Genomic DNA, 121,896 nt, shown 5'->3' with positions numbered 1-121,896 from the left:
TACAGCTGTTTTGAAGTTGCTGAAATTTGTCTTCAGGGCCCTTAAATTTACTTTCTCCTTCCATACCTCCCTCTGCCTTTCCCTAATCCCTCAATGCTCCCACAGCTCCTGATAGAAAATGACAAACATTTATTAAGTTTCTCCTATTACGGTGCCAGGGTCTGGGGCTGGTAGAATGATTAGAGAAGACTCAGTCCTTTCCCTCATGAAGCTTATGGTTTAGTATGGCAAAGACCCTTTTGTACTAACTTGAACTCTTTATCCAAAACTGCCTTCAGGAAAGGAGCTGACAAATCCATCTACTCTAAGGTATATGGGACTGACAACAATTCAGCATGTGGACCCTTCTCAGGTGGATATTTTTATTATAACAGGTTTCAAAGGAATGAAAATCTTTTTTTTCTTTTGGTGAGGCAAGTGGGGTTAAGTGACTTGCCAAGGGTCACACAGCTAGTAAGTATTGAGTGTCTGAGGTCGGATTTGAACTCAGGTCCTCCTGAATCCAGGGCCAGTGCTCTATCCACTGTGCCACCTAGCTGCCCCCTAGGAATGAAAATCTTAATGGTGGCCCAATGATAGGCTGAGTAGTAGGTAGCCTTATATTGCCAATGAAATTCTCTTGTTTCGGTGGATCCCTGCTCTGTTTATGAGTAATGCCAGTGTTGGTGAGGCGGAGTAGAAGGAGAATAGCTATTTCTAAGGTGGAGGGCATATTAGGGACACAAGTTTATCCATGGGTGGTTGTAGTTCAGTCATTTCACTTGTGTCCGACTCTTAGCGACCCCAATTTGGGGTTTTCTTGGCAAAGATACTGGAGTGCTTTGCCATTTCTTTCTCTAGTTCATTTTACACATGAGGAAGCTGAAGCAAACAGGGTTAAATGACTTGCCCAGGGTCACACAGCTGGTAAGCATCTGAGGCTGGATTTGAACTTAGGAAGATGAGTCTTCCTGACCCAAGCCCAGAACTTTATCCACCAAACTACTTAGCTGCTTGCTGGGAGCTGGTCATTATTGCTCACCCCTTCGCTTTGTTATTGCAGGATCTTTCTGCAGGCCAAGTTTGTGGTTTCTGGATGCAAATTGCTGATTTATCTTTCTCTGGAAAGGTACTGTGTATTGGGGCTGGGATGTACTCATGGGGGACAATGGTAACTAGAATCTGACCCTATTGATTGAGGGAGGAAAGGGTTTTATTGACATTCTAGAGTGGTATTTCTATCCCAGGTTAATCTGAGTCCAAACTGAAGACGGAAGGAATAAATCTGCCATCCATTCTACTCTATCCTTCTTCTTTCTCTCTTGCCTCGATGGTAATTAATAACAACTCCCATTTTTATGTCACTTTAAGGTTTATAAAAAACACTTTATTCATAACCACACTATGAGGAAGGTAGACCAGGGATTATTATCCCTATTCTACACTGGGGGAAATATCACAGAGAGGGTCTGACTAGTCAACCAGCTAGAAAGGGTCAAACCCACATAGCATTTGCTAGCTTCAGCTCTTCCCTGGGTCTATCTCTGTTGTTTCCTGAGAGAAGCCTCCTCCTTTCTACCTCCTGACTCCAAGTCCACCTCAGACATGAAGGTACTCTTCCCAGAAGCCCTGCAATAGGTGAAGCCAAGATAGTAGGGGTGGGAATGGTTATGGGATTTTGGGGTTTGAACTGAAAGGAGATGATTGGTTCCCAGATGGCAAGGTTTGACAAAGGGGTCTATCAGACCTAGGACAGCAGTAAGTCAATCAATAGACAAGGATTTATTAAGTCCTGCAATGTGCCAAATGCTGTACTAAGTGCAGGGAATACAAAGAAAGGCAAAACCACTGTCCCTGCTATCAAATGGTGAGACAACATGGAACAAATCATGTATAAACAAGATGTGCATATCTAATGAAAATGAGAAGTAATCTCAGAGGGAAGGCTGGGGATTGTGGGGGTGAGGAAGGACCAGGAAAGGCCTTCAGCAGAACATGTGATTTGAGGTGAAACTTGAAGGGAACCCCAGAAGTCAGGTCCTGGAGGTGGAGAGCATTCCAGGCACGGGGAACAGTCAGTGGAAAAACATAGCATTTGGAGGTGGAGTGTTGTGTATCAGGAACGGCAAAAAGGCTGGTGTCATTGGATTGGAATGGAGTGTCTAAAGAAGGGTAGAGTAAGAAGGAAAGACCAGGGAGGCAGCTAGGTGGCACAGTGGATAGAGCACTGGCCCTGGAGTCAGGAGTACCTGAGTTCAAATCTGGCCTCAGATACTTAACACTTACTAGCTGTGTGACCCTGGGCAAGTCACTTAACCCCAATCGCCTCACTTAAAAAAAATAAAAGAAAAGAAAAAGAAAAAAGAAAAAAAGAAGGAAAGATCAGGGTGTGAACAGCTTTCAGTGACAAAGAGGATTCCACATTTATCCCGGAGGTCACAGGGAGCCATTAGAGTTTACTAAGGAGCAGCAGGACCTAATCAGACTTGGGCTTTAGGAAGGTCACTTTGGCAGCTGGCCAGGAGTGGGGAGAGACTTGAGGCAGATAGACCCAGCAGCAGCTATTTCAGTTGTCCAGGCATGAGATGATGAGGGCCTGCATCAGGATGGCAGCTGTGTGAGAAGAGAGAAGGGGACCCATAGAAGGGATGTTGTGAGGGTAGAAATGACAGGACTTGGCAATGGATTGGGTATGTGGAGAGAGGAGTTGGGTAGGACACCAAGGTTGCAAGTCTGGGTGCCTAGAAGGATGGTGGCACCATTGACAGTAATAGGGAAGTTTAGAAGAGAAGAGGATTTTAAAGAAAAGATAATGAATTCAGTATTGGACATGTTGAGTTTGAGATGTCTATGGGATGTGCAGTTGGAGATATCGAGCTGTTCCAGTTGGGCAGTTGGTGGTTAGAGATTAGAGCTCAGTAGAGAAGTTAGGGCTAGATAAATATATCTGAGGAATCACGAGCCCATGGTTACTGAAGAGATCACCAAGCAAGATAGTATGGTGGGAGAAGAGAAGAGGGCCTTCCCTCCCTTTGGGGGACTCTTTTTTTTTGTTCTGAATAGAATTTTATTTTCCAAAATATATGTAAAACAAAATTTTAACATCAATTTAAAAAAACTTTGTGTTCCAACTTCTCTTCCCCCCTCCATTTCCACCCCCCACCCACAAGAACTCAATCAATTCAAAATAAGTTATACATGAATAGTCACAGAAAAATTCCCATATTAGCTAGTTGTGAGAGAAAACAGTCAAAAAACCCAAAACTTCAGATTAAGGAATTGTCAAAGAGGAAATGAAAAAAATTTTTTTTTTAAATGTGTTTCCATCTGTTTTCAGATACTATCAGTTCTTTCTCTGCAGATGGGCTGCAATCTTCATAAGTCCTTCAGGGTTACATTGGATCATTGTCTTGCTGAAAACAACCACATGCTTCCCAGCAGATTATCCCCGACTATTGCTGTTATTTTGTATACAGTACATTTCACTCTGCTTCAGCTCATGTAGGTCTCTCCAGGTTTTCCCGATAGCATCCTGTTCATCACAACTTCTATATCAACCTTAAGCTTGACAGAGAATCTTCTTCACAAAAGCCCAGCAAAGTAGGTACTATACATTTTGCCATTATAAATCAACCATCATAAGTATTTCCCTCCATCCCACTCCCTTCCCATGACATTTACTCTATCTTCTTTTTACCTATTCCTCCTCAGAGGTGCCTTACTTCTGATTATCCTCTCCCTCGCTCTGCACTCCCTTTTTTTCACCCTTCCTTCCTTGTCCTCTTCCCCTCCTATTTTCCTGCAGGGTTAAATAGATTGCTCCTCCCAACTGGGTATGAAAGCTATTCCCTCCATGAGCCCACTCCAATGAGATCAGGGTCCCTGAGCTAATTCTGTGTTCTAAGTTTTTCTTCCTCCCTCCCTCCTCAACCCTCCCTATGAGATCAAGCAATTCAATATGTCATACTGGTGCAGTCATACAGAACACCTTCATCTTCCTTGAAAGAGTTTTGCTTTTTACTGCTCTCTCCCCCAATCTGCCCTTTCCTCCTTCCCTTCCCCCCCTCCCTTTTCTCCCTCCCTCCCCCCAGGGCAAAAGTATATTACTATACCTACTTGAGTATGTATGTTAGTCCTTCTTTGAGCCAATTCTGATGATATTAAGGTTCACTCACTCCCCAACTCCTTCCCCCTCTTCTACTCTCCTCCATGAGCTTTCTTCTTGTTTCCTTCATGTGAAATACCTCTCCCCAGACCATCTCTCCCCTTCTCCCTCCCCCAGTTTATTTCTCCTATACCTCAACCCTATTTTAATGATGCCATCATGGATTAGCTAGGTGGCACAGTGGACAAAGCACCAGCCCTGGACCCAGATAAGACACCCCTCTCCATCTGCCCTACAAAGAACAAAACATAAATGCTTTACAGATATCATCCCTTCATATTCAGTTCAGCCATATCTTCTGTGAATTTCTTGTGAAGAATTTTTGTTTTGGTTTGTTTTGTTTTTTGGTGAGGCAACCGGGGCCAAAAGATTTGCCCAGGGCCTTTGGGGGACTCTTACCATTAGTGGGTATGACATGGAGGAAGATCCAACAAAAGAAACTGAAAGTGGTCAGACAGGAGAACCAGGAGAGAGTGGTGTCACAAAAACCCAGAGAGGAGAGGGTAACCAGGAGAGGACCATGATCAACAGTGTCAGAAATTGCAGAGAAACCCAGAAGGATGAGGATTGAGAAAAGGCTATTATATATGGCAATTAAAAGATCATTCACAAGTTTGGTGAAAGAAGTTTTAGATGACTGATGTGGTTGGAAGCCAGACTTCAGAAAGTTTAAAAGAGAGGAAGCTGAGACACTGAGTGTAGATGACTTTCTCAAAGAATTTAGCCACAAAAGGAAGGAGACTCTATATAGGGCTATGGAGGAAACTTATAAAACCATAGGTTGGAACAAGTGAGGGCTTTTTAAGGATGGGGAGATGGGTGTGGGTGTTTGTAGGCATCAGGGAAGGAGCCAGTAGAGAGGGAGAGATTGAAGTGAAAGTAGAAATGATAGAGGGACAGTCTGCTGGAGAAGATAGTATGGAATGGGATTGCATGTGTAGATAGAGGGGTTTTCCCTGGCAAGGAGAAGGGCCACTTCTTTGATATGGGATTGAAGATATGGTGCTTGTTCCCCACCCTCCATCCTTCGAAAAGGTCATGAGATACCAGGAAATTTGCCTCCCTCATATTTCCTGGCCTCAGCCTCCTAGGCTAAATGACCTTTCTGAGAAGTTGAGAGCCAGGGACTACTTGGGGGTAGGGAATGGGGATCCAAGTCAGACAGAAGTTTATCTATCTATTATTTTAATGTTCTCCTTGTCATCTTCATTAGTGGGAATCATTCAAGTGAGTATTTAATTTGTGTGTGTGTGTGTGTGTGTGTGTGTGTGTGTGTGTGTGTGTGTGTGTAAGAGGAGCCAGAGCTTGGATGAGCCCCTGACTTTGTTATCTCTCCTCACCATATCCTCATGCCTTTGGAACAGAGTTCAGGTTTCACGTGGTAGCCAGACCTTTTCTTTATGTGGAAGAACATAGGGTAGTCCTATCCTAGCTGTCCAGGTCATCTGCAGTAATGAATCTATGACCTGGACTATTGGGGCCTCATTCTCAGTCCCTGGAGAAGGTCTTCTGGCAAAGTCTCTGTTTCAGGTTACTCTGGGTCATCCTCCTTCCCTTGGGCCTGAGATGTGAGGATAACTAAGGCAGTGGTTCTCAGAATGTGGTCTAGGGATCCTTGGGGGTCCTTGAGACTCTTTCACAGGAGTCTATGAGATCAAAACTAGTTTTATAAAAATATATAGTGACCATCAGAAGTGGTATTTGAACACAGATCCTCTGTCTCCAGAATCAGTGCTGTTTCTATTAGAGTGGGACCAAAGTGTGGTGTGTGTGTGTGTGTGTGTGTGTGTGTACATAGGGTAAGAATTCAAGGGTGTGTTGGAGCCAGCCTTAACCAGCTCCCCAAAAAACAGATTGTTAAATTTTTAGTGTGAACATTTACATGCACCTTAGGAATTAGCAAACACTAGAAATCAGGTTTTATTTACTTATTTTTGCTTGTCTAGACTTAAAGTGATGGAGAAAATGTTAATAATAATGTAGATTAAGCTTAAAATTGTGTCCAGCAGGGGCAGCTAGGTGGCGCAGTGGATAGAGCACTGGCCCTGGAGTCAGGAGTACTTGAGTTCAAATCTGGCCTCAGACACTTAACACTTACTAGCTGTGTGACCCTGGACAAGTCACTTAACCCCAATTGCCTCACCAAAAAAAAAATTGTGTCCACCAGCCCCCTGGTAGGATCATGAGGTGATGGGAGGGATAAGAGTAAGGTCATTGATGGGATAGGAAGTGGGGGCCACATAAAGGGTTTAGAATAGAGGGGGTAAGACTGTGGGAACCAGGAGTCAGGGTCTAGTTTTAGACAAGTTTAAAAGTATTGGGGGGGGGGACCACAAGTAGAGGATGTATAAGGGAACTGGGGATGGGAGAAGGTGCAAGGTGGGAGTTGGAATGGTAGAGGGAGTCTGGGAAAGAAATAACAGTGAGGTAGGAGCATAGAATATGGATACGGTGCTAGGCAAGGGTAAGAATATGGGGGAAGCTAGTGGAATAGGAAGGGGATTCAGAGGGGTTGGGGTTAACAGTAAGGAGGGCTGAGGGAGGTAAGAGCAAGGCTGAGGCACTTTATCCAAGACAACTCACTCCATTTTCCCTCCCTAGGTATCATGTCTCAATCTCCTGATCAGCAAACTCCTGGCAGATCTTTTTGTCCCCAGCATCAATGGTGAGGAACTTGTTGGCCTTGGTGTCAGTAGCAAAGGAATAGGCACACGCTGACCTCCTCCCTCCCTGACCTTTTACACTAGGAGCACCATGGCCCAGTGAGCTCCTGCTTCAACTACTTGGTTTGCTCTGTGGGCCCCATTGTCCTGTTTATCTCTGTGATCTAGAGTTCCTATCCTCTCAGTACTACCTCCCTCCTGCCTCCTCCTTCCCCCCCTCCTCCATTGCCCCTGCCATGACTTCACTGACCTAGAAATAAGGAGCTGGTTGGGAATGGAACACTTTCAACCCAAAGGGTTCCCTTGATAACTCCTTGAGATGGTGTCCCCCAAATCTCCCCTGCCATAGGAGGATAGATATTGTGACAAGTCTTAAAGTGATTGCCATAGAACATCAGAGCTGGGAGAGATCTTAGAACATGAAATTTAGAATGTCAGCACTGGGAAGTCTACAGTAGGCCATCTGGTCTAATCCTCTAATTTTAAAGATGGGGAAACTGAGATCGAGATAGAGGTGATTGTTTACCTAAGGTAGCCAAAGGAGTCAGGATTAGAACTCAGGTCTCTTAATTGTCAGCCCAGGGTGCTTTCCACTGTACTGTATTTTTCTGGTGTTCTCAGTGAAGGTTTTATGACAAAAAGAAAATCACTGAATTATCCCATCCTCTATGTAGACTCAACCTCAGCAGGACTTGGGTTCCAGGCTGTTTTTCAGGGAAGCATATGTCAAAGTCTTCATATTCTCTTGTTCCCTCACCCTTGGGACTGATTATGAAGTGGTTCTGCCAGCTTGATGGAGTCAGCTGGACTGGGTGGAGTGAGGGGGTGCTGAAGGTCGTCAGCATCAAACTTGAGTTTTGAGGTTAACTGCTGCAGATACAACTGCTGTTTGGAAGCTGCATGACCATTCTAGGCACTATGGGCTCAGTAACAGAATTCCTGAATTTGACATTTCAAATTTAGAAACATAGAAAGAATATAGAGATAATGCTAATGACGAGGTTTGCAGCGAACCTTTGCATATGTTACATCATATCTCGTATGATCCTCATAAAAACCCTGGGAAGTAAGTACTGTTATTATCCCCATTTTGCAGATGAAGAAGCAGAGGCATAAAAAAATCAGGTGACCTGCTCAGGGTCACACAGCTAGTAAGTGTCTGAGGCAGCATTCAAACTTAGTTCTTTCAGGCTCTAAGCTCAGTGCTCTATCCATTTGTACCACCACGCTGCCTCCAGATAATGGACTGAACATTCAATGAGAAGCATCAGTCAGTAAACATTTTCAGTGCCCCAGTGGGCTTAGCCCTAGTTAGCGCTAGAAGCTGGGTCTCCCGACTCCCACTCCATCCTGCCACCTCCAGTAATTCTCATTAACAAGAGGATGCTTGGCGTATATATAGCTGAGAAAATGACTTTGGCCATTTCTATAGGGCCTGCTGGTGGTGTGTATATGATCTTGAGTCCTGGGTGGTGAGAGATCTTGACCACCTACCTCCCTGTCTTCCCTGGGGCAAGAGGAGACTGAAGATGCAGAAGCAAAGATCACACTGGAAGTGACACTGAAGATAGAGACTGTGCGAAACATTAGCAATGAAGGCACTGCCCTCGTGCTGAGCTGGCCCAAGGGAACCTAGCCTGGGATCCCCTTCCAGCCAGCTTCTCTTCCCAGGTGCTAAATTGAGGCAGGAATGACAGCAGCCACTGAGGTTCCAGGCAATGGAACATTTACCAGGGTGAGGCTTCTTTTCTCCTCCAAGAAACAGTTGTAGTCTCCTTAGTCCTCAGGGTAACTCTCTTGTCTCCTTTTCAAACTCACTCTTATAATTCCTATTCTGGACCTCTCTGGGAACCTATTGGGGGGGGTGAGTAAGGGGGCAGCCTGGGATGTTTTTATTGGGTTCCTGGAATGATTTGATTTTTACTCCTTTATAATGGGGACTGCCAGTCCCCAATATACTTCAGTCAACAAATGATTCTTGCTGTCTATATCGTGTACCTAGCTAGATAGGTTCCTGAGAAAGGTAAGAACCAGAGAATGTTGGCACTTAGAATGCAGAATATCATAAGGTAGGAAGACCCTTAGAGATCATTTATTTCAATTTCCTCATCTTACAGAAGAGGAACATGGGGCCTCAGAAGGGAGAGGGTTTGTCTAAAGTCACTCAAGTAGGTCAGTAGCTGATTTGGGACCAGACTCCAAGTCTCCTGATTTCTAGCCCACGACTATTTCCTATCCCCTACACCATTATGTTAGTCTGAGTTTGTGGTAAACTTGCCCATCGGGAGACAATGAGACATTGTCCCATTGTGGCTTTGGGTCCCAGGTACTGGTTTAATCCCTGTATTTGTATGTATGGTAGGTGTAATAATAATTTGTCTTGTCCCTGGTGGTTTCCGTTCCTACCACCAGGGGTCACTCAGACTCCAGAAAAGAAGACACAAGTCCCCTCTTCTACTTTGTAGTACCTAGACTTAAACATCAGGGTACAGATTTAGGCTTAGAACATCAGAGTTGGAAGAGCCTTAGTGATCATCTTGCTGTGAGACCATCGTTTTTTTAAAAATTAAATTAAATTAAATTAAATTAAAATTTTTTATTTTTTGTGAGGCAATGACGGTTAAGTGACTTGCCCAGGGTCACACAGCTAGTAAGTGTCAAGTGTCTGAGGCTGGATTTGAACTCAGGTCCTCCTGAATCCAAGGCCAATGCTCTATCCAATGCGCCACCTAGCTGCCCCGAGACCATCATTTTTAGAGAAGCCAACTGTAGTCCAGAGAAGTGAAGGAATTCACTCAGGGCCACACAGCTGATTAGTGATGGACTAGAAAATAGATCTCCTGACTTCTAGCCTTGGATTGTTTTACATTTATAGTTTGATGATGTACTAATTGATAAGATTTATTATTTGTTAGATGAGAGCAGAATTATGTGGGTGTCCAGGACTTAGGAAGTTGGGGTGAGGATGCACTGTTGTTGTTTTTTCCCAAAAAGTTTAAAGCATCCTAAGGTCTTAGCTGGTTGTCTTGTGTACCAAATTCCAGGATCAGATTTCTTGTCACATAATATCAAGTATTAGCTGAATTTTGGAGGTTTGCATTTCAATAAGGTCCTAATGAATGAATTTGATGCAGAATGTATTCCAGGGAAGAAAAATTGTTCTCATGACATATTTTAGAGTTTAACATGCATTACTCACATTTTCTCCATCCCTTTCTTTAGTGTAGACAAAGGAAAAGGATGAGAAGGAAAATAATAAGCATTTTTATATTTTTACTGTGTGCCAAGAGCTTTTGACAAATATTATCTAATTTGATCTTTGTAACAACCCTGAGAGGTAGATGAAATCATTATCTCCATTTTACAGTTTAGGAAACTGAGGCAAACAGAAATTTAAGTGACTTGCCCAGGGTCATACAGCTAGTAAGTATCTGAGGCTGGATTTGAATTCAGGCCTTCCTGATTCCTCTTCTAGAGCTATTTGTAGATAATCAACATAACAATGAATCAAGTCCTAATTTGTAGGTTTTCTTTTTTTTCTTTTTGAGGTTTAAATGTTCACACCAAAAATTTAACAATTGGCTTTCTATGAAGCCAGTTAAGGCTGTCTTCAGCACACCACTGGTTTTAAGGAACCCAAGGAAATAAAGCCCTCCTTGAACTGCTCCTGACTCTCCTTGATTCCTTTCTTCTCAGTATCTTTGGGGACTCTGTGGTATATTGTCCTAGGGTTTCACCTTTTTCATATGGCTTTGCTGCTGGTTTTCAGAGCTTTTTACTAACCCATATCTGCTTCCTAGAAAATAAGCCAATTGATGGAACCAGAAGTCTGTATCCAATTCAGTGAACATTTATTAATTGCCTACTATGCTTAGGCACCTGTTCCCAGTACTAGGAATGTAAGATGGAAAAAGAAAAAAGCTACAGTCCCTGCTTTCAAGTTTCTAGTCTATTAATGAGGATATGACATGTATACAGATAAGTAATACCCATGGTATGATATAATGTGGGCAATAGATAGATCTAGACAAAAGGCTCTAAGAAAATTTGATGGTCTCCACTAGGTTGAGAAATCAGGGAAGGATTCTGGAGGTGGTGGCATCTGAACTGGACTTTGAAGGAAGAGAAGGATGTGTTCTGGCAGAAATGAGGAAAAAGTGGGGTTAGGTCAGGGACCAGGGAAGGCTTTATGAAAACAGTAGCATCTGAGTTGGGCTTTGAGAGGAAGAGAAATATGTTCCGGAAGAAATGAGGAAAGAGTATGTTCCAGGCATGGGGGAAGATGAGAAGGCATGGAGACAGGAGAGGTCAGGATGAGAATAGATGAATAAGCAGTGTCCATCCTGGCTGAAATGCAGAATAAGGTGCAGGAGAATAGGATAAAAAAGGTTAGAAACATGGGATGGACCCCAATTGTGGAGGACCTTGAATGATAGGTTAAAACATCTGGATTTTATCCTACAGTGAGTCAATAAACACTTATTAAGTAACTATTCTGTACCAGGCACTGTACTAAGCCCTGGGGATACAAAAAGAAGCAAACTATAGTTCCTGCCCTCAGGGAGCTTAGAATCTAATGGGGGAGACAACCTGTAAAGAAATACATACAAAGCAAGCTTTGTACAGGATAAACAGGAGATAATGAACAGAGGAAAAGCACTGGAATTAGAGGGGTTAGAGAAAAGGCTTCCAGTAAAAGACAGGATTATAGTTGTGACTTAAAGGGAGCCAGGGAGGTCAGTAGTCAGATTGGCTGAGGGGTAATGCTCCAGGCATGGGAGAAAGCCAGAGAAAATGCCTGAAGCCAAGAGATGGAGAGTCTTGCTTGTGGAACAGCATGGAGGCCAGTGTCACTGGATCAAAGAATACACATCAGGGAGTAAGGTTTAAGAAGGGAGAAAGCAGATAGGTTTTGAAGGGCTTTGAATGCCAAACAGAGCATTTTATATCTTATTCTGGAGGTGATAAGGAATCACAGGAGTTTACTGATTGGGGGGGGTGATGTAGTCAGACCTGCAAATTAAGGGGATCACTTTGGTGGTTGATTGAAGGATGGATTGGAGTAGGGAAAGACCTGAGGGAAAGACCACCAGCAGGCTACTGCAATAATCTAGGTGCGAGGGTGATGAGGGCCTAAACTAGGGTAGTACCAGTGTTAGAGGAGAGGAGAAGTATTTGAGAGTTGTCATGAAGGTGGAATCGGCAACAGATTGGATAGGAAAGGGTGAGAGATAGTGAGGAACCAGAAAGCAAATCTAGGTTTCAAGCCTGGGAGACTAGTAAGAGGAAAATTTGGAAAGATTGAAGGTTTTGAGGAAAAGAGAATGAGTTCTATTTTAGACATGTTGAGTTAAGCTGTCTACAGGACATCTAATTCTAGATATCTGAAATGGATTTGGAAATGTGAGTCTGGAGGTCAGCAGAGAGGTTAGGGCTGGATAAGTAGATCTGAGAATCAACATTTAATTCACCCAGTGAAGTAGTATAGAGGAAGAAGGGAAGGGGGACCAGGCCAGAACCTTGAAGGACACTTCCAGATAAAGGGAATGATATGGATGAGAATTCAGCAAAGGAGAGAGAGAAGGAGTGATTAGATAGGTAGCAGAAGAACCAGGAGAGAGTGGTGTCCCAAAAACTTAGAGAGAAGAGAGTATCAAGGAGAGAGTGATCAAGGAGAATGAGGGCTGAGAAAAGACCATTGGATTTGGGAACCAAGAGTAACTTTGGAGAGAGCAGTTTTAGTGGAATGGTAAGGTCAGAAGCTGAATAAGAAGAGAGTGAGGAGAGAGAAAGTAGCAGCAACTATCGTATACTGCCTTTTCAAGAATTTAGCTGCAAAGGGCAGAAGAAATAGTAGTTAGCAGGGATAGGAAGGTCAAGTGAGGTTTTTTTTTTTCCAGCATGGGGGAGGCATGTTTGTAGCCAGTAATGGAGGAGCCAGTAGATGAGAGAAATTGAAAATAAATGAAAGAATGGGAATGACAGGGAGGGGGTGATCTGTCAGATGAAAAGGGATGGAATAAGAACACTTGAACATGTAGAGTTGTTAGCCTTTGTATGGAGTAAGGCCATTTTGTCATCTGAAATAGGAGTTGAGATAATGGCAAAAGGCATTTGAGGATAGGAGATAAGGAAGAGGGAGCTCACAGTGAATAGACTTAATTTTGGGGGAGTAAAATATGAAGCAAGGTTTTCTACTGAGAGAGTGGGAGGGAGAGCAATGAGAGGTTTGAAGAAGGGTGAAAAGGCTTGGAAGAGTCATTGTGGGGAGTGGGATAATGAATTGATAAGGGTCGTATAATAGGATTGCCCAGTAGCAGTGAGGGCCCAATTGAGGTCATGTAACAAATCTGTAGTGGACTCAATCAGAGTGGTTGCATGGTTTTCTCGATCTTCATTTAGCAGCATATGTGGAAGAGTGAAGGCAGTGAAGGGTGGGTGTGATCTGGCCTGACATAATCAGTGAAAGGGTAAGGGGGATAGGTATTCAGGCATGGAGGGATTCAGCATAGAGTTGAATTGGTTCACCAAGGGGTCAAGATAGGAAGAAGAGGAGAGAGGGACTAGTCAGGGGAGATTACCTGGGAAAGAATTGAAAGTCCACAAGATTGGAGATCATGGTGAGGAAAGAGTAGAATTTTGTAAGGGAAGACAGAGAGAAGTGAAAAAAAAAACCAAAAGATTATGGTCAGATAAGGGGATTTAGCAATTTTTTCTTTGTGGGGCAATGAGGGTTAAGTGACTTGCCCAGGCTCACACAGCTAGTGTCAAGTGTCTGAGGCTGGATTTGAACTCAGGTCCTCCTGAATCCAGGGCTGGTGCTTTATCCACTGTGCCACCTAGCTGCCCCCTGGGTATTCAGTATTCTTGAAGAAGGCGGTTGTACATTTGTGGGTGATGGCAAGATCAAGGGTATGACTGTCTTTGTGCCTGAGGTAGGGTAGAGGAATAGCTCATGGGAAGTGAGTAGGTTGAGGAAATGAGTGTTTGGGTTTTTGGAGGGAGAGTCAATATGTAGATTGAAGTCCTCTAGTGTGAGAGCATGAGTTGGGAAGGAGAGAAAAATTGTTTTTTGAGGAGAGAAAAATTGTAAGCCAGGAGAAAGGGGAGTGTCCTAGGGGTTCTTTGGACAATAGCGACCAGGGTTTTTATTGGCTGTTATGTATGAATAGTAAGAAACTCAAAGGAAGGGAAATTATTAAGTGATGGAGGTAGGGAGAGAGCCTGGAAGCGGCAATGAGGAGCAAGGAGTATTCCAACTCCCCAACCACGACCAGTGAGCTGAGGGTAATGAGTGAAGGTGCAGCCAGTGCTGGGAAGAGTTATTAGGAAGATTATGTTCTATCAAGTATCTCCCAGGTGCATAGCCCTGTGCTGGTTGCTTTGAGGGAATATGGGAGAAGACATGTTCTCTCCTGTTGGGGAGTTTTGGCTTTAGTGGGGAGATCAGACACATATGTGCACCCGAAAAAATAAGGCAACGTAAGACACCATCCATCATTAAGTCATATGGTACTGTAATGATTGGAATGATGCCACCTACTGGAGACTTGCTGTGGGAAAACTCCGCCATGAGGAAAATGCCTCAGAGGGCAAGGCCATGTGGCTTTTCCTTGGCGTCAGGAAATGACGTTTTGCTCATGGGTGCTGTCTATCAAGGCTACCAGCCAATCAACTTGAGGAGCCTCCTATTTTCTGGGAGGAGACAGGAAGGAGGAAAGAGAGCCTGCGGAGAGCTCTTGCTCTTTTGGGTTCCTGACTTGATGGTGGCGGCGGCGGTAGAGGACTTCACAGGAAATTTGAGGAAAGATAGGAATCCCAGGCTGTTGGAATTCTGTTCTCAATCTTTTTCTTTCTATTTTTCAATAAACCCTTAAAAACCTAAACTCCTTTTATCAGTGATTTTAGTCAGTTTCCCCCAAAACTGGGGGAACAGATTAGAATCCACATTTAGAATCTTAAATTACACAGTACATACAGAGAGTAGGGGCTAAAGGAGTCCAAAGATGGTCATGAACCCTGTGTGCTGGGTTAGTTAGAAGGGTGTTTCATTTAGGCAGTGTTTGATCTGGGTCTTGAGTGATAGAAAGGAGTGAGATACTGGATTGGGAGCTAGGGCACTTAGCTTCTGAAAGTCCTGGCTCTGACTCTATTCACTCACTGTGTGACTGGGGGTGAGTCATCCCTATTCTCTGGATTCCAGTTTCACTGTTTTTAAAATGGGTGAGTTGAACTGGATGATCTTTGAGATCCCTTCAAGTTCTAGTGTCTGATGGCCCTAAAATTTGACTGGATGATCTCTGAGATCCCTTCAAGTTCTAGTGTCTGATGGCCCTAAAATTTGGACAGGAAGGAGAATGGGGTTCAAGTAAAACTGCAGAGGCTAACAGTGGACTTCCCAGCTCATGTTTGGACATCAGGTGGTATTCCTTGAGGAAAAGGAAGCAGTCATGTATTTCCCAGAGAGAGATTAGCCCCACATGTTTAGACTGCTCTCTGGAGCTACACAGAGCCTCAGTTCCCTCCTCTTTAAAATGGGGATAACTGCAAGGACTGTTGTGAGGAAAGCACAACCTTAGTGACCTGCTACTAACCCAGCTAGTGCCTTCTTCACATTTTCCCCATCCTTGCCCTGGGGATAATGCCTGACTGGCTGCCTAGAAGGGATTTGACCAGATTAGGCCTGTGGTTTAACTAGGAGATCTTTCTCAGCAGTGCTTTCTCTCTCTCTAGTTCTTTTCACACTCTTTTCCCTCCTCTCCACCCACCGGCTATCTGAGGCGCCTATCTGAGTGTCTTTTCACAAAGGGCAGTGATTTTCTGGCTCTGGTTACTCCTTAAGAGCTAGGGAGAGGTCCCTGAGGTCCTGGCGCCACACCTCATGCGCCAGGTTGAATGGCTGACAGGATGCCAGCTTTGTGCATTGTGACTCAGGAGGTGATCAGAGGAGCCTTCCCGGGTTCTTTCTCCCTTTGTACCAAGGACCTCATTTGAGGAGAATCATGCTGGTGGAATCCAGCAGGAAAGGACATGGGGGTAGGGGCAACTGCTGTTAAATCACTTCTGAGTGGAGGTACCTTCAAGCTTACCAAAGGAGGGGGCATAGGGTTTCTGGTAGGGGCTTTTCTAGATGGGGCAGCTTGGGCAATGCAGGGAGTTAACTGTCAAAAATCCCCAGGGTCATTATCAAATCACAGAATGGTCAGAAGGGACTAGCTGTCACAAAGATCCAGAGAGGGGCTTGTGACTTGTCCAAAGTGATACTTTGCCCAAAGCTGACCGTGGACAGTGACATAGATGAGTCACTGATAGCACCTACTACTGTGCCCTGCACATAGTAGACACTTTAAGAGGTTTGTTGAAGATGAGACTAGGACCTATGTTTCTTGACTCCCAATTTAATACTCTTTACACTATGTTAAGGTATCTCTTATAAATAAAAAATTATTTTTATTCTGAACTTAATGAGCACCAAAAAAGATAATTTCCAATACAAAGGACAGAAAAAGAGGATTACATGTGAAACCACAAATCTTTATTATGTATAGTTTGCTTTTCTAAAAAGTACATAATAAATTCAATAGGTTACTTTGTTTCCTTCTGAACCTTCCTGTTTTCTTCAGTGCATTTAAAAAATGCTTCAATGTTCTTTCCTTCCTTCCTTCCTTCCTTCCTTCCTTCCTTCCTTCCTTCCTTCCTTCCTTCCTTCCTTCCTTCCTTCCTTCCTTCCTTCCTTCCTTCCTTCCTTCCCTCCCTCCCTCCCTCCCTCCCTCCTTCCTCCCTTCCTCCCTCCCTTTTTTCTCTTTTTCCAACACTAGTGCTGGCTCCGTTCTTTCTCCTCCCATCTCCACCCCTAGCAAGTGAAAAAAAAAAGAAAAAAACACAATCCTTGTAACAAATAAACACACACACATTTGTAAAAGTAAAGCCAAAAGTAAAAATAGATTTGCCACGTCCAGAAATGTGTATCTCATTCTGTGCCTTGAGTCCATCACCCCTCTATTCACGAGATGAGCAGCATGCTTCATCACCCACCCTTTGCAGTCAGAGTATCTCTTAATTGCCATTTTCCCTTCTTAACTGTGGTACTGAGATCCCCGGGACATAAGCTGGAGCCTAGAATTCCTTCCCCTTTGGTCTAAGATCACAGAGCACTCCCCACAAGTGCCATTCATTGGGTCCTAGGGATTGTTCTTGATTTTTCATTGCAAGAGGCTTGTCAGTCAGTCAACAGGCATTTATTAAACTCTTACTCTGTGCCAGGCATCTTGCTAAGTGCGGTGAATACAAAGAAAGGGGGAAAATCCCCATCCTCCCTGCTCTCAAGGAGCTTATAGTCCAATGTAGTAGTCAAGAAAGATTTCTTGGAGGAGGTAGCAGGGACTAGGGCTTTGAAGGATGGGCAAAGTTTTGACACTGGGAAAGGAGGGTGATATTGATACTGAGAGGAAGGAAGAGAAAGTGTAAGAGATGTAAGTCTGTAGATCAGTGGTTCTCAGATACATGATGCCAGCTGGATTGTCGTGACTCTGAGGGCAAGGATCAGGTTTCCTTCTTCTACCTCTTTCACAGGCTGGGCACATCCAGGCTGACTGAAGGAAGAGAATAAGTTGGAGCAGCCCTCTGGCATTAGACTTGTATTAGAGAGGTTAAGAAATGAACAGTTATGAAGTTCCTGCTGTGCACAAAGTACTACTCAGCCCTTCTGGGGAGATATGAAGTTTAGAAAAAATCCCTACCTTCATAGATCTTATAGGCTCATGAAGGGATATAAAACCCAAACAATAAAACTATCATGCACAATGATACACAAATATGCAAGATAAGAGAAGCAGAAAAAATGTGAAATGAGGTTTGAGAGAGAAAGTTGTTCCAAGGCTTCCTGGAAGTGGTGACTTTTGCATTGGCCTTTAAAGGACAGGTAGGGCAAGAAATGGAAGAGAGGATATTCTGGACAGAAGATATATTCAGGGGACAGACTAATTTCAGGGAGTGGTCTGGTTTCTTTGGAGTCTAGAGTGTAGATAAAGCTGGAAAGGTTGTTTTTGTTTTTTTGTTTTTTTTTGCGGGGCAATGGGGGTTAAGTGACTTGCCCAGGGTCACAGAGCTAGTAAGTGTCAAGTGTCTGAGGCTGGATTTGAACTCAGGTACTCCTGGATCTGGGGCTGGTGCTTTATCCACTGTGCCACCTGGCTTCCCCCTAAAGCTGGAAAGGTTGTTGAAGACCTTGAATGCCTGGCTCAGTGGGCCACAGAGAATCATTGAGGGCTTTTGAGTAGAGGAGCAAAAACAGCAGATCTATACATAAGGAAGCACCACACATGAGATGGATTGGAGCATTGGAAGATTGGAAGAAGGATGAGAGTGGAGGTGGGAAGACCTTTCAGAACCTCAGTCTCCCTTCTCTCCTGTCCATCCTATCCATAGCTGCCAAATTGATATTCCTTTAGGAATATCCAGGCCACTCTTCTGCTCAAGAAGCCCGCCCCCCTTGTCTCTAGAATAAAATACAAAATTGTTTGTTACAAAGCCCTTCACAATTTGCCATCAGCCTGTTTTTCCAGGTTTATTGCTCATTGCTCTCCCTCTTATATTTTACATTCTAGTCCAAATGGCCTGGTTGCTGTCTCAACTCTATGCCTTTTGCACAGGCTAGAATGGCCCCCCTCCACCCCTTGCCTTTGCAGAACCTCTAGCTGTCTTTGAAGCTTAGCTCATGCTTCTACAGGAAGCCTGTTCTGATCATCTTCTCCCAAGAAATATTTGTTCTTGATATTTGATGTACACATTGTCATTCCCCTATCCCTGCTCCCCTGCCAAGAGAATGCAGGTTCATTGTGGGCAGGAACTTTTCATTTTTGCCTTTGTATGCCTAGTGCCTAGAACAGGGCTTGGCACATAGTAGGCACTTATAAATACTTGTTGAATAAATGAATGGGAGGCTATTTATTGTAATAATATGAACTCTTTCTGACTTAGACAGGGGTAACTTGAGGAATCCTTTCCATCAATGTTAGGAGAGTGGTAGAGAGTGAGGAAGAGGGAGAAGTTAAAGGGTATAAACACAAGATAGGAAGGCATTTGCCATCCTGGGTTTAGACCAGGGAGTCCCAGATGCTGTTGCTTGGAACAGTTCCAGAAAACTTGCCACCTCTCTGTCTCAGTCTCAAAAACTAAGTTCATGCCTATTTCACTTGGCAGTTTCTCATGGCTCCCTACCACTGCAAATCAAGTATGAATTAATTTGTCTTTCCAAGAAGTGCCACCCCTGGGGCAAAGAGTTCCAGAACCTTCCTCCCTAACAGATGAAGGAGAATGTCAATTTCTTGGCCCAGTGACTTGAAGTTTCCAGTCCATATGGATCACGATGGTAGACCAGCTGTTTAGCTTTGATCTTGGTAATCCCACTGATTTAATAGATACAGTGCCTAGAGGCCATTTAGCATTTTCTTTTGTAGTTATAACCCAGTGCTCCTGAAGCCAAGGTCAGATTTCTATGTTGGCCAGTTCGCTCCATAGCTAGAAAAATTCTAGCCTTAATTAGAAACTGAGTTCTGATCCCAAGCATTTACTGAACTCTGACCCTGGATTAAGTTTTGATCCCTATCATGGACCTGAACTCCAGACTCTAGCCCTAACCCCTGGTGGTTAGTCATGCCCTAAATCTCAAGGGAAAGTTAGGTGAGAGAATGGGGATAATTCAGTGCAATCCATCTCCACTACTAAAAAGAAACAAAAACAAAACCCCTCAAAACTCATCAATAGATGGTGACTCCGGAACATTCTCTTAGTAGAGAAAGAGAATGCATTTAGCCATTTGGATGAATGACATTCCAGAATCTGTGGATGCTTATGTCCCACAGGGAGGTTGTTTTTGTTCTGAGAACACTGAGATGGATTTGGGGGCTGGAGCCAGCAAGGGGATTATCTTCTATAGTTGAGTGTCTACAGGTGAGATTGGTGCATTCATTTAGCTGGTACATTAACACCCTTAATACTCTGGCTGGCAGCACTTGCTCTGAGAAGCTGAATGGAGGCCAAAGTCAACATTCTCTTAGCCCCCTACCTCAGAAAGGTGAACCTCTGGCCCTGGAACTGAGGGGCCTTTACCCCAAACCTCCTGCCAAGGCCCTTGTAAGCTGCTGAGAGGAACTGGGTTATGGTTAGTTTGTGAGCTAGGGAGCCTGAGTTAGTCTTTAATGTCTCTCTGGAAAGGGTAGCCCGGGGCCCTACAAATTACTATTGAGCATTCCAAACTCTGGTTCATTGTAAATCATTGGCTAACATTGTGCTTTTGTGTCTATATATAATGTTGACCATCTGAGATTATGTTCCTCTCTGGTTGTTGGTCTTGTTCCTGTACTTATTCTTTCCTCTTTGGGAATCCTTGGGAACTTTCACATCCATAAAAATAATAGCTTACATTTCTATAGCTCTTTCATGTTCATAAAACCCTTTCCTTATAATAACTCTGTGAGGCAAGTGGTACAAGTACTCTTTTTTTTTGTGAGGCAATTGGGATTAAGTGACTTGCCCAGGGTCACACAGCTAGTAAGTGTTAAGTGTCTGAGGCTGGATTTAAACTTAGGTACTCCTGACTCTAGAGCTGCTACTCTATCCACTGTGCCATCTAGCTGCCCTGGTACAAGTACTCTTATCCCCATATTTTGGGGGCGGAGCAATGAGGGGTAAGTGACTTGCCCAAGGTCCTCCTGAATTTAGGGCCAGTGCTTTATCCATTGCACCAGCTAGCTGCAATATCTTCTTATCCCTCTTATCCCCATTTTTTAAAATCCCTGTTTTAAAGGGGAGGAAACTGTGGGCCAGTGATTTTAAGTACTTTATCGCACAACTAGAAAATGGTCCTTCTCATAGAGCCTTCCACACTTTGAGGGGGAGGGGAATCAGGCCTGTGATTTCACTGGTATAGGGAGCTTCTGATAAGGAAACTTCATTTAATAATGAATATTGGGCAGCTAGGTGGCACAGTGGATAGAGCACCGGCCCTGGAGTCAGACACTTAACACTTACTAGCTGTGTGACCCTGGGCAAGTCACTTAAGCCCAATTGCCTCACTTAAAAAAATGAATATTAATGAGAACCTAACTTTCTAGTCTTAGGCAGTTTCCTGAAGGATTGAGAGTTTAAGAGACTTACCCAAAGTCACTCACTCATCTAGTAGGTGTTAGAGATAGGTCTTCCTTCCTGGAGCTCTGTTTTTCACCTTATGATGATATGAGTCTATTGTGGTGATATGATTCGGAAGGTTGATCAGGAGTCCCTACTACTGACTGGGCCATAGGGCAAGAAGATCTAGGGACTCAAAATCTGCTCCTCTTTTTCCATTGGGATGGGACCCATGGAGCAGGTTCCTCTCTTTTCCTCCCCCTTCGACACAGGAAGAAAATGAGAGATGGATACAGTGGGGAAAGAAACTTTAATTTATCTGTGTAGGTAGGGACCAGTCTCGTGGCTAGTACGCAGTCACTGGCTGATTCATTGTGCCATGAGCTCGAACTCGGTAGATGCAGGTGAAGTGGGGGTTTCCCCAATTGGTCAATATCTTCAGTTTCATGCAGTTGAAGGGTTTGGAGAGCGTGTTCTGGAAGCAGACACACATGGATGGTGAATAAGGCCTGGTCTTGTCCTACTCTTGGGGGCCCACTCAGTGACCACTTTTTTTTTTTTTGGCAGGGAAATAGGGGTTAAGTGACTTGCCCAGGGTCACACAGCTAGTAAGTGTCAAGTGTCAGAGGTCGGATTTGAACTCAGGTTCTCCTGAATCCAGGGCTGTTGCTTTATCCACTGTGCCACCTAGCTGCCCCCTGCAGCGATCACTTTCTATCTGCCCCTTCCTTGCTTTCTCTGTGTTCACCCGTGCTCAGTGAAATCCAGAGTTAGAAGGGATTCAGGCTCAGAGTGTTAGAGCTAGAAGGACTCTTTTTAAAAATTTAATTTAATTTAATTTTTTTTTAGAAGGACTCTTGATGATCACTTAGTTGTAGCATCCTGGGACTCAGAATCAGAAGGAGGCAGGACAGATCATCTAATGCAGCCCCTTCATTTAAAAAAAATGAGGAGGAGCGGCTAGGTGGATAAAGCACCAGCCCTGGATTCAGGAGTTCCAGAGTTCAAATCCGGCCTCAGACACTTGACACTTAGTAGCTGTGTGACCATGGGCAAGTCACTTAAGCCCCATTGCCCCACAAAAAAAAAAATGAGGAAACTGAGACCCAGAGAAATTAAGGAAGTTGCCTAAGGTCACACAGCTAGGATGTGGCTGAAATGGTATTCAAATCTAGATCTCCTAATGACTCTGTCTAACATTCTTTCCAATACCTCCCTTCATTTTATGGTTGAGGAAACTGAGACCCAGAAATGAGAGAGGAACTTTCTCAAGGTTATTCTGCTAATAAATGGATAGGACCCCAAGTCAGGTCTTCCTGAGTTGGAAGGCAGGACCCAGGCCTTCTGAATGGCAGGGTTTTCATGAAAATACTGACTGCTCTCACTCCCAGCTGTCTGTGGGCCTGTGGGTAAGGTAAGGAGGGTGTAGGTAATTATAATCTACTGATAATCCTCAAACCTCATCTCAAAGATAATGACTGTTTCTGTCCCCCAGATGGTTTAACAGAAGGACTGATGAAGAGGCCAAGAAGCAGGTTAAGCTTCGGCCGTATGGCTGCACATTCTGGCCCTGTATTTGCTGCTATCCCTGGAGTGCTCAAGGATCTCTGTGGTGGCTCAGAGATATATAAGCAGTTATGGAATTATAGATCTAGAGCTGGAAAGGATCTTATCAGCCTTCTGGTCCAACCGACTCATTTTATTGATGAGAAAACTGAAGCTTGCAGAAGTAAATGACTTGTCCAGGGTCACACAGATAGCAAGTCACAAAGCTGTAGGACAGATTCTGTTGACTCTGTTATTCACTTGCTCTACGTTTATGTAACTAGTTTCATAAGTGACCAGCATTTATGTAGTCCTTTAAGGATTGCAAAGTGCTTTATATAATCTCATTTGATCCTTAGAACAAACCTGTGAAAGTAAGTGTTCTTATTGTCCTATTTTATGGGTGAAGAAACTGGCACTGAGGTAAAGTAATGCGCCTGGGTAAGAAATATCTGAAGTAGGATTCAAACTTCCTCACTCCAAATCCCATGCTCTATCCATTGCACTTTCCAGCTGCCCCATTAAAAAAAAGTCAGTGGGGCAGCTAGGTGGTGGAGTGGATAAAGCACTGGCCCTGGATTCAGGAGGACCTGAGTTCAAATCCGGCCCCAGACACTTAACACTTACTAGCTGTATGACCCTGGGCAAGTCACTTAACCCCCACTGCCTCACCAAAAGAAAAAAAAAGTCAGCACTTTTCCTTTTGTACCATCTGACCTCCAGGTCTCTCCCCCTACCCCCATTCCTTTCTATCTTTTTTTGTAGACACTGGGGATTCCTTGAACCCAAGCCACCTATGAGTCAGAGAAGCCCAGGGTGCAGAATAGTTACAAAGCTAGCCCCTGACTCATTTCCTTACTGTCCCTATTCTTCTATCTAGTTCTCCTGAGTCTGATATATTCTTATTTTTCTATGCCATACACAGGCCCAAGGGGGCAGATACCTGGGTTCCCAGTGTGGGTCTAAGATCCTGTGATTCTCTTTCTCTGCTTCCTACTAAGTCTGTTACAAGGCTGGTACTCGCTGTACAGTGTAGTGGAAATCCTTGGATCGATTGGACTGGATTAATTTTTTTCTTTTTGCAGGGCAATGAGGGTTAAGTGACTTGCCCAGGGTCACACAGCTAGTAAGTGTCAAGTGTCTGAGGTCGGATTTGAACTCAGGTCCTCCTGAATCCAGGGCCAGTGCTTTATCCATTGCTCAACCTAGCTGCCCCCCAAGTGGATTGGATTCTAATCCCACTAGGACACTTGTTCCCAAGTTACTTGGTGCTTTGAGCTTCAGTTTCCTTGTTGTAACATAGAGAAAGTGATGTTTGCTTCCCTTTGCCATGCTTACAGACCCCTAGACATGTGTGGTGTTCTTCATGCACAGTCTTTCCCTTCCTGAATCCTCCCCCTTGGTTATTGCTCCAGCTCTGGAAGCATTTGGTCCTCTCTGTGCTAGGCGGCATGCCTGCTGTCATCTGGGCAGAGGGGGTAAAGGGCATGGCTGCTCTCAATTTTTTTGGAAATTGAAGAGACACTTCTATTTATATCTGGCACCTACAAGTTAACATTGAGACACAGGACCTTCTATATGCATTAATATACCTAAGTATGAGCATATGATTTCCTAGTATGTACCACACAGACTAGTGGTTAGGGTTATTCTGGGCCCCGAGCCAGGGGCCCGATAGGAATTTCTGTTCTGTCTTGCTCATCTTGGCAGAAGAAATTGAAACGTGTGCTGTCACTTACTATTTGTGTGACTCTGGGCAAGTTTGATTTGCTTTTCTGAGCCTGTTTCCTGAGCTGTAAAATCTGAGGTTAGATTTGATGACTACACCATCTTCTGGCTCAGCTGTGTACAGTGGCTTAAGCCCTTGGGCCCTGGGAATGGCTAAGGAGCGTCTGAGAGGGAGATGGAGTTCTGAGAGGGGACTGACCCAACCTGTCTAGCTCTGTCTTCCCTTGGCCCCATCCTTCCTCCTCAATCCCATCCCATGATTGGAGGCTTGTGACAGCCGTGATTCTCAGTGTTTTATCTCTGCCTGGGTTGGGAACAGGAGGAAAAGAGTCTTGAGATAAGAAATCAGGAGACCTGGACCAAAGTCCTAGCTCTGTCACTTATGCTATGTGGCCTTGGACAAATGGCTTTCCTTCTCTGAGACTCAGTTTCTGATTTCCTCTATAGATGACTTGTATGTTTTTAAATTTGATGAATCTAAGATCTTATTGGACCAGATTGTTAGGGCAGACAGCTGGTACTCTGGGACCAGGTTGGGAAGCAGGTTGCTGTGGGCCTTTAGGTATTGCTTCTGCTCCCTGGGATAACAGTTAGCTGAACCAATAGTAGGTAGAAAAAGGCAAGAGAATGTAAGGGTAAGAGCATAGGCTGGAGCCCCAGGCCTTTTGTGGCTGCATCTCTGGGGCTGGAGGGTAGGAGGGGTCTTTGAGAAGCTTGTGCTTGGGGTGGGCTTCCTGGGTAATACAAGACCTGGTGAACTTAGCCTTTCTCCCAGATGATGGGGAGTAGACTCTGTGTGTGTATATGTATATATGAATGTTTATGTACACACACACACATATACAGTCAAAGTCCCCAAGGATTAGTCTCCTTGGCTTCTAGTTAATTTCTTCTTTCAAGAAATTCTCGTGATTTGCAATCTAAATGAACTGTCTAAATTTTGCACTTGAGTCCCACCCCCTCCACTCAACACCCTCAAGCCCTCCCCACCCGACAACCCTCCTTGTACCTTGAGCGGAAACATCTGAATGGAGTTTTCAGGCTGAAACAAAAAAGCCCCCAGGAATGTCTCTTCTCTGCTTTTATCGTTGATGCCCTTTGGAGGAGGCAAGGAGGACAGGGTGAGGCACCAGGGAGTAGAGAGATGGGGATATGGGCTTGGGTGTTCTCGATCTTAGGGGAGATGGGGAGAACCAGCTCCTCTGGGCTGGGGCTGCCAGGAACTGATACCTGGGACGTGCTCAGATGGTGCTGGTATACTACACATTGAATCCTGCTCTGTTTCATCTCAGAACTGGAAAGCACCTCAGAAACCAACTATTCCAACTCCCTTAATGATGGGGGCACACTTTCTGTGGTCTTCCCAGACAAGTGGTAACCTAGCCTCCATTCAAAGAGCTCTTGTGATGGAGAACTCACCACCTCATAATCCAACACATTCTACTTTTAGATAATACAAGTTGTTAGGAAGTTTTTACTCAGCTTGAACCCAAATGGGCCTCTCTGTAACTTCTACCCAAAGTCACGCAGCTAGGAGTTGTCAGGTCCTGAGGTTCAGCTCTGTGGCTCACAGCCTGCTGTGCTTAATACCATGGGCCTTTGCCTGTTCTACTGAGAGATGCATTGCCATGGGCATGGAAGGAATGAGATTGTTAAGTCAGGAGAAGAAGCCAAGCTCATGACTGTCTTCAAGTGCACAAAGATCTTTCGTAAAAAAGGGCTAGGAAAGAGGACTTGGCTGGAGTTGTCACTAGCCCCAGCCCTGCCACGGGCTTGTATCATCTCGGAATAATCACTTCATCTCTCCAGGGCTTGTTTCCCCTTCTTGGGTCAGACTCTGAGAACTCTGACTCTGATGTTCTGTGTTCCAAATGGTTAATGGGTATTGTTTTTACACACGAGAATCAGCATCATTTGCAAAAACCCCGGGAAATAGAAATGGAACTTTTTTTCTCTTAGAGAGTGAATCAGTTGATAACCCTTATCAGCATCACAGGTGAGGAGTAGCCTGCCAGGAAGAGAGGTTATCAAAAATGCTAATTTCGGAGCTAGGCGAAACAGTATCAGATCCGTCAGCTTTCACTGTGTGTTTCTGGCTGTTCCATCCCTCGGGCTTATGACTTCCCACTTATATGAGTGGGAAGGGGAGCAACAGTGTCCTGAGCCCCTGGCCACACTGCCCAGTGGTTGGGCCTCCTAGAGGTGGGTCAGCATAGAATAAATAGGCAGCTGTCTAGGTGGCATGATTTGAAAGCCTCCAGGAAGGTCTCCCACCTAAAAAAAAAATCTCATTCACTTTTTGTCCCAATGACAGAAATTTCATTCCTTTGGGTCAAATATTGCACACTTCCTAAAGTCTCTTTAAAATTTAAATATTCCTGGAAGTCACACATCAAATACCTGATCCCTTAGTGTGAACAATTGATCAGACACTTCCTTCTGTGATGAGAAAGACTGAGTAACCCAAGAACAATGGGGGAAGTAGGTACTTGAAAAAGGGAAAAGGGCCCAGAAATAGGAGGTAAGGAATGCCAAAGACAAATAACTTTCTTCATTATTCTTCCAAGGATCAGTCTACTCTATCTGAGGTGTCCCATCCTACCAACCTCTCATGGACATTTGCTTTAGCGTAGCAAAGAGCTTCTGGGCACCAGGAAGGCACAAAAGCCAACAGGACATCCAGAGTTGGGACTCTTCTTGCCTTTTTCTCAGGTACATCCCTCCCTTCCCCTTGTCTGGCTGCAAACCGGTCACTCACGTATACGACAAAGTCCTTGGGGGCTGTATCCAAGTTGCCCGACAGGGAAATCGTTTTGGGGATGTGCTGGATTGTAATATTGGTGAGGAAGATCTTCCTGGCCAGGCGGATGACGACTTGCCCGCTGTCTCCGCTAAATGCCCAGCAGTTGCCAGGTGTCATGTTGGGCTGGAGGGAAAAGAGGTGCATGAACACTTGGTCAGATTCTCTCATCTTGGCTTAGCCTGCCTGATGAACCCCCATTCTGGGGTTCTGGCTGCCCTTGCCCATGTTTGAAAGGAGAGGAACATGAAGCAGAAGCTGGGAATGGCTGTTTGTCTATCCCCGTATTGTCACCAACATAGAACCTAGTAGAGTTTCAGACCTGAGAAGCAGAACAAGGTGGGATCAGAGTATACTCAGTGCTATGTGAAGAGGGGATTGTTTTAGACAGACCATTCCTCAAGAGAAATCTGGAAGTGGCTTTTGATCTGGGCTGGGCTCCGCCAGCTTGAAACCTCCACTGCATGTACTTTGTACAGTTTTTGAGCTTGAAAGGGCTTTAAAGGCCCTCTAGGGGTAGGCCATGGGTTCTTAATCTTTTTGTGTGTGTCATTGACTGCTTTGGCAGTCTGGCTAAGCCTCAAGTCTCAGTGAATTCCCTTATCATCAGCATGTGATGGAACCCCTAAAAGGGGACTGGTCAGGCATGCTGGGAGGCAAGGTGTAGTGGACAGAGAGCTGGGCTTGATGTTAGGAAGACCTGTGTTCAAATCCAGCCTCGGACACTCACTAGCTGTGTGACCCTGGGCAAATCATTTAACTGTTATTTGCCTGTTTCCTCAAATATGAAATCAGGATAATAATACTCTTTTCTGGGGGGTGGGGCAATGAGGGTTAAGTGACTTGCTGGTAAGTGTCAAGTGTTTGAGGTAGGATTTTAACAATTAACAAGATTAAATGATTTGTTCATGGTCATGCAGGTATTAAGTGTCATTTATGGGATTAAAACCCAACTCCCCAGACTCCAGAATTAGTGCTCTTTCCACTGTATCATGTACTCCACCTCACTTCTCCCAAATCACAGGGTTTGAGAGTAAACTCCCACCAGGGCAAAGAGGGAAAAGATCCCAATTGATCCTAAGCAGAGTCAGGAAGCAGAGATGCTCAGAGATGCCAATTTTTCTTTTAAAAAAAGTTTTACTATTACTATTTTTTATATTGCCCTTACTTCCAATTATTCTTCTCCCCCATCCTCTACACAAGAGAATCCCCTTTGGAACAAAGCAATACAGTTTAGTGAAACAAATCAGCTTAGCTAAGCCTGAAAGAGTATGCCTCACTCCATACCTGTTGTCCAACTCTTCTCTGCTGAGAGGGAGAAGGCAGGTTTTATGATCAATTACTGGAAGTCAAAATTGGTGACTGAGTCACTAATTGTGTGTGTTGGCTAAAGGCTGGTTTTTCTTTGAAAATTAAAATAATTTAATTTTAAAAAGTTTTATTGATTTCATTTTTTTCTACCATTGCCTCATTCCCTTCCCACAAATATCTGTCTTTTAACAAAAAAAAGTTTCAGCAAAATTATCTCTTTCTGTACCTACATCTGCCAGCTCATAAAAATTTCTACACTCATGGTCCTCTAAAATAAGAGGAAAGTGTGTTTCATCCTTGGTCCTCTGGGACCAGGATAAAAGATTATTTTTTTCCTGTTGAAATCTTTCTCGCTTTTATGTTGCTGTCTTTACCACCTAAGCCAAGAAGCAGGGCTGAGGCTGCAGAGAAAGGAAGAGGGACCAGTACTAGAGAGACTCAATATGTTGGGGGACTCCAGCAGGGTTGAGGCACTGTAATAACCACAGCAATGCCAACTCCCATCCTCATAGTGCTTTATAATGAATCAAACATTTTTCTCATGACAATTCTGTGAGGAAGGTAATAATTATGATAAATAACAATGAATAATAATAAATAATAACATTAGATCTTAAAATAGGGCTTTTCCATTTGTAAAGTGCTTTAAATATGTTATCATTTGGACCTCAGAACAACCCTTTGAGGTGGCCATCTGTATTATTACACCCATTTTACAGATGAAACTTAGTGATGTTGAGTCAGAATCAGGATCTGAACCTCAATCTAACTCCAACTGTAGCATTCTATCTACCATGCCATCCTCTTTTGTGAAGGAGTAAAGCTTAGGACCAGAGAATGGAAGTGAATTGCCCAAGGCTACATAATAGTGCATAGGGAAGCTAGGTGATACAGTGGATAGCATATTACCCAAAACATTCCAGACATTCTGATGAGTACCCATGGACCCTTGTTCTGCCACATTCAAACAAGAACCCGACAAGACCACAAATGACAATAGGAAGTAAATAATGAATGATTACTTTTTTTTTTTTAGTGAGGCAATTGGGGTTAAGTGACTTGCCCAGGGTCACACAGCTAGTAAGTGTTAAGTGTCTGAGGCTGGATTTGAACTCAGGTACTCCTGACTCCAGGGCTGGTGCTTTATCCACTGTGCCACCTAGCTGCCCCTGAATGATTACTCTTAAAAAAAGGTTGTGGGTGTTATTTTTTGAAGAGCCTTGCACTGAATTGTCAGTTTAAATTTTAAATTGCCTTGCAGCATTTCAAGAAGCAAGAGCAGCTATTGCTCAGGAGAACCCTTCTGGATGTTGGTAGCTCAAAGCCTATAACCAAGAGTGATGTGATGTGTCCATGCACTCATGCTGAAGGCTACAAACAGAAATGAGATTCTAGGGTGTCTACATTTTCATCTAATGCACTGACTGGCTGGATGTGCTGCAGAGGAATACAGCTGAGGTTCAAGTACACTCACATTCACAGTTATCACCCAGAAAGGATGCTCCACACATTCACAGGCAATCCCATGGAACTCTGGACGGAATGGCCAAAAAAGTATTCAAATGTAAAAGTAGACAACTACAAGATTGTCAGCAAGCAGTGCTCCAAGGAATTGCTTCTACCTTGTGTTAAGTTTAATATCTTTGGGATAAAAGTTTTTTCTTAAAAAATACCCTGGCGGGGTACAGCTAGGTGGTGCAGTGGATAAAGCACTGGCCTTGAATTCGGGAGGACCTGAGTTCAAGTCTGACCTCAGACACTTGATACTTAGTAGTTGTGTGACCCTGGGCAAGTCACTTAACCACCGTTGCCCCACAAATAATATACCCTCTGGCTAATTTTTATATCACTGCCTCCAGCAAAGGGGTAGAATTTCTGAGTGTGTGTGTGTTGATTTTTTTTTTCTGTTGTAGAGTTTTTGTTTGTTTCGGTCCACATCTCAAAAAAAAAAAAAAATCCTGGAGTCAGGAAGACTCCATTTTCCTGAGTGCAAATCTGGCCTCAGACACTTATTAGCTGTATAACCCCGGGCAAGTCACTTAACCCTGTTTGCCTCAGTTTCCTCATCTGCAAAATGAGCTGGAGAAGGAAATGGCAAACCATTTCAGTGTCTTTGCCAAGAAAACCCCAAATGGGGTCACGGAGAGTCAGACAGGACTGAAACGACTCAACAACAATGAATGACAACAATGACAACAATACAATGAATCTGTAGAAGTCCTGAGCATAGGTCTCTTTTTTATATCTACCACTCTTTTCATGAGGCTAACTTCTCTCTACATTGAGCCAGCATTTCTGACCATCTACCCTTTTATGATCTCCAATTACTTCATGTCCATTTGGCTTCTTTCCCCAGGTAAAATGCAGTCCAGTGAAAGAGAGGTGGGATATTAGACTTTTCTATCTCTCTCACAGTGGCTAGCGCAGGGCACATAGTAGGTTTATAATTCATAACTCAGACAAGAAAGTTTCACTGAGCTGAATGAACTCAAGGTGTCCTCAGTACCTATATCCTCTTGCCGCGGCCTAAGCAAATAATTTTTTTGTTAAATGAAAAAAAATATACACCATATGTATTAGTCAATTAGTATCAGACATAGAGAGACCACTCTGCTGAACTTGGTACTCAGCACTTACTGAAGGCATATAGCTGAATACAGTGGAATACAGAGGAAACCAGAGATAGCCATGCTGTAGTAGAAAGGATGTGGAGGAGATCTGGATTTTAATCCTGTCTTTGTCAATGCCTCTCATTGTGACCTTGTGCAACTCACTTCTCTCTGGACCTCAGTTTTCCCCTCTATCAAATGAAAGGGTTGTAACTGACGATTTCTAATGGCCTCTGCAATTCTAGAATTTTTTGTTTTTTGAGGGAACACAGGTATTGCCAATGGTGATGCAAGAGGAACACATGTGAGAATGATATTTAGATAGAGTTAATGAAAGCAAGAAGTACAAATTAATAGAGTTCAAGATATACCCTGAAGACCAGGATAATTAATATATTAATGCTAAAAAATTAAAATTAAACATTAATTATTAAAATTAAAATATTAAATATTAAAATAGAAAAATATTAAAGTGGGTGGTTGGGGCTGGGTAGAGGTTTAATAAGAGGTGTCTTCCTGGAGGTGACTTTTGAACTCTCTCTTATCCCTAGGAAATTGGAGGGAGTATTTGGGATACTCCTCTGGTGGGGGAAGTAAAAAACCTAGCTTCTGTCTATTTTCCCTCTTTTTTTTTGCTGGGCAATGAGTGACTTGCCCAGGGTCATACAGCTAGTAAGTGTCAAGTGTCTGAGGCTGGATTTGAACTTAGGTACTCCTGAATCCAGGGCCGGTGCTTTATCCACTGCGCCACCTAGCTGCCCCCTTCCCTCCCCCCTTTTTTTTTAATTTAATTTTTTGCTTTGGTGGGGCAATGGGGGTTAAGTGACTTGCCTAGGGTCACACAGCTAGTAAGTGTCAAGTGTCTGAGGCTAGATTTGTATTTTCCCCCTTTTAATAGAAAGCCATGTACCAGTTGTTGGGGAGAACTAGGAGTACTTCATTAACTCTGATGTAACTAACTTCTGGTTTTAGAATAACAGATAAAGGAACGAATGCATGGGACCCATTGAGCAGGAAGGGAACTGGGGCCACTTTATTTCTGGAGTACCACTATGTTTCTGGCACTGATAACCTAGGTGCACAGCTAGCACACTTAAGCAGAGAGACCCAATGCAACCGTTGCTCGTGTATTGAGACAGGCCCCTGGACAATTCTACAGATACAGGCATTCAGGTGAAAGGAGAGAGGGAAGGAAGCAGGTAAAACTCAGATTGCAGCAAAGTGGCATGGTTTGGAGTTCCCTGATATTCCCCCCCTTGCTTGTGTTAGTATGTTCTGCTGGGGAGACCAGGAAGGTGGATTTTTCTCTGAGTTTCTTGTATGTTCGTAGCTGTATTGCTAGACTGTCCTAAGGTCTGGGTATAGTTAGCATCATTAAGGAGTTGATCTAAAACAGCAGTACTTAACTCTCTTTCTCTCTCTGTCTCTGTCGTCTCTGTGTCTCTGTGTCTATCTAGCTCACTGTTTCTCTCTCTGTCTCTGTCTCTCTCCCTCTCTCTGTATGTGATAGACTCCTTTGGCAGTCTGCTCAAATCTATGGACCCTCTCTCAAAATGTTTTTTAAATGCATGGAACAAAACATATATGGTTACAAAGGAAACCAATTATATTGAAATACAATTATGAAGACATTTTTAAAAAGCCCAGTTCAAAGGACCCCAGATTACGAACCCCTGATGTATGTTGTTTCAGTGGAGGCTGGATATCTTATAAGCACCATCTGAGGCTACTCCCTTTCTTCAAGTTGGGCTCAGTAGGGCCTAGGAATAGGACACTAGGACCAAAGAGTCCATACCATCACCTATTGGACAAAGTCACAGTGGAAATCCAGAGTTCTAGCCCTACCTCCAGGATGACATCGGGTGGATGTGCATAGTTCCACAGTCGGAACCAGCTCCAGTAAGATCTGGCTTTGTCACAACTGTAGGTGGCAGATGTGTGTTCAAAATCAATGGTCCCTCCTAAAAACCAAATACAAATAATAATATCATTTATATAAAGCTTTTTACTTTGCAAAACATTTTTTTTTTTTGGGTAAGGCAATTGGGGTTAAGTGACTTGCCCAGGGTCACACAGCTAGTAAGTGTTAAGTGTCTGAGGTCGGATTTGAACTCAGGTCCTCCTGAATCCAGGGCCAGTGATCTATTCACTGTGCCACCTAGCTGCCCCCACTTTTTTTCTAATAGCTGTGTGAAGTAGGTAGTGTGAATTAGTCAAGAAGGCATTAATTAAGCACCTACTATGTGCCAGGCACTGGGTTAATGACTGTGGATACAAAGAAAGGCAAAAGACAGTCCCTGCCCTTGAGAAGCTAAGGGTCATATTTTATAGTTGAGGAAACAGGTAAGATTAGTTGTCAGTAAGTGTAAAAGCTGGGACCTGAACTCAGATCTTCTGACTCTGGGACCACTAAATCTCAATTGCTTCTCAAGAGTTAAGTAGCACCTTCAGCTAGGATGCCAAGGGCTGAACCACTTTCTGCTCTTGGTTCCTCATTTCAGACAGGAGATCTCTTTAGCTCCACTTGCAGGCCTAAGGCCGCCAGAACTATTAATTAATAAATTAATTATTAATCATATTAATTGGTTAATATGATTAATTCATGTCAAGGAAATAAGAAAAATCAGGCTCTGGGTGAGATGGAAAAAGACCATAACTTTTGTCTCACTGGATGTTTTCCATTTCTCATTCACTTGATTAATCTTCCTCTGTCACTGTGTGATCTTGGTTCAGTTTCCTTTCCCTTACAGTCTAAAGTTTCTACCATTATAAAATAAGTACAGGGCTAGATGGTCTACAAAGTTTCTTCCAGCATGAACATTTACTGTTTTACATATGTGGGAGGGGGGTGCTTCTGCCTTGTCATTTCTTTTTTTGTGGGGGCTTAAAAGATCCGAGAAATTTCCACAAAGGGAAACAGAACTTCCAAGACCCCAGGAAGGGAGACTCCCACAATTCTTTCCAGGGCAGAGAAACTGCACTGTCCTAATCAGGCTCAGGGCAGGAGGTTGCTGAGAGATTAATGGGAAATTTGATATCTTAGGATCTGCTTCTTCTCATCCTTCTGCTGTCATTAAGATTTGGACCTGATCATCATGTGGGGGATTGGGTTCCCCATTTGGTACCAGTGGGTACTACCATTGCCCATTGCCATGGGGGCAGTGAGCACTGCTATTGGATTGGGACTGAGGAGATATCATGAGGTAGATTGGAGTGGCCTACTTTTGTTATTTGTCCTTTATTCTTTTTTTTACACAAACAATCCCATTTTATTAGCAGTTAGTTCAAGATTGTACATTAGTGATGAAGTTTTTCTTTTCCAATGAAACCAAGAGGCTGGTATAAGAGCACCAGGAAACAGGAGAGATGGGTTGAGCTTTATCTTGCTGCCCCCCAACCCCATCCCTCTTAACATGGGAAGAGATCCCTCTTTCTCTTTCTGCTAACACTGCTTTTCCCATCTCCTGACATCCCAGCTATGGGCTTCCTCTTCCTAGGAAGAGACGTGGATTCTTGAAAAAAAAATTGGCAAAAGGTATTTGTCCTTTATTCTTGAAGAGGACAATGACATCAGCAGGGTGATGTCTTGCCTTGCAAATGAATTGAATTTAAATGAGGCAGGGCTGTGCAAAATCATTAGCCCCACTCAGTCCTCCAGAGTCATTGGGGTCCAGTGGCAAGATATAAGTCAGGATGACTAGCAATGACCCCAGATGCAGTGGGAGACTTTGGCCTTTTTAAGCTAAGGTCTTTCCAAGGTCTCAGTTTGTCTGAGACAATACCCATTCAGGGATTAAAGGCTAGGTAAGAATTGAGGTAAAAGACAGCCTAGTTTGCCTTCATGTAAGAATCAGCCTGGGAGGGGAAGACCCTCAGAGTAACTGGCCAGAACAGAAACAATCGTTATTTACACTCACACTGAGCCATCAAAACCCAAACAATGAGCAAATAAGGTTTGGACTGAGATCTATTATTGTCCAATCAGTGAGTGCCAGAGTGATTTGGATTTATAGGCATAGTCAAGTAACTCCATTTGAATCCCAATGGGCTTTATCACAACCTGATTTTCTAGAGCCATATTTCAAGAAATCACAAAATAAAAAATACATGAGACAAAAGAGTTAATTATCCCAGTTTTCAAAAAACAAAAGAAAATAAAAACAATGATAGAATAAATAAGTAGGGAAGAAAAAAAAACCTAGCCCCCCCCAAGCCCCAAGTAATCAACATTTATACTCCTTTGGACAGAGCACCCATATGTGAGGGCATGACTTCCCATGTAGGCAGATTTGGGGGGAGGAAGAAGGAGGAGGAAGAGGGAGAAGAGGAGGAGGAGATAGCAGAATTGTACAACTGGAACTGGCCATTTGGGTCCCCAGGAGGGTCAGCTATTCCTATTCACAGATTGTTGTTCATCCCTTGTGGTTTTTTTTTTTGTGAGGCAATTGGGGTTAAGTGACTTGCCCAGGGTCACACAGCTAGTAAGTGTTAAGTGTCTGAGCCTGGATTTGAACTCAGGTCCTCCTGACTCCAGGGCCACTGCTCTATCCACTGCATCACCTAGCTGCCCCTCATCCCTTGTTTTTGAAGAGGACCAATGACATCAGAAGGGTGATATCTTGACTTGCAAATGAATTGGATTTAAGTGAGGCAGAGATGTGTAAAATTATTTGTCTCACTTTCTGCTCCAGAGTCATCAGGGTTCAGTGGCAAGACATAGGTCAGGACAGCTGGTGATGGCTCTGGATGCAGAGAGAGACCTTGGCCTTTTTAAGCTAAGGTCTTTTCTATGTCTCAGTTTATATGAGATAACACTCATTCAATAGTTAAAATGCTAGTAAGAATTGAGGCAAAGGAGGCCTAGTTTGCCTTCACATAAGAATCAATTAGGGAGGGGAAGACCCTGAGGATTTCTGCTCAGAAGAGAAATGTTATTTACCAGTGGCCTACTACAGAAGTTAATAGAAAGAAGAGTGATGTAACTTAAGGAAGTAGACAGGGTCAAACCTGGTACACGTGGGCAAAGCTCTGTGAAAATGCAAGGCTCTGTCAGCACAGCTAATGGTTATTGTGGGCAATTGCTAAAAAGAGTAAAATGTGTAAGGAATGACCAGGTGTGTGGTCAAACTCAAGAAAATCCAACGAAAACTAACTTCAGAACATCTCCTTTATGGGTCATAGAGGCAAAGCAAAAGGCCTTCACTGGTTTCATAGACAATGAAGCAAGTGCCTACAAAAAACCTGCTGAGAAATGAACCCGAAGACAACAATTTCCTGGAGCAAAGACAAAAGATTAGAAAAACAGAGATTATGGATGCAAGAACATTTGCTGCAGAGTAGAGTTTAAGAGGCAGAACTATTTCCTGTTACAGCTCCAGTCTGGAAGGCCACATGAGTGATAGATGCATTGAAAGGAGGATTGCAGAGTGGCTGGGCCAGAGGCCTGGGTCTCACATTTTTGGGGGTCCACCCCATTTGAACTCATGGAACTTTATTTTATTTATTTATTTTTGTCAGGGCAATGAGGGCTAAGTGACTTGCCCAGGGTCACACAGCTAGTAAGTGTCAAGTGTCTGAGGCCAGATTTGAACTTAGGTCCTCCTTAATCCAGGGCCAAAGCTTTATCCACTGCACCACCTAGCTGCCCCTGAACTCATGGAACTTTAAGTAGAAGGGATGATTGAAAATGTGTAGTGAGGATGCTATGCTGGACAGTGGTTGCCATATGATCATTGTATTCTAGTGATTCTAGATGCTGCTGAGGAAAACACAGCCTACAAAAAGGGTGGATGAATAACAAAAACCATCCATATTTGACATACATTGGAGGAAGTCTCATGTTTCTAAGGAAGTTGTTGGTGTTAGTAGGAAGGTGGGCATCTGGGCATCATGGCTTTGGTGGGTCCAGATCCAGAAAACATTTGGAACATCAGCATTGATCATAGTCAACTCCAGACTATTTAAGGTATTAGAAAATAGTTATTCAGGGAAATATTGACTCTGGCAGGAATCAAAAAGTATAAAAGCATAATATCTTACACAGGAGACTTGCAGCTTTTTTCTTAATCAAAGATTAATGAACATTCTAGAAGCACTGAGGCATGAGTGGAAATCTCAGTATAATCAACATATGTCCTTTATAACACATAAGAACAAGTCTATCAGGAATGATACCACAGGTTTTATGCTATTCTTGGTGGTATTTGAGCAAGAGCAACAACTGCCTATTAACTTGTGTTTTTGAATCTCAGAAGATGGAGAGGCTGTAAGGACTTGTGACCAGTACATTTGTCAGCTGAAAGAAGAGTTGAAAGAAGCCTAACAACTAGCCATGACTTTGACTTGGAAGAATGCTGGCAGAAACAAATAATGGTATGATTCTTGAGTTCATTGTTCTGACCTTTAGCAAGGTAACAGAATCTTATTGAAAAACTGCTGTTCTATCAGAGCGGCAAATATAACAAAAAAAGGAAAATATTGGATGTTGGAGATGTGGGAAAACTGGGATGCTAATCCACTTTTGGTGGAGTTGTGAAAAAATCCAACCATTCCAGAGAGCAATTTGGAACTATGTCCAAAGAGCTATAGAACTGTACATGCCTTTTGATCCAGTAATAGGTTTATATCCCAAAGATATCCCCCAAAAGAGAAAAAGACCTATTTGTACACAAATATTTATAGCAGCTCTTTCTGTGGTGGCTAAGACTCAGAAATCAAAGGAATGCCCATCAATTGGGAAATGGCTAAACAAGCTGTGGTATATGATGGTGATAGAATATTATTGTTCTATAAGAAATGACAAGGAGGATGATTTCAGAAAGGCCTGGAAAGACCTGTATGAACTTATATACAGTGAAGTGAGCAGAATCAAGAGAACATTGTACACGGAGACAGCAATATTGTTTGATAAAGAACTGTGAATGACTTAACTATTCTCAGCAATACAATGATCCAAGACAATCCCAAAGGACTAATGATGATGCATACTATCCACCTCCAAAGAAACTGATATCGATGGAACACAGATTGAAGTATGCTATTTTTCAATTTCTTTCATTTTAAAATTTTATTCAAGTTTTCTTTTACAAAATGACTAATATGGTAATGTGTTTTTTTTTTTTTTTGCACATGTAAAACCCACATCTGATTGCTTACCACCTCAGGAAGGGGAACGGGGAGGGAAGGAAGGAGGGATAAAATTTGGAACTTAAGACTATAAATGAAAATGTTTATTATAATTAAAAAAATTAAAAAGAAAAATTGGTTTTCAGGGAACACACAAGATAGTTGAACTAGAGAAAGCTCCTCTATACCAAGTAATTGAGAGATTGAGCAACTTGCTCATGTACAAAATAGTTCCAGAGAATGGTAGCAGATACTTTGTCACAACCACCTATGGACCATAGGGAAACTAATGGAACTTTCTGGTAAGTAAGAAAAAAATATTATGAATAGTCAACTAAGTGGACTCTGAGAATGAAAAGGTACAGAAGCCCATAAGTTGTGAACAGATTACCTGAGGCCCATGAGGTCTCCTTGGAAAAAAATACATTGTGTACTAAAACCCTTAACTTTGCTTAGATCTGAAGGAAAATTTGGTCCATAATGTTGGAGGTTGAACCTCTGGACAATTTATTTCCTACTTAGTGCTTTACACATAGAGATGCCTGGGGTACAGAGATAATACATAATAATAGTAATAATGATAACTAACATTTATATGGGGAGAGACATTTATATGTGGCAGGCACTGTGTTAAGTACTTTACAAATATTATCTTATTTGATTCTTACAACAACTCTGGGGGGTAGGTGTTGTTAGTATCCATAATGTTTAAGAATGATAACCAGTCTGAGCCATTTATAAGTTCAGTTTTGGAAATACGGGCTAGTAGTTATGGAGAGATTGAAGATAAGGGAGAGAGAAGGGGGATGATGGTAGGGGGACAATTTGCTGAAGAAAAAGGGAGTGGATGGTTTCAAAGGTGCATCTAGAGGGGTGAGAAAAAGCCTTCTCTTGATCAGAGACTAGAGTAAAAGAAGAGAGAATGGGGAATGATCTCAAGTGGCCGTGACATATAGAAAAGGGAAGAAGAGGGAACATTGCACATAGACTCCATTTTCTCAATAGAGGTTGAGCTCAGGGCAGCTAGGTGGAGCAGTGGATAAAGTGCCAGCCCTGGATTCAGGAGGACCTGAGTTCAAATCCAGCCTCAGACACTTGACACTTAACTAGCTGTATGACCCTGGGCAAGTCACTTAACCCTCATTGCCCCGCAAAAAAAAATAGAGGTTGAGCTCCTCAGCAATGAGGTTTGGGGGATTACATGGAGTATCAGGCTTGAGGAGAGAAGAAGTTTGGAACAACTGCTGTAAGGAGTAGGATAGAGAATCTGTTGGGGGGCGGGGAAAGGGGAAAGTACTGCATTGAGGGCCAATTTGAAGTGAGATAATGTAAATTTGTAGTGGAGCCAGAGCTTAGTCATCATGTTTGCTTAACTTCTCCCAGTTCTGGTCAGCAGCCTATGAATGGGACTATCCAGTCTTATTATGTATTACCCTCTGACATCTACTCTTCAGTCTAGCCAAACCAGACTTCTTGCTTCATTTTCCACATGATGTATGATTTCCTGTGTCAGTGTCTTTATACAGGTTGTCCTCTGTGCCTGGATGTGATCTTCACCTCTTCTTCACCATCTTCACCTCTTAGAATCCCAAGTTTCCTTCAAAGCTCAGCTCCTATGCTATCTCCTATATATAACCTTACTGATCCCCCCCATCTGCTAGTTCCTCCCCCAAATTACCTTTTATTCATTTTGTACAGATTTTTTTTGTGGGTATGTGTGCATGCATTGCATATGTACTGTCTTCCCTTTTAGAATATAAGCCTTTTGAAGTCAGAAACTGTTTTATTTATGCTTTTGATTTGCAACAACTAGCATAGTGTCTTGCACATAGTAGGCACTTAATACATGCTTGTTGATTAATTGATCAATCATTGATTTTTGTTCCTCTCCTACCATATTAAAACAATTGTCACATATTCTGCCTTCACAACTCTCACATCTGTCTCATTTTCTCTACTCTAACCACCATTTAGGCTGTCGTTGCCTCTTGCCCAGACTATTGTAATAACCTCCTAATTGGTCATCCTGCCACCAGTCTCTCCACTTTCCAAGTCATCCTTCATATAGCTGCCAAATTGACATTCCCAAAGCACAGAACTGGTCATACCATTCCCCTGTTCAAAAACTTTCACAGGATCCCTATTGCTTTGACCATAGGCTAAAATACAAACTCCTGTTTGGCATTTAAAGCTCCTCACAATGTGATTCCAACCCAGAATTATTGGAGAATAGTGGGAGAAGGACTAGATTTAGAATGAGAGGATGTAGATTTAAATCCAATTTCTGTCATTTCCTTTCTTTCTTTCTTTCTTTCTTTCTTTCTTTCTTTCTTTCTTTCTTTCTTTCTTTCTTTCTTTCTTTCTTTCTTTCTTTCTTTCTTTCTTTCTTTCTTTCTTTCTTTCTTTCTTTCTTTCCTTCTTTCTTTCTTTCTTTCTTTCTTTCTTTCTTTCTTTCTTTCTTTCTTTCTTTCCTTCTTTCTTTCTTTCTTTCTTTCTTTCTTTCTTTCTTTCTTTCTTTCTTTCTTTCTTTCTTTCTTTCTTTCTTTCTTTCTTTCTTTCTTTCTTTCTTTCTTTCTTTCTTTCTTTCTTTCTTTCTTTCTTTCTTTCTTTCTTTCTTTCTTTCTTTTTTGCGGGGCAATGGGGGTTAAGTACTTGCCCAGGGTCACACAGCTAGTAAGTGTCAAGTGTCTGAGGCCAGGTACTCCTGAATCCAGGGCCGGTGCTTTATCCACTGTGCCACCTAGCTGCCCCCCTCTGTCATTTTCTACCTATGTGACAGTGGGTATGTCACTTAACCTTCTAAGCAGCAGTTTTCTCATCAGTAAAATGAAAGAAGAATGGATTAGCTGACCTTCCAAGCTCTAAATCTATGATTATACGATCCTACCTTTCCAGGCTTTTTATATATTGCTCCTCTTCACATATTCTATGTTCCCAATATACTGACCTATTTTCTGTTCTTCATACATGATATACCATCATTCTATCTTCTATCTTTATGCCTTTGCATATGTTTTTCTCCCTTAGTTAGAATGTTCTCTCTCCTCACCTCTGCTTCAGAGAAATCTTAGCTTCCTTCAAAACTTATCTCCTATAGGAAGTTTTTACTGATCTCTGTAGATGCTATTAGACCCTTTCTCCCAAATTTTGTATTTATATATGTGCATATATACACACATACACAAATATGTAAAATATGTATGTACATATGTACTCTGTTCATCTACGTGTCTATTTATCTATCCATCCATCCATCCATCCATCTACCTACTTATCTATCTATCTACAAATTGTATGTGTGCAGTGGTTTTCCCCAACAGCATGTAATGAGGACAAGAACTTAAACATTTTTTTGTCTTTATATCACTGACACCCAGTACAGTACTTGACATGTAGTAAGCATTTAATAAATGCTTGTTGAATGAATAAACCAGCATGTTGACATTGTGGAAAATGTGGCATAAGGAATAGTATAAGGAACTGGATAGATACATTTATCTCAGAGAAGAGAAGGGAGGACATATTTTCAAATATGTGAAGGGATGTCACATGGAAAAGGGATTCACATAGAACCAAAGAATTTAGTAGAGTTAGAAGGAATTTGAGGGACCAAGTGGTTCAACACATGCCAGAGAAAGAATCCTCTAACATACATAACAAGTCATTATCTGTCTTCTGTCTGCCCATCCATCCATCCATCCATCCATCCATCCATCCATCCATCCATCCATCCATCCATCCATCCATCCATCTTCTCCCTTCAATGAAGGGAATCCACTATTTTCTAAGGCAGCTGACTCTCTTTATGGATAGCTTTCATAGGAAGGGGGGAGGATTTCCTGACATTAAGCCCAGCCTTGCTTCTCTGCAACTTCTAACCATTTTCCCTAGATTTGTGCTGCTTGGCTAATTAATTGACTGGACTAGGATCAACAGGTGGAAATTAGGGAGAGAATTTAATAGGTTTTGACTCAATATCTATTTATCTGATAAAGGCAGTACCTTTATTTGAGAAAACATCCTTATAATTGGAGCTGTCCAAAAGTAGAATATGCTATATTTGGAGGAAGAGAGGTCTAGGGGAGAGTTTCTGATTTTCTATTGCTTTTATTTTCTTTTCTATTTTTTGGTGAGGCAATTGGGGTTAAGTGACTTGCCCAGGGTCACACAGCTAGTAAGTGTTAAGTGTCTGAGGCTGGATTTGAACTTAGGTCCTCCTGACTCCAGGGCTGGTGCTCTATCCACTGCACCACCTAGCTGCCCCTATTGCTTTTCAAGAAGAGGTTAGATGATGACTTGTCAAGGATGCTATGGACTGATTCATGAGTACAGAAGGGAAGTGGTCTATATTATCTTGGAGGTCCCTTCCATATTTTTGACTATAATTTGTAAATGATTAAATGCACAGGGAATGTCAATTAGCATGAGAGATTCCAGAAGGGAGCAATCACCTTTAGCTAGGAGGATCAGGGGAAGCATCGATGAGGAGGTAACATACAAGCTGGGCTTAGAGGAGGGGATGGATGATCTTTGGGAGCCCTTGCTGGCTCTAAGAGGCTTTGATTACATACCAATGGATTTCAAGGCAAAATCAGGCTTTTCAATATAGTCTCCTTGTATCTTCTTCATTATGTTCTGTGCCACTAGGTCCTAAAGGCAAAATAAACTCAAGGTGTTTATTTGGACAACTTGATATGTTTATATCTTTTTACTTATTCCCATGGGATAATGTTGATGTGTCTATATATTCAAAACTTTGTCACACACTGTCCATCTGGAAAAGTGATGGCACTGAGGCATCATTAGCAGGGCATGTTTTTCCAGCAGAGGAGTGGGGAAAAGCTATGATGAGGATCTAAATTCTCTTGCCTGGTCTCTCCTTTGTGACCCAGGAGAGTGGGAATGGCACTCAAGAAAAGACTAGTGTTTGCAGCTGCATGGTTTGGTAGAAAGACTTTTGGATTGGGAATCATAAGACTTGGAGTCAAGGATGGGTTCTGCCACTAGTGAGATGTTTAACCTGGACTAATTCATTACCTCTCTCTGGGACCTAATTTCCTCTTCTGAAAAATGAGGGTTTGGGTTAGGTTACCTCTAAGGTCACTCATTTGATATTTTATGTCCTAAAGTCCCTTGAGTAGCAGTCTTGAATATTGGAAGGAAACTGGATTGGAAGCCAAATTTTATTATTTACTAATTATAAATGTAAGAAAGGCAGAGCCAAGACAGTAGAGTAGTAGGAAGAAGTACAACAAGCTTTCCCTAAAAATTCCTCCAAACTGATATAAAAATTCACTAGACCCAACTTTGGGAAATCCAAGAAAAAATCACATTGAATATTGTTTTCTAGCACAGGGATATAGTCAGAGAGGTCTGTAAACACTGGGGATGTGGGCAGGAGTGTTAGCCCTATGAAGCATTCCTGTACCCAGGAAATAAAAGAGGATTGAGATTGAGCATCAGGCAAAATGAGGTATCAAATCTATATTGGGGCAGCAAAACTCCTGCAGAATGTGGGAACGGGGGCCAACTGGTCGCTTTGTTGCTTACTACTCAGTTTCAAGATCCAGGGTGGACTGAGAAGGGGACCTTCATACAGGGGTGGTGTTGCAGAGTAGGGAGGAGTTGTGGGCCCTGGACTATGTATCGAGCAAGGAACTTTCTCCAAGCAACAAACTCCCTAAAACTTAGAACGGACAAAAATGACTTCATGAGACAATAACAAATATAGCAAGAGAGTCAAAAGACTAAAAAAATAGAATAAAATGAAAGGTATCTCATAGCAAAAATAACTGACTTGAAAAACAGATCAAGGAGAAAAAATATGGATCATTAGATTATTTGAAATTATAGTTCAAGAAATCAAAAGGGAAATTGCACAGATCTCTTAAAACCAAGGGCAAAGTAGAACTAGAATTCACCAGTCACCTTCTGAAAGAATCCCCCAAATCAAAACTCCCAGGAACATCGAAGTGAAAATCTACACTTTGCAGGTCCAAACAAACAGAAGGAAAGAATTCAAGTACCTAGTGGCCACAGTCAGGATCACACATGATTTAGCAGCTTTAATGGGTAGCTTGGAATACTATGTTCCAGAAAGTAAAGGATAAAGACTGACAGCCAAGAACAACTTACCCGGCAAAAATGAGTATAATGCTGAAGGGGAAATATGAAGTTTTAGAAAAATTGAAGACTTCCAAGCATTCCTGATAAAAACACCTAAATTGCATAAAAACTTTGAGATGCAAACACAGGAATCAAGAGTAACAGTTAAAGGTAAACAAGCTGCTTAAACTCTAATATGAGATGATACACATGTCTCCTTTGAACACAATTATCATTAGAATCATAGAGGGAATCTAATTAAAGAAAAAGTCTGAGAGTGTTATGTCTTGATGATTTTAAAAGAAAAATGGAAAGGTTGGGAAGAGGAGTAAGTACACTGGGCGGGGGTGGTGGTAAGAGAGAAAAGTTAGGGGAAATTATGTTATGTGATCAGCATGTGAAAGTAGAAGTGTATACAAAGAAAGAGGAGTAGGTGAGGGGAGCAGTTGACACCTGAACCTCACTCTCATCAGAACTGGTCAAAGGAGGGAAGTATATGTATGTGTATATGTATATATGTATATACACACATATAAGTGTATGTGTAGATATATATAATAGGAAACAAATACTCAGCAGAGAAAAAGGGGTGGGGGAAAGAGAAGGGAGAATTAGGGAAGCTGTAGATTAAGGCTGGGGTTAGTCTTAAGCAAAACAAACTTTAAGAATGTATAAAAGTATTTATAGCTCTTTTTGACATGGCAAAGAAATGGAAAGTGAGAGAGTCCCCATAAATTGAGAAATAACTGAACAAGTCATGGTATATGAATGTGATGGAAAACTATTGTGCCATGAGCAGTGATGAGGGGATGGTTTCAGACAAACCTGGGAAGACCTGTATAAACTGATGCAGAGTGAAGTGAGCAGAACCAGAACAATTTATTCAAAGACAATAATATTGTAAAGTCAAACAACTTTGAAAGACTTAGGACCTTTAATCAGGTAACCACCAACCATGATTCCAGAGGACTAATGAGGAAACATGCTACCCCACCTCCTAATAAAGAGGTGAACAACTCAGAGTGCAAAATTATGTGTACATGTGTGTATATGTATATATGTGCATATATGTGTATTTATATGTATATAAAAGAGAGAGGCTCACATGCACTTGATAAATTCTGTATACTTGTCACCTTTCTTTAATAAAGAGATAATGACACACACACAATATATATATACATATATATACATATATACACACACACACACACATATATATACGTGTATATACACACACTCACATATACAAACATATGTGGACATGGCCAATGTGGGAATTTGTTTTGCCTGATTATATATGTTTGTAAGAGGAGTTTATTTTTCTTTCCTTGTCAGTTGGGGATAGGGTAGGAGGGCATGGGAGGGAGAAAAGGTGTATTTTTGTTGATTGAAAGATAGAATTTAATTAAAAAAACTGTAGGCGTAGGCAAAGGTAATTTCGAACCACATGGCCTTCCCAGGGCTCCCAATCCAACTATGTTTGATAGGGGTCATGGTAGGGGGCAAGGCAATAAGTGGCAATTTGATCATGCCATGACTTTATTGACTCACCTCATTAGACATGATTTTCATTTCTTGGACTTTGGCTGAAAGTTGTTTCATGAGACTATACAGGGCTTGGATTTCTTCTGCATGTTTTCTCACTTTCTCCTGGTAAAACCTTTTTGAGGAATGAATGCAAGGGCTAAGAGGTGAATTGAAACCTGACCAGACAATAATTTATATGCAAAAGATCTAGAGCTCTCAGTAGGCCATAAGTTCCCCATAAGTCAACAAGATGAAGCAGCAGTCAAAAAAGCCAGAGCAATCTTAGACTGCATACTTATGTCTAGAATGGAGTGATTGTTATATCTGGTCAGAACAAATCTAGCAAAGTGAGTCCTGTTCTAAGAAACCATACTTTTAGGAGGTATATTAACAAGCTGGAACATTTCCTGATAGAAACAGAAATTCTGGTGCCAGGACGGAGAGAGAAGACAGCATTGGGATAATAATAGTAGTACTACTTATTTTGCAGGGTTACCATATACATTGAATGAGATAATGTATGTGAGGCATCTTATAAACCTTAAATACAAATATTATTTAAATGAAACCTGAGCATTCTTTTTTAATTTTTAATTTTTGTTTTTTGTTTTTGGTGAGATAATTGGGGTTATAACTTGCCCAAGGTCACACAGCTAGTAAGTGTCAAATGTCTGAGGCCGGATTTGAACTCAGGTCCTCCTGAATCCAGGGCCGGTGCACTGTACCACCTAGCTGCCCCAATTTTTAATTAAAAAAAATTTGGTGGTAGAAAGAATGACTGCCTAGGGATGGGTTGGAGTTGTTGTTGAGTCTTCAGTTGTGTCCAACTTTCTGTGACCTCATTTGGGGGGTTTCTTGGCAAAGATACTGGAGTAGTTTGCCAGCTCATTTTACAGGTGAGGAAACTGAGGCAAACAGGGTTAAGTGACTTTCCACGGTCACACAGGTACTAAGTGTCTGAGGCTGGATTTGAACTCAGGTCCTCCTGCTTGTAGGTGCAGCACTCTATCCACTGCACCATCTAACTGCCCATAGGTTGGATTTGGTGACAGAAATAATGTAGGGAAAAGGGTCCTGAAATAAGAGTCAGAGTACCTGGACTTCAGTGCCAGCTTTGTTCCTTTTTATACCTATGACCCTGGGCAAATTACTTCTTCCTGCATCTCCATTTTCTAAAATGAGCAATATCACTTAAATGAGCTTTGAGCTCCTGTCCAGCTCTCGGTGCTATGTTCTTAAAACCTTTGAGATCTCTTAAGCTCTAGGTTTCTGTGATGCTCCTGCAGGATGTTGAACATTGGCATTTAAGTGACCTTTGCCGGGACAGTAACTGAAGGCCTGCTTCCTGTTGAATTTTAAGATTACTGATCTAAAGCTTGAAGGGACATCAAAGGCCATCTAGTCCAACCCTCTTATTTTACTTATGAGGAAACTGAGGCCCAGAGATATTAAGTGACTTGCCCAGGATCGCATAGTTTATAAATATTTGAGATAGGGGGCATCTAGGTGGCACAGTGGGTAGAGCACCGGCCCTGGAGTCAGGAGTACCTGAGTTCAAATCTGTCCTCAGACACTTAACACTTACTAGCTGTGTGACCCTGGGCAAGTCACTTAACCCCAATTGCTCCACAAAAAAGAGAGATATAAATATTTCAGATGGATTTGAACCCAGGAATTTTTGGCTCAATAATCTCTAAGGTCCCTTTCAATTTGAAATCTATGATCCACTAACTCATTCTTCCACAGGGCAGCAATAAGAATTTGGAAATATGTCATGAACAATAATTGTCCATCATGCAGCCTCTCAATAATAATTGACTTGTGATGAGTACTCATTGCTCTCAAATGCTGGGTGGTGACTTAGTTATGATTTCATCACTTGAATACCTAGAGAGGCCACTGAGAAGAAGATTAGCAGGTTCAATTACAGGACTTGAGTTCAACTCCAGTCTCTGACTCGTACTATCCATGTAACCATGGGCAAATCACTTAACTGAGGTTGCCTCAAAACCCCATGAAACTCAATTATTCTTTTTGTAAAACATCAGTATTTCAAAGGTTCCATAATTTCTTTCATGTAAATCCTACCTTCACTGAGGTTGTAGATTATGATCTCATTTACAATATTCTTTAATATCAGAGCTAACTGGCCAGCAGCCCTGTCTGTGTTTATGTCCTGAGTGACACTAACTTGGATTAAGCAGGAGATTGTGTTTTCCTTAAGAAATCCCTCTTACCTTAGTTCCTTGAGTGAAGAAATGGAGCTTTTGACCTAGGAAGGCAATGGAAACACAGTTGGCTATTTTGTTCCCTAGCTTTCAATCTTCTTTTTTAATGGATACAGCAGGGTGGGCAGTCAGTCTCCAGAAAACTGTGAGTACTTTAGGGTTCTATTATTCCTTCTCCCAATTTCCTTCCTGGAAAAGGGCCCATTGGAAATCCCTTTTTCTCCCAGCCCATAAAGCCAAAAGGATGTGGAGAGATGACTATCTCTCCCCTTACCCAGGGATTTAATCATCAACAACCTTAGATCCCACCTCAAGACCAAAAAAATATAGTATTTAGAGCTCAAAGAGACCTGAGAGATCATCTACCCCAACACTTTTATTTTTCAGATCAGGAAACTGAGGCCCATGGAGGAGGAAGGGATTTCCTGTAAGCCTTGGGTAACCCTGGGCAAGTCATTTAACTTCTGTTTGCCTCAGTTCCCTCAACTGTAAAATGGGGATAATAATAGCACCTAGCCCAAGGTCAAACAGCTGGCCAGCAGCAGACTTGGGATTCAATGCCAGTACTATAGAATCCAAATCCAACATTCTTGTCATTCTTGTTCTTTGTGGTTGTTTGATCTTGATTCTAGAAGAGGATCAATGACACCAGGAAGGTGATGCCTTGACTTGCAAGGGCCTACTGTAGTGTTTTAGACTGTAGGATTCCTATTATCTTTTTTTCTGAACTCTTATGAAATTTATTCTTCCTGAAATTGTGGGGGTTGGGGTGTCAGCTTTATTCTCCTTATATCTTACAGACTCTAAGATTGATAATCACTTCCTCTCAAGACTCCCATCAGAAATTTAGGATGAGAAGTCATTTTTGTTGTTCAGTCATTTCAATTGTGTCCGACTCTTTGTAACCCCATAAAGATACTGGAGTGGTTTGCCATTTCCTTTTTCCAGCTCATTTTACACATGAGGAAACAGAGGCGACCTTCAGCAAATACTTCAGGAAATATTTCAGCTACCAGTTAGATGGCACAGTAGATAAAACACTGGGCCTAGAATCAGGAAGATTTGAGTTCAAATCCAGTCTCAGATACTTCCTTAGCTGTGTGTCCCTCAGTAAATCACTTAAGTTCTGCCTGCCTCAGTTACCTCAGCAATAAAATGGGGACAATAAGAGCACCTACCTCCCAGGAGTTTTTGGGAAGATCAAATGAGATATTTGTAAAGTGCTTAGCACAGTCCCTGGAATATAATGGGAACTTAATAAATGCTTGTCTTCCCTTGTGATGACTGGGGCCAGAATCACAGTTCCCTTCATAGATTCCTTTTCTTTTTAATCTGGCTACTTCCAGCTCTGAGATTTGGTGGTTCTGTGACCTGGGCCAGAGTTTAGGGTCAGGATGCTATTCTCAGGTTCTGAGCAGCTCTGACATTCCCTTTTCATCATGAAAGAGGACCAAGGAGCTCACAGACTTGTGGGGATTGGAAAGGCACAGTCAGAACTACGGGTTATGCAAAATAGAATGTGTTTAGTGTCCAGGAGACAAAGTACAGCCACATTTTTCTGAATGTCTACTATGTCTACAATCTGGTGTTGTTTGAGTTTGGAAGAGGAGAGATCACTGCACATTAGTCAGGAAAGCTTCCTGGAAGAGGTGGGACTAGGTTGAGATGGACCCTGCATTTGGGGGTTTGGAAGCTATTGGGTTATACAGAGGGGAGCTGTGGGAAAGAAGACTTGGCAAACAATCTGAGGCTGGGGATGACTTCTGGAGGAGCCTTGAATGCCACCCACCTCACCTGGAGTCCTCATGCTCATTCGCCCTGTATCCAGCTTGGTTGGCAAGAAGATAATGATGAACCAGAAGGCTGTGGAGGGAACAAGAGGGAGAATGAGACCCATCCCACCCTCCTCGCTCCTGAGGAGCCTCGAGACTCGGAGGACTAGGCAGGGGGATTGTGCTTAATCTGTGGTGCCCTTCAGGAGATCCCAAAGGCACCACCCACCTGTAAGCTCCTCCCTTTTTTTCTTCTTGTGGGTACTGGGATTCTGACCACAGCCATGCAAGCTGTGAGCTGCCATTCTGTAGACAAGTGTATTTTAGGATGGTAGGACTTAGAACTGCAAAGACTCTGCAACGGGGTGTTGTCAAGGGAGTGTGAGGGCTTCAGTAAAAGGGAAGCGAGGCAGGTGCAGTGGTGGGAGGGGCCACCCCCAAACCAGCCCAGGGTCTTTCACAGTCTTGTGGATGGCTGGTGCTGCAGCCAGAGATGATCAGCCCCAGATTTAAGTGATCTTCTAGTACATACCAAACACACAGAAGAGCAGAATGGTCAGCTTTTCCACCAGTTTATGGAGCAAATTCTTGCTGTTAAAAGGGACAGAGCAGTATGTCAAGCTCCTTTGTTCAGTCATGGGATAATCTTAGAATTTTTAGGGACCTCAGAGGTCAGCTAGTCCAATCCCTTACTTGATCCTCGAATTGTCTATGTAGCATCTCCCAGCAGGGGGGTTAGCCAACTTTGGCTTGCCCACCTCCTGTGACATACTACCTCCCAAGACAGTCCATTTTTAAAAGACAGTCCATTTCTTTGCTAGATAGCTTTAAGTTTCAGGAAGTTTTCCCTAAAATTGGGCTGGAACATGCATCCAATTCTGCCCTTTGGGGCCAAGCAGAATGCGTCCATATATTTCTCCCCCTAACAACCCTTCAGGTATTGAAAGAGAGCAATCTTTGGATCATAGGATTTAGAGCTGACAGGGACCTTAGAGATCATCTAGCCCAACATTTTCTTTCTCCTTTTTTTTTTTTTTTGCGGGGCCATGGGGCTTAAGTGACTTGCCCAGGGTCACACAGCTAGTAAGTGTTTGAGGCCAGATTTGAACTCAGGTTCTCCTGAATCCAGGGCCAGTGCTTTATCCACTGCACCACCTAGCTGCCCCTAGCCCAACATTTTCATCTTACAATTAAGTAGAATGAGGCCCAGAGAGGTTGAGAAGTTACACGGTACAGTGGATAGAGCACTAGGCCGGGAGTTGGGAAGACCTGAGTTCAAATCCAGCCTCAAACACTGACTGGCTAAGTTATTTAAACTCAGTCTGCCTCCTTTTCCTCAACTGTAAAGTGGGGATAATGACAACATCTGATTGTTGTGAAGATCAACTGAGATAATATTTGTGAAGTGTTTATTTATCACGGTACCTGGTGTATAATAGGTGCTTGCTTCCAAAGTCACACTGTTAGCAAGTGGGAGGGAGGAGGAGGAGGAGGAGGAGGAGGAGGAGGAGGAGGAGGAGGAGGAGGAGGAGGAGGAGGAGGAGGAGGAGGAGGAGAAGAAGGAGGAGGAGAAGGAGACGGAGAAGAAGAAGAAGAAGAAGAAGAAGAAGAAGAAGAAGAAGAAGAAGAAGAAGAAGAAGAAATATGGTATGGGCTGCAATTAGAGCTGGGGCAAGAAGAAGAATGGTGGAAGGGAAGACATATCCTGAATATTGTGGTATGTTTCTTGACAGCTGTCACCCCATAGCCCAAACCCTAATTAATTCTTGACCTGGTCTTGTGGATTACCTAGAGCTCAGACTTACTCCTTTGGCCTTATGCCCATGCTGGCTCAAGTAAAGACCTAGAAGGGTCATATCTTTGCTTGGTTCAGGGTTAGCTGCAGGGCTGATTTTCCAAGTATGTGATGTGAGAACCTGGAGGATGTGATTTCAGGGGTTATGAATGGATGTTTTGCCTCCAAGTCTTCCCCTTGGCCATGATGCTCATGCCTGACCATTAGAACCATTAGAACTTATTGCTTTAAAACACAGGAAACTAAGGGGGTGCTCACCAACTGGGGAACAGGTAGACAAATTATGGTCTGTGAATACAATGAATTTTATTGTGCCATAAGAAAAGAGGAAGTGGAAAGTTTCAGAGGAAACTGTTAAGAACTCTCTGAACTGATGCAAAGTAAAGCAAACAGAACCAAGAGACCAATTTAAACAATGACAACAACAATCACCTCACAATCCTGAGATGTTTTGGTCTGCTTCCTGGGCCATTTCTTGGAGGATAAATATTCAGTGTAACATTTATTTAAGCAAAGCACAGTTAGGAAGATACATCTCTTTTTTTTCTCAAGCTGAGCTATGAGTACATTTGAAAAATTAAACAGAATAATCTTTGGTTTATCCATGGTTTTGGACAATCTATGGTTTGGGCTTCTTTTTTCAGAATATATAACTAACTGGGAATCATTTCTGTACTGGGTGCTGGCATAGAGGATTGCTGTGGCTATTTGAGTGTGTCAAGTCTACAGGTATATATAGAATCGACTTGCTTTTGGGACTTTGTTTGGTGCTATGGGAGACCACGGGGAGGGGGTAACCTTCTCTATCGGAGTGAAGACTAATGCATATGTGGAAATTAGAGAATACTATAGAAAAGTCTGTGACCAAGGAAAAATGCTGACTGCAGGGTCTCAGAGGGAGAGTTCCCTGTGGGCTAGAATGTCCTGGGAAGGCTTTGCTAGGCTTTGAAGGAAAGGTAGGATTTGGAGAAGAAAAGGAAGGGCACGACTGGTAGGGAGGACAGTGGGAACATCTGGAAATAGTAATGTTTATGGTACACTTGGTGCCTGTGAGGTGACTGGCTTACCGGATTTGAGGAGTGATGGAGGCGGGGGTTGGGGGCAACTAGATTTAATAATGTCTTATTAAAATTCATTTTAAAAGAGAGAAGCAGCAGACAGATGAGCATGAAGACAGGCCACTAGAGTGGTGCCTGGGGACCTGGGATAGTTCTGGTACATCCTACTCCAGAAGGTAGAATGAAGGCAATCAGCCTGGGCAGTGAGCACCATCCTCAGTGGCCTGGGACAAAGGCTCATTTGCCCCATGCCAGTTATAGTTCCATAGAGAAGGGGGAGACAAAGTGTGGGGAGATAGGTAGATTATGAAGTACCTTCAATGACAAACTGAAAATTAAACTCTAGTAGAAATGAAATCTCTGCAGGCCACATCTTGACTTAGAAAACCACAAAACCAACATTACCTACATTGAAGTTTGATTTTTTGTTAAATAATTCCCACTTCTATGCTAATCTTGTTCTCTAAGCACTGGTGAGTTGGGCAGGCCTCAGGCAGCCACAAGCCACTTTTAGACCTCTACTATAGATGATAGGTAGCCATTGAAAGTTACTGAGCAGAGGAGTGTAATAATTAGATTCACAGAATCTCAGATTTAGAAAGGACCTCAAGACAACATCTAGGCCAACCCTTGCCTCAAGAAGATGCCTCTCTACGACATACCCAGCAAATCTGTGTTTGAATACCCCTGGCAAGGAGAACCAACTACCTCCCCATGGGAGGCCATGCCATTCTTGGATGCTTTAATTGTTCAGAAGTTTTCCCTCACACCAAGTTTTAGTTTGCCTCTTTGCATTTTATACTTATTGATGTTAGCTTTAACTTGAAGACAGCTCTCACATTTTTATTAAGTCTTCTTTTTAGGCTAAATGTCTCTAGTTCATTCAGTTGATCCTTACAGGGCATGATCTCAAGATCCATCACCATCATTTTGAGCTAGGTGATGCAGTGGATAGAATGCTGGGCCTGGAGTTAGGAAGACTTCTTTTCCTGAGTTAAAATCTGGCCTTAGGGGCAGCTAGGTGGCGCAGTGGATAGAGCACCGGCCCTGGAGTCAGGAGTACCTGAGTTCAAATCCAGCCTCAGACACTTAACACTTACTAGCTGTGTGACCCTGGGCAAGTCACTTAACCCCAATTGCCTCACTAAAAATAAAAAAAAAATCTGGCCTTAGGTCCTTACTAGCTGTATGATCCTGGGCCCTCTTTGCCTCAGTTTGTTCATCTGTAAAATGAGCTGGAGAAAGAAATGACAAACCACCAAAGTATCTTTTCCAAGAAAACCCCAAATGGGATCATGGAGAGTAGGACAGGACTGAAAGGTGACTGAATAACAACACCAACAACATGCTATTCCCAATGGGGTTGTTCTGAACAGGGTAGAGCAGAGTGGACAATCACCTCCCTAGCTCTGGACACTATGCCTCCCTTCTAATACAGAATAAGAGCTAGTTTTTTGGGGGGTGGCTAGGTGGCACAGTGAATAGAGCACCAGCCCTGGATTCAGAAGGACCTGAGTTCAAATCCGGCCTCAGCGCTTAACACTTTTTTTTTTGTGAGGCAATTGGGGTTAAGTGACTTGCCCAGAGTCACACAGCTAGTAAGTGTCAAGTGTCTGAGGCTGGATTTGGACTCAGATCCTCCTGACTCCAGGGCCAGTGCTCTATTCACTGCGTCACCTAGGTGCCCCAGACACTTAACACTTACTAGCTGTGTGACCCTGGGCAAGTCACTTAACCCCAATTGCCTCACAAAAAAAGAGCTAGTTTGGTAATACATCTAGGAGGCTGTTACGATACCAGGGTGGTATAATGGAAAAAAGAACTGGATTTGAAGTAACCTGGATTTGAAGGTACCTGGGTTCAAATCCCAGATCTCTTGCTTACTACCTATGTGACTGTGGGCAAGTCACTTTAACGTCTGTGGGCATCAGTTTCCTTCTCTGTAAAATGATCTCTAATATTCTTTCTTTTAGCTATAAAACTATGACTCCAAAACCTAGTTTAAGTGAGAAGTGATTAGGTCTGAAATTGGGTGGTTTTGGAGGTGGAGACATTTTGAAGACAGATTTGAGAAAGCTAAAATTCTGATTTGATATATAGAGAGAGCCTGGATTCCTCTGTCCCTGTCCTGATTTGGCCCAAATGATCTCCCTTGCTTATGATTCTATCCCTATCGCCTCCCCTTAACATTTCTCCTTTCTCTTACTCCCTCCTTGTCTCTCTCTCTCCTAAACCCTATCTGATCTTTGGAACTCAGCTCAAAGCTTGCCTCTCTGCTAAGAAGCTTTTCTTTACTATTCCAGGCCACACTGAAGTCTCTGTCTGTCTTTCTGCCCATATGTTAGCCAGTCCCACCTCGTGCCTGGGAGATCCAGGCTAAGACCACATCCCTATTTTCTGTGCCCTCTCCAGGGGTCATTATTTAGCCTATCCAGCTGATTTTATCACTGTTCCTAGGCAGGGGCCCTGGATTGGGCTTGGGTTCTCAGGGGCCTGGTTTTCACTCTGGTCTATTGCTTCCCTCTCTCTCACTTCCCTGGGACTGGGTTTTGTACTCACAGTATTGTTGCCCCTGTCTGGGTCCACCCAATGTAGTTGGGGCAGAGCTGAGCTTTACAAACAGTGTTTTTCAGGATGGAGGTAAAGCAGATGAAGTTAACTGTGGAGACAAGAAGGTTGTGAGGCATACCATCCTGGAGGTGGTGAGGAACAGAGGCTTTTGGGGGAAGAAAAGGCCCCTGGGAAGACTGGAGGGGGAGAAAGGGGAAATGGCATCCCTGGTTCCGAGGAAATTTCTGGGGTCAAGAAAATAGGGGAGATGTATTCTGGACATTAAGCAAATGCTAGACAACGAAATCTTGAGGATTTAGAATCAAATCATGGAGGATAGAATGACATAGTTAGATGGGCTCTTAGGATATAAAAAACTTAGAATGTTAGAGTTCAGAGGTCCTTAAAACAGTTCAGTCAGAACTGAGAGGGAGATTAGAATATAGAAAAAAGAACATTAGAATGGGAAGGGACCACAGTCACCATCTTATCCAACCCCGTAATTTTACAGCGAGGGGAACTAAAGACCCAAGGGAAGTGACTTGCCTATTCACATGGTTTCTCGGTGATGGAGACTTGGATAGAAGAGAACTGAACAAGAGTCTTCTGATTTTAAGCCTTTGGTTCTTTCTACTATATCAGTCATTTATTAGAAAGTGCATTTTTATGGAGTTAGGAGACAGGGGTTAAAATTATGGCTCTGCCACTCACTAGCCTATGTAACCCTGGGGAAGTTAATTTCATTCTTCATTTGTTAAGGGGCTTAATAATCACCGCCATTCCTTCCTCATTGAAGTGTTGTGAGGATCAAAGAAGATGCTACATATGAAAACTCTTTGGGACCAGGAAATGTTATAGAAATAATAGCAATGGCTTACGATTGTAAAGTATTTTAATATCTATAAAGAACTTTCCTAACAAGAAGCTTTTGAGACAGATAGTGCAAGTTTGTTTATCCCCACTTCAAAAGTGAGGAAACTAAGAAGCAGTTGTTAATAGGTATCATATACTTACAATGTGTCAGGAACTGTGCTAAGCATCGAAGATACAACCAGAGGCAAAAGACAGTCCCTTCTTTGAAGGAGTTCACAGTGAAATGGGGGAGAAAGCATGAAAATGATATACAAACAAGCTACATACAGGATAAATAGAGAGAAGGCACTAGATTTAAGAGAGCTTGGGAAAGGATTCCTGCAGAAGGTGGAATTTTAGCTGGGACTTAAAGGAAACCAGGAGGTAGGGATGAGGAGAGAGAGAATTCCAGGCATGGGAGAAAGCCAGAGAAAATACCCAGAATTGAGATATTTGAGGGTCTTGTTTAAGGAACTGCAGAGAGGCCAGTGTCACTGGATCAGAGAGTATGTTGAGGGCTGTAAGGTGTAAGAGGATAAGAAAGGTGGGGTGGGGGCTAGATTATGAAAGGCCAAATAGAAGACTTTTTATGTTTGATTCTAGAGGTGATAGGGAGCCATTAGAGTTTATTGAGTATGGGGGTGACATAGTCAGACCTTCAATTAGGAAAATCACTTTCGTAGTTTAGGGAAGGATGGACTGGATTAGGGAGAGACTTGTGGCAGACAGATCAACCAGCAGGCAATTAAAATAGTGCAGGCATGAAGAGTTAAGGACATGCACCAGGGTTGAGGCAGAGAGAAGGGTAGTGTGTATTCGAGGGAATATTGCAAAGGTGAAATCATAAGGCCTTGGCATAAGCTTGTATATGGGAGGCTAGTGAGCAACTGAAGATGATGCCTAGGTTTTAAGTCTATGCTATTGGGAGAATGGTGGTACCCTCAACAGTAAAAGAGAAATTTGGAAGGGGAAAGGGTTTGGGGAAAAGATAATGAATTCAGTTTTGGACATATTGAGTTAAGATATCTACTGGACATCTAGATATAGATTTCTGAAAGGTAGTTGGAGATGAGAGTCCGGAGGTCATCCAAGAAGTTAGGGCTGGAAAAACAGATTTGAGAATCATCATCATCATAGTTGAGAAAATTGGAAAATAGTATGACAGAAACTAAGTATAGACCAACATCTTTTACTGCATAGCAAGATAAAGTCAAAATGGGTACATGATTAACACATAAAGGGTGATATATAAGCAAATTAGAAGCATGGGATAGTTTATTTGTCAGCTCTATGGATAAGGGAAGAATTTAAGACCAAAGAAAACATGGAGAGCATTAGAAAATGTGAAATAGATAATTTTGATTATATAAAATTAAAAAAAATTGCAAAAACAAAACCAATGCAACCAAAATTAAAAGGAAAGCAGAAAATTGAGAAACAATTTTTGCAACCAGTATCTTTGGTAAAGGCTTCATTTCTCAAATATATAGAGAACCAAGTCAAATTTCTAAAAATAGAAGCCATTTTCCAATTGATAAATGGACAAAGGATATGAACAGGCAGTTTTCAGACAAAGAAATCAGAGCTATCTATAGTCACATGAAAACATTCTCCAAATCACTATTGATTAGAGAAATGAAAATTGAAACAACTCTGAGGTACCACCTCACACTTATCAGATTGGCTAATATGACAAAAAAAGGAAAATGTTGGATATTGAATATTGGAGGGGATGTGGGAAAACTGGAACACTAATACACTGTTGGTGGAGTTGTGAACTGGTCTAACCATTCTGGAGAACAATTTGGAAATATGCCAAAAGGGTTATAAAACCACATACCCTTTGGTCTAGCAATACTTACTGTTAGGTCTATATACCAAAGACACATAAAAGGGAAAAGGACCTATTTATATAAAAATATCTATGGCTCTTTTTTTGTGGTGGCTAAGAATTAGAAATTGAGAATCAATTGGGAAATGGCTAAACAAGCTGTGGTATATGGTTGTGATGGAATATGATTATGCTATAAGAAATTACAAGCAGGATGATTTCAGAAAAACCTGGAAAAACTTACATGAACCAATTCAAAGTGAAGTGACCAGAACCAGGAGAACATTGTACACACTAACAGCAATATTATTCAAAGAAGAACTGTGAGTGGCTTAGCTATTCTCAGATCCAAGACAATCACAAAAGACTAATGATGAAGCTTGTTAACTACCTCCAGAGAAAGAACTTATTATCTCATAATACATACTGAAGCATGCTATTTTTCACTTTATTTCTTTCATTCTTTTTTTATTCAAGTTTTCTTGTACAAAATGACTAATATGGGGGCAGCTGGGTGGCATAGTGGATAGAGCACTGGCCCTGGAGTCAGGAATACCTGAGTTCAAATCCGGCCTCAGACACTTAACACTTACTAGCTGTGTGACCCTGGCTGGGCAAGTCACTTAACCCTCATTGCCTCACTAAAAAAATGACTAATATGGAAATGCTTTACATGATTGTAGATATATAAATTATATTGGATTGCTTGCTATATCAGAGAGAGAGAAAGTGAGGGAAGGAGGGATAGAATTTGGAACTCAAAATTATAAAAAAGTTTAAAAATTGTTTTAACATGTAATTGAGGGAAAATAAAAAAATATGTAATAAAAAAGAATCAACATCATAGAGATGATAATTGATCTATGGGAGCTGATGAGATCATAAGTAAGGAAGTATGGAGGGAAAAAGGAAGAGTACCCAGGACAGAACCCTGTGGGACAAGATAAAATCATGACCTGAATGAATCTGCAGCAAGGGACACTGAGGGGGAAAATCAGAAGAGATTAGTGTCTTGAAAACCACAGAGGAGAAAATACCAAGGAGAAGAGGGTGATCACTAGTGTCAAAGACTGCAGAGAGATCAAGAAGGATGAGGACTGGGAAAAGGCCATTCATTGGTTTTGTCAACTAAGAAATCATTGGTAACTTTGGAGAAAACAGTTTCAGTTGATTGATGAGGTCAGAAGCCAGATTATAGAGAGTTAAGAAGAGAATAAGAGGAGACAGAGTGGAGGCCCCTATTAGAGACAGCTTTCTCAAGGAGTTTAGCCACAAAAGGCAGGAGAGACATCAGATTTGTCATGGGTCACATAATTCAAAAAAGCATCAAAAGCAGAATTCAAATTAAAATCTTTCCTGATTCCAAGTTCGGAGTTCTTTTTACAGCATCATCTTGTTCATATTCATAATTTTCTATCCTTTTGTCAGAAAGTGTGCTGGACTTGGAGTTCATGTATGAGCATTTGTTATTGTTAAGAGTTACTAGTTAACAACATTAAAATAATGATTACTGGACAATTATTTGTCATTAATCATAAACAATCACTAGTGATGGCTCACCATTAGTGATAATTTCTCTTAATAACTATGATAGAGTGCCACCCTATATATGGAGATGATCTTCAAGTCCACTTAAATCAAATGCTATGAGGTGTGTTTCTAGTGGGGGTAGGATGGGGAGTGGGCTGCATTGTGCGTTCTCCTTTTTGGGGAAGGAAATTGGCTAAGATCAGGGCAGAGTTATGGGCACTCTCAGAGCAGAGATAGCCTCATTAGTGCCCTTGAGTTTCCTGGGGGGATGACAAGAGTACTAACAAAGTCCTTCCAAGGGACCTTACCATGGGGACAGGTTGATAGTGGGTATGTCAAGTTCCCATGATGCTTTGGGCCCTTAGCATCAGGTCATACCAAGCAGATGGCAAAGATTTCAGCTTTCATACATACGTACGTACTCAGCCATCTTAGGAAGTTTCTGTAAGAGAAAGGGATGCCACTGGTGACCATTTGGGGTATATCTTCTTCGCCTGTTTGAGGACAAAAATAATGACCTTAATTAAGTCACAGAAACACTCAAAGATCAAACACTTATCCCAATTCTATGACTAAACTGATGGAGATTTGTGAGGTACTTTAGAGATCATTCATTTAGTAAAATCTTCCCCTCTCTCTCTCTCTCTTTTTTTTTTTTTTTTTTTGCAGGGCAATGGGGGTTAAGTGACTTGCCCAGGGTCACACAGCTAGTAAGTGTCAAGTGTCTGAGGCCGGATTTGAACTCACGTACTCCTGAATCCAGGGCCGGTGCTTTATCCACTGCGCCGCCTAGCTGCCCCTCCCCATTACATTTTTTTTTTTTTTTAGTGAGGCAATTGGGGTTAAGTGACTTGCCCAGGGTCACACAGCTAGTTAAGTGTTAAGTGTCTGAGGCCGGATTTGAACTCAGGTACTCCTGATTCCAGGGCCGGTGCTCTATCCACTGTGCCATCTAGCTGCCCCTCCCCATTACATTTTAACCTGATTTGTGCCCTCTCTCTTTTTTAAAAAAATTTTTGCAGGGCAATGAGGGTCGTGACTTGCCTAGGGTCACACAGCTAGTGTCAAGTGTCTGAGGCTGGATTTGAACTCAGGTCCTTCTGAATCCAGGGCCAGTGCTTTATCCATTGTGCCACCTAGCTGCCCCTTTCCCCTCTCTTTTAATAAAGGAAGAAACTGAAGGACCAAGAGATGAGATATAGCCCATCTTGCCCCAGAGTGGCAAGTGGCTACATTATTATTCACCAAGTTGGAACCATGTCACTTCCACTTCTGCCATCCTTCCCACCTCTTTCCCACTGGAACCTTGGACTCTACTCCTGGATCCATCTGGGTTCTGCTAGCTGAGCTTTTGTCTAGTATTGCCCAGAGCCAAGCCTCTACCTTGCTTCCTGGCTAACCTTGCTGCTGTGTAGCTCTCTTCAACTTCCAATTCCATTTTGTGTGTTATAAGAAAGTCAGTCAACCATTTATTGCTTACTAAGGCACTATAGAAAGGCTTCAGGAAAGACATGAGCTTCCTGAGGGCAGAGATTATCTTGCTTGCTTGTATTTGTCTCTTCAAGGCTAAGCACAGTCCCTCAACAAATTGAATGTTTAATGAATTTATCTACCTATCTGTCTGTTTATCATATATCTATCTTTCTCTCTATCATCTATCTATCCATCTGTCTTTCTCTATCATCTGTTTCTTTGCATCTATCATCTCTGTCTGTCTCTATCATATCTGTTTCTTTGTCTATTTATCATTTATCTGTCTCTGTCACTCTATCATCTATCTATCTTCCTTGTCAATCTATCTGGCTATCATCTATCTCTCCATTATCTCTCTCTGTCTTTTATCTATCTGTCTATCTTTGATCTAATTCTCTATCATCTTTGTCTCTGTCACTGTCTCTGTGTTTATCAGTCTATCTCTGTCTATCAAATCAAAACACACATAGATCCTGTCCCCTTCCCCTAAAGCCATTGTTCTTCCTCCTGCATCACCCATTTGATCAAATATCCTTGTCTTTTGTCTTTGATCAACTTAAAGTTTGACACCTAAAGTTTTGTCTATCTGATGTCAGGGATGGGGCTGGGAAGAGAGTCATGGGAGTTGTATATGTATACAAGTTTCAATGTGGTCAACCCTGAGAGCAAGGGTTGGATGAGGATGATTTGGAGACAGCTAAGGAAAGTCTGCCTCCACTGGAGTCACAAAGAGAAGCTGCAACTATCCCTATGATTCCTTGAACAGTCAGAAGGCTGGATGGTTCTGGAAGGGAGAACCCTTCAAGAGGCTGCTAGATTCTGACTCTTTTTGCTGGAGGCATGGGGTTTCCCAAATTACTCCACACCTTCCTGGAACTCCAGGCTGCCCTGGCTGAGTTTGTCCTATAGGGAGAAGGTTAAGATAGACACTGGAGATTCATAGATACATAGATTCACACAGACACACCCAACCACAGAATTCAGAAGACATACATAGAGACAGAGAGATACATAACTATACACATATTTCCACATACATGCATGTTCACAGATTCACAGGTCAACATAGAAAGACATGTGCATGTTCCTGATATAGATAATAGCAATAGCTGATATTTACATAGCACTTTAAGATTTGAGAAACCCTTTGCATGTTATCTCATTGTTACCGAATGAGATAACATGAAGTAGGTGCTATTATTTGTTTGTTTGTTTGGTTTTTTTGGTGAGGCAATTGGGGTTAAGTGACTTGCCCAGGGTCACACAACTAGTTAAGTGTCAAGTGTCTGAGGCCAGATTTGAACTCAGGTACTACTGAATCCAGGGCCGGTGCTTTATCCACTACACCACCTAGCTGCCCCAGTAGGTGCTATTATTAAACTCATTTTATAGATGAAGAAACTAAGGCTGAGAGGGACTAAATGAGTGTCCCAGAGTGACACAACTATAAAGCATCTGAGGTAGTCTTAGAGCTTAGGTCTTTCTGACCTGACCCCAAATTCAGCACTCTATCCTTGATGGTACCCAGCTGCCTCTGAGAGTCAGTGAACTGGTGTTATGAGGAGCTAGTTACCTATTCATTCAGTTTCCCTGGGTGATAAGAAAGTCTTTTGCCCAAAAACTCACCTCCCATTCACTGACCCATTCACACCTGAAATTCCATCTAGAACTCCTTTATTCCTGTACTTTTTAAAATGCAAATATGCCACCTTGTCCCTCCCCACCCCCCCCTTCAGATCTGAAAGGCAGAGCGGAATAAAGAGTCCTGGAGTCACAATCATAAGATCTGGATTCCAATCCTGGCTTTACCACTTACTAGCCCATTACCCCAGCAACTCATCCTCTCTCAGCCTCAGTTTCCTCTTCTATGAAACGGGAAAAATAATATCTGCCATGCCTCCATTGTAATTATTGTGAGGATTAAAGAAAAAAGCCCCGGGTGATTACAAAACATATGTAAACGTGACTTATTATCAGTCATTGATCACTGAATATTAGGCAGTTTCTCAGTTTCCTTACTTGGGGAGGAAGAGAGAGAATGGTAACTAGTGCTTTAGTGTGTTCATCAGAATACTGGGAAGAAGGAATAGGGCACAGAAAGGGAGGCTGAATGCACCAAAGACAGCCTTAGCTAGTGGTCCTCTTTGAGAATGTAGGACCACCACCACCACCCATTTTACAACACTGTCCTACAGAATCCAATTCCTCCTCTCCATCTCCCTCCTCCCTCCCTCAAGTCTTCCCCACTCCTTCACCCCTGCTCACTCACAGATGCTCTGCTCACTGGTTCTGGTGACCAAGTAAGAGTCTTCAGGACTCTCATTCAAGCTTCCTTCATCGGATAATGTGGGAGTTCGGTGTCGGGATAGCCTAGGGAGGGAGAATCACATATTAAGTCAGGCAGTTAATACGTATTTATTAAGTGCCTACTAAGTATCAGATACTATGCTATGTGTTGGGCTACAAAAAAAAAAAGGCAAAAGATAGTCCCTGCCCTCAAGGAGCTCACAATCGAATGGGGAAGACAATAAGCAAACACATATGTACAAACAAGCTACCTACAGGATAAATAGGAATAATTAAGGGGGTGAAGGTACTAGAATGGAGAAGGACAGGGAAAGGCTTCCCGTAAATAGTGAGATTTTGACTGAGGCTTGGAGGAAGCCAGAGATGCCAGGAGGTGGGGGTGAAGGAGGAGAGCATTCCAGGTATGGAGGACAGCCAGGGACATTGCCTAGAGGCAGAAGATTGTGTCATTTGTGGTACAGCAAAGAAGACAGTTGCATTGGCCCCATTTGTACCTGGAGGGAGTTGTAGAGTGTAAGAAGACCAGAAAGGTAGGAGCGGGGCTGCTTTATGATGGGCTTTGAACACCAAACAGAATTTTATATTTGATCCTAGAGGTAATAGGGAGCTACTAGAATTTATTGAGGAGTGGAGTGACCTGGTGGGACCTGCAGTTTGGAAAAATCATTCTCCCTCAAATACCCTGATTATTCAGTTCCTCAGCCTACTCACTTTGCATGAGCTACTACTCCATCCCATCCCAGTCTTTGTACAAACTGTCCCCCATACAAGAATAATTCAATAAACACCTATTAAGCCCCTACAAAAAGAGGCAAAAGATAGTCCCTGCCCACAAAGAGCTTACAATCTAATGGGGGAGACAACATGCAAACAAATATTTACAAAGCAAGCTATATACAGGATAAATAGGAAATTATTAAAAGATAGAAAGCATTGGAATTTGGAGTGGTTGGGGAAGGCTTTCTGTAGGAGGTGGGGTTTTAGTTGGTCCTTAAAGGCAGCCAGGGACGTCAGTAATTGGAGCAGAGGAAGGAGAGCATTGGTGGTATGGGGGGCAGTCAGAGAGAATGCGGGAGCCAAGAGATGGAAAATATATATACATTCCCCCCCCCAATAGTAATAAGCTAGGGAAATATGGTAGCCACACAGGAAATCATACATATACACACATGTGCATGCACACATACATACTCACATGTATCATTTCTTGCGTGTCTTTTTTTAATTTTAAAAAGTTTTAAAATAGTATTTTATTTTTCCCAATTACTTGTAAAGATAATTTTAAGAATTCATTTAAAAACATTTTTGAGTTTCAAATTTTCTCCCTCCTTCCTTCACATCTCCCCTCCCTAAGAGGGTAAACAATTGGATATAGGTTATATATGTGCAATTGTGTACATATATTTTCATAGTAATGTTTCTTGCTTTAATTCATTCAATGACTCTTTGCTGAAATATTGAATTTATGAGGACAGATTATTTAAAACTGGTACTGTTAGAAATTTTGGGACATATAATTACTAAAAGCTTAGATCAGCCTTTAAATTTTTTCTCCTAAACACTTCCCTCTTCCTAATTTCCCATTTCTTTCGAAGGTACCACTATTCTTCCAGTCACCCATGTTCAATCATACTTGACTCTACTTTCAATACACTCTCCATCACCACCCATGCTTGGCCATTCAAGGCCTGTCAATTCTATCTCCACATCATCTCTCCTATCCTGCTCTCTTCCCTGCACTCACACATCCCCCTAGCCCCAGTTCAGGTCCTTTTTGCTATAGTAATCACCTCCTAATTGGGCTCTAAGATTCAAATATTCCACTTTAGACTTGCCCCCACACAGCTGCCAAAGTGATTTCCTGAAGTACAGGTATGACCAGATCTCTCTTTTGCTCAAGAAGCATCAGTTGCTCCCTGTTGCCTGCAGGATAAAATGAAAACTTTTGTGTTTGTCATTTAAAGCCCTTCAAAGTCTGGCTCTGTTGTACCTTTGCAGAGTTATTTCAGATTATTCCCTTTTACAATTTCTATGTTCAAACAAGCTATCCTAGTTGATATTTCCCACACATTTGATTCTACATTCCATCTTCTTCCCTTTGCACAGACTGTTTCCCATATGCAGGGGAACATTGAGGCCCAGAGAACAGAACTGATTTGCCCAAGGACACACAATGAGTTGATCTTCCTTTTCCACCCCGTGGATTCCCTACCTTTCTTCAAGGCTTAGCTAAAATGCTACCTCCTCCTCAAGGCCTTATCCTGATGTCCTTAGTTGCTGGCATCCTTCCCACTTTCATGAAATTACTTAGTAGGTATTTTCTTTTTAAAATTTTTTATTCATTTTGAACTTAAATACATAAAGACAAAAACATAACATTTCCATGTACATGGCACAACATAAAAAGGGATTCAATATAAAACCATGGATTTACATTTCATACCATTTACTTTTTTTGAAAAACTGTGTAATAAATACTATACATCATTTTAAAAGCTACCCTGCTTTTTTGTGCTTCCTTCTAAGTTTTCTTTTGTTTCCTTCTGTGTACTTGAGTTTTTTTCTCTCTCCCTCCCTATCCTACCCTAGAGAAGGCTACCATTAGACAAATATGTGTATGTGTATATCTATCTATCTCTATCTATCCATCCATCCATCCATCCATTCATCCATCCATCCATCTATCTGTATATCTATCACATCATACTATACACACATTTATCATCAGTTCTTTCTCTGGATGTGGATAGCATCTGCATATATTTTCTATACTTGTCTACGCTCATAATATTTGTCCCCAGTAGAATAAAAGACCTTCAAGGGCATATTTTTTCTTTGACCTTATACCCCCAACACCTACTATGACTCATGGAACTTCACCAATGGTTGTTGTATTCATGCATGCATGTGTGCAAGAATGAATGAATAAATGAATGTAGTTACTACAAAACTTTGAAAGGGCCTTCTTCTAAAAGCAGTGTCTGAGCAGGACACCTTCCTTGGAACCAACAAGCCCCTCCTCAGGAGGTCATACCAGGGACAGAGTGTGGGGATTAGAGCCTTCCCAGTGGTCTGGGCCAGAGGTAGAGTTTGAGGGACAGAGGCCTTTACTTCTTACCTCTCAAAAAGGGCACATGGGATTGGGTCCCTCCCAATCAGTCCCAGAACCAGGACCCAATGTTAACCTGGGATATTCCTCCTCCCCTTACCCCAGGTACCTTGCTATAACCCCAAGATTTTCTCTACCTTCTGGATCTGGTCAATGAAATTGGGGTTTGCTCTCTGTCACTCTCATTCTCTGGACTGTTGGAACAGTCGATTGAATGTCCCCTTTGACTCCGACGCATATTTCCCCCCTCAGACTCGACAGGAAGGCTTTGTTCAGGGAATGGGCTATCGCTACACTAGATTGGGAAGAAATGAATTAGGTATCGGGCAAACTCGTGCTTTGGGACACCATAAAGATGTCCTATCAAGGGTAGGCAGGGAGGTTCATGGAAGCTTCCTTCACTCAGTGTGACCTCACATATGGGTGAGTGACTTCATAGATAGAGGCAGGCTCAGAATACAGAACAGACACGCTGCAGTTCCATTTACAGCACTAGACTCCGAGACCCGACAGCCACTTAGTTTCCCTCTGCTGGAGTGTACATTATAGCCACTCAATATAGGATTATAGAATGTCATATGGTCACTTTAGACCCCATCTGGCCCACCTTCCTCTTTTTTTTTTTACAGGGGGGAGCACTAAAACCCAGAGAGAACTGATTTGTGCAAGGACACACGGTGTGTTAGAGAGAGAACAGAAGAGGTTTAGGGCATTTCTGTGCATGAAGCCCAATGGCTTTAACTGGCACAGATCAGCAGGACCCTTCAGTGGGAAACATCAGAAGACCTGAGTACAAGTCCTCAATCTTCCACTTAATAGTTTCATGACCTTGGACTAATTACTTCTCTTTCTGGGTCTCATTTTTCTCTACGTGAAAATGAATCTTCAGGCAACACTTGGGGTCACAGGCTGCCGGGAGGACAAGGCTTACAAACCTTTTTGAGTTTGATATTTCTGGTAGGGTCTCCAATCACCCCATCTATTCATCTGGATTCCTGGTGACCCTGACTGACTTAGAGCACCTGACCTTCAGATTTCTTGGGGCTGATTTTGGGGGGCATCTGATTTTAGGAAGAGTCTTTGGGAAGCATTCAAAGGAAGTCTATTAGGATGATGAAACGCACTGAGATCATGTCGTGTGAGGACAGGTTAAAGGAACTGCTGGTGTGTATCCAGGAGAAGAGAAGACTTGGGAGAGGATGTGGTAGCTGTTGTCAAGTATTTGGAAGGTGATTTGTGTGAGATCAGGCTGGTTCTTCTTGACTCCAGTGAGTAGAGCTAAGAGAAATGGATAGAAGTGGAAGAAAGGCAGATTTTGACTTTGTGTATGAAAAAAAACCCCTTAAGTATGAGTGTTCACATTTGGAATGGACTGCTTTGCTTCAGGAGAGATCTTCAATCAAAGCTTGGATGACCATTTGTAGGGGAGTTTAGGGGGAATTCTTATGTATTATATGACCTACAGTTCCTCCCAGCTGAGATGGATTCATTCCATGAGATCTGTTGATCCTTAAGCAGATAGAGCAAAACCCAATTTTAACAACTTTGCACCTGCCACCTTGTTTCTCTTCTGACCCTGGACCACTGGCTTATCTCACTGAGATTTTGGTTTCCTGTTCATCCTTTGTTGGTCCCATGGGATCCAGGATGTATATTGGACAGTCCCTCTTGATGGTGACCAGGATGATAATAGCATACAGAGTTGGTTAAAAAAAAAATCAGACCAATGATTTCATTGATGCAGGGAACTCTCCATGAAGGAACCTCCCTCTATCAATGTGGGTCTATAAATGCTATTCAACTTACAGCCTTAGAAAGTTGCTCAGGGCTACCGTGAGGTCAAACAGCTTGCTTAGGGTCACACAGCTGGTATGTGTGAGAGGCAGATGTCAGTGGATGTCCTCTTGGCTCAGGAGCTTTCTACCCACTAAACCACCCCAGCTCTCACTAGTCTAGTCACAAAATACTTGCAAATCAATTGTCTTCTGATCTTCACAAAAGCCCCCTGAAGTAGGCTTGGGAAACTACTATTATTCCAGTTTTATGGATGAAGAAGCTGAGGAACAGAGAAGCATCCAAAGTGGGATTAATAGTATATTTGTAATTGAAACTGACCACTAGTCTAGTACTCTTTATTGACCCAGATAACACCCTACATTACAGGTTGGTAGTTTAAGGAAGAGCTATGGGCTCCACTTGACTTTAACTTGGGAGAATGTTAACATCACTGGGCTTCATTGGTGTAACATACCCCCTGAAAGTGTGGAGTTGGGCTTTTCTCAAGGTTCATTCTAGTTCGATGAACTTTGTCTTAAAGAATTCACAATACACACAGACAATTGTCCAATTCTATCATCTACAGAGGACGGAAAGTGCTTTTCTGGGTGACTACATCAAAATGCCCAAAGGTTCCACTCTCCCCTGAACTCATCCACACTCTACCACTGGTCTCACAGGTAGTGAACCCTGTTTGATCATCACTGAAAATAAAGACCCACTGCTCATAGTGAAGAGCCCTTTGCCCATTTCTAAACCTCTATCCACCACTACTTATTAAAATCTCGACTATCTCTCAAACTCCAGCTTGGGTGCCACTCCCTTTGGACAATGGGAAGAGCCCTGGATTGGAAGCTCAAGGATTTGGTTTTGAATCTCAGCTATGACATTTCCTACCTGTCTTTTTTCTTTTACTTTCTTTTTTTGGAATCTATTTAGTTTTTATTTCCCCCAATTACCTGTAAAAACAATTTTTAACATTTATTTTTAAAACTTTTGAATTCCAAATTATCTCTCCTCCCCCAAATTGAGAAGGCAAGCAATTTGATAGATTATACATGTTTCCTACCTGTTTTGACTTGGGAAATTTTTACCACTGCTACTGGAAGACACCTGATGACACAGTAGATAGAGTGTTGGACCTGGAGTTAGGAAGACCTGAGATAAGATCCAGCTTCAGACATTTACCATCTGTGTGACCCTGGGCAAGTCACTTAACCTCTCTCTGTCTCAGTCTCTACTGTAAAATGGGGTTAATAACAGCACTTACCTTCCAGGGCTGTAGTGAGGGTTAAATGAGATAATATTTATAAAGGTCTTATCAGTGCTTGCCACATAGTAAGTGCTATGTTTAGTACCTTCCCCCTTCTCTGCTGCTACTATTAGTGTTGCTACTACTACTAGTACATCACGTTTATTTAACCATTTGAAATCACTTGACTATTCTGGGCTTAAGTTCCTCCATCTGTAAAATGAAGGGGTGGGATTACATAACCTATAAAATAGTCTGTAGTATTAAACCTTTTGATCCTTTGATTCTCTAAGCCTTTACTGGTTCTCCCTGGATTAATTTCATTCTTTCTCTTTGAATTTCTTGTGTTTTTTTTTTTTTGTGGGGCAATGAGGGTTAAGTGACTTGCCCAAGATCACACAGCTAGTAATTGTCAAGTGTCTGAGGCTAGATTTGAACTCAGGTCCTCCTGAATCAAGGGTCAGTGCTTTATCCACTGCACCATCTAGCTGCCTCCTCTCCTAGAATTTCTTGTGTATAGTAGCAGATGCTTTGTAAATGTTTGTTGATTGACTAAATAAATGGAAAGGTGTTGGCTCTTGTTGGTCTGGGATTGTAGTGACATCTGAGTGTTTGAGCAGGAGAGTTAGAGTGCTGCCCCATATAGAGCTGGGAGGGACCTCAGAGGCCATCAAGTCCAATCCCCTCATTTTATAGATGAACCAATGGAGATCCAAGGAGTTGGTGACTTACCCAAGGTCATATAAGGAGCAAGCTTCAGAAGAGGAATTTGAATACAGGTCCTCTGACTGCAGAGGCAATGCCCTTTCCATTGTACCACACTGCTTCTGATGTCATACAGATGCCCAAATTGCAGAGTTGCTATCACAGTTACAAAGGATTTCCAGAAAGCCATGAGATATTTTCTGTGGTGAAAATACTATGAAAGAGAAAAGCTTCCTATCCCAGAGGCAAAAGTGAATATGGCCTCATTTCAGTAAATATTTGCATCTCCTTCCAATGAGCTTGATTTGTATTTCAGTGATGAGAAAGTAACCTTCCTGTTACACATCACACCCATTTCATGTACTGGTAAACTGAGACAAAGAGTGTTAAAGTGATGTGATGGCATGTTGGAGAATGGAAATCCTCCATGTCTTTGCTCTGAAGGAGAATTTATCTGTACAAAGGGACTATTCCCAGACTCTGAAGAGCTCCCTCTCACCAGTTTCTTACATGTTTTTAGGCTCTTTGCTCATACTTATCATTCCCTTCTTTGACTATATGATCTGCTGAAAAGAGACAGGGATGAATGTCATAGAATCATTGATTTAAGCAGTAAGGGACATTCTCTTCATTTTAAGAATGATGTAATTGAGGGTGGTACACCTAGTAAGTTGCAGAGATGGGGATGAGCCCACATCTTCTAACTCCCAAGTCCAGTGCTCTTGCCATTACATCACTCTGGATTCTAGTCTTGGTGAAACTCATAGAACTTTGGATCCAGAAGCCAACTCAGAAGCCATTTTACAGAGGAGGAAACTGAGGCACAGTGAAAGGAAATGATTTGGGCAAAGTCATACAATGAGTTGGCTGAAGCCCAGATGAACAGACTTCTAGTCTATTGTGTTGTTTTTTTTTTTTTCTATTTCATCGTTCTGCATCACAACCTTGGATGTATTCCAACTAATCTACCGTGCAATCTTGCATCAGTCACTTGACCTCTATTGCTTTCCTCATCTTTAAGAGGGGGTTAAATATTGCTGTGATGCTTCTTCCCTATGCCTTCTCTGAAGTAATGGGTGTGAGAGAATTTGCTCACCAAGGTATTGTTTTCTTCAGAGATCATACTGTTCCCTTCATCCATCATTCTATTATAGACTTTCTTGTATTGTTTCTAATTGTGTGTGTGTGTGTGTGTGTGTGTGTGTGTGTAAGTCTTGTCTTTCCAACCATGCCTGATAGTTCCTGATGGGCAGGAGGCATAATGAGGTTAGGTGACTTGCACAGAGCCTCCACGTCAGCAAGTACTTCCTGTCCCCCTTTTCTGTGTTACCACTGTACCCAGAATGTGGCTGGGCAGAAAAGAGGTACTCAGCAGCCATTTACATCTCATTGGATCTTCCTCTCATTTTCACACACTCATGGGACACTAGAGCTAGAAGGGACCTTTGGGACTAGCAGGCCTAACTCCCAATTTTCTAGAAGAGGGAACTGAGACCAGAGATGGGAATATTTTGGGTTTTTTCTTTTTTAAAAAATTTAATATTCTTTTTTGCCAATTGCATGCAAAACACTTTTAAACATTTGTTTATTTTTGTTAAAATATTTATTAAAATACAATTGTTTTGCATGTCTGGTTGCACATATAACTATTAACATATATGTATGATTTTTGACTTGAATAAATTTGCTACAATGCTTTTCAAAGCCAGCTTGCATTATACAAAGCAAATCCCTCTGTCAGTTCTTACACAAAATAATTTTCTAAAACCTATTTAATTTTTTAAAAAAAGATACACATTGCCATTATAGCATGTGTGTGCACGCACACACACACACACAAAGAACTTAATTTTAAAAAATCACCTGATTATTCAGGGCAGCCCCTCACAAGAATTGGAAATGCACTGGTTATCAATGATACTTTTTTCTTTTAAAAGTTACATGCTTTAAATCCCTCAAAGTACAAACACAAACCCTGTCCTCATCGATCTAATCCTTGTGATGAGGTTTCTTTGCTATGTTTAAACATAAAAATTCTGAATTCTAGCTGTCCAATAGTCCTGATCAACCTTGAAGATCATCCCTTTATTATTTCCCCACAGTCCATCAGTATTGCTCAACCAGAAGATATGGAATTAACATTTGTTTAAAAAACTTTTGAGTTCCAAATTCTCTCCCTTCTGCCCTCACTTCTCTCCTCATTGAGAAGGCAAGCAATTTGGACTTTTAGCACTGAGCTCTTTCCACCACCACCACTGCCCCCAAGGGGATTATTTTCTGAAGTTAAAGAGAAAACATCCCAACAAAGATGTCATATGAAACTCTGAAACAGTTTGAAACTTCTAAAAGCCCATGAAAGCATTGGCAGGAGTGAGATGGTATCCCAGTTGTCCTTGGGCTAAGAATATTACCACTTTAGCTTGCAGGCTGTGCAAAAAAAAGCAGGCAGTGGGCTGGATTTGGCCCTCAGGCTATAATTTGCCAACCCTTGGACTAGATGTTGCCAAGATCCATTCCAGCTCTGAATTAAGATCACACACACGCATACACACACACATATATTCTTCCCAGTTACTTTTGATTGACTCTGTATCCAGTTTTACTATGGGGAAGACAAGAGGAAGAGATGATGTCCCTGCCCTAAGAAGTTTGTCATCTAGATGGAGTGATAAGCAATATGGCATTGTGGACAGACCCCTGGCTTTGGAGTCTGGGGATCTGGGTTTGGATGCTAGCTTTGCCACTTGTGACCTTGGGTAAGTCCTGTCCCTTCTCTGTGCCTTAGTTTACTCTTTTGCAAAAAGAAGGATTGGAATAGAGGAATCATAAGTTGCTTTCTAGTCTCACTTTTATGATCCTATGTACATAAAGAATCAATAATGTTATTAGCAACTACCCCTCATATATATGGGCAACTAGGTGGCATAGTGGATAGAATGTCCAGCCTGAAGTCAAGAAGACCAATCTTCATGAGTTCAAATATGGCCTCAAACACACTAGCTCTGTGACCCTGGACAAGTCACTTAAAACTAATTTGCCTCAGTTTCCTCATCTTTAAAATGATGTAGCAAACCATTTCAGTACCTTTGTCAAGAGAACCCCAAATGTGGTCATGGAGAGTTGGACACAACTGAAATGACTGAATAACAATAACTCTTATGCATGTGTTGTGTTACAAATGGACTTGCTAGGGGGCAGCTAGGTGGCGCAGTGGATAAAGCACTGGCCTTGGATTTAGGAGGACCTGAGTTCAAATCCAGCCGCAGACACTTGACACTTAACTAGCTGTGTGACCCTGGGCAAGTCACTTAACCCTCAGTGCCCTGCCAAAAAAAAAGAAAAAAGGACTTGCTTTCTCATTCATTCTGTCCTTGGATTCTTACACCAACCCTTAAAGTCAGGTAGAGAAAGAGTTATCATCTCTATTTTACAGAGGAGGAAACAGAGGAAAGAAGTAACTTGGCCTCAGTTAGTGACTGAGTGCTGAATATTTGAGCTCATATTGTCTCACTCCTATTCCAGGTTTCTTTCCACCAAGTCAGGCTGTAGAAAGGCTTCTGTGGTGGTGACATCTGGGTCCAGGGGCAGTTAATAGACTATTTATACAGGAAGATGGAGCTTTCAATCCTTTATTATGATGACTTGCATTTTGTGTAGTCCTGTCTCCCCTCCTCCTCCTCTCCCCAGCAGTGGGGATATTTTTTCCTTTTAAAAATTTAACATTTAATTTTTTGCCAATTACATGTAAAACAATCTTTAACATTTGTTTAAAATTTTTTTTGAGTTCCAAATTCTCTCCCTTCCTCTCTCCCTTGCTCCCTTCATTGAGAAGGCAAGCAATTTGATATAGGTATTATGTGTGCAGTCATGCAAAACATATTTCCATGTTAGTCATGTTGTTAAAGAAAACATACACAACCCATGTCCCCAAGAAAAATAAAGTACAGAAAAAGTGTGCTTCAGTCTGCATTCAGATGCCATCAATTCTTTCTCTGGAGATGGATGGCATTTTTCATCATAAGTCCTTTAGAATTGTCTTGGATCATTGTATTGCTGAGAATAGCTAAGTTATTCACCGTTGATCATCATACTATATTGCTGTTACTGTGTACGATGTTCTCCTGGTTCTTCTCATTTCACTTTGCATCAGTTCATGCAAGTCTTTCCAGGTTTTCCAGCTTGTTTAGCCATTCCTCAGTTGACGGGCAGTCCCTCAATTTCTGATTGTTTGCCACTACTAAAAGAGCTGCTATAAACATTTTTGTTCCTATAGGTCCTTTTCCTTTTTTTTTTTTTAATCTCCTTACGATACAGACCTAGTAGTGGTATTGCTTGGTCAAAGGGTATGTATGGTTTTATAGCCCTTTAGGCATAGTTCCAAATTTCTTTGCAGAGTGATTGAATCAGTCTACTACTTCACCAATAGTGCATTAGTGTCTTTTTTTTTTTTTTTTAGTGAGGCAATTGGGGTTAAGTGACTTGCCCAAGGTACTCCTGACTCCAGGGTCAGTGCTCTATCCACTGCACCACCTAGCTGCTCCCATGCATTAGTGTCTTAATTTTCATTGGGGCTATTTTGTATTGAGCTAACCCTACTCTGTTCTTTGTCCCCTTGGTAGCTATAGTGTATGTGTCAGCCATCTGGAGTTGTATCTTCATCTTCTGCCAGTGGTAACCAGAGAATGCCCAGAAAGAGAGCCAGCCCATTAGAGTTAGGGCTTAGTGTGAGTCTGAGGTTAGAGCTCTGCCTGGGGCCAGGGAGCAGTTCAGTCTTGACCCAGCATTAGGGCTCAACCTAGGCCTGATGTCAGGTGTGAGGGTGGAGCTAGAGCAAGGGCTCAGTCTGTTGCTGTGGAACCAAACATTTTTAGCATGGCATCAACCAGTCTCGAAACTGCTATTGTGTCTTGCTGAAAGTTGATCATGGCATTTCAAACTAGAAGGGCCTTTCAAGAAAAATCTAGTCTGATCTATATATTTTATACCAAGCAAAGCTGAAGACTAGAAAGGGGGAGTCACCCAAGATCACTTAGATAATTAGTAGCAGAGCCAGAATTTGAACTGACTCCAAGCCCAATTCTCTTTCCCTGCTATACAGTAAGTGTTTAATAAATGCTTGTTGATTCTAGACTAGATTTCAACAGTTGGTGCCTTTCTGAATGCTGCTAAGTAGCCTTGAGGGTCATATTAATTACAAATCTAGCTTAAAACTCTTCAAGGCTTACAAATTTCTTTCTTTACAACAGCCCTGGGATGAAGATCATCTTGCTTCTGCACATTTTCTTCATCCTAGATGGCTGTGATTTCGAGGAGTCCTCTCTTTCTGGGAATCCTCTGGTGACTATTGACAGAAGATGAAGGTGTCAACCCATTGATGAGCCCTTTGGCAGCTAAGCCCAGCAACGTGGCATATTCCTATCACCTCATCAAGGTCGAGTCCAATTGGCAATGGTCCTTATTTGCAGAGAAAACAGTGACTATCGAAAGCAAACGGGCCCCTCCCTGGGCACAAGGTGCTCATGGCTGCTGTTCCCTTTTCCCAAAGTGTCATCCTCTTTTGGAGGCTTATAAGGCAGTCACTGACCCAGAGAGAGGGAGCACTCAAGGCCTAACCACCCACGGTCCATCTTCTGCAGGGAACAGATTGAGGTATGAATGGGAAAGTTGGGTTTTTCTTGGTTGGGAGGAAGGGATCACAAGGAGGTGATGGCTTTCAAAGCTAAGATCTCAGCAGGAGACCTGGGTTCTTGTGCCAACACTGCCATTTACTAGCTGTGTGACATTGGACAAATAACTTCCCATATTTGGACCTGTTCTCCTCATCTACAAAATAAAGGTGTTAGATTAGATAAGGGATTCTTAACTTGGAATCTGGGAGGTGATTTAAAAAATTGGAAGAGGGACAACCATATTTCCTTTGTTTTCTTATGTATTTTATTTTTTAAAAAGGTCAGGAGAGAGAGTTGACTCAGGAGTGAAGTATCACTCTGGCCTGTCAAGAAGTGGTGGTCAGCATTAGGGAGTCACCAAATCAGGAAACCGGACCACAATGGGAGGTTTCACCCATTGCTCCTCCAAGGAAGGTTCTAAGGAAAACTGAGTTTTAACCATTTGTCTACACAACAGCTCTTCATGGAATTCTTCTTTACCCCAGTTCTTTCTTCTTCTTCTTATTTTTTTTTTTGGTGAGGCAATTGGAGTTAAGTGACTTGCCCAGGGTCACACAGCTAGCAAGTGTTAAATGTCTGAGGCCGGATTTGAACTCAGGTCCTCCTGAATCCAGGGTGCTCTATCCACTGCGCCACCTAGCTGCCCCTACCCCAGTTCTTTCACCCAATCCTTGTATGCAAAGGGTTAACTAGACCTTCAGCAGATTCTTTGTTGGATTCAAGTCCTGACATAGGAAGTCTAGAGTCACAGAGAGTCTGGGAAACAAAGCCATCTGTTGAGACTAGTCCTTGGTTACACACTGATTTTATAAGGTCCATGAGAAAAGGTCTTTGCATGTTCCTTGAGCACCAGTAAGTCTAAGGCAGCTAGGTGCACAGGATTAGGCCTCCCAGCCTCCAAGCTTATCTACTGGAATAAATGACTGGGTCCAGGGTGGGAACCCCCTGGGCTGGTTAGTGTGTGTTTCTCTGGAAATGTTGCCAAAGCATTTCTTCTCTTTCCTTCTGTAGCTCTCTTAAATCTGAAAATGGAGGTAAAGTCTTCCCCCAAAATGGCCTGGCTCTAGCAAGGATTTGAATGATAAGCACTTTCCCCACTTTTTCATCCAAGGGCTTCTTGTAACCATGCTGTGAGGTGGGTGAGGCAGGAGTCATCACATCCATTTAATAGAGGATGAAATGGAGGCACAGAAAGGGAAATAAACGTCCAAGGTCACACATCCCATCAATGGTAGATGTGGGATTAGAACCCAGGTCCCCAACTCTCAGTCTGATTATATTTCCCCTTTTACCTTATTTCCTAAAAGGAGAAGAGGGAGCTGATTAAGTGAAGAGATTTGTGTAACTTGTTTTGTGGATACGTTTTGACAGAACCAGCTCCATTTTAATCCCCCAACCCTTTTGATGAGGTACCAGCTAATCTGTTCTCACCAGGCTCCAGGATCAACAATGTTTCTCATCTGTACTTTGGGATTTCTCCTTGGGATGTTGGTCCCATTCTGTGAAGCCTTCGAACCAAGTACTGTGGTCAGAATTAACCAGCCAGCCCTCGACTATGGTAAGTGAAAGCCTGCTCAATCTTGTCAATAAGAATAGCAGTTAGCCATTTCGGTGATGGAACAAGCACCAAACCCAGGTCAAGCACTTCAAGAGGTGCCCTTAAATTAACTTTGTAATTTATGATGTGGAAAGAATACACACATCTAAGTTAAGGGAGAGGGGAGTTGGTTACTATAGTGGCTTATAAAAAATGTTATTAACAGCATCATCTGGTACTTTTTTTTTTTTTTTTGGTGAGGCAATTGGGGTTAAGTGACTTGTCCAGGGTCATACAGCTAGTAAGTGTGTAAAGTGTCTGAGGCCGGATTTGAACTCAGATACTCCTGAATCCAGGGCCGGTGCTCTATCCACTGCACCATCTAGCTGCCCCTATCTGGTAGCATCTTAAAACTAATTAGTCATGTTAATGATTAGCTAATAAATCCATTGTTTCTGTGGCTGTGCTAGTACATGCACTACATTTTTATATCCTCTAAACTTTGCCCCAATAGCTTTTCCCTAGTTATATCTCTGTATTCAGTTGTGGGTGCCACTTGTCACATGAATAGACCATAACAAAAATAATGGCATTTATGTGGAATTTTAAGAGTTGCAAAGCACTTTATACATTATCTCATTCGATTTTCCACCCTGTGAAGTAGGTGATATCCCCATTTTGCAGATGAGGAAGTTGAGCCTGAGAAGTTAAGTAAGAGCCTTGCTTAGAGTTACACAGCTAGCTAGTAAGTGTCTGAGGCAGGATTCAAACTTAGTGGCTTTGGGATGAATGTTGGTGGTAGAATTCATGGTGCATTAAATGAATCTTTGTGTTTTGCTCCCTTTAATCAGAGCAGAGCGATTGTATAGCAGGAGCCAGGAGCCCCGAGGGAGGGGCCAGTGAGGAGTCAGGGTTTTTGGGTTGGATGCAGGTGGGAGGCACTGATGATGATGATGAAGATGATGGTGAATCTTCAGAGCTGGAGGTGTGCTAGCTTAGATTTGGGAAGTTTCATGTTGGCTGGGCATTCAGCGCTGGCAGGTCTTACACAGTAGTTTTGCATGTGTTCTGAGACTGTACCTTATAGTGAAGGGAGCTTTAGCTTTGGGGTCATAAGGCCTGTCTTCTAGTCTAACCAATGGTGCCACTAATTCACCACATTATCTTGGGCTACATGCTTCTCTTTCCTGCAATGCCATTCACATTAAACTTTCTGGTGTACAAAATATTTGAAATAATAACAATGGGGCAGCTAGGTGGCGCAGTGGATAGAGCACCGCCCCTGGATTCAGGAGGACCTGAGTTCAAATCCAGCCTCAGACACTTGACACTTACTAGCTGTGTGACCCTGGGCAAGTCATTTATCCTCATTTGCTTCACCAAAACAAAAAAAAACCCTCCTTGAAATAATAATATTAATAATAGCTAGCATATAACCCTTACTATACTCCAGGCATTGTGCTAAGCACTTTACAACCATTATCTCATTTGATCTTCCAAAACCCCTTATAAAACAAGGGAATTGTACTAGATGATCTCTAAGGCGCCTTTTGGCCCTAACATTTTCTGTCCTCTCCCAGACCTGAAATTCTGTGTTCTAAGGTTCCTTCTATCTCTGACATTCTACACCCCCCACCTCCTACCCCTGCCCCCTTTCCCAGCTCTGGTGTCTTCTGTTCTAAGGGCCTCTCCTAACTCTAAAGTCCTGTGTACTGAGGTTCCGTCTGTCCTAGCATTCATAAAAAAGTTTTATTAGTGAGTCATTGGAGTGACATGAGCTGTAGGAACGTGCCTCTTGGGTCAGACAAAAGTATTGTATTGGTTCTGACTGAAGTTTGGTCCCAGGCATGGGGTTCCCTATCATGGGTCTGGTCTTCTTGGCTCCTCAGAGAGAGCTCCTCTGTCTTTTCACAGCCTGTCAGTCAAGAAACACTAATTATACATTTGCCATGTGCTGGGCACTGTGCTAAATGCTGGGGATAAAACCAAAACCAAAAACACACAGTCCTTGTCCTCAAAGGGGATCATATAATACTCTGAAGTGTTTATTTTTAACATTCATTAAAATGTTAATATTTTAAAATGTTTATTTATTTTTTAACATTCATTTAAAAATGGTAACATTTTATTTTATTTTTTTTGTGGGGCAATGAGGGTTCAGTGACTTGCCCAGGGTCACACAGTTAGTGTCAAGTGTCTGAGGCTGGATTTGAACTCAGGTCCTCCTGAATCCAGGGCTGGTGCTTTATCCACTACACCACCTGGCTGCCCCCAAATGGTAACATTTAAAAATGTTTATTTTCAGCATTCATTTTAAAAAATGTTGATTTCCAAATTTTTTCCCTCCCTCTTACCAACCCCCACCCATTAAGAAAGAAAGCAGTATGAGACAATTATACATGCAAAGTCACACAAAACATATTTCCATGTTAGCCATTTTGCAAAAATAAAAAAGGAAAAATCAATAAAAAGCAAGCAACATCAAGGAAGTGAAAAAGTATCCTTCAACCTACACTTAGAGTCCATCGGATCTCTTTCTGGAGGTGGATGGCATTTTTCATCATATGTCCTTTGGTATTGAACAGAGTAGCCAAGTCTTTCACATTTGATCATTATTACAATATTGCTGTTACTGTGTAGAGTGTTCTCTTGGTTCTTACTCCCTTCTTTTTGCATCAATTCATATGTCTTCCCAGGTTTTTCTGAAACCATCCTGCTTGTCATTTCTTATAGCACAATAGTTTTCCATCACAATCATACATCACAATTTGTTCAGCCATTCCCCAATTGATGGACATCCCCTCAATTTCCAGTTCTTTGCCACCACAAAAGGAGCTACCATAGATATTTTTATACAAATAGGTCTTTTTTTGCAGGGTAATTGGGGTTAAGTGACTTGCCTGGGGTCACACAGCTAGTAAGTGTCAAGTGTCTGAGGCCAGATTCAAACTCAGATCCTCCTGAATCCAGGGCCAGCACTCTATCCACTGCGCCACCCAGCTGCCTCTACATATAGGTCTTTTTCAAGGGGGCTCACAATCTAATGGGGTAGACAAAATGCCGACAACCACGTACATAAAAGATGTATGCAGTGTAAATGGAAGGTAATCCCCAGGGGAAGGGACTGGTAGCTGGACCCCTCCCACAGGCACCTCCCCTCCAAAGGCCTCAGTGGAGGGTGGGTGTGTAAGCAGAGGTTTTTGTGATTCTCCATTTGAAGATGTCCTTAGGGGGACACTCTCCTCTTCCTGAGGCACCCACTCCACTCTTTTCAAGTCTAAATGTTCACTTCTACCCCCTGTTCTGGTTCTGCCCTTTGAGATTAATCCTTTTCCTGTATAACAACCTTTCCAGTAATCGATGAGTTATCAGAGTCTCTAGGTTAAACACTGCCAGTTCCTTCAACCAATCCTGGTTTAGTCCTTAGTCCCCTCACCCTCCTAAGTCAGCCTCTTCTGGATATATCCTTTGGTTTGCCAATATCCTTCCTCAAATGTGCCCAGCAGAGTCACCTAGAAATTTGCAGTAGTCTTTGCTGGAACCTTCCGGTCCTGAGGTCACGTCTAGGCTAGGAGGGCCCTTGGATTCCTCCAGCTGGCAGAGGATAAAGGATGTCAGTGATCCATGGTGGGTTGATGTGATGAATACACAAGTGAAATGGCTGATTGCCTTTGAATAACCAGGTCTGAGAGGCCCTGCTCTTTTCCCGGTTCTGTCACCAGACTCTATTTGACTTTCTTTTGTCCTCCAAGGGCTGCATCTGCCTTTGTTGATTTCAAGAGGAAATCATGCCTCTGGCCCAGGAATTCAGAGGGCACACCTTCCTTCAGGGTTGGTCATGTCTCCAGGATGCTGGGCCCTGAGGCCTAGAATCCTGCTACTCTCTCAGTCCTCCCAATAAAGAGCTAAAAGATGAAATCACCTTTAAGTTGCACCCCTCTTCCTTTTCTCTAGTACGGTACAGTGGAAAGAGTTCAGGAGGTAGGGAACTCCCAGTCATTAGAAGTGGACAAAGATTGCATGACTACTTTTGGGCATGTTATAGAGTGCCTTGCTGCTCTTCAATGAGTTGGATGGACTAGGTACCTTTTGTAGTTTACTTAGGCTTTGGTGTGCTTTGATTCTAATATTTCTGAACTTTGAATCTTAAAGCGTGGGTTTCCTGTCTTGGCTTGACCACTTATTAATTGTAGGACTTTGAGTAATTTACTTTCTTTCCATGAAGGCATTTATTCCCTCGTCAAATAGTCTGTCAGTCAGTTAATAAGCATTTATTAAGTGTCAACTGTGTGCCAAATGATGCATGATAATATTTTCTCTACCTACTTCATGAGGCAGTTATGAGGGTCAGCTGAGATAATGGATATAAAGGGCTTTGAAACTATGAAATGCTTATAAATGTAAGCAATCATTTCCTCCTCCTCCCCCAAAGTCTGGCATGAAACTTCCTCTCTGGCCCCAAGTCTGGGGAAATCTGGACTATGGTGTCCTATAGGGGAAAGATTGAATACCAGGCTATGTGGATTCTGATTCTACTTTTCTGTTTCACCTTGGACAAGTCACTTTCCCTCTTATACAATGAGGGGGATGGATTAGATGGTCCATCATGGCTTTGATATTCTTTGACACCTTGAAATTCTACCTCTTTTATTCAGTGGCACAGATGGGACACAGCTATTTCAAGACTGCCCTGAAGATCCGACTCCCTGATATCCTTGACCCCAAAGAAGGTTACTTCCAACAAATCCCGTAAGTTCACCGGTGGGCCAGTGCCCACAACTATTGCTGTTCCTTTCCAGACAAATCTTACTCTATCTAAGTCAGACTACTGTAAATTGTTGTGCCTCTCATATTCTCCTATCCTCTACATCTGAGCACAAGGATTTATTCACTCAGTTCTTCCCAGGGGAGGTAGTGTGGTATTATATAACAACTCTGAAGTGTTGCTAGCTCTGTGATCTTGGTCAAACCAAAGGATGGAGTCCTCTTCAAATTGCATCCCTATTCCTTTTCTCTAGTATAGCACAGTGGAAAGAGCTCATGAGGTAGTGAGCTCCCTGTCATTAGAGGTGTACCAAGATTGTATATGTACATGTTATAAAGGGTATTCCTTCTCTGCTAAGGGTTGGATAGACTAGGTGCCCTTTGTAGTTCATTTAAGCTCTGGGGTGCCTAGATTCTAAGATTCTAAGGCAAGGCCTCCCTACACTTCTCTTTGCTCCTCTGTAAAAAGTGGGGTTGGAATTGATTACTTCTGTAATAATGATAGTTAGCATTTATATGTGCCAGGCACTATGCTAATTGTTTTATAAATATTATCTCATTTGATCCTTATAATAACCCAGATGGGTAATGTTATTGGCCCCATTTTACAGTTGAGGAGACTGAGGCAAAAAGAGGATAAGTAACTTGCTCAAGCCATATTGCTAGTAAGTGTCTGAGGCTAGATTTGAACTTAGGTCTTCCTGACTCCAGGTCCAGAGCTCTATCCACTACCCCACCTAGCTACTTTTCAGTTTTAGATCTATGATGTCTTCTTTCATTTCCTGAATTAGGGGCTCCCTCCTTTGTAAGGGGCCTCTCTGTAGGACTCCACATTCCCACAGAGTTTGTGTGCTGAGAGATCAGTGTTCATGGGGAAGGCCTCTGGGCCACCTCCCCCAACAGGCTGTGCAGATGGACTTCACTGCCAGACACCTTCCAAGGCACGTGGGGCCATGAGTGCTAGGCTAGTGTGGCGTGGGCATGGAGACAAAAGAGACAGAAAAGAAATGGCTGAGCCCTCCCTCAGCCATTCACTTAGAGGGAAACCTTCCATGTGTGTCGTGTCTCCCATTAGACTGTGAGCATCTTGAGAAGAGGGGCTGTCTTTGCTTTTCTACTTGTACCCTCCAGAGTTTCACATAGGTCTTGGCAGATGGTCAATGATTAATAAGTTCTTTTTCATCCATAATCCATTCAGTCAGTAAGCCAGTCATTTGTGGAAAACTCTCTGGAAGGGAAAATGGGAACTTGTGTCATGTGGCATATGCCGGCTAGACTCATGTCTACATAATAGGCCCAGATGGCTGTCTTTCCTACACTGGATGGTACCAATGAGGAATTGAACTTTCATTTTTGGTGCAATTGAGCCCAAGTCTCTCTGGCATGCCCTTGACATTTTGAAACTTTAAAAGAGAAGGGAAGGACCTTAAGGTCGCATAATTTTAAGTCAGAAAGTTAAACCTACTCATTTTCAAAAAATTCCCAGAGAAGGGAATGACTTATCTATAGCCACACACCTTCTCAATTTGCCCCTTCCTGCTGGCTGCCAATCAACCAATCAGCAAGAATTTATTAAGCACCTACTATGTGCCTGGCCCTCTGCTAAGCGTTAGGGTTGCAAAGGAAAAAAATGAAACAGTGCTGGCTCTCAGGGTCCTTATATTTAATTGGTCAAGACACAATGAACATAGATAAATATATGCTGAAATATATACACACACGTACATATATCTATATATGCTAAGTAGTATATCAGGTCACTTTGGCAGAGAGGGTGCTAGGAGCTATGGTGGGGATGAGAAAAAGCTTCAAGTAGGTGGGGCTTCAGCTGAGTTTTAAAGGATTCTAAAAGGTGGTGGTGGTGTAGGGAGGGCGGCATGGGGGCCAGCCAGTGCAAAGACATCTTTGAAAAAGTCATCCCAGAGATGGGAGATGGTGTGCTGCATAAGTTTGGCTGGTTCATAGAGTGCAAGAATAATGTGTAATAAGACTGGAAAACTAGGAAGGGGACAGATTGTGGAGACCTTTGAATGCCAAACAGTAGAATGGAAGTTATTAAGTGAGGGTGAGTGAGGGGGGAGAGTAGGGACATTGTTTACTTCTGTACTTAAGGAACATTACTTGGTTTGTTGTGTGAAGGTTGAGTTAGAGTGGGGAGAGACTTAAGGCAAGAAGACTATTGCAATGGTTCAGGTCAAAGGTGATGAGGACCTAGACCAGGGCAGTGACTGTGTGAATGGAGGACAAGGGTTGGATTTGAGAGATGCTGTGGAGGTGGAGATAAAATTTGGCAATTGATTGGATATGTGAGACAAGGGAGTTAGGGGTCATGGATAACCCTGAGGTTGAGTACCTGGGAGACATAGATGATGGTGGTGCCTTTGACAGAATAGGGAAGTTTGGAAGAGAGATAGGTTTGGGTGGAAAGATCATAAGTTCTATTTTAGAAATGTTGGATTTGGTTTGGCTAGAAGGCCCCCAGTCACCCATGTTTTGACTCCTGCTCTGGGTCACATCTCTATTTGCTTCCTTGCTGCCTCTGACGCCAGGGTCCAAGATGGAACACAGAATCTCATCCTGGAAACCATCCACTAATGCTCACTTCCCCTTCCACAGGGTTTTTATAGTTGACAACGATATTTCCAACTTTAATTTGACATTTATCCCTAATTATGGGATTCGCCTCTCTGGTGCTGGCCATATCAATATGACAGTTTTTTTGTGAGTATGCACCCTTGGACTGGGGAAGGGGGGGATGGAATGGGTGTAGGGGATTCCTGTGGGAAAGGTTGAGCTGGGAATTGGAGGAATGTGTTTAAATTCTGGACCCTACTAACCCCCAAGTGGCAAAAATGACTCAATAAGGATTTCAAACAGCTCCTCTTCTTTTGGACTCCACTTTGGTCAGGGACTGCTGCCCAGGAATCCTTTCTATACCTCCCATCCCAATGCTTTCTCCTACTTAAAGTACTACTCCCAAACGTTATCTCATTTGGATCAATAGTCAGGGATGGGGTTGTTATCCCTGTTCAATTGGAAGAAACTGAGACTTAGTAGAGGATGACACCTGGGTTGTGAGGCTGGATGAGGGGGAGCATAATAATTCCCTTAATAACAATATGGAAATTAGGAAGAGAGGAATCTTTGAAGAGGGAAAATGAGTTAAATAATAGACACGAGTTAAAGGTATTTATGGAACATCCAGTTCTAGATGTCCAACTGGCAGTTGGAGATAAAAGATTGGAGGTTAGGATAGAAGTTAAGGCTAGATTAGTAGATCTAGGAATCCTCAATCTAGAGGGGATTATTGAATACATAGGAACCAATGAGATCACCAAGCAAGATAGTTTAAATGGAGAAGAGGGCCCAGAAGAGAACTCTGGTGGGGAGGGGAACACCTGCTTTTAGTGGGCATGAATGATCTAATAAAAGAGACTGAGAAGAAATGGACAGGTAGGGGGGAGAACCAGGAGAGAGCAGTGTCAAAGAAGCCTAGAGAGAAGAGAGAGTGGAGAGGTAGAAGAGAGATCAAGGGTGAGGACTAAGGCTAGTCTAGAGGAAAGGATAGTCAGGATGGAGGAAGAGCAAGAAGCATTACAGTGACCGTTGCTCCCTTCACCCTGAAACTCCTCCAGACAGATCTGGAAAATGTACTAGACCAAATTCTGTTGGGGAAACCCAAGAAAAATGTCATAGTATCATTTTCCCCCAATCCATATCAGGATAAGGGGACAGACAGAAAGGTCTGCAGGCAGTGAGAATGGTACCTGACCAGGAGTGTGGAGCACTCCAGCACAGGAAGAGGCTATGCATGTGGGCAAGTAATAATCCCAAATTCATGCTGGGGCACTCCCAGACCAAGACTGGGGCACTGTGATGGTGACATGTGCCAATTTGGCAGTTTTGCCACCAACTACCCAGTTCCTGGTCACACATCAGGGGTGGATTGAGGAAAGCACCTGCACCATGCCTCCACCCTCATCATCACCCCTGCACCTCCAGCACCCCTAAGAGAATCAAGAGAGGAGCAGGTTCAGAAGCAAGCAGCAGTGTTGTGACCGAACCCAGGAACAGAGCAGGGCCACAGTTATAGCTCTAGTCCAATCTGAAGCTTGCAGAAGCATAACCAGGGCAGGAATTCCAGACCAAAGGGGAACCTGCATTTCTGTCACTCTGAACCAACAGAGCTTTCCACCTGGCTGAGAGGGGCTGAATTCAGCAGCATTCTGCTGTTGCCCAGATCCAAATCTAGAACAGGAACTTGCAGACCAGGGAGATAGAAATTAGGATTTAACCTGGATCAGACCACTTTGGAAGCTCTGAAAGCTGGCAAATCCCCCAGCCTGAGCTATTCTTGGGACTTGGAACAATACAATATTCAAAACCCCAAGAAAGCATCAACACGACTATCCCAGACTTTCTCTTCAGAAATGCACAAAGCCCAGCCCTAACATCCGAGTCCAAAGTCAGGAAGTAGGCTGGAAAAATGAGTAAACAAGCAAAAAAAAATCTCACCAAGAAAACCTATTATGGTAACAGAGATGACAAAGACACAAACCCAGAAAAAGAGAATGACTCCAAAATATCTACAGGCAAAATTTCAAAGAACAACACAGTATAGGCATGAATTCAACTAGAATTTTTGGGTAAGATGAAGCAAAAGTTTAAAAAAAGAGTTAATTTTTTTTTGTTAAAAAAATGAAAATGTTAGAGAAAAAACCAGAACAGAAATGGGAACTGTGGAAGAAAGAATTGGGAAGGAAATTAATGGCTTGGTACAAGAGTTACAAAACCTTGCCCAAACAACAAACTCCCTGACAATTAGATTGGATCACATAGAAGACAGTAACTCAATGAGATGACAAGATATTAAAAGTCAATTCTGGGTTCTCTTTGTACAGAAAGACTAATCTCCAGAAACTAAGAGTGGGTATTGATATTGGGGCTGATATAGTCATTACTCAATCCACCATCGGATCGCCATTTGTGGGAGTTTCTTTCTGCAAGTCCAAAATTAAGGAAATCAGTGTTACGTACAGAGAAGATGGGTATGTGTTCTGAATATCTCTTTATTTCATGTGTGTGTCACATCAGCCAGGGCATGCATGTGAGACTTTGTATGATTCAAGTGATGGGAGATGGTTAAGTGATAGAGTTCCTGGGAGTCTTCAGTTATACCAGGGATTCTAGACTTTCAGTCATTAATTCCTTCATTAATTTAATAAACACATTTGTCTATGTGAAAAATTAAAAATATGCAGAGCCTCTGGAATTTAGGAAATTCAAATTTATTTGTCAGGGTTCCTGACTGCATTGAGCTTATATAGTAAAGGAATAGGACAATACATAACTATAATACTCAATATTATATTAGAGAAGTTCAAAGTGCTATTTGAAGTCTGAAGGGGATTTTTTTTATCAGTCTGGGGGATATCAAAGAAACCTTTCTGAATGAGTTGCCATTTGAGAATGGGTAGGAATTCCATGGGTAAACAGGAGAGGAGAGGAATTCTAGGTATAGAGAAAAGCATAAGCAAAGACAACAGAGTAGGAGATGACTTAGTTTTGGTGACACTTGAGGTCTCAGACATCTCAAATACTTCAGTTTTGTCCCAGAAAAAAATATGTAGGGTATTCCTGAGCCAATGATTCAATGAGCCAAAGCATTAACTCCCTATTTCCTGTTTATTAACCGATGAGCAAATGGAGACTTCCCTCCGCATGGCATATTAAAAAAGGCTCTGGACAAAGGAGTCAGTCAGGGTCTTAGGTGTTTAGTGCTGATTCTCATTTGCCATCTGACTTTGGGCAAATCATTTTCCCTAATCTGAGCCTTAAATTTCTCCTCTGGGAAAAAAAGGGTTTTGGATTAGATGGTCTCTAAGATTTCTTTCTGCTATGATAATCTATGGTCTATGATACTGATGACCTGCCAAAGGTCATATAGGCATCAGATCACTGGTGGACTGGGACTAGAATGCAGATCTCCTGACTCCTAGTGCCAGGGTCATGTGAAATTGTGGCATTTAAAGCTGGAAGGGCACTTAGAGATCGAATTGACTCCCCTCCTTTTTACAGATAGTGAGAAAATAGATTCTCAGGAAGCTTCAATGATTTGTTCTCCATCGCAAGTAGTAGAGCTGGGATTCAGATCCTCTGACTTTAAATGCAGTGATCTTTCCCCTGTATTGCAGCCATCTTTCCTTCTACCACGATTGTTTGGACAGAACCTTTAATTGCCCAGTGGCTGAGAATACCCAGTGCAGCTGGTGTAGTCACATGCAAATAGTATTCCAAAGGTAGAAGAGAGTTTAGACTTTTTTTGCTTGGCCCCAGAGTGCTGAACTTGGAGCAGTCAGAAGAAGGGAAGGGAGGCAGATTCTGCCTCCATGTAGAGAAACATGTCCTAAAAAGTACAGCTGCTCAAGAATGGAATGGCTCACTTGGGAGTGACTGGGCAGAGACTGGGTGACCCCATGAGGTGAATTTCACAGAAGGGATTAGGATCCAGGTATTTTATTGTCGTTCAGTTGTTTCAATTGTGCCTGACTCTCCATGACCCCATTTGGGGGTCTTGGAGTGATTTGCCATTTCCTTTTCCAACTCATTTTAGAAATGAGGAAACTGAGGCAAACAGGGGTAAGTGACTTGCTCAGGGTCACACTTCTAAGGCTGGATTTGAACTAAGATCTTCCTGACTCCAGGCCTGGTGTTCTATCCACTGTGTCGTCTAGCTGCCTCCAGGATCTAGGTATAGGTCAGACCAGATGGTCCCATCTTTCCTGGAAAGACTGTGAGCTTCATACAAACCTTCCTTAGTGTTTCACCATAGGGGATGGCCCTTAGGTATATCCTGATGGGGAATGCTGGAAGAAGCTGCAGGTGAGGCAGCCCAGGTGAAGGCAGGGAGTGTCTTACACCCTGGACACTTGGGCTGTGAGTTCCTTGTGGAGCTGAAGGGATGTGCATTTGCTCCATCTAATAGGCATGTTTTAATTGACCTCTCTAGGTTAAAAGAATTATGGAAGCCTATGGCGGGATATATTAGGATTATCTTACCTGATAAGGTAAAGAACCTTTTGACTTCAACTTTTTGGAATGTTTAAGACAAAAGCTAAGGAAAGGAACAACTCTGATCATAAGAGAATGTCAAGCATCAGTGGGAGGAGATTTTGGAGCAAGGCCTTTTCTCTTCTCTGGGAAACACACCATGTTGTCTATTTTGCCAAATGAATTGAAGGGCCAGGCCGGCATCCAGCTGGAGGGGTCCTGTTCTAGGCTTGGGGCTTGTTTCAGCTGGTGGGGATGGAGGAACAGTAGCCCTTGGCAGCCTGGAAGAGTGGTGGTGGACACAAACAATCTGACTGCTGCTTATGCCCCCCCCCCCCCCCCGGCCGGGACTTATGGAGGTGGCTGGAGAGGTCTAGGACTCTGTAGGAGTCTCCTCCTGCATCCTCCCACCATCAGCCATTCAAATCCTACCCAACTTCTCCTTACATCCTTCTTAGGACTTCCTTGCACAGTTTTGCCATCTGTAAATGAGGAAAGTCTGATCCCTGTCGAGTTGGGAAACCCCAAGTTTCAAAGGGGATGGTGGATGTAGACACAGTTTGAAAAATCCCAAAGTTCTGTGTGTACATTGTGAAGGGTTCTTGTTGCTGCTTTAAGAGGTGTTGATCATCCCTCCTCTGCCTACTTTAGAATAGATTGAAACAGAAGACATGCCTTTCCAGGAGTATTGGGCACGGGAGCTTTCTAGGAATCTGGATGAGTTGCTTAAAACTCTGGGCCAGGAAATGTGGCTCTGAATGTCCTGGGCCCTACAGCAAAAAGGGAAATGTTTCAGCTTACATAGCGTACATTTTCCTGAGGACAGAAAAAGAGGTATTTGTCAGCAGATAAACATTATTTCCTGAAATGAAAGTCAAGTAGGAATCCATCATGGGTTCCTGTGGAAAGGATATGACTTGATAGCAACTCTTTAGCATTAATTAATGTTTCTGTATCCCTTCTAATCACTTTTGTACCAATAGAAAAGTCCTGAAGGGAGGGAAACACTGTCCCCAGGACTGAGCTAGAGGGACCAAGACTTTGAAGTGGGTCAGGTTTGTCTTTGGTGTCCCCCACCCCTTTGGTGGTTCTGTACCCTGTTTCTATTCTCCTTAATTCCCCTACCCCCTTTTCCAAGGTCTCTGCTCTTTCCTCCACTTTCCTATTAACTCCAAGAGAGACTCTAAGACCTGCTGCATGTTACCCTTTCCACCTCCTTCCCCATGAATATCTATTTGGTCCTGGGTTAACTCTCTCAGCCTAATTGACCTTTTCAGTCTTGTCTTCCATTTGAGGATGAAAGTCTTTATCCCCACTGAAGCCATTTCAGGCTCATTGGGAAGGGAGGGACTTTGGAGGGTGGACCTTGCAGGATATCTAGCTCAATCCCCCAGTTGCTAATGTCTTTCTCTCTAAGGTTATATTCCATTTACTCTTTTGTATTTATCTATTTATGTATGTGTTGTCTCCTACATTAGAATGTGACCTCCTTGTGGACAAGTACTTCATTTCCTTTTTGGTTGTGTGTCCAGTGCTTAGCATGGGCTGCCACATGATAAGCACTTAATAAATGCTGCTTGATTGATTGATTGGTGTAGATGGCCACCAGCTCTGCCTTCTTTAGCCTTGACCATATGATTAATTAACAAGATGTTTGTCCTCCTTCTGGTTGGTACAGCTATGTTCGAGGCTCCAATTCCTGATTGAAGGACTGAATGTTTATATGGGTACACTGCTGGGTAAGTGTTATAGGCTGACTTGATTTGACTGCTCACCCTCTGGCTTGGCCCAGATTCATGGGGTATCACAGAGGCCCCTCAGATTAAAGGATCATCAATTATCAGTCAGGAGAGCAGTGAGTACTTAGCCAGTATCTGGGAGTGTAGATCTCTGGAAGCTATCAGCCATCAGCCATCAATGCATCTCCAACATGGACACCTGCTCTGTGTGCAGGCTTGTGTCTTGGGCAATGTGAGGAAGCCATCTTATGTAATCTTCCAGCTTAGGAAGCAACCCTGTAATCTAGATAATTCAAAAATTTGGTTCATAGAATCATGGGATATGGAACTTTTGAATGACTTTTGAGATCTCTGCTTCAACTCTCTTCATTTTATGCATAAGAAAGCTGAAGCCTCAAAGCATTAAGTTGCCTAAAGTCTCAAGTCAGGTGAGTAGTAAGTAGGTCTAGAATCTGAAGTTTGGTTCTTCCATTACAAATTGAGTGTTCTTTCTAAGATACCATGTTACCACTCTTATCATTCCCATCTTATGTAAGGAAACTGAGGCTCAGAGTGGTAAAATGATTCATCCACCTCATCAGTATCGAAGATGGTCAAACCCTTGTTGTTTGACTCCAAGTCCAGTGATCTTTCTATGTGATGCCTATGCCAAGACCCATAGAACAATAGAACTAGAAAGACTGTTGAACTATCGGATACAGAATGGTGGTTTTGGAAGTGTCCTTAGAACCATAAACAGACTAGTTCTACTGCTAACTCTTTTCATGACTTCAGGCAGGCAACATTTCCTCTTATTTGGCTTCATTTTCTTCCTTTATTTAATGAGAGTATTGGAAGGAAGAAAATGAGATTTTTTTAGAGCTCCTACTATGTGCCAAGTACTTTGCAAATATCTCATTTTATGCTCACAACAACCTTGGGAGGTAGGTGCTATTATTATTCCCATTTACAGATGGGGAAACACAGGCAGACAGGGCTTAGGTAATTTGCCCAGGTAATTTTCACAGCTAGAAAGTCTCTGAGGCTAGAACTGAACTCAGGTCTTCCTGAGTCTGGTCCAGTGCTCCATCCACTGCACCTAGTGATCTTTATTGCACTAGATAATGTCTAATGGTGGTTCTAACCTGGAGATTCTGTTCTTTTATAATTCCAGGTCTTCACCCTCTTGGTCCTGAATCCCAGATCAGCTACTCTTTGACCCAACTACCTACCATCACCAAAGAACATATGTCGCTGAATATCAGTGTAAGTGCTGAGCTTATCTATTACTCACTAGTCTTCAATCACATGCTATATCTTCTATCTTTTAGTCTTGGAATCTTCAGGTTACAACAAAGGATTTGCTTTCCTAATAGCCCAAACAGCCTAGGATTCCCTGAGTAGCTGGCTGGGCTATGTTGTGATGCAGATTGGAGAAAGAGGTTCAGTCTCTGCCCTTTGGGGGCTCAAAGCCTATTTGAGGAAGATAAAACCTGTCACAGTGAACAAAGAAAGAATGCATCATGGGATTTGATCAAGGGACAAATTCAATTCAGAATCTAGATACTGCAGAAACCTGGAGAAAGTGGGACTACCATAGGTGAGGGTAGTAAGGACAGGCTTCCTGGAGGAAGTGGGACTTGAGTAAAAAAGATGCCAGAACAAGATGAGCTCAAAGGACGGCAGTATTTCGAGAAGAGAGGAAGCCGTGCTCTTCAGATGAGGGGAGGGAAGTTGAAAAAAAGGCACAGAGCCTGGGGTGTGAACATTACGTACTGCAAAACCAGAAGGAAACTGACTTTGTAGGAGCAGAGGTAATGTGTTGGGAAGAGGGAGAGACAAGAATAAAGGAATATTATAGTAACTGTGTATATTTTATATTCCTCCAGAGGGCCATGTGGTCAGTGATCTTGCCTTATCTAAACTTTATATTTTCCCTAGCACCTAATACTAGCTTCTGCATATGGTAAGCACTTAATAAATACTTGTTGAATTCATAACACTAGAAGGGAGGGACCTTAGAGATTATATATTCCCATCATTTTATAGACATAGAAATCAAGTTAATGGAAATAAATTAACTTGATAGGTCTAGAGTGCAGAGGTGCTTTTAAAAAAACTCCAAAACAACATGAAATAATTAGTAATTGGATCACTTATTTGGTCTTTGGCCCCAGACCCATGCTGAAGGCCAACAGAGATGTCTGCTTCTGTGGTTTATATGAAAGACCATGAAAGATATGGACATCCACCATGGAAGGCTCTATCAAGTATGAAGGAAACTTCCTCTTTACATATAGTGAAAGCCATGTGAATTATGAGGGGGAAAATAGATGACAAGAATGATTAGATAGGGAGTTAGACAGTAATAGTAATGAGAATGCTGGCATTGGGTGAGGTTAGAAGTAGCTCCAAGATGGCAGTTGCCCAAGGCTTTGGGACCAGTGAGCTCAGATTCAAAGGGCTCAATATAAGAAGGTTCAGTGTTACAAACGTGCACCTGGGGCAGGTCTTCATGAGCTTGTGCCCCTCTCCATGAAAAGAATCAGTTTTGCTGACCAAATTCAACTGTAGCAATGCCCCAATGCTGGTAGTCTAAGCTTGCTCTGATACCTTGCCATACTCGGGACAGTCTCCTGGACTTTAAGAATAATACTGATGTCATAGAGATCTCTATTAAGACCCTGTTTTTCTTCCTCAAACTCTCTGACTAGGTCACGTTCTACTTGCTGGGTAAACCGATTGTTCTCCCTCCACGAGTGTCCTCCTTCTCCCTGCCTCAACAAGTGGGTGCTAAGAATGCCATGGTTAACTTTGCACTCCCAAAGGAGCTGTTTGACTCAATCTACTTCCTCATGCAGAAGTCTGGGTCCATTAATCTAGACATCACGGGACAGTTGGTAAGTGGTGGAAGGCTTCCTGTGGGTAACTGTGATGACCAATAGAAAGAGGACTGTTCCATTTCCTTCCTTAGTATTGTTTCTTTATAAGTTTCTTTTCACATTTTTCTTAGCATTCCTCTTTGGTATTCTTTATGGGGTTACCTATCTGCAAAATAAAGACAATAACTAATACTTGATCCTGCATATGAGATGAGGGCTATAGAAACACTTTGAACAAGTATTAAGTGCTATACGCATGTGTGGGATCATTATTATGCCAAAATTCATTTAACATTTTTGCTCTACCTAACTCTTTTTTTTTTCTTTGGGTGAGGCAACTGGGGTTAAGTGACTTGCCCAGGGTCACATAGCTAGTAAGTGTTAAGTGTCTGAGGTCGAATTTGAACTCAGGTCCTCCTGACTCCAGGGCCAGTGCTTTATCCACTGTACCACCTAGCTGCCCCATCTACCTAACTCTTAAGAGACTTAAGAAAACTCATGAAATGAGAAATTTAAGGGTGAAATAGAACATATTCCTTTGGAAGGAAGTCGAGGGAGTGGATGCTTTTTGGAGCCAATTATAGCATTAAGGAAGGTAATCTGACTGTGTTTCCAGGAAAATGGTTTTACCATTGCAGACACATTTTTCCCTCCCTGGAAATAAGCCTACAGAAAAATTTATTGTGTAGGTCTTTGATTTCATCCATATGGATACTTTCACTTTTCACTCAAATAATCCCCTCTCCATGCCTTTAGTAAGTAGTTTTGTGAATTGCTTTGATTAGAAAATTCATTCCTTTATGGTTAATTCTTTTTTTTTTTTTTTTAGTGAGGCACTTGGGGTTAAGTGACTTGCCCAGGGTCACACAGCTAGTAAGTGTTAAGTGTCTGAGGCCAGATTTGAACTCAGGTACTCCTGACTCCAGGGCCGGTGCTCTATCCACTGCGCCACCTAGCTGCCCCTATGGTTAATTCTTGATGAAGAGACTCTACATTTAGGAAGGTTGGTTTTTGGATGGTGGGCTAGCAAAGAAGGGCTAGAGATGTAAAGCCATTTCAATTTACTAAGACCTTCCTGAGTTTGTGTTCCTTCCCTTCTTCCTCTGGTGTGGCCTTCAAGAACCCAAGGCCACCTCCACATCATGCCTTGACTAGTTATAGGATGCAGGCTTTGTGGATAATAAAAAAGATATTTTTAACAAGAGCAACAACAATATGAAAATATTAACTGACATTTCTAAATTACCAGATAATTTTCCCTCTTTTTAAATGTTTTTGAAGTTTTTTATATTATTACTACTTCTTGAGTACCTCCCCCAACCCCACCATAAACAAGAACAACATTGCCAAGATTACCAGCTCTCTCTTGTAACAAACAGATATAGTCAAGCTAAACAAATCAATGCATTGTCCATTTCTGAAAATGTGTGCCTCATTCCTTATTTCCTGAGAGGAGGAAGGCAGATTTCAAGGTCGGTCACCCGAAGCGAAAATATCATTGCCTTAATGAGAGTTTCCAAGTCTTTCAGTGCCATTTTCTTTCATAGGCCTGTGGTTACTGTGTACATTTTTCTCCTGGTTTTGCCTATCTTGTTTTGTACAAATTCATTTACGTCTTGCCAAGTTTATCTGAATTTTTTATATTTGTTATTCCCTGTGTTGCAGTGATATCCCCTTACAGTGTGTCCCAATTTGTTCAGACCTTCTCCACCTCATAGGCACTCACTTTCCTTCTGTTTTTTTGCTACTACAAAAATGCCAATAACATGGCTATGTGGCCAGACTTCAGGCTTGCTTAATTTGTATTAATTGTGTTGTTAGTGATTTGTATCATTCTTCACATGACTACTGACAGCTTGCTTTGGAAAAATTGTTTCCTTTGAAAACTGTCTCTTTATAGCCTTTTACAAGGTCATCTTTACTTCTATTCTCCCATTTGGTTCTCATATTATGCCTGTAAGGAGGACAATGCAAAGATTATTGACTTGGAAATATTCTGCTAATTAAATGCTTGTTTCCCTGAATTGGCATATTTATAAAGAATAAACTGAGACTGGCAGAGTGGGAGTGACTTTGTCCAAGGCTACCCACTGAGTCAGTGGCAAAACTGGGACTAAAACCTAGGTTTCCTGATTCCTTATTCAGTGCTCTTTCCAGTATGCTATGTGGCTTTTCACTAATGAATTTATTATCATTATCATCTTCATCATCATCATCATTATTACTTTCAGAACTCTAAAAACAATCAGCTGACCACATCAGTGCTGGGAAACCTGATTCCTGAGGTAGGTTTCTGGAATGTCTGTCTCTGTATCTGGTTGGTGGTGACAAAGGGCTAGGGATGGTATGATCCTTATTTGCTGGGCAAGAGTGTGTGTGTGGCCCTGGACTGATGGGCCACATCTTTGTTGTTGTTGAGTTGTGTCAGATGTTTCCTTGGCAAAGATACTGGAGTGATTTGTGATTTCCTTCTCTAGCTCATTTTATAGATGAGGAAACTGAGGCAAATGGGGTTAAGTGGAATTGCTTAGTGTCACACAGCTAGTAAGTGAGCCAGATTCAAACTAATGAGAATGAATCTTTCTGATTTTAAGTCCAGTGCTCTAACCATTGCACCACACTGGGCAGTCCCAGACTTGTTGCTTGTTCCTAGTGGGATAGGGCTAACCCCAAGCTTAGTAATTAAAGTTCATGACTGGGGGCTATAGATGAACATCTTGTGGCCCCCCTTTTTTCTTTCTATTCTGCAACAAACATAGGAAGATTATGGTTCATGGGGCATCCTGCACCATAGGAGATGTGACTCCACTCCTAGGATCCAGCAGGGATCCTGAAGGGTCCTTTTTCTCTTTGCTCTCCACAGGTCCGCCGCCAATTCTCTAAGTCCATGCCTATAACATTGAAGGCCCGGATCAATGCTACACCTGTCCCTACGATCCAGAGGAACAAAACATCACTATTGCTCAATTACCATTTGGAGGTGTTGGCTGTCTCTTCTAACTCAGCCTTCAACTCTCTCTTCTCTATGGATATGGTAAGGATGAGGATGGAATAGCTGACTTTAAGTTCTGCCTACTCCCTCTCCAACCTGACCAGTACCCTAAAGCACACTACACAGGCTGAGTACTGAGCTTGGGAATTCACTGCACTTTGCCAGGGGCATGTGAGGTTAGAGACAGATGCCATCATCATTTCCATTCTACAGATAAGGGTCCTGAGGTTCACAGATGAATTGGTTAAGTGCACATAGAATGCATGGAAGAACACACTGGATTTTAACAGTCGAGGCTGAGGGAAGAGGCTGAAGTTGAGGACTTTGGGACAGGAGGGAATTCTAGCTGTAAGAAATAGAATGTCCCAAGAATGTGTTGGAGCAAGCTTGAATGAGTTCAAGAGAGCCAATTGCTAAAATTTCAGTGTGAGAGTTCACACCTCAGAAATTGGCAAATACTCAAAACCAGGACATAATTTATTGTTTTGTTGATTGTCTAGATTTAATAAAGAGATGAGGAAGTATTAATGATGCATATTAAACTCAAAAGTTTGTTGTATGCCTCCCCCCATCCTGGAGAACTGGTTGTTTAAATATTTACCAGCACTCTCCTTGATATACCCACTAGAAGAAAAAGAAATGTAGGAAAATATAGAAAAAGAAATAAAAGAAAAGAAAAAATAAAATTACCAATGGTAGTATTTCTGGATCAAAGAGTATGAACAGTTGAATGACTTCTCACATTTTTCTAAATTGTTTTCCAGAATAGTGAGGCCAATTCCATAATGGTTATGATGTTTTGAAAAAAAAAAGTTCTATTGTTATCGTTTGTTCTTATATCACAGTCATTTCTGGTAATAGTTCCCCTTTCTCACCCCACTTCAAAATTAAACTTTCCCTCTTTCTGGAGAAGAGTAGTTAAGCAAAAATCACTGGATACAGTGACTGCATCTTACAGTGCATCCAACATTCTGCCCTAGTAGTCTCTTTCTTCTATCAAAAGAAAGGTGTTTTGCTTCATTATCATTTTTCTGGGTTGTTGTTGATCTTTCATTTACTCCAAAGTCATTTCCCTTTAGTCATTTTCTTTTACTTACATTGTAATCACTGTATATATTTTCCTTTTGGTTCTACTTACTTCACTCTCTTACCAATTCAGACAGTGAATGATTTACTCTTCCTGAAACATTGCTGGCTCTTCTCTTTTCTATCATTTCATCATTCTTATCTCAAATCATCCCCTTAATAATCTGTTCTAGAATTCTACCAAGAATTTATGTTAAACTCATTAGTTTCTAGTTTACAGACTCTACTCACTTCCAGATTTTGGTGCAACCTCAGGATTCCAGAATTGGAAGGGAACTCAGAGGCTTTCCTGTGTAATCTAATCCATGTGTAGCAAAGAATTCCCTCTGTAACATCCAGCAAGTAGTTATCTAGCCTTTGTTTAAAGATCACCAGTGAGGAGAAAACTGTTGCTTTCCAAGGCAAGTCATTCCATTTGAAGATGATTCTAATTGTTAGGAAGTTTTCCTCTTATATCAAACCCAAATTTGTCCCCTTGCAACTTTTATTCCTATTTCTTTTCTGAGCGTAATCATACCCCTTAGTTGTCTCAGTATATAGAGATTTTCTACACATAGTGACTCAAACTCATTGAGAGCAGTTAGTATTTATACATTTCAATTTCCTTCTTTTTTTGGGTGAGGCAATGAGAGTTAAGTGACTTGCCCAGGGTCAGACAGCTAGTAAGTGTCAAGTGTCTGAGGCCAGATTTGAACTCAGGTCCTCCTGAATCTAGGGCTGGTGCTTTATCCACTGCGCCACCTAGCTGCCCCCTCAATTTCCTTTTAAGCCTTTTTCTTCTGTAAGAAACTTCTCAATGCCTTGGTTGCCATTATCTTGGCCAGTTGTTGTTCCTTGTGCTTGAAGAGGACCAAAATGACATCACTATGTTAGGGTCAAGGTATAGTTGGAGACCTCAGTTTCCTCTTTGATAAAGTATGATGATCCCTCACATATAGAGCTAGATGATATCTAAGCTGAAGGTGCTCTTCAGCTCTGATAATTTATCATTTTTTGAATAATTATAGGATCATAGACATAAGCTGGGAAAGGACTTTGGAGGATATCTAGTCCACTCTCACTAAATAGGTGAGGAAACTGAGGCACAGGAAGATAAAATGACCTGCTCAGGTAGTAAGTGGTAGAGGCAGGGTTGAATCCCAAATCAATTATTTCCACTGTACCATGCTGCCTCCCCAAAGTACCATTTAGAAACCACTGAGTACAACTCACTCCTTTTAAAAATGAGGAAACTATACTTAATAGTTAATGTTCTGTGATCCTTCTTTTCTTCCTTTTTATATCACATTCTTCTACCCTCCAACTTTCTGACAATGATTAGGATTTCCTTCTACATTATCATATCCTTTATCATCTCTGTTTTCTCCTTAAAATTCTTAACACCCTCTCCCCCCCCCCCCCAGTGCACTATTTTGTGATCCTTCAAACTTATTGCTTTCATCTAGTGGCTTATGTCAAAGAAAGGACAAGTGCTTTGAATATACTTTTTAAAAAAATAAAAAATTTTTTTTTGGGGGGGCAGGGCTATGACTTGTCCAGGGTCACACAGATAGTAACTGTCAAATGTCTGAGGCTGGATTTAAACTCAGGTCCTCCTGAATCTAGGACCGGTGCTTTATCCACTGTACCACCTAGCTGCCCTGTATATATTTATATGTATATATGTTTCACGCCTGATAGAATGCAAGCTTCTTGAGAACATAAACTTTCCTTTTTTTCCTTTGTGTTCCCAATGTCTAGCAGAGATCCTAGCACATAGTAACCAATTAATAAATATTTGTTGATTGTTGAAGGAGGGTACAAAGTCCAGTAAATCCAGAGCTACAGGTACAGAAATGATGGATAGTTATTTTTTCCCTTTCCCTCCATCACTTTCCCCACATTCCCATCCTGCCACTTATAATACTCTGAGTATGTCTTTGAAGACTGGTATGCTTATGTAACCCACAGTAAACTATTGCTCCTTTCCTGACTCTCCTTTCCCTTTTCATTACAGATTGTGAATCTGAAGCTCAACATGATTGTGTCTGCAATGAAGCTGCAGGCTAATGTATCATTACTGAAGTAAGGAACAGCTCCTGTAGACTGATAGGTGGAAGGCAAAGGGTAGCCAGGAAAATCTAGCATCTATGTAGTCATGGAAAGAACATGGGATTTGGGAGAAAAGAAGCAGGCTCCAAATCTTGCCTCAATTATTCACTCCCTGGACAACTCTGGGCAAATCATTGAAACTCTTGGACCCTCAGTTTCCTCACTTGTAAAAAAAGGGGGGGGATTGGATTCTCTGATCTCTAAAGTCCCTTCCACTTCTAAATTTCATGATCCATATCACTGAAAGGAGTGCTAGACTGGGAATCCAGAGTCTTGGGTTAAAATCTCGGCCATATTGTTGGCTCGCAGTGTACTCTTGGGAAAGTCACATTTTGGGTTTTACTTTCCTCATTGTAAAGTGAGATATTAAATCATCTCCCAGTTCTGAAATTACATGGTATGATATAATGAATAGTCCAAGGATGTGGTCCATGTTTAATGAAACTGTGTTGGCTCAAAGCAAATAGAAGAGTTAGGTACTCTTCACAGCTTCTTGATTGATCGTACTCAGCCTTCTTAGACAACTGTTTTCTTAGCCCTGTGGAAAGTCCTATGCTTCTATGAACTTCACCTCACCATTTAAAAAATGATCTTGATAATTTCCTCCTTGTCCCACTCAGACTGAATGAATGAAAGCCTTTTTTTTTGGGGGGGGCAATAAGGGTTAAGTGACTTGTCCAGGGTCACACAGCTAGTAAGTGTCAAGTGTTTGAGGCCAGATTTGAACTCAGGTCCTCCTGAATGTAGGGCCAGTGCTTTATCCACTGTCCCAACTAGCTGCCCCCAAATGAAAGCCTTTTGTAACCTGTAAAGTACCATAGGGAACTTGAGGGAATATCATCATCATTACTATTAGAGAAGTTGATTGAATAGAAATGATACATAGACTTTTGTAAGCCCCAAAGTAAGAGGTAGAGGTATCCTCTTGGCTTATTTCCAGTGCAAATGCCATATAGATTTACATCTCTATAGCTCCCCACCATTGCCCCACTGATTTTTTTGCTAATACTAGGTAAAAAGGAATCAGATGGTGCTAACAGATAAACCATGCTTTTAGCATGACCCCCTTCCCCTCCCCCTCCCTCAGAGCAGAAGATTCAGGAATATACCACTTCTAAAGAGTTAGGAAGAGCCATACAGGTAAACAGTGGCCAGGTCTTCCATTTTCTTTAATTTAATTAAATCAGAGGTTCTTAACTCTGTGTGAGTGTGTGTGTGTGTGTGTGTGTGAGTGTGTGAGACCTCTTCTCCGAATGATATTTTTAGATTTCTAAAATAATAGGACTACAAAGGAAAACAGTTATATTGAAATTTAGTTATTCAATTTTAAAAAAAGGTACATGGACCTCAGGTCAAGAATTCCTGTTTGAACACATTACATGCTTCTGTGATAGCTCTGATTAGGCCTTCAAAGGGAAGGCAAACTCATTTCAATTTTTTATTTAGGAACCTTTCAATTTAGAAGGACCTTAGAGATCTAGATGAACCTCCAAAGGAGGAAACTGAGGCCCAACAAGGAGAAGAGGCTTGTCAAAGTTCACATAGTGATTTTTTTTTTTTGCACGGCAATGAGGGTTAAGTGACTTGCCCAGGGTCACACAGCTAGTAAGTGTCAAGTGTCTGAGGCTGGATTTGAACTCAGGTCCTCCTGAATCCAAGACCAGTGCTTTATCCACTGCGCCACCTAGCTGCCTCACATAGTGACTTAATGTCAAAGTTAGGACCAGAATCCAGGTCTCCAGATTCCTGGACAAGGAGGTCTTTCCCTCATAGCATGATTGCTTTTTTAAAATTCCTTTTTTAAAAAAGCTTTTTTACCTAATCAGGTCATCTTTGGATTGGAAGGAATGGTCTGTGGAGAGTGAGGTAGGGAAGAGTATGAGGAAAGGAATGGAGTTCTGATGCTAAGACCATTGTTTAGAACAGTGTCTTGTATACAGTGGGTACTTAATAAAAGCTTGTTGATTGACTGATGTTGACTTAATCAGGGGGGCTACCTGTCTCATCTTTTTTTTTTTCTGGTTGTGTTTTAGTGACATTGAGCTCAAAGTGACCTCCTCCAATGTGGGTGATTTTGATGTAAGTCTTTTGTGTGTGTGTGTGTGTGTGTGTAGCAATGAGGGGTAAGTGACTTGCCCAGGGTCACACAGCTCGTAAGTGTCAAGTGTCTGAATCCGGATTTGAACTCAGGTCCTCCTGAATCCAGGACTGGTGCTTTATCCACTGTACCACCTAGCTGCCCCCTGATGTAAGTCTTAAAACATAACCAACCACTTCAGCATAGCAGGAACCATGTACTGAACTCTGAAGAAGAGAGAGAATTTTAACAGTTGTTAATTTCATGCAGAAAATTAAAAAACCAGAGTGAGCAAAGGCATGAAGGAAAGAGATTATCTCAAGGAATGGCGGTTAGGTGATATAGTTGATAGAGCATTGGATTTAGGATCAGGAAGACCTGAACTCAAACTCAATCTCAGATACTTACTAGTTGTGTGACCCTGGGCAAGTCACATAATCATCTGCCTCAGTTTCCTCATCTGTCAAATGAGGTTAATAATACAGGCTACCTACTAGGGTTGTTGTGAGGATAAAATGAGATATTTGTAAAAACTTTGTGAACCTTAAAGCACTACATAAATGCTAGTTATTATTATACAGTGTTGCTGCTATGCATATAATAATTAGCATTAATATAGCACTTTAAGGTTTGCAAAGTTCTTTACAAAAATCTCATTTTATCTTTACAACAACTCTGTGAGGAAGGCATTATTATTATCCCCATTTTACAGTTGTGGAAACTGAGGCAGACAGAGGTTAAGTGATTTACTTAGGGTCACAGTTACTAAGTGTCTGAGGCTGAATTTGAACTCAGATCTTCCTGAATCCAACTCCAGCGCTCCAACCACTGCACCCCCAGGCTATATTTGGGATTAGAGGCAAATGAGGTTGGAGAGGTCAACTGGGGCTTGAATGTGGATCACAGAATCACAGGACTTAGAATTGGAAAGGCTTTTAGAAATGATGCAGTGTAATGCATAGGCTCTATAGTTACAGCCCTTTGGTTGGGAACATGACTTGGCCATTTATGACCTGTGTGACCTTGGGCAAGTCATTTATTCTTGTTAAGCCTCAGTTTTTCCTCCTGTAAAATGAAAAGGTTATACTAGATTACCTCTGAGGTCTCTTTCAGCTCCAAATCTATGATTCTAGGATGGTATAGATGAGAAGTCTACCTCCCAGAAAGGGGAAGAGACTTACACAAGGTCACACAGCCAGTAAAGAAATAGCAGAGCTAGATTTTGGACCCTGCTTGTCAGGCTAGAGAGTTTAGACTGCATCATATGGGCCATGGAGAGCCATAGAAACTGTGTGGGGAGGGGAGAGACACACACAGCCTTGTTTCAGGAACAGTCTTTTCATTCTGTCCGTTTGTTTCTCTCCTTTGCCTGCCTGCATCTCCCTGACCCTGGTTCATGGCTTCCTGATTTGTCTGACACTGGAAACGCACCTTTCTGGTATCTGGTGCCAGCTGTCGAAGGTGAATCCATTCATAATATCCGCGGTCAAGAGTCCTCTGATAGAGCACCTGAATTGTAAGAACCTCTGCCATGGGGAAAAGTGCATGTAGCTGTGGGAGACAGGGCCTCTTTGGGTGGCCCATATCGGTGTATCTCTGTTCGTTTAGGAAGCAAAATGGAGAAGCTGGAAAAATAGTGTAGAGTCCTTCCTGGGAGAAATGTGGTGTGGAGAAAAGAATGCTGAGTTTGGGATCAGAGCACCTGGGTGAAAGTCTGGGCTCTGACACAATCACTGTGCCTTAGTTTCTTCATCTGTAAAAGGATGGAGCCTATTACCTTCTCATCCTATATACAGGTTTGGCTTGGGACAGACTAAAAGGATTTCACTTATTTTTTCAATATATGGAGTCTGAGGGGAAGGTGACTGATAACATTAAAACCCCAAAGGGTGTGATTAGAGGAACCATGGGGTTATTCTTCCTCTTTCCCCCTGAATTCCAGAATCTCAAAGTTGATAATTTTAGAGATTATCTAAGTCTATTCAGGTAACCCCTTTATGGATTCTTTGACTGGAAGTGGGGGAATTCTCTGATCTTTTGAAAGTTACCAAGTTCATGATTGTGTTTCTGCAGTGATGGGGAATTCACTACCTCTGAAGATAGCTTACTCTATTCTGGGAAGGGAACAAACATTTATTCAGCATCTACTATGTGCTAGGTACTATGCTGAGTGCTTTACAAATATCTCATTTGATTTTCACAACAGCTCTCTGAGAGAGGTGCTATTATTTTCTCCATTTTAAAGTTGAAGAAACTGAGGCAGTTCAGAGGTTGTGAGTTGCCCAGAGTCACACAGGTCATAGGTATCTGAGGCTGGATTTGAACTTAGGTCTTCCTGACTCAAGGGAATGCTATCTACTGAGACACCGAGCTGGACAGTTAAAGGGTGAAGTTCTTCCTTATATGGGGCTACATTCTTTTGGTTCTGCTTTTAATTCTTCCTCTTGGGGGAGAAAAAAACAGGTCTGTTTCCTTTTCTCCATGATAACTTTTCAGGTATTTGAAGATCACATTCCCAGTTGAAGTCTTTTCTTCTTACAGAGGAAATACCCCGAGTTCATTCAACTAATCTTTTTAGTGGCATCATTTCAAGCCTCTTCTCTAGTTGTTCTCCTCTAGACAGCTTTTAGTTTCTATAGATTTAGAGCGACAAAGGGACCTTAGAGGCCAACAGGTTCAGTTCCCTTATTTTGCTGATAATGAGACTGAGGTGCAGAGAGAGAGCATAAGTGACTTGCTTAAGGTCACTCAGGCAACTAGTGTCAGGGCCAGCATACGAGACAGGCTCTTCCCTCTTTCCACTGGACTCTGTTGCTTGGGAACATGGCTGAGTTGGCAATGTTGGACCCTGAGTTAAAGTGGAAATTATAGGATGACTCCTAGAATCTGACCTCCTTGTCCGGTGACATTCAAATTTCACTTTTGGGAAGGAAGGGTTCATGCATTGCATAAGGAGATTAAAATGATTGGTTTTGGTGTGGGAGAAGGTCACTGTGGCCTTGTTTGAGTGGCCAGGGGAAGGATACAACTGATTGTGTGTTTTTCCCCCTTCATAGCACTCTTTGGCTTGGGAGCTATTCTTCCTACTGTTGCTAGCGTGAACTACAACACCCCTCAGGTCTTTATGTATGAGGTAAGAATGACTAAATGAGGCTTGGACATCTGTCAAGGCCTGGCCCTGTGCCCTCATGACCCTTGGTTGAGGCTGGGGGTGGGGTGGCATGGGTAGGATGGAGACACAAAGAGATAGGAAATATTATGGGATGACAGGATTTAGAACTAGAAAGCATGGGAGCTCCTCTAGCCCGACCCCTTCATTTTGCAGGTGAGGAGACTAAGGCTTGGAGAAAATGATGAGGTTACACAGCTGAGTGTATGAGTCTGACGCAGTTTCTCAGGCTCCAGGTTTTGTGTTCTTGATATCTTACCACACTGGCTCCTACAGAGTCCATTCTTTGCTGCCTAGATGTGCAGACAGTTTGGGAAGAGTGGTCTCAACTCAGGGGAGCCAGGTTGAATAGGCAACACAGACTCAGATTCTGGGAAGGAAGGTAACAAATTAATGTCCAGGGAACCATTGGTAGGTGCAGCAGTACATAGAATCATGGATTTAGAGCTTGGAAGAGGGTCATCTGCACCTACTTCCACACTTTACAGATGAGGAAACTGAGGCCCATAGAAGTTAAATGATTTGTCCAGCTAATAAGTTGATTGAGCTGAGATTTAAATCAAAGTACCCCGACTCCATAGCCAATGCTCTTCCCCCTTGAGATTAAAAACAATTCTAACCTGGCTTACTAGAAGAAGAGTTGAGACTGAAGTTAGGATGTCTGAAATTTAGTCCTTGCTATGCTACTAATTAGCTATGTTTCCTCACCTGTAAAATGGAGATAATAATTTACAAGTTTTCATATGTTTAAGATAGGATTTAACATAGGATTCAGATCTAGAAAGGCTCTTTGAGATCACACAGTACATCATTTTCCAAAATAAGGTGGGGACCGTAGGGGGCTCCCTGAAATGCTTTTTGAGGGTCAGAAAGGTCAAAACTATTTTCATAACAATATTGACATTTAATTTCTAATATGATAAATATCAATAGATAAAACCTACCTAAACTAAACAACAGCCCTTTGGGAGGATCTTCAATAATTTTTTGTTTTGTTTTTGTTTTTGTGGGGCAATGAGGGTTAAGTGACTTTCCCAGGGTCACATAGCTAGTAAGTGTCAAGTGTCTGAGGACAGATTTGAACTCAGATCCTCATGAATCCAGGGCTGGTGCTTTATCCACTTTGCCACCTAGATGCCCCTTCAATAATTTTTAAGAGGGTAAAGGGGTCCTGATACCAAAAAACCTGAGAACTGAACTCCTAGTCCTAGCTCCTCATTTTATAGCAGGGGAAACTGAAAAATTAGAGAGGGGAAGTAACAGCTTGTGAAGGTCAGAGCTTGAACTCAAACTCATCTCCCAGTTCTGTACTCTTTCCATGACATCATATGACTTTTTGCTACCCCTCATGCCAAGTTACATATGTAGCTTTTTAAGACTTTTATGTATTCATTACTTCTATGAGATAGGAAAAGCAGTTATATCCATATGACAGGTGTAAACACTGAGGCCATGTGATGATGTACAATAAACATCAGATTTGGAATTAGAAGACCTGAGTCACAATCCTTCCCCTGCCTTTGAGTAGGAGCATAGAATTTATTCTGAGTGGGGCCTTAGAGATTTTCTGGCCCAAACCCCTTATTTTTCAGTTGAGAAAACAGGCCAGGAGGAGTTAGCTGAGTTGTTCCAGGTAATAAATAACAGAGTTAGGATTTCAACCAAGGTTTTCTGAAGTCAAAGTTAGTACTATTTTCTACATTATGAGTTTCATGCATTTGGGCAAAAAACTTTCCCCTTTGGGGTGGGGCATGGCAGTGGATGCTTGTGGTCCCTGCTGTTAGGGAAGCTGAGGCTGACAGATCTCATAAGCTGAGGAGTTCTGAGCTACAGCAGGGCTAAAGGCAATCAGGTGTCCACACTACATATAGAATCAAAATGATGAGCCCTCAGGATTGGGGGGTTGGAGGGTCACTAGGCTGCCTAACATGGGGGATTCAAGCCCATGTTGGAAATGAAGCAGGTCAAAGCTTGTGTTGATTAGTAGAAGAATGGGCCCATTAGTGACCACTGGTTGAGATAGGGAGACAGTCTCAAGACAAAACCAAAAGCTTCCCTCATTTTCCTCATCTGAAAAAAAATGAGGGGGTTGTAGGAGATGAACTCTTAAGGCCATATTCAGTCTCTTACCTGTGGTCATATGGTCCCAGGCCCAGAGAAATTAAGAGGCTTGTCTAACTTCATATAGCAAGTTAGCAGGAGGTCTAGGACTGGTTTCTTTATTTCTTTAAGATTTTGGGGCACACTACTAGGGTACCTCCAAACCTCCAGATTCCCATAAAGTAAACTTGTTTTCTCTGCCTGCCAGGGTTATATTGTGGTGTCCTGTGGACTTCAATTCCAGAAGTGAGCAAGAAGAACACGGAGCTATGAGAGGCTGCTGGGCAGGGCAAGCTGTGCTTAACTGGACCTCTCTTGTTTGGCCATTCTATATGTCAGATGAATATCAAAACCAACATTTCTTTAATGCTCTGAAGCCTATTTTTGCTTTTGTTAGCTATGTGATTGTAGAGTTAATACTTCTGTGCCTGCCTGGAATTTTTCTTTCCTTCTCTATTTCTCTTTTTTTCTTTTGATTGCCTCTGGAGGAGGAGTATATAGCTAGACAGACTATAAGGATACCCCTACCTCTTCCCCATCCCTTATGAAATAATTCCTCTGGTGTATCAATTTCCAGGCTAGGTCTGCTAAGGTCTTTATGTTTTGGGATGAATTGTTGTTGTATCACATTGCCCAATGCATCTTAGATTCTTTGGTTGAGTCATAAAGTAGCAACAATGTCTTTTAAGCAATCCTGGTATATGTTGAACTATCCTTGATACATTGGTAATACAAAAGAAACAGAAAAACAAAGACTCATTCCTTAAGAGCTATCCAGCAGGGCTAGCCCCTTGGCAAAAATGGGAGAAAAGGTGATGATTGTCATCAAGACTCCCTCTGTCTGGGAGGAAATTGTATTAGAGACTTAAAGAAAGAACTTAATCTGGAGAAGGGGTGTCTAAGGGAAGGGTGAGTGGCATGATTGTCTTCAAGTACTAAGAGTGCTATCAACAGAGAGATAAAAGCCAAAAAAGCTAATGTTCTCTGAGGCTTCATTGAAAATGTCTACAATGCCAGAAGTGTGAGTTTGGCGGCACTCTGTCCTGGTCAGACAGAGTCTGATGTCAAGTCTTATGATTCATTCTGAATAGCACATTTTAGGAAGGACATCGATAAATTAGAGAGCTTCCAGAGGAGGGTAACCAGGGTGAGAAAGGACCTTGAGATCAAGTCATAGAACAACAGGTTGAAGGAACTGGTATCATTTAGCCTGCAAAAGGAAGGTTTAGGGGATTTATAAGATCTGTCAAGGATCTAAAGAGCTGTCATTTGGAAGTCTTGTTCTGCTTGTCCCTAGGAGGCAGACCTAGGAGTGATGGATAGAACTGGCAGAAAGGGAGATTTCTGACTCAATGTAAGGAGAAACTTCCTTATGATTAGCTCTACCCAAAAGGTAGATGGGCAGCCTTAGGAAATCTTCAAGTAGAGGTTGGATGACTGTTTGCCGGGGAAGTTGCAGAGAGGATTTCTGTTCAAGTATAGATTAAACTCTGGAGTTCCTTCCAACTCCGAGATTTATGTGATATTAAAGGTAAAGATGGATAGAGGGAAAAGTAGCAGTAAGCAAGGGATGCTCCCTGGATACCAGGATATGGGTTGTTGAATTTATTTTATATGATGTTACTTATTCATTAAATTACTCATTCATCTATTCATTAATAATAAAAATTATTTTAGTCATAGTAATAAAGTGTTTGGACTCAATACATGTAAAATTCCTAATGTACACAAAGGCAAGAAAGAGACTGGAGGTTTTGGCCTTAAATTTGGAGGACACATTGAATCTATGGATGAAGGCAATACTTGCAAATACTTTGATTTCTTTTAGAAAAGACTCACGGAGCACAAAGCTATCAAAGAGGAATTTGTGGCTAAATATGTTAAGAGACTTATTGGCATCCTGAAATCAAAGTTGAGTGGGAGGAAGCAATTAATATCTATGCAGTACTATTCTCTCTCTCTCTCTCTCAATATACATGTACATATGTATATGTGTATATATATATACATGTATACACGTATATATGTATATGTATATGTATATATATATATATATATATATATATATATATCTGGAACCATAATATGAACCCTAACATGTTTGGAAAGTATTTTTTAACAAAAATACCTACAACATTAATGAAGGAGAGGGCTTCTCACTCTCCTAAGGTAGCTATAGGAAGATGAATACTTCCCTGGAAAATGAAGAAAGAGAATTGATAAAAAATTCTTAGAGAACATGGCAAATGAAAACATTTGCAGAAATCCTTTTGGAACAAACAGACATCACTTCACTAAGAAATAGTGAAAGATGATTAACAAGTATATATGACTAGATTTGCCAAATGTAACTAAAATTTGCTTACTCAATGGAGGCTAGGAAAAAGTAATGATCTAAGAGTGTAATCTAAAGCATTTCCATGGGTGATCTCACTTGAACTCACCAAGGAAGTGTCAAGTTATCAAGAAAATGTCAAACATAGGGATGTGGATTTATTTGTGGAAACAGAGGCAATTCAGGACCAGGTCATTACCATCAGCAATTAAAGAAGGGCTATATGTAGGGAGTCTGAATTTAGTGATCAGTGTAGATGATGATTCAAAGAAATTGTGCAACTCATTACAGTGAACAGCTAGGTGGTACAGTGGATAGAGTGCTGGGCCTGGAGTCAGGAAGATCTGTATTCCTGAGTTCAAATCTGACCTCAGACCCTATTTATGTTTTAAAATTTTTTTTAATTTTGTGGGGCAATGGGGGTTAAGTGACTTGCCCAAGGTCACACAGCTAGTAAGTGTCAAGTGTCTGAGGCCAGATTTGAACTCAGGTACTCCTGAATCCAGGGCTGGTGCTTTATCCACTGTGCCATCTAGCTGCCCCAGACCCTATCTATGTAACCCTATGCAAGTCATTTATCCCTGTTTGCCCAGTTTAACTACACACAAGAATTTCCAGAGACCAACCACCTGATTTTTAACATATTCTAGCTGACCAGTCTTAAAAACCTTAGAGGTTGATCCCTGAAATGAAGAATTGGGAGTATTTGAGAAATTTGCCAGAACAAATCCCTAAAATATTTTGAGTGTTAGCTGTAGGAAAAAGCTGCCATTAAGGCAGAACTCATATGGCTAGGGGAATGTCCCCTATCATCCATAAATAGTCAAGGGGGCTGTCTCCAGTGTCTTTAGTGGGGGACTTCTCAGAGGGAAAAAAGCTGAAAGGCAAGAAGATACCTTGGGAATCTAGTCCAATTCTCTCAGGACAAGTTCCTCTGAGGAGTGGCACGCCTGTTTGAGAATGTCCACAGGAGAGATGGGGTCAAGCATAAGCATTCCTACAGGATCCCCATTAGGCAAGTTTCTAATTGCTTGGGATAAGGGAGGACTTCCTCTCCAGTAGGGGAAGACCAGGGAAAGAACTTTTAAGCTGTAAGATCTTGTATGAGATTATAAAAGGTTTAAGGGAATGGTTCTCGCCAAAGTATGGAACTTTTGACTACTCTTTTCTTAAAGAGTTACAGAATTTTAATGCACAATCTCCCTTAACTAGTTAAGAACAGAAGAATTATTGGTATTGTTGGGAGGTGCTAGCTAAAGACAGTCAGCCCTCATCTCTCTATCAAGCTTTACCAGACCTTTGCCCCCATCCTTCTTCCTTTGCCCCCACTTCTTATGCTCCTTCTTCTGAAACACTCCCTTCCTTAATGAAAATTCAAGGAACAGAGCAGCCTACTGATATTTTTCATCTTGTAGCTAAAATGCATCAAGCATCAGGGGGAAGTCTTGTATACAGCAAAGAAAATTTTCCTATTAGGTCATCAGACCTCTTGAATTGGAAGAAAGATATATCTAGATTTGATGGAGATCCTATTGCAATTATTGAATCAAATTAAAGCCATCTTTTGTGGCTATAGCCCAACATGGAGTGATGTAACTGATCTCATGGAGACCCTATTATCTCCTGGAGAAAGAGTAGGTGTTATTGAAGTTATACATAGGCAGATTGTGGATCCAGAAGGTGAGGGAACCTGGCCAATACAAGATCCCCACTGGGATCCTAACAAACCTGCAGAATTTGCCCAATTGCAACAGACTAGGGATGCCTTACTTAGGGGCATGGGACTTTTTTCAGAGAGACTAGATAATTTTAGTAAATTTCATGAGACTGTTCAGGAAAAGGGTGAAAGCCCTATGTGATTTTATGATAGATTATATGAGAGGAAAGCATTATGCTAGATTAGGTCTAAACCAATGGGATGCAAGGATTATTAATGCAGCCTTTGCAATCAATCATTGCCTAAGATCAATGACTACTTTCTCAAGTACTGTCGAGGCTGACATGAAAAAGCCATGGGGGAACCCAAGGTGATTGTGCAATATGTTTTTTTTTTAAGTGAGGCAATTCAGGTTAAGTGACTTGCCTAGGGTCACACAGCTAGTAGGTGTCAAGTGTCTGGGGCTGGATTTGAACTCAGGTTCTCCTGAATCCAGGGCCGGTATTTTATCTACTGTGCCACCTAGCTGCCCTACACAATATGTTTAATGAAAGAAAAGAGCCTGTTAAGGATAATACAGATACAGGAGAGAAGTCCCAACAAGAGGCTCAGCTTAAGTTTTTCCTTGCAGCTGTCCAGACTTCTGGCCATCCAATACCCCTTATTCACTTCCTTCCATCAATTCAGCATCCCAATAAAGACCATAAAGATTGTTTTTACTGTGGAAAAAGAGGGGACTTTGCTAGGGACTACATGATAAAAAGACAGTACCAAAGGGACCCAAGGATAGGACCTAAATTGGTTTCAGAGGCAAAATTATGCCCCATAAAGGGAGAACTGATTCAGGAAGCTCTTGAATAAGAAAGAAAGGAACAATAGGCATGGAAAGGTCCAGGAACAAAACAACAGAGAGTTTGAACAACAGGGAAATTTCTGTGCATGAAGGTATGGGGAAGAGGCAGGGATTACTTCCAAGATCCTTGCCCCTATCATCCCTACCTCTTCATCTCCCCAAATGGAGAAGCAAGCATTGCTCTAAAAATAGCAGGTGTCTCATATGTTTGCCATATTGATACTGGAGCTACTCATTCAGTTTTAATTAAAAACCAAGCTCTAATTTTACCATTATTCAATATATAAAAACGGTGGGGATACAGGGAACACCACAGGAGCTTCTCTTATCCCCACAAAAGGTGATGGTGGGCTCCCTATCTTGTTTGCATTCCTTTTTATGGGTATCTAATGCACCTACTAATCCATTGGGAAGAGATCTCTCATGTAAATTTAATGGCACCATTTCATTCCTTCTAGATAATTCTTTAACCATATAGTTGCCCGAGAATCTGACCTCCTTATTTCCATTATTGACTGATTCTTTTCAATGATTTTTCTAATGATGAGCTTTTTCCTGTGGCACTAGCTCAAGGTGATTATAACAGTAGTCTTAGTATTGCCCATGATATTCCCAGTTCTTTGTGGGCCACTTCTTTCACTGATGTGGGCCTTTTAGAGTTAGCAGTTCCAGTTACCATTGCAACAAAAGGGGTGTCACCATCATCAGTGCCTTGGTATCCCTTGACTGGGGAATCCATCAAAGGAATTGCACGCATCATTAATTCTTTTATAGAACAAGGGCTTTTGGTTTCATGGAGGTCTCCCTCCAATACTCCCATAGTACCTGTTAAGGAACCTAAACCCAGACCCAATAATAAACCTGTTTACTAGTTTTTTCAAGATTTATATGCTATTAATGCATGCTACACCAAGGCATCTTGTGGTATCCAACCCTGCTGCAGTTGTTTCTTCTGTTCCTCATGATCCTACCTGTTTTACAGTTATAGAACTGTGTGCCACATTTTTTAGCATTCCTGTAAGTTCCAAATCCAGATACCTGTTCAGATTTACTTAGAATAATCAGCAGTACACATGGGCTCCTTTGTCTCAAGGCTTGGTTGAGTCTCCTACTCTATTCTCTCAAATTTTACTGCAAGATTTAGGCTCTTTTGTCTTCACAGACTCAGTTTTAGTCCAACATATTGACGATTTTCTACTTGCCTCATCTACAACTGATATCTGCCAGAAAGATGGTCATCATCTTCTCCTCCAGCTCTACCACTGTGGACAAAAGGTTTCCAGATCAAAGGTACAGTGGTGCAAGCATTAGATAGAGTATCTTGGCTTGGTTCTATCTGTTGGGATGCTTTCTATTTCTCAGAAATGCATACAGGCAATTCAACACCTGTCAGTTCCTAAGACTAAGAAGCATGTTTGTGTCATTTCAGGAACTGCAGGATATTGCCAGCAGTGGATTCTATCATTTGGAATCTCCCCCAGATTCCATACTCTTTATTATCCCTAGAGTTTTGGTCAGGTTGAGTGCACGAATAGGGAGTTGAAATCCCCCATTGGTAAATTGTGTTCTGAAACTCACTTGAAATAGCCCATGTCCTCTCTTTGTCTCTAATCCATCTCAGAGGTAGACCAAGGGGTGGGGGAATGCCATGCATTCCCTTACAAAATGCTTTCTGGACAGCCTCCTATAAAATCAAAACCTTTTTCTTTAGTGTATATCTCACTGCTAGGAAGTGCTGCTTCCTACATTTGGGAACTACAGCATAGATTGAAAGAACTTCAACAAATAGTAGCTGTGGTACAAATTGTATCTCTGGATTTCCCTCTCTGATATCCAATCTGGTAAATGATAGAAATCAAATCTGCCTGTGAAGAACCATTTCAAGTCTTATTGGATGGAAGAAAAGGACTCTGGATCCATTGTTTACATATAAAACCTGTGTTATTTTCTGATCAACCAGGAGATTCCTGTAAGGAGTTTCTTAATAAGAGCCTTTTAGATTTAAAAGAATCACCCTACCCCAGTGGGTATAGATGATTTTAACTATATGAGCATTCATTAGCCTTTTGCTTCTGCATTTCACAATATTAGATGGTCAAGGATGCTGTCCTACTATGATGGGTTTTTAAATGGTAACCTAACATTTACCATGGGGGTATTCCCCTTTTAGATCATATTTGTACCTACAAAAGGAAAGCAAAAGTGGCCTTCTCATTTACCTCCTAATGGCTAGAAACTGCTTGCTATTTAGTAATTCTAATATCCCTGCTGGTTTTCATTGTGGGATAGTGAGTGAGAAAGATCATGCAGAGACATAGGCCTCCCTTATTATACACCCATGTTAATTATAGCGCCATATATATGTGTATGTGTATGGATATACGCATATATATTTATATACACATGCATACATATACACATATATACATATACACACATATGTCTACACACGCACATCCACATCCACATATACACATTTATACGCACACACACACACACACACACACACACACACACACACACACACATATGAATTTATACTCCACCAACTGCAAGGCTGGACAGAATGGAAGTCTTTTTTTTTTGCTGGGCAATGAGGATTAAGTGACTTGCCCAAGGTCACACAGCTAGTAAGTGTCAAGTATCTGAGGCCAGATTTGAACTCAGGTACTCCTGAATCCAGGGCTGGTGCTTTTATCCACTGTGCCACCTAGCTGCCCCCAGAATGGAAGTCTTACTTGCGATCTGAACATGATATGCTGGAAGCAGAATGATAGATCTCCTTTTTGCTGACCCAGAAAGTCTTCTAAATTTTCTTCTTCCCTCCCTCCTCAACCCTCCCTATGCAATGAAGCAATTAAATATGTCTTACATGTGCAGTTATGCAAAACATCTTCACATTAGTTAAATTGTGAAAGAAAATAGACAAAATAACTTTAGAAAGAGGAACTAACAAATAAAATTATACTTCAATCTGTATTCAAATACCATCAGTTCTTCCTCTGTTGATGGTTTGCATTTTTCATATGTCCTTCTGATAGCAACCTGCTCATCATTTCTTTCACAGTTACTATTGCTGCCTATATCACCCTCCATCCTATTCCCTCCCCTTTATTCATTTATTTATTTTTTGCTGGGCAATGAGGGTTAAGTGACTTGCCCAGGGTCACACAGCTAGTAAGTGTCAAGTGTCTGAAGCTGGATTTGAACTCAGGTCCTCCTGAATTCAGGGCTGGTGCTTTATCCACTGCGCCACCTAGCTGCCCCATCCCCTTTAAATTTACTATATTTTATATCTTCTTTCACCCTATCCCTCCTCGAAAGTATTTTGTTTTTTACTCCCCCCTCCCCCAATCTGCCCTCCCTTCCTTTGCCTCTCCTCCTCTTTTTCCCATCCCCTCCCATTTTCGCTCAGAGAAAAATATATTACTACACCCACTTGAGTTTGTATGCTGTTCCGTCTTTGAGCCAATTCTGATGAAAGCTAGGCTCACTCACTCCCCCACTCCTTCCCCATCTTCCCTTCCACTCTGTAAGCTTTTTCTTATTTCTTTTATGTGAGCTACTTTACCCCCTTCCACCTCTCACTTTCCCTTTCTTCCAGTGCATTCCTCCTGCCCTTTAATTTTATTATAAAGATGTCATGATGGGTAAGCTAGGTGACATAGTGGACAAAGCATCAGCCCTGGACCCAGGAGGCCCTGAGTCTAAATCCAGCCCCAGACATAAGCCACCCCACCCTGCCTGCCCCACAAAAACAAGCATAAACAAAAAATAAATGCTTTACAGATATCATTCCTTCATATTCTATTCATACCTGTGCCCTCTGTCTAAGTATATTCCTTTCAGCTGCCCTAATACTGAGAAAGATCTTGTGAGTTAAAAGTATTATCTTCCCATGTAGGAATGTAAACAGTTTAACCTTATAATGTCCCTCATGATTTATTTTTCCTGTTTACCTTTTTATGCTTCTCTAGGGTCTTATATTTGAAAGTCAAATTTTCTATTCAGTTCAGGTCTTTCCATCACAAGTGCCTGAAAGTCTTCTTTTTCATTGAAGTCCCATTTTTCCCACTGAAAGATTATACTCAGTTTTTCTGGGTAGGTGATTCTTGGCTGTAGTCCCAATTCCTTTGCATTCCGGAATATCATATTCCATGCTCTCTGGTCCTTTAATGCTGAAGCTGCTAGATCTTATATTATCTTTACTGTAGCTCCACAGTATTTGAATTCCTTTTTTTTTCTAGCTGTTTGAAATATTTTCTCCTTGACCTGGTATATCTGGAATTTGGCTATAATATTCCTGGAAGTTTTCCTTTTGGGATCTCTTTTAGGAGGCTATTGGTGGATTTTTTTTCAATTTCAATTTTACCTTCTGCTTTTAGAATATCAGGGCAATTTTTCCTGACAATTTCTTGGAAGATGATGTCTAAATTTTAATTTTGATCATGGTTTTCAGGTAGTCCAGTGATTTTCAAATTACCTCTCATGGATCTATTTTCCAGGTCAGCTGTTTTTCCAAGGAGATATTTCATATTGCCCTCTATGTTTGTATTCATTTGGATTTGTTTTAATGTGTCTTAGTTTCTCATAAAGTCACTAGCTTCCATTTGTTCAATCCTAATTCTTAGGCAATTATTTTCTTCAGAGAGCTTTTGTATTTCCTTTTCCATTTGGCTTTTCAAGCTGTTGACTTTTTTCTCATGACTTTCCTGCATCACCCTCATTTCTCTTTCCATTTCCCCCCTACCTCTCTAAATCTTCCCTCTATATCTCTTACTTTCTCTTCAAAGTCCTTTTTGAGCACTTCCATGGCCTGAGACCAATTCATATTTTTCTTGGAAGCTTTGGATACAGGAGCTTTAACTTTGTTATTATCATCTTCTGAGGGTGTATTCTGGTTTACCTTGTTCCCAAAGAAGCTTTTGATGGTCTGCTGTTTTCTCTGCCTACTCATCTTGGCCATCTATTTTTTGGCTTTTAACTCCTTTTTAACATATAGCGCTGCTTCCAGGATGGACTATCCTGAACTACAGCGTGGCCCAGGGGGTGATTAGGCTTGTTCTCAGCCTGCCTGGTGTGTTAAAAAACTTTCATATTTTTTTTTAACCACATTTCCCCCCTTTGCTTCCTCAAGAAACGGAATGTTTCCTTGATGGAACAGTAAAAAGAATATAATAACTATTGCTAACTAATAATATGTGAATGACAATATAGAAAAGGAAGAGAGGAAAGTTTTGTCCAGAGGGGCGATTTTTTTTTTTGTCCTCATGAACCGATGCTTTGACATTAGTCTTGCAAAGGGAGAGCCTCTGCAGAGAGTACATGTTACAGATAGTATATATTATAACAGAAAGGAGATAGTAAAACTAATAAAGCAAAACAGTTCATATAAAGTCTCTGAGTTCTCTTGTCTTCTTGAAGTGGTAAGATGTCATCAGGAGGAAACTGGATTCTGGTCTGGAAAACTGGATTCTGGACTCTGATCTGGAAAGCTGGATTCTCTTCTTTAACTGTTTGAATTGCTGTATTTTTTACTAAACCTTAGCATAGCATTGTCAATGATCAAATTAATAAATTCCATTACATTCCCTCCTTTATATCCTTAGACTTCTAATAGAGGGTTGAGGTAGTTATGCAATCTGTAACACTTTTTACCACCATGTGTCTGGATCAAAGTCAAATTTAGTATGTGTTCATGACACCTGAAAATGTTTGGAAAGGTTATCATACCATATCTCATGGTTCCGAGACAGCCAGTGATTGTGCTAGGCCACAGGTGAGTTCAACTGAGTGAGATAAAAAGATAAATAAGTTCAGTTAAATTAGGTTAAATTAGGAGGGAGAGAGGATGAATACTGGACTGTGCCTAGTAATTGTGCTCTACATAGTCACCATCATAAGCAAACCATGGACTTACGTATACCTGTCTCTCCTTTTGTTGCACATATATTCTCCTCTCATTTTTACAGAGGTGAGGGATTGCGGGTATTAAACATTGCATATAATGTCAGAGCTGGCTTTACTTAACTTTTTCTTTGTGATGAGAAGGTTCTAGTGGGTTGGGGCAGGGATATCAGAAAATATTTTTGGTGTAAACAAACAAACAATTAAAACAGACAGTAGATATAACCTTTGCTTCTAGGGAACATTCAGTCTACTCAGGAGCAGTAGGGACTGGCTCTGTGATTTCTTTGGTATAGGAAACTTGTAGGTGAGGAAACTCCTTATTCCAATGTAGGTCAGTACTTTGTATCCACTTAAAGTCTGAGAGAATTGCTTGGAACACAGAGTTCAAATGACTTGCTCAGGGTATTGAAACTGATATGTCAAAGTCAGGATTTGAACACAGGTCTTTGATTTCTATCTAGTACAACCTGACTGACTCTAGGAAAATACAATATATATACAGGTAAGTATTACACAAGGTGGTAGAATGTGATAGGAGCAAAGGGGAGGTATAAAGAAAGCATACTGAGGGCAGCTAGGTGGTGCAGTGGATAAAGCACCGGCCCTGGATTCAGGAGTGCCTGAGTTCAAACCCGGCCTCAGACACTTGACACTTACTAGCTGTGTGACCCTGGGCAAGTCACTTAATCCCCATTGCCCCACAAAAAAAGAAAGCATACTAAGAAATTCAGGTGAAAGAGAACATTTTCCCTGCCCTGTATGGGTCTCTGCAATCACCAAAATCACACTAAAGCCTCAGTGGCTGGTAAGGACTTGACTAAGCTCTCTTAGCAGGGATCTTACAATGGGGGATGGTACCTTAATCCAAAAGAATGAAACACTAAAGGTGAGATCTGAGCCAACAATAATGGGTCACGACAATTTTGTTGTATATTGAAAGGAATAGCAAGTTGTGCATGGTAGATTTGCGGTTTTATGTACAATCATCTTTTTTTTATTGTATTGTTATGGAAATGCTTGTTTTATTCCATAAATTAAAAAAAATAATGGGTCAATAAATAGGGAGGAGTGGAGGGATGTAGGAAGCAGGAGGACCTTCCTAGAGAGTCTCATATTTACCACATGGTGAGAACTGCTCACTGTACCCTTATGGGTGTGACCTCTGTGCTCTATGATCACCCTTTTCTCTTGGATACTTTCTTCTCTCTAGGTTTCAATATCATTGCCCTCTCCTTGTTCTCCTCCTACCAGCCTGATCGCTCTGATCCAGGTTATGCCCACTATCTCTGGGTCTCTCAGGGATATAGTCTAGGCCCTTTTAACTTCTCCTCCTATCCCAGGGATTCTTTATTGTGTTGTGGGCAGTCTGGGAAGTCTATGGATCCTTCTCAGAATAATGTTTTTAAATGCATTAAATATAAGAATAGAGGAAACATTGAAATTCATTTTTTGAAATAATTATAAAAAATTCCTGTATCTCTGGTTAAAAGCCTTTGCTCTGTACTAACTCAGCTGACAACTTCATCAGCTCCCTTAGGTCCAACCATCTGTACTCAGCTAATTCCCAGATCTATATAGCTGTAGTCTCTTGCCCAAGCTACCATCTTGTATTACCAACTTCCTTTTGGATACCTCAAACTCCACATGTCTAAAACAGCATTCATTATCTTCTTTACTCCAACCCAAATTTTTCCTTTTCCCAATACCTTTGAGGGCATTGCTATTCAAAGGCTCATAATCTCATTGTGACCCTTTACTCCTCTCTTACACTCACTCCACATGCCCCATCTGTAGCCAAGTCTTGTTTCTAATCTCACGCCATCTTTCACATACATTCCCTTCTCTCCATCCACATAGTCACCGCCCTGCTATAGGCCCTCATCATGTCTTGTCTGGGTTATTGCAGTAGCCTTCTGGTTAATCCCCCTTCCTTGAGTCTCTTCCCACTGTAATGCATCCTCCACTCAGCAGCCAGAGTGATTTTTCCTAAAGTGATCGTGTTACTCCTCTACTCAATAAACTCCAGTGGCTCCCTATTAACCCCAGGATTAAATGTAAAATCCTCTGTTTGGCTTTTAAAGTCCTTTACAACTTGACCACTTTCTACCTTTCCAATCTTCCTGTGCTTTACACTCCTCTACTTTCTCTGCAATGAAGTGACACAGGCCTTCTTGGTGTTCATTAAACATGACGCTTCATGATGTTTTTCCCAGCTCCATCCTTTTTACTGGCTGTCCTCCCTGTCTGGAACACTCCCCTCTCCTCTCTTCTTCTTCTTTTTTTTTTCGTGAGGCAATTGGGGTTAAGTGACTTGCCTAGGGTCACACAGCTAGTAAGTGTTAAGTATCTGAGGTCAGATTTGAACTCAGGTCCTCCTGACTCCAGGGCTGGTGCTCTATCTACTGCGCCACCTAGCTGCCCCAGCAAATTGTGGTATATGAATGTAATAGAATGCTATTGTTTGTTTTGTTTTGTTTTATTTTGTTTTGTTTTGCTGGGCAGTGGGGGTTAAGTGACTTGCCCAGGGTCACACAGCTAGTGTCAAGTGTCTGAGGCCGGATTTGAACTCAGGTCCTCCTGAATCCAAGGCTGGTGCTTTATCCACTGCACCACCTAGCTGCCCCGCCCTCCTCTCTTCTTGCTCCTGTTTTTTTTTTTTTTCCAAAATTTGGCTCAAATCTGACCTTTTGCAGAAACCTTTCCCATTTCTCCTCCTCAACTCTCTTTCCTTCCTCTGCTAGTCCCTCTGAGATTACTTTCCACATATGCTGCATGCATCTCATATGTACAACTTTTTGCATGTTGTTTCTCCCATTAGGATGTGAACCCCTTGAAAGCAGGCATCTTTTTTTTTTTTTTGCCTTTTTTGTATCCCCAGCACTTAGCACAGTGCCTGGAACATAGCAAGCACTGAATAAATACTTGTCTAATTTTCATTATGCAGAAGAACTCATTGAGTATCAGAGAGGAAAGGACCTTCAGTCAATCAATTAAGCTCTCATTAAGTCTATTATGTGCCTGATAGTGTGTCAGGTATTGAGATTCAAAGACAAAAGCAAAACACTTCCTGCCCTTTCATTCTATCAGGGAGGCAGTCTGGACATAGAGAACATTGAAAATCAGTGCTACAGATAGAAAACAGCCCCAGGTCCAGAAGGGACTTTTAGGGATGGTGGCAGAGTGTCCTTTATTTTATAGATGGGAAAACTGAGGCTGAGTGGGGTAAGCAACTTGCTGAAGGTCACACAGATGATTGGTGTCAAAGTCCAGACTAGAGTCCAGGTCTCCAGGCTCCATGTCTTGTACCTGTCCCATAGCGTGTGCTAGAAGGGAAGGTATAGGGTTGCCTGAGCTCAGCAGGCTCAGTGTGTCTGGGACTTAGAAAGCTGCCTCCTGGCAGGTTGTGGTTTTGAGGACTTCAGAGGCTTTTGAGGTTTAGTAGGAAACCATGGCAGGGCAGAAAAGCCAAGCAGATAAGCCAATGATTCTATCTCTTGCTGACTGGCGTCAGAGAATCAGGGCTGGGGCTAGACAAACCGGGTCTGGCCTGGAGGAAGTTGAGTCGGAGTGTTAGGAGCCTGCCTTCACCTGGGCAGGGTCCCTTTGGGATGTCTGCTGCTCCACCTTCTCAGTCCCACCGTATCTGGTCTCAGAGGAAAAGGATGGGCTTGCACTCGAAGAAGGCACATGGGGAGGAACCTCTGTGCATGTGTGTGGGTGTTTCCAGCATTTGCAAAGCCTGGGCTGCCTAAAATCAATGTTTTCTTTTTATGGTAGACAATTAGATGGGGGGAAGCACTTTACTCTGGGAGTCAGGAACCCGAGTTCTGCCACTAATTCATTCTGTAAAATGAGGGGGTTGGTCTAGATCATCTCTGAAGACCGGACTTCATGAAGACTGCTGCTTCATGTAATTAGATCCCTTGCAAGTCTGACCTTTGGTGTTCTAAGGTTCCCTACAGCACCGACCCTCCATGTTCTAAGGTCCTTTGTGGTTCTGATATTCTATGTACTAAGGTCCTATCCAGTTCTGACATGTGGACAAGTTTTTAAGTACTATATCTATGTATATATGTATGCA

General features: G+C 42.0%; 2 protein-coding genes across 2 annotated transcripts; one reads left to right on the top strand and one right to left on the bottom strand.

Moving 5' to 3' along the window:
• Positions 1–6,748: 6,748 nt before the first annotated feature.
• On the bottom strand, positions 6,749–66,430 carry SUN5 (Sad1 and UNC84 domain containing 5). Its single transcript, XM_043980797.1, has 15 exons — positions 66,330–66,430; positions 63,046–63,146; positions 59,726–59,797; positions 55,100–55,199; positions 50,220–50,278; positions 49,705–49,778; positions 47,925–47,959; positions 45,712–45,820; positions 42,624–42,702; positions 32,773–32,888; positions 26,966–27,133; positions 25,217–25,303; positions 21,288–21,409; positions 7,565–7,615; positions 6,749–6,887 (listed from the first exon to the last, which is right to left on the bottom strand). Exons 1-15 carry the CDS (start codon positions 66,428–66,430, stop codon positions 6,749–6,751), a joined length of 1,413 nt encoding a protein of 470 aa, XP_043836732.1.
• Positions 66,431–75,508: 9,078 nt separating this feature from the next.
• On the top strand, positions 75,509–107,310 carry BPIFB2 (BPI fold containing family B member 2). Its single transcript, XM_043980796.1, has 16 exons — positions 75,509–75,574; positions 77,029–77,152; positions 81,787–81,880; positions 84,512–84,616; positions 86,797–86,943; positions 88,905–88,962; positions 90,624–90,684; positions 91,838–91,929; positions 93,378–93,563; positions 95,777–95,830; positions 96,409–96,579; positions 99,620–99,687; positions 101,748–101,793; positions 103,244–103,307; positions 104,848–104,924; positions 107,269–107,310. The coding sequence occupies exons 2-16, from the start codon at positions 77,044–77,046 to the stop codon at positions 107,308–107,310; spliced, it is 1,374 nt and encodes a 457-aa protein (XP_043836731.1). The 5' UTR covers positions 75,509–75,574; positions 77,029–77,043.
• Positions 107,311–121,896: the final 14,586 nt, after the last annotated feature.

The sequence above is a fragment of the Dromiciops gliroides genome, chromosome 2, assembly GCF_019393635.1.
Source record: "Dromiciops gliroides isolate mDroGli1 chromosome 2, mDroGli1.pri, whole genome shotgun sequence".
In the NCBI taxonomy this organism is placed as follows: domain Eukaryota; kingdom Metazoa; phylum Chordata; class Mammalia; order Microbiotheria; family Microbiotheriidae; genus Dromiciops; species Dromiciops gliroides.
Note: the sequence above shows the minus strand (reverse complement) of the source record. Positions and strands in the feature narration are given on the sequence as shown.

Excerpts from the sequence above, each read along its gene's own strand:
- SUN5 (XM_043980797.1), bottom strand. The coding sequence starts at position 66,430 with ATGCGTCGGAGTCAAAGGGGACATTCAATCGACTGTTCCAACAGTCCA. Across the intron at positions 59,798-63,045 it reads AACCAGTGAGCAGAGCATCT|GCGAAGAAGATATACCCCAA; the intron begins GTGAGTGAGCAG and ends GTCCTCAAACAG. Across the intron at positions 47,960-49,704 it reads GCATGAGGACTCCAGGTGAG|GTCAAAAGCTCCATTTCTTC; the intron begins GTGGGTGGCATT and ends TTGCCTTCCTAG.
- BPIFB2 (XM_043980796.1), top strand. The coding sequence starts at position 77,044 with ATGTTTCTCATCTGTACTTTGGGATTTCTCCTTGGGATGTTGGTCCCA. Across the intron at positions 99,688-101,747 it reads GCTAATGTATCATTACTGAA|TGACATTGAGCTCAAAGTGA; the intron begins GTAAGGAACAGC and ends GTTGTGTTTTAG. Across the intron at positions 103,308-104,847 it reads TCTGATAGAGCACCTGAATT|CACTCTTTGGCTTGGGAGCT; the intron begins GTAAGAACCTCT and ends CCCCCTTCATAG.